Source organism: Podarcis raffonei, chromosome 10 (genome assembly GCF_027172205.1).
Source record: "Podarcis raffonei isolate rPodRaf1 chromosome 10, rPodRaf1.pri, whole genome shotgun sequence".
Classification (NCBI taxonomy): Eukaryota; Metazoa; Chordata; class Lepidosauria; order Squamata; family Lacertidae; genus Podarcis; species Podarcis raffonei.
The window spans coordinates 2,274,705-2,384,546 of NC_070611.1; the positions used below are offsets into that span (position 1 = coordinate 2,274,705).

Here is a 109,842-nt window from a genome sequence, read left to right on the forward strand (position 1 = left end):
AATACGCTTTTAAATGCTTAGGAATTTCTGCAATCCATTGCCATCTCTATAAGCATATGACAAAGTGTATGTACAGTGGTACCTCGGGTTCATTCTGGAGGTCTGTTCTTAACCTGAAACTGTTCTTAAGCTGAAGCACCACTTTAGCTAATGGGGCCTCCTGCTGCCGCCGTGCAATTTCTGTTCTCATCCTGAAGCAAAGTTCTTAACCCGAGGTAATATTTCTGGGTTAGCGGAGTCTGTAACCTGAAGCGTATGTAACCCGAGGTACCACTGTATTACTTTTACATGCAATCCTATCCATGTTTACTCACAAGTAAGACCTGCTGATTTCAACAGGCCTTGCTTACAAGCAAGTGACAGGATTGAGGCCTCAATCAGTGCAATAGATAGAGGTAATGCAGAGGCTGATGTACTGAAATATAATTGCTTTTCTGCAATGACAATGAAGGCCATTGCAAAGTTTTGTCCAGGAACAGAAATTCAAATGTTCCTTTTGCAGTATGGTCATCAACAGTGATGTAAATAGTCAGAAATAAATCTTGTCACCCTGCCCCTCTTCTTAGAATCTAACCTATTTATTATTCCCCACTATCCAAAGGTAGTCCAAATTACTATATTTTTATAGTACAGTGGTACTTCTGGTTAAGTATTTAATTTGTTCTGGAGGTCTGTTCTTAACCTGAAACTGTTCTTAACCTGTCACCAAACTGTCATGGTTTGGTGGCTGCTATAGTATTGCTCAAATGTAGTTCAGGCTTTTTGGACAAATTAGTTTGTACTGCAATCTTTTCTGAACTACGGTATGTCTGAAAAGCACATGTGGATACACACACACCAGAGACACTTGTTGAATTAGAGTAATTTATTGTGTGTTTTTTTCTGAACTTGACAGATTCCCAGAGATTGATAACACAACACAATCTTATGCACCAATTCACAACTAGTCCCTTGTTGGTTTTATTAAGAACATAGTAATTTTAAAAAATAGCTAAATATGTACATATTAATAAAACTTATATACATAAGATTGAGATACTTTTTTTTTACCTAAATATGGAATGATTTCCTAATAAAACCTATAAAAAGACTTCTGAAAAAAATCTGAACAGTAGTCACAGTAAGTAGACAAGAATACTATTATTTTTAAGATGTATTAAAAGAATGCTGATTGTTGGTTAACTGTTACTATATGTATGACTTCTTTGTAGATTTACTGGGGAGACTGAGTAGTTCTGTTCAAGAGGGAACAGTCTCTAAATCCTTTCCATCTCTAAGGAGAAAATGTACTTTTTAAAGACTGCAGTGCAAGTCAGGTTTATCTTGTCATCAAGAGAACACAGCCACATTTCAATAATTATATGTGTAATAATGATTACACATTATGTGTAAAATTCCATAAAAGTGTTAAACTGCAGTAGAAGTAGTTATTCAGCCTGAGTTGAACAAACACAAAAGATTCTGTATAAATATCTACAGCAGTGTCTTCTGGTGTGCTTAAGATGACTATGAAATTTTCATTATATAACATTCATTAATCCTTCATTGGAAGTATGACCTAGTACCTTTTCACACACAGACTAGGACAGAAGCCTGATTCTTCAAAAGGTAACAAGAATACATAAACCATAACTTCAGATATTATTTGTGGGCTTTTGTGGTTAATAACCTTAAAGACCAGTGTATAAATTTATGAACACCCATGTCAAAGTTTCCTTTCAAAAGCAGAAATATAAAATAAGCCAAAAATATTTGATGCGGGCAGAACACTTCCATTAGTTTTAACTCTGAGGAATGAGATCAGTACACAATGGTGATAAATATATACGTTTTGGAAGGAATTTAATATAAATATTAGTTAACTGGCAAGTGATAAGGTGGGATTATATATATATATTAATATAATTTAGGGTTCAGATTTTGTACACTGGCCTCTCTTTCCCAGCACCACCCATGATCCAGGGGATAACAAATATTAATATATCTGATTACAATGGAGTGTGTGGAGCTTGACCCAGAGGATGTTTGGTCATCTATCTGAAATTTCAAATAACAAATCTTTCGTGGAAATTAAGGGGGGCGGTAATTTGCAGATTCTGGGCCAATTTCCTTCATCCTTGGCCTACAATATTCACAGGGAGAAAACTGGGAATCGATTTTTTTTGGCAGATTCACACACCTGCCGGATGAGGAGGAAGTGAATGGGTATGCTCTTTACATATAAGTAATTGTGTGAGCATTTTCACTTCACAAATAGGCCTGAAGATGTGGAGACCCAATATGAGCTATCATTTCCTCTCACTGAAGGGATGAAGATTTATGGAAATCAAGCCTATGGGTAACTATGGAACACCTAGTTTCCATAGAGTAAGTGCAAGAAGATTACATACACCCAATCCACTCACGACAGAATTATCCTTAGTTGGGGAAATGTGTGAACTCCTCGTGGTCAGGAGGAAGGTGTGATACTATGCTCCTTTGAGTTGAACAAAGGAAACCAGGATACATGTTCCTATATGCACGTCCTTATCACTCATTTCCCCCACTGCTGGACAGATCCTTGAAGAGGCATGAGGAAAGGCATAAGCATTTGTGAAAATCAACACACCCCAAATGTAATGGTATTTCCCCTACATCTCATGTAAATATGACAGAAAAGCCATGTATAAGAGTGTTGGGGAGGCTATTGGCAGCGATAATTATTGAAATAACTTTTTGGGAACTACAAGATGGTGCTGGCACTCAAAAGCCAGGGAGAGAGAGAGAGAGAGATGAGGGGGGTTGTTACACCAAATGGTCTGAAAAATAAAATGTCTGAGTAATCTCAATATTAAGAACAGTTCGTTCCACGTTCACCAATACTTGTTCTGGACAAAACACCAGCATCAATATTAGCATCAATTATTGGGACTCTTATTGTCAAATACCATATTGCAACTTATTCAGAGAAGAATACTTGGCAATTTACCATCTTTACCCAAGAAGGAAAATCAAAGGCTAAGGAGAGGGAGAGAGAGAGAGAGAGAGAGAGAGAGAGAGAGAGAGAGAGAGAGAGGGAGGGAGGGAGGGAGGGAGAAAGGGTCTTCAGAACAGATGACTAATGATTTATTAACTTTGAAGTTTTTTGGTCCTTTGATTTCTGCACAAGAATCCAATATGAAATGGGGTCCTTCAGAACACCTTTCTAAGGGAGGCTCTTAACTTTGTTAATGTTTCGATGTTTAATCAAAGATGGAACAAACAGCCAGTCAGCATGCATATACTTATGTGGGGAAATGCAATCATAAAGACAAAATTTGTTCTATTTCAGTGGTTATCAGATTAATTGCACTATATCCTTGCTGAACAAGTCTATTCTGATTAAAATAAGAAACAAGTAATTTTGTGGCTTTGTTACCCTATGTTACAAAAGCATGAACAAACTTAAGATTGAGGCCATGATAGAGAACGCAGATATTGAAGTAGTCTGAAAATAGCGCTGGTGTCCTGCTCAAAAGTAAAGACGTCTGGATCTGCTAGTGAAACACTGGTGCTGAATGTGTGGTTTCAAAGAGGTTACCTGAAAAAGAAGAGCTGGGCTTAGGATTTGAAAGGTTGGCTGTATAAAACTGACACACAAGTATTAAAAGTAACCTATGGATTTCAACATTAAAGTAATAAAAGGTGTTGTCTGCAATAGAATTAGAACACTAACAGGCTGGCCATAATTTATTTCTTGGTATGTATCTTTATTACAACCCCTGGGAATCGCTTATGGAAAGGTATTAATTACTGTGAGAGAAATCTAGTACACAGAATTGGAGAATAAGGGAGAGAACACATGCAAAGGTGTGTATTAAGAGCAACAAGGAATTCATCTAAAAATATTACACACATGGAGAACAAAGCACTTGCATAACAGTGCAAGGGAGGGTCTATCAAATATCTGAAATTAATCTGCAAAGTGGAAAGAACAGCACTGCTCTATTGAGGGGTTTTTTCAAAACAATACAGAAAGCACTTAAACAGAACTCTCCCACCCCACCCTCCCTACAAATATATATAATTACAATGATCTCCCCTCCCCTGATTGCTCACTTTTATTTGGGGTCACTTAATAATAATTTTATTATTTATATCCCTCCCATCTGGCTGGGTTTCCCTAGCCACTCTGGGCGGCTTACAGAATATAGCACAAATGATAACCCCACCACCACCACACACACATCCTGGAGAGTCATGTCCGGATAACAATATTGAGAGATTGCATGGCATAATATTGTCCCCAATGTTCTTCAACTCTGAAATGAAGCCACTGAGTGTGGCCATTCGGCGTTTGAGGGCAGTGTGTCGTCTGTGCGCTGGGAGTGGTAGCCAGTGCTGCTGAAGCCAGAACTGGAATTCAAGATGACTAAGAGATTGGGGAACGGGGTCATATGAACAAAACAAATTTCAGTAGGGACAAATAGGTTGAGAGAACTGGGTCAGTTTAGTTTGGAAAAGAGGAGACTGAGAGGAGATATGATAGCCATCTTCAAATGTCTCGAGGGCTGTCACATGGAAGAGGGAGCAAGCTTATTTTCTCCTGCTCTGGAGGGTAGGACTCAAACCAATGGCTTCAGGTTACAAGGCAGGAGATTCCAACTCAACGTTCAGAAAAACTATCTGACAGTAAGAGCTGTTTGGCAGTGGAACAAATCCCACAAGAGGTGGTGGACTCTTCTTCCTTAGGGGTTTTAAAGCAGAAGTTGGATGGTCATCTGTCATGGATGCTTTAGCTGAGATTCCTGCATTGCAGAAGGTTGGACTAGATGACCCTTGGGGACCCTTCCAACTCTACCATTCTATGATTGCCATAACATCTGAGTCAGAAGAGGCTATGTATAATCCTAATCACTGTCCTAGTGATGGACTGGAGGAGGGCTAATAGCCCAATGTTGAACCCTGGGAAGATGGAGGAAGGGCAGGTAAGTTTCACTTGCATGTTCTGGATGGGGCTGCACTCCTTCTGAAAGAGCGCTTTCAGAGTTTGTGAGTGCTTCTGGATCCATCTTTTTCACTGAAGGCTCAGGTAGAGGGCCCTTAACCAGCTACAGACATCATCTTTGACAGGCAAAGCCTGGCCATGGTAATTCCATTATGAACTTCCAGACTCAGTTATTGCAGTGTGCTCCATGTAGGGCTTCCCTGGTCTAGACGCTCCAGCTGGTGTAAATGCTATGGCTACACTGTTGGTAGGAACAGACAACCACAAGCACAAAGTTTCAGTGCTTAAAAGCTTGCACTGGCTACTCAGAGGCTAACAAGCCAAGTTCAAGGTTCTTGTGTTAACTCACAAGATCCTTAACAACTTGGGTTTAGGGTACCTAAAGAACCACTGAGGTCTCTAGGGGAGTTGCTGTTAGTAGTCCCCCATGGCTCTGATGCACAGCCTGTATACACCAGAACCCATGCATTTGGTGTTGGGGCCCCCATTCTGTGGAACACCCTCTTGGAGGTGATCAAACAGGCCCCCTCCCCACTGAACTTCAGGTGTGTGGTTTAGATTTAATTTTAGCAGGCATTTTAAGTAAGCTTCTATGTTTTTATGGCTAATATTAACTGATTTTTCTCCTTATGCACATTTTGCAGAAAGGAGACCAAAGAAATAAGATTTCTACTAATGTGACTGCCTCTTTGTGTCTCACTTATGAACTTTTGATAGCAGAAAAATTAGCAGCACTAAGAAATTGCATGAGATGAAATGGGCACCAGTAAAATACTAAATAAAATTACTAGAGCAATTAAAAGCTGACATATAAAGACTTCGTTAAGGAAATTGATTATCATGTCTTCTTACATAAATTGCCTTGATTGCTTGATTGGGTGTGGGGAGCAAGAGTGAAGAGATCTTTATAATCTCTGTGATCTGAGGACAGATTTATATATTCAGTAGTTACTGAGTACAAAAGCTTTCCCTAGACTTCTGGCTGTTATAAGGTCACATTTTAAATGCTTCTCTGTAATGAAGGACTCCTTGGGCACAGGCACAATGATGTCAGGGAGAAGGGTGTTGTCTGGCCTTCCTGAATTGTAGTGTTTTATGTTCAGTCCCCTGCCTCCAGTGGATGGAATAACCTCCACTCCTAGCACTACGGAACAGGCAGTGGAGACAGAGAGTAAGAAAATGTGAGGCATATCTAGTGATAAAGGAAAATGTAAGTTTAGGTAAGAGATGCTATATTGTGCAAGGTTATTCCAGACAGCCCAATTCTAATGAGACTATAAGCAAACAAATGGCCAATTTGTTTTTATTAACCAACAGCTTTTTTACCTGTTTGTAGTAGAGAAAGGTCCAGTTTCTCATCACAGTCGGTTGTCTCTACTAAATAAAGATAATACATAAAATTTATTATTCTCCATAATACATACAATTAGAATTAAGTAAAACAGTAGAAATAAAATTAAATGGGAAAAGTGGTATGGAAAACAGGCAAGTGTACTACACAAATGCATCAAAACCCCTACAAATTAGAAGCATTTTAAGAACTTAGGGAATTCAAAGGAAGAGCTGCTCCATAAGACAATAACCAGTTCTCTTCAGAAGGTGACTGATGAATATCCAGTTCTCTGAAAAGAAGGTATAAATAAGGCCAAATGTGATAGTTTGCTCCAAAGCTCTCACAGGGCCAACTCCATATACTACATGAATAGCTTTGCAAGTCTCATGGTTGATAGTCATATTGCTTCACACACATATAAAGATTTTTGCTGTATTGTCTGCCTTATGCAGGTACAAGTTTCATGATCTAAGCAGGTTAGCTCTATACCCACAAGGATGAAATTCTGTCTCTGCCTAAGCAGCATTTAAACACATCTCACATTTTTTACATTGGAAGCAATCACATCTTTTTAGGCCAACAGCAATTGTGCCAGAGTTTCACTGAACTTCCCATCAAGCAAAATGAATGCTCCCAACACTAAACTGACTGAAGGACTACACTCAAGGGCAGAGCCTTGCATACAGAAGTTCGATCCCTGGTCCCTAGAGTTAAATTGGTCCTGGGGAGCAGACCTTAGAAAGAGCTCTCTACCTGAGCCCTGGGACAGCCACTTTCGGTCACAGAGAACAATACTGGGCTACACAGGCTAATGAACTGACTTTGTATCAGACAATTTCATATGCTCAAAAAGCAGTGTACATTAATGTCCACTTTAGGTTGGGAAAGGGACCATAAATCAATGTTGCTTTATTTTTATGGTTTTAGGTTGTTTCATGGAGAAGTAATATTGGGCAGTGATTTTTACTGCATTATTGTACTTAATATAATAATAAAAATTTATTATTTATACCCCGCCCAACTGTTATTGATACTTTTTAAATATTGTGTGCCTCTTTGGGTATTTTTAAGAATGAAAGCAAAACTAAAAAAAAACTAAAAACCTATATTCTCAGTGGATACCGTGTTATATAAAAATACTTTTTGTGATTCTTACCAAAGGGGTGTTCAGCATACACATTATACTCACTGAGTACCATGGACTTAGGTAATATTCTGATCTGCATATATGTGCAAGAACCATGAGCCCCACTCCCTTGGGATATTAAAGTAGAGGTCTGGTTTTGTTTTTTTAATGGTGCAGCAGTGATGAAAACTTTGTGATGTTTAACACAAAACAGAAGCTATACAGTTGATGTTAAATGTCAAATTTTACGGCAGATTATTTTCACCTCAAAAAGTCACAAGATCGTTTGAGTAAATGTTGCAGTTAGAAGTTGATTTCTGGGTTCACACACAGAGCAAATGGTGAAAGAGGTCTCGATCACCCAGAGGATTCTATAGCCCTCATGTTACATGCATGCAAGGCGCTCATGGCTTCAAGCTGGAGTGGGGCCTTGCTCCTTGCCCGGGTGTCATCTTGCCAAGCTATCACTGCCCTTTGGTGTTCTCATTACGTGCTGCTGGTGTGTTCAAGCAGCTACTTATGATCTGGGGTTCCCTTTCGGATGGCAACATATGGTTGGAGGGTGCAGCTAGCATAGCAATGTTCTGGCTTGAAACCACATGTCTGTTCCAAACACAAGTAATGAATGAATAGGGCTTAAATTCTAACCACATCAACTCACAGATCCATTGAAAGTGATGGAGTAGCTCAAGGAAATATAAAAGCAGTGAAAACGAGGAAGCTGTGCCACCAGCTCTTCACCAACCAGAACAAGTTGGAAGATGTCAAGCCCATAAAGCTGACACACAAAAATAAAGCTGAGGAAGGAGAAACACGTGCCTCCCCTATCCTGCCTTACAGTAGCTAGAACATGCTTAAAGAGAACCATGCTGAACCTAATCACTCTAATGCAACAGTTAAAAAAAGGATACACCAAGACAGGTGAGGAGTAACACAAGACAGGTGAGGAGTGTCTCAGTGAATCACCTGAGGTCTGTAACATCAAGCGCTGGCTTGCATGTGTGAAAACAGCCACAGATCAAACTCCACAAACAGCTTTCATGCCATCGTAAGACACAAAACATTTCAATGGAGGTGACTCAGATATTCAACTCTGAGTCATAATGCCTAGTTGAGTGACAAGACTAAGAAATGTACATAGGCCTGAATCAGCCCTTAGGAGCAGTGTCCTTCCTCAGTAATTCTTAAAGGCTGGGTTCAGGCTGCACACTGTCATACTGTTTGTCTTGCCACCTTGCTATCTGCATTCAATCTGCTTTCTACCTCTAACCCTACCTTACCTGAGCCTCTTTTTAACCGTCTTCTTGCCAGTTTGATTTGATCCTGAAGAATCTGTACCCAGTCTCTTGGGCCAGGTAGTTTATCCACATGGTTTGCAGTGCAGTATTTTTCTGTGAACACTAAAAACAGAAGGTACAAATAATCTCTTTACCAAAAGGTTGAAAAAGATGGAAAACTGCAAGCCAAGGTTTAAGTAACCAGACACAAGAAAAGCAAACTCACAACATTCTACATTTTATATAAAATGTGAGAACTGGATGTTTACATTTTTGTAACTTAAAATCTCCATGACTGAGCAAAGTCAGCATGTAAATTTATTCTTCCCAAACGATTTTCCAAGTTCAGGAAGATACTAACATGGGAGACCTTCAAACAAACTAACTTGCAATGTAAGCTTGGACTGTAGCTGTTTGAAAGCACTCAAATAGCCAAGAGATTTTGCATATATTAGGGAAGATCCGGTAAGCTAAGCACTCTGCGAATGTTTACCATGTTGAAAAACATTAGCAGAAGATGGCATTGGCATTCCAGAAATATTCACTAGAAAGATCAGTCTCCAGACATTTAAAGAGAACACCACAAAACATTGCCTTGGAATCTCCGGAACAAAGTGACACACGAAACTATGAAATCTGAAAACACAGTGGCAACATGCACATAAAATGTTACTCAGATGAAGTGGAACTAGCCAAAACAAAGTGTTGGGCTTACACACCTCTCCCCACACTTACTCTCCCCATGCAGTCAGGAAGAAGACTTCTGAAAAAAATTATTTCATTTTTGGATAATTCTGTCATGAACCAGAGATTCAAACATATTATTTAAACAAGCTAGCTTTATAACCCATGGCTTGAATGTTATGCCAAGCTAGGCTCTCTGGTTCACATGCAATACTAAGCCAGGATTCCATAAAAGTGAAACTAAACCCAGCAGAAGCCCTTTTTCTGGCTGCGGTGAGAAATGGATAGGGCAGCATGTGAGGCAGATGCTTTTGCTTGGGCTCCTTCCAGCTCAACCCATGTACCACTAAACCACTGTTCAGCATTACATGCAAATATGACCAACATTTGGCTTTGATTTTATAAAACAGAATTAACAAGGGTAAACATTTCGTGCACATTTCAAGCTACATTTCATCTACACATCAGTGCTTTTTATGAGCATATATTTGACAACACTGCTTCCTCATGAAACAAAATCTTGACACATCATTTTTTTAAAAGTATTTTTTTTTAAATCACAAAAGGGAAAAAGGAGGTATAGATCATCTGTCTTAGTTTTCTGTGAAAGATTCCAAATATATAATCAGGTATCTTTATAATAACATTTTAAATGACTTTCTGAGTTCACTATTTATATGCCTTATTGCTCTCAGCCTGTTTAACCAGAATGGTCAGGAGTGGGAGTATGAGGAAGTAAAGAAAAACAGGAAATATTTCAGTGTTGTTGGGGAACTGGTGACCTTTCACCTGAGAGACTGCCTCAGGTGCTCCATCATACAACAGCAGCAGCTTTGAATGGAGGATGAATGTCAGCTATGATATCACCAGGCAAATGACCAATCAGCTCCTTTTGCTGCCCTACTTGCATGTTTCATGCAGCCAACCTCAATTCCTCCACTGTACTTCCTGATTAAAGAAATAGAGTATATACAAGAAATATACAAGAAATAGAGCAAAAAATGGAGCCATGCAGGCCTCTGACATGGCCCCAACGATGAGCTAAAACAGCCAGGACTCACCCCAGTGGTCAGCCAGGCTGGGCAGCAGCCGAGGACCACAGGGTCTTAGAAGGCTCCTTCCCTGCCCTCTCCACCAGACCCCTGGGTGCTTTTCAGTGACAGGCAGCAGTGCTGCTTTTGAACAGGAGCAAAGATCAGCTCTGATCTGTGATGGCCAATCTTCATTTAATATTCCCAAAATGTAACACTCTGGCCTGTAGAGCTATGAAATCCATTGATTTCATAGATGTGAACCTATACTTCAGTTAGGAAATCTATAGCTTTCATTGATCGGCAACATTGCATTTTGGGCAACTTAAGATGGGGGTGGGGGGCTACCAGGGATGAAAGCTGATATTCGCTCCCATTCAAAAGTGCCACCACACATCCACAACTGAAGTGTGACTAGGGGCCCAACAATCGGCTGACAGTCAGACCTTGTGAAGCCAGGGGCATGGAGCTTTTGCACTGTGGGCTTCACAAACACCAGGCTACCAAGTCCTAGAATCATAGAATCATAGAGTTGGAAGAGACCACAAGGGCCATCGAGTCCAACCCCCTGCCAAGCAGGAAACACCATCAGAGCACTCCTGACATATGGTTGTCAAGCCTTTGCTTAAAGACCTCCAAAGAAGGAGACTCCACCACACTCCTTGGCAGCAAATTCCACTGTCAAACAGCTCTTACTGTCAGGAAGTTCTTCCGAATGTTTAGGTGGAATCTTCTTTCCTGCAGTTTGGATCCATTGCTCCGTGTCCGCTTCTCTGGAGCAGCAGAAAACAACCTTTCTCCCTCCTCTATGTGACATCCTTTTATATATTTGAACATGGCTATCATATCACCCCTTAACCTCCTCTTCTCCAGGCTAAACATGCCCAGCTCCCTTAGCCGTTCCTCATAAGGCATCGTTTCCAGGCCTTTGACCATTTTGGTTGCCCTCCTCTGGACACGTTCCAGTTTGTCAGTGTCCTTCTTGAACTGTGGTGCCCAGAACTGGACACAGTACTCCAGGTGAGGTCTGACCAGAGCAGAATACAGTGGCACTATTACTTCCCTTGATCTAGATGCTATACTCCTATTGATGCAGCCCAGAATTGCATTGGCTTTTTTAGCTGCCGCGTCACACTGTTGGCTCATGTCAAGTTTGTGGTCAACCAAGACTCCTAGATCCTTTTCACATGTAGTGCTCTCAAGCCAGGTGTCACCGATCTTGTATTTGTGCCTCTCATTTTTTTTGCCCAAGTGCAATACTTTACATTTCTCCCTGTTAAAATTCATCTTGTTTGTTTTGGCCCAGTTCTCTAATCTGTCAAGGTCGTTTTGAAGTGTGATCCTGTCCTCTGGGGTGTTAGCCACCCCTCCTGTTGATGAGGGACCTCTGTCCTGAAGACACTGTGCACAACACTTCACAGGTGCCACCAATCAGCTGATTAGTGCTACCTGCAAAGCCCCTGTTGGATCAGCCACATGTTTATCCATCCCATTATAGGTCAAGTGGGTGTGGCTTGGCCCAAACCGTCTCATGGGCCAAATGGGCCAAAAACCCACAAAACCCCCACAAACAAATGGGGAGGCCTGGTGGGTCTAGAGAGGCCTGCGGGCTGGAGGTTCCCCACTGCAGTTGTAGCTCAAAATATATTTGGGGGGCAGGCAAGTTGGGGAAAGCTGGGCTAAAGCTTTCCAGGACTGAATAAGCAAAAGACCTGAGAGCCAGGTAAAGCTGAGGCAGTGAACAGAGGCAACAGTCCAGGCAGACAAAGACAGGGGCTATGGGGGGAAATGTATAGCAAAGCCAGCCTGGATAAGTACCCAAACCACACACTCTGCTACAAGCCCATCTTTAAGGCTTCAATTCTGTAAACATTCTCATCCTTTGATGGCCATCACTCTACTATTAAAAAGACCAGATGTAAAGGAGGAAAAAATACTCTGAATTTTTCTTTGTTTAACAGTGCACATTTCTAAAGTGCGAGAGAACAACCATCATTGATATAAAACTACCTCAGCAGAGTAAACATTTTTCTTTACACTCTTAACTGATTTATTGAGCAGAGCCAAAAGTATTGACTACAGAACATCTGAAAGGGCTACAGAGGAACCCAGTGGCAATGATGCAAAGAACATCTTTTCATTCTTAGTGCGATCTTACACTGGCTGAGCCACCACAAGGGATAAATGGGCCCATAGTATCCAGCAGAACAGCTCTTGGAAGGCAGAACGTGCAAATGGAGCCAGGCAGAGTTAAGTTCCACAGGGTGCCATCCCTTGTGTTTGCTTCTGGGAGAGGAACCCCCATCCAGCATATCAAAGTCCTCAATGCAGCATCCCTTGTGTGATACCATAAAGACAATATAAAGAGAGCCCTCTTATTATAAACAGTGCCTAGCACTACCACTCTAGATACTATCAGCTGCTGGTTGTAACTGAAAATGATCAGTATTTGAGAACTGCCTTAGGTTAGGGCATTGATGGGGAACTTATGGCAGACGCTGCTGAACTCCACCTTTGATCAGTTTCAACCAGTAAGACCAATGATCTGGGAACAATAGAAGTTGTAGTCCAGGAACAACTGGTGAGCCATAGACTTCAGATTTCTGAAGTAGCAGGCTGGTGCTGACAAAGCCCCTGAAGCTAAACGGACCCATATTGATACCACCAGATTAAAATGCCTATGCTTAAGTGTGCAGGATAAAACACAATACAAACAAATGAAGGCAGTTGGCCTGACTGGCAGCATATACGCAAGCTGCCTCCCCATTTTCAGTGCTCATTTCAAGTTCTGTCTTACAAGTCAAAAGCAACAGCTAATGTCAGATTAATAACTAGGCTAAATATGATGTGGAGTGGGACTCCAGTTAGATTTGGACTCACACACAAGTATAGTTGCCGGGAGATTGTGTTCAATCAGCACACATCCTAGTTCCCAATTTTTTTATCTGCCTCTCTGAACAAGGAGAGCAGCAGCCACAACCCCTGCTATACAAACCAAACTGGCTTGCTTGTCCCACCTGCATGGCAAGGGATGGGTGCCTGACTCCATAGCTGTTTGTAGGAATGGCCCCAAACAGAGGAAGACATACAGGTCAAAGAGCTATTTGGCTCCAGAATGTGAACCAGCAAACCTCCCTCTACCTTTCCATTCCACGCAGAGCTATCATAGCCAGCAACATGTTTGGCTAGGGTATCTTGTTTATTTTTTTATTTATCAAAATGTATGCACCACTCAATCAAAAGAAACATTTTAAGCTGTTAACATAAAATCTTGCAGCAACATCACCGCTGCATCCCAATGCACTAAGAATGTTGTAGGTGAAATAATTAATTTGTAATTGGAAATTTCAAAGAAATGGGGGCCAGAGAATACAACTCTTAAAAATGCATGGCGTGCTTCCCAATATCTACATTTAAAACCAATATTTTATTTCATTGACCCTCTTGACCCTCAATAGCATCTTACTCAATAGCATCTTAATTATTATATTTAATAATTTCATTTCTCACAAAAGAAGATCATACACAGTTGCATAATGAGCTTTCTTCAATGCTGATCTGTAAGCACCACATCAAAAAGGTTCAGTTAATTTCAAGTTTCAAACTATATTATGAAGCATCATGTCTTTGTTGGTTGAAAGAGTGGATAAAATTAGAAAACACAGAATTGTTAGATTTGGAAGGGTTCGATAACAGATTTGGATGGCACGCCTATTTATGGTGTGAGAAGAAGAAAAACCATAAATGTTTTGAGAACCACATCTTCCGGAGATCTTTAATTGAAATATGGGATAGGTATAAAAACCTATTAGAACTAAGAGTCCCACACTGGTTATCTCCGTTAGAGGTTATGAGTGTAAAGAAAATCAATATGAGAGGGAATTGGATTACATATGGTGAGTTGATAGCAAAAGAAGGAGGAAAATGGAAAATGAAACCTTATGAACAAGTAAAAAAGTATGTATATGATTGGTTGCATTATTTTCAAGTAAATGAAATGTTTAAAAAGGATTTTAGAGAGAATGGATATGTTGAAAAAGATTCAAAATTTCAAATAGAAATAATAAATAATGATTGTAAAATTTTATCAAAAATGTACAAAATGTTGTTGGAATGGCATACGAAGGATGAGGAAGTCAAGTCGGTTATGATACATTGGGCTAGAGACTTTGGATATAATATACAACTAGATGATTGGGCAAAAGTATTGAAGGAAAATATAAAATTTACAGCATGTAAAGGAAAACGTTATGAAAATGATATATAGATGGTATATTACACCAGTCAAATTAGCGAAAATGTATAAAACTTGTTGTCAGAGCTGCCCGAGGTCCCAGCTCACAAAGGACCAACGCCGTTTCGTTGTTAAGTACGAAAGTCTTTATTGAAGTTCAGTTTCACTTTCACAGCCGCAGCGTGCAGCTCTACGTCTCAAACTCTAGACCGCTGAAGCTCCGTCTGAATCTCCTCCCCCCAGACAGCAATTTAAGACTCTAGCCTTGCTCCACCTCTTCCTTTGCTCTTTCCTCCTCTGGTTCCGCCTGTCCGTCGGGGTCTCGCCCTTCCTAGACTCTTCTGACGCTGAGTCCCCTGAGTCTTCCCCCTCCCTCCGGCGGGCTTTAGGACCTGGTTCCCAATCCGGGTCTCCTGCTGTCCCGCGCGCCTGTACATTTGAACTTGGCGCGCGCGCCCAGCCGGCAACCTTCCTCCTGACCGTTTCACTGCTGCTGTCACTGCTTCCCCCTTCGGGGAGGCTAGCTGTAACTGACCTCCCCTCCGTTCCCCCACTCTCCGATGGAGACGTGGTCAGCCCTGACTCATCTTCTCTCCCCGCTGGAGGAGACGCTGGTCCTGACACATGTGACTCTTCCCCCCCCCACTACGCTCTGGTGGGGAAGCTGGTCCTGATCCCCCGCTGCTGCTTTGGGAGTCCCCGCTGGCCCCTTGTTTCTGGTGCGTCCCCCCTGGGACCCCCCTTGCCCTGACCATCGGCGCCCCCTTCTGGGAATCTTCTGATTCGCTGGAGAAGCTCATGGAATCTCTCGGGTCACTGTCATACTCCCCTACGCTGCCCTCGGATTCTTCCCCTTCGCTCTCCATTTCCTCTCTCCCCTGTGCTTCTGCTCCTGAGCCCCTGACACTTGTAATAAGTGTTGGAAATGTAAAGAAAAAGAAGGGACATTTTACCATATGTGGTGGGAATGTAAGAAGGTGAAGGGTTTCTGGGAGATGATATATAATGAACTGAAAAAGATGTTGAAATATACATTTGTAAAGAAACCAGAAGCGGACTTCCGGGTTAGTGCCATCGGCTAATGGTGGATTCCCTCCGAGCTCCGGAGGGAATCGGCTCTGCAGGATCCGGGTCTTGCCGCTGCGGCGACGCGGGGACCCTCAGAAATCACAGGCGCTGAAGCCTGTGAACTTGGTGACTCGGCGGGCACCATTTGCGCCCCCCGACCCGCGAAGGAGCCTTTTTAAAGGCTTCGGAACGGGGGGCGGGGTGAGCGGCGCGGTGCTGAGAGTCGACTGTTTCTCCTGCGGAGTGAAGCCGCATGCCATGGTCGGAGAGCACTGACTTCTTCTTGTGAACAACTGGACTCTAAAAGTAACAACTCGTGAGTAATACGGAAATTGGATTTGTAAAGAAAAAAAATTTTTTTAATTAGGCACGATCGGGGAAGGCGCAAACAGGAAGTCCGTCTCCCCGTCTTATAAATAATCTAAAGCAAGGACTAGCTAACTAAGGTCGAGAGAATTTCTTCTTCTTTATTGGGTAAGACATTAATTTCACGATTTGGCAGTATAAGTAATTTCACTGGAGGATAAGAGCTAATTTTGAGAGCTGAAGTGCCACCCCCCGGACCCGGGAGTGATCCGCGAGAGAGCCTGTTGAGGAGATATAGAAGAGTTTGACAGCTGTCAAATTAGCTGTCAAGAAGGAAAAAGAGAACTTTGTTTCTGCTATCTCTGCTGGATATATTTGCTACAATTTGGTTGTATTTTGTTGAAAACAAGGAAGAACTGATATAAACTAACTTGATTTTTGGATTTGAACTGGAAGGAAGATAAAGTAACCAAAATCCCTCTAGAGGGGATTTTGGGACATTACAAGAATGGCTGAAGGAAGAAAAATTCAAGCTAAATTGGACAGAGTGTTTCTTCTCTTGGGAAAGTTACAAGGCCAAATTGATGTTTTGGCTACAAATGTTGCAACTCTGGACTTAACAGTAAACAAATCCATTGAATTTGATAAGGACTTGACTCATGAAGTCCATGCAGCTGGATAAGAAGAGAAACTTGAAAGATTTGAGAGTGTGGAGAAAGAGATATATGTTGTTTCTGAGGAAAAGGAAGGAGGAGATGTAATGTTGCAGATGACGAAGGAGAGCCAGAGGCCTGACATGATGGCTACAAAGGAAAATAAGTACTGGATGATGAAAATCTGTTTTGAATTGAAGATTGAATAATAGAGAGATCTCCTTATGTGGAGATCTGAAGACCTATGGATTACAAATTTGATTAAGGTGAAAGTTGGAGCTTTTGGGACATTTGGACTTAAAAGGAGTAAGAAACAAGATTCAAGCTCCACTTTTAAGTATGGAGGTCTGGCTGGAAGAAATATGGACCCTATCGGGACAGAGCTTCTCCGAGATCTGGTGTTTAATATTAAGGACTACCAAAAAAACCGGCAGAGAGGAATTGAGAGAGAATTAAGAGCCTCGGACGTGAGGTCTCCAGGCTGATAGTAGACTAAGACTGATGGACATTTGTTGGGGATTGAAACCGGGAAAGGGTGGGGTGGGGTTTGGGAATCCAAAGGATGCAGAATAATAATCTGTTTTTTTTATTTTGTTTTGTTATTAGTATGAAAATTGGGGAATTCGTGGAAGGGAATTTGGGTCGACTTTAGAAGAATGAGCACTGATGTTTAAATACTGATGTTTATAAGTTAAAATTGGGTTTTTAAAAAATGAATTAAATATAAAAAGGTCAAAAATTGGGGACAAGAACTTGTTGAATTAACAATTTGAATTGGAATATAAGAAGGGGAGGTGTGGGGAAGTCAGGGAAATATGTTATTGAAAATAAGGATTGTAAACTTTATGTGTTTTTAACTTTTTTGTTTTTTCCTTTTGGATTTTTTAATGTATAAAGGTGGAAAAATTCAATAAATATCTTTTTTAAAAAAAAAATAAACCAGAAGCTTTTCTGTTAGGAATAGTAGGAAATGAAATAAATAGAAAAGATTGTAAACTTTTCCAATATGCAGTTACAGCGGCGAGAATATTAATGGCCCAAAGATGGAAACAGGAGGAATTACCGATCCTGGAAGAATGGAGAATGAAAATGATGGACTATACAGAATTGGATAAACTAACTGGGAAGATTAGATATCAACGAGACCATAAGTTCATCGAGGACTGGGGAAAATTTGTAGAGTATCTGAAAAATATATGTGATGAGCAAACAACGCTCGTGGGATTTCAAGAAGCTCTGTGAAAGTTTGAGGAGTAGTGTAAAAAAGAAAATAAGATTGGGAAGGTATATAAAAAGGCAGTATTAAATTTAGGAAATGCGTAACTAAAAATTAATTACGGATGATTGGCAGATAAGCTGAAGGAAGTCCATAAGAGATAATTTGTGAGAAACTTTTGATATGGTATTATATGTATATTGTATTGAAAACTAATAAACATTATTTTTTTAAAAAAAGGTTCAGTTAAGACCGAGGCCCAGCGAAAACAAGCATCTTGTTGTGCAGTAAAATATACACTGAACTATTTTAAACTGTGGGTTGGAAACACCATGTCTGAATGATTCCCCCATTTCAAAAAAAAGCACCCTGGCACGGGTCATCACATATTACATTAAATAAGTTTAGAATCTTTGTACTTGTGTATACCAACAATTGAGCTGTACATTTGTAACATTTTTCACATGTAACGTTCAATGATTGTGCAGTCCATGTACTCATGTACACAGTAGTTGAGATGTACAAATCAGCAAGTGTACAGTCTTTCACACAAGCCCTTGCACATGCCTTGTCCTACCAGTTTGGAGATGTGTTCAGTGTTAACATGGGAACAAGTCTTAAATGTCAGTAGTGATACGTGTGCAAATCTTTATTCCTCAACCTACAATCTGAAATGATGTAGTCCCAGAACAGTTTGACCATGCAAAAGGTTGTTGATTCAGATCAGATATCAGGAACACATAGCCAAGGCAGGCTTGCAGATGAGCTTGAGAAATTTGTAAAGATCACCAATGTTTTTAGCAACTCCCAAAACGTGATACAGCATAACCACTAGATTATATTATAAAAGCACATTTTTTAAAAAGAAAGAGAACAATACCTTTTATTGCACCCACAATATTTTGGTCTAGTCCTTTTCGGTTGTCATTGAGACCTCTTTTCCTCTTGCCATTGGGTAAAGAGTTGGCCAAGGTCTTGTCATCAAAAAATGCACACACCAGCTTTCGAAACAGCAGACTTCCTGAACGAGTGTAATTTGCTAATATAGAGTCCAGTTGTGATTTCGGCATAAAGACGTCAAAGCCTTCAGCAAGTTGCACTTCTGGCTACCAAAAGAATATCAATGCTTTATTAGCACCTCTTTCATAACTATTTTGTCAACAAATGACATCCAAGGAAAACATGTTCACATCAACACACATACTAGACTTTTATGACACCAGAATAGACACTGAAATAAAATAGACATTGAAATCAAAATTATCAACTGAGTATAACAAAATGCACATCAAAACCTGCTCTGTCCATTATCTTTACGAAATTATAATTACTAGAACAGGGGGAAATCCCAAGGAGCTAGTTACCTGGATGTTAATTAATTTAATGCTGGCAACTGCAATTATGAAATATTTATTCAGTACAGCAGCAGCTGTGAATAACTGGATACTGCCCATTAGGAATTTGAACTAAAATTACTATGGCTACAATCCTGCACTCACTGTTAAATGTTTAATCCCACCATAATAAACTGTTGTGATCACATTACTTGAAATCTAAGCAAGTAATATAAGGAAACAAAAGTCAGAGTATAAGAACAAAAATACTTATTTGTTGCTCAACACCTATTTTGTCCAAAAGCTGCATGCCACTTGCCTCTGGGAACTTCAAGAGCAGGACATGAAGGTTTCATTTAAATATTATGACTAACAGTCATTGATCAACTTATCCTCCGTTTATTTGGTGAATCCCCCTTCAAAGCTACTTCAGCTTGTGCCTTTCACCACACCTTATGTCATATATTGATGACATGTTGCATGAAAAAGCCCTTCTATTTATCTTTGACTCCCAACTGTAAATTCAGCTTAAGAACTTGCAATAACTGGCACTAGGGCAAGATCTGATTCTGGAATCAGTTTTTATCAGTGAACACAAGTACCGTATTTTTTGCTCTATAAGACTCACTTTTCCCCTCCTAAAAAGTAAGGGGAAATGTGTGTGCGTCTTATGGAGCGAATGCAGGCTGTGCAGCTATCCCAGAAGCCACAACAGCAAGAGGCTGCACAGCGATCCCACTTGCTGTTCTGGCTTCTGAGGTTCAGAATATTTTTTTTCTTGTTTTCCTCCTCCAAAAACTAGGTGCGTCTTATGGTCTGGTGCGTCTTATAGAGCGAAAAATATGGTAAATTGTTTTACAAAGTGGCATTCTAATTTATTAATTTAGGAATAGCAGTTTTTAAAATTACCCACAGCAGCTTATGAGAACTTCTTGAATTGCCACCTTTCAGAGTAAGACAAAATGATTCTACTTATTCTACTCTGCATTGTACAACTTTACAGTGCAACATTTTGCATCTGCTGCTAGTTAATAGTCAAGCTTCGGTGACCGTATGGAGATTTTCAAAGTGCAGAAAAGGTGGACAAGTTTAAGCAAGCAAGTAGATATTAGCACATACTAATCAGATTGCATCCAGAAGTTCTCAAGGTGAGAATGACAGGTGCTTGGCACCATATATAGAACTTTGATTAGAAACAATGTCCTGTGAGTTAGTTGATCTCATCAGCATCCCTTTTGTCAAGGAAATCATAATAGGGCTTTTTCTTTGTTTTATTATCACAATAGTGTTGTTATTGTTTTAAAAAAAATAAGCTTAGAAAGTGATAACCTAAGTTCTAAAAAAGCCTGTGAATCAGTATGAAGCATGGGTGTGCAAAGTACTGGGGAAATGATTTTTTAAGAAAAACTGAATAAAAGATGTGAATTGCCTCCAGCCGTGTCCCTTTCTGCTCATGGAAAGGCCTGTGGTCCAGCAGAGGTGTCCACAAATGGAGGACAAAAGGTTACTTTAGCTGATATTCCCTTCCCTCTGCATCTCTTTGCATATCCCACCCCACAAGACTGCTCCAGAGGCTTAGGGGGACCTGTGGAAACAGCATGAAGTGGCAAGGAGGTTGGTTGGAGAAAGGGGAATTTGCTGGAGCAAAAAGGCTTCCATGAGCAGAGGGACATACTGTAATGGAATACAACCCATGATGTTTATTTCTAGAATCCTCACTATAATACCCAAGTGACATTTCTTTTCCTAAAATTAAGTTTAAAAAGAAACAAATCTAGCAAAGTTAGTATACTGAGGCTACAGAAAACCCACACCATATCTTTAAACAAATGAATGACATTTTTCAGATTTTGCTTATTTTTGTAATGCAGAACAATGGGCTCAAAATCTATTGGTATATATCAATTCCCATTCTCTCACACAGCTGCAAATCCTGCATTATTAATCAAACTTTTTTTCAACAAAAATGTCTTTAAAATTTAGTGTGGTCTGCTCACTATTCCTACTTATGGCCCCAAACCCTACATAATTTATTGGTGTATATCTTAAGTAAAAGCTGAATTCCTGCTCAAACCCACATCAAACCCGACTTTGGAAAGGCAACATAAGGGCTGGGGGGGGTGTCAAATGTTGCTGATGACTACCCTGCTTTAAGCCAAGGACATAATTATTCCCATCTTATTTGGATATAACTCTAAGAAGTGTTCCCTTCAGGGTTCTGCTTCCACTCTTTTTCCACTTGTATTCCTGCTTCTCTGTCTCCAGCCAACCAGTTACTGGACTCCCAGTGCCTTAACTCTCCTAGCAGCAGATGTCTTTCCATAGCCCCCTGGTTCCCTCTGGTTAAACCTGGTCAACTGCATACAATTTCTCCTTGACCAAGGTCTTGCGGGAGCTTTCTGTCCCAGCCATACTGACCTTTCCTTGTCTTCCCAGGCAGTCTCCCGCCCTCATTTAGTAGTTAGGGGACTTGCAAGCAACAGACACGAACCAGTTTTTAGCTCATTATGTGCAACCATTTTAAGGCAATGATTCTGCCGCGCCACAGTGGAGCTCTTCCAGTACGAGCTGTGCTTTCCCCCTTTTATAGCCAGCAATGAAAACATTGCACTTGTGCAGATAAAGCCCCTGTTAGCTCTCACATATTCTCCTGACATAACTCTAAATGATTTCCCCCTGTAAAAGCCAAATATTTCAATAATCTCAGCCAATTTATCAGTAGCCAATTTAACCAACTGAGGGGGAATGATTTTTTGTACATTTGAGAATTTGGTTGGAAACAAAAGGAGTTATTTCAATATCCATCCTGCCATATTTTTAGACCTTTAAGTGGGCGACAGCAGTTTAACACAAGCAGACTAAAATATAATTTAGCAAGCTGGAATAATCTTGTGTGGTATACTTAGATAATAATAATGTTTTTTAGAAAAGGATGATGCAATTACTAAGATCCAGCATGGGTTTCTCAAAAATAAGTCATGCCAGACAAATCTCATTTCTTTTTTTCTTTTTTTTGGAATTACAAGCTTGGTGGATCAGAGAAATGCTGTGGAAATAGTTTATCTTGATTTCAGTAAGGCTTTTGACAAAGTTCCCCAATATATTCTTGCGAGGAAGCTGGTAAACTGTGGGTTGAATGAGGTAACTGTTAGGTGGATGTGTAGCTGATTGACTGATGGAACCTTGTCATCCTGGGAAAAAGGGCCAAGTGGGGGGCTGCAGGGTTCAACGTCTTTATAAACAACTTGGATGAAGGAATTGAGGGGATGCTCATCAGATTTGCAGATGACACCAAACTGGGAGGGATAGCTAATGCTGCAAAAGAAAAAATCAGGATTCAAGATGACCTTAACAGATAGAACTGGTCCCAAGCTAACAAAATGAATTTCAGTAGGGACAAACATACGGTTCTGCACTTAGGCAGGATGAACCAGATGCACAAATATAGGATGGGGGGACTTACTAGCAGTACATGTGAAAAGGATCTAGGCGCCTTAGTGGACCACAAGTTGAACATGAGTCCACAGTGTGATGCAGCAGCAAAAAAAGAAGAGCTAATGCTATTCTAGGCTGCCTCAGCAGAAGTCTAGTGTCCAGATCAAGGAAAGTAATAATACCACTCTATTCTGGCTTGGTCAGACCGCACCTGGAATACTGTGTCCAATTCTGAGCACCACAATTTAAGAAAGATGTTGACAAGCGGGAAGGTGTGCAGAGGAGGGAGACCGAGATGGTCAAGGGTCTGGAAACAAAGCCTTATGAGGAACAATGGAAGGAAATGGGTATGCTTAGTCTGGAAAAGAGAACACTAATTGAAATATGATAAAGGAAGGTAAAGGGACCCCTGACCATTACGTCCAGTCGTGACCGACTCTGGGGTTGCACGCTCATCTCGCTCTATAGGCCGAGGGAGCCGGCGTTTGTCCGCAGACAGCTTCTGGGTCATGATAGCCACCTTCAAATATTTCAAGGGCTGTCACATGGAAGAGGGAACAAGCTGTTTTTCTCCTGCTCTGGAGGGTAGGACACAAACCAATACAGTGGTGCCTCGCAAAACGAAATTAATTCGTTCCGCAAGTTTTTTCTTCTTGCGAGTTTTTCGTCTTGCGAAGCACGGTTTCCCATAGGAATGCATTGAAAATCAATCAATGCGTTCCTATGGAAACCGCCTTCAGACCAGGTCTGGGGACAGTCCAGGACCTCTTCTGAAGGCCAGCGGTGGGCGAAAGTCTTTGCTCCCCCCCCCGCCTGCCTTCAAAAGCCGTCCAGGACCTCTTCTGAAGGCCGGCGGTGGGCGAAAGTCTTTGCTCCCGATGGCCAGCATTTTAAAAGCGGTCCGGGATAGCGGGAAAGCGCTTCCCTGCTATCCCGGACCGCTTTTAAAATGCTGGCGGTGGGGAGCAAAGCCTTTCGGCCCCCGCCGGCCTTCCTGGACCTCTTCTGAAGGCCGGAGGGGGGCGAAAGGCTTTGCTCCCCACCGCCAGCATTTAAAAGAGGTCCCCATAGGGAAATTCGTCTTGCGGAACGACTCAAAAACGGAAAACTCTTTCGTCTTGCGAGTTTTTCGTTTTGCGAGGCGTTCGTCTTGCGAGGCACCACTGTAGCTTCAAGTTACAAGGAAGGAGATCCTGACTAAACACCAGGAAGAACTTTCTGGCAGTAAGAGCTGTTCAACAGTGAAACTGTCTCTCTTGGGAGGTTGTGGACTCTCCTTCATTGGAGGCTTTTAAGCAGAGGTTGGATGGCCAGATGTCTTGGGGGCTTTAGCTGAGATTCCTGAATTGTGCAGGGTTACACTAGATGACCCTTGGGGGTCCCTTTCAATTCTACAATTCTATACCTAGGTTATTTATTCCGATTGCATTTCATATCCTCAGATGAACTTCATTTTTCAAAATAAAAAATTCCACACTAAAAAAACTGCCACACGGCAGAGTGCCCTTGGTCACACAAAGTTGGAAAAAATATGCTCTTGTCCTCAGAGCAGCTGTCTCCACACATTGTTTCCAGCACTTAATAATAAAGGTAGAGAGGTATCTTGAAATGTGTGCCACATTTTGTTTGGATTACAGCTTCACGGCTGATTTGTAGGAGTTCCCTTGAGAAATCTTTCCTTTCAAATTGATTGATATTAGCTGTGCATTAACAACAAGAGATGCTCATTGCAAGTTCCCAGTGACCAGGCTATTACACAAGAACCACAATAATCATGGAAAAAGCATGACCCTGGATCTACCTATTAGAAAACCAATATCCCTGTATTGCAAAAGGTAGAAATATGTTTAACAGGGACTCTTCACAGGCAATCCCTAGTCTCAATTAGAGATGCAATTAATGTGTTTTGTACATTTGTGTGTGTGTGTTTTATAAATGAATCAGTCTGTACCCTAGTCACATATTTTGAGGGGGGGGGGAATGCTGATTTATTCCAGATTCCTTCAGTAGCAAATTATCCTTCAATTGCACGCAATCAGTACCCAATTGAGCTTCATATGGACATTTCCAAGTATGATTTATAGCCAAATAGAGTTTGTTAACATAAGATAATCAAGGCAATGGTGTACATGATTAAACACAAATGAAAGAATTGCCAAAACTTTTGTTTTGCTAAAATTAGCAAGCAGCAAATTAGATTTAGTCCAAGCATTTCTGAATATTTTAATTGATTAAAACAGAACTCCTTTGCCAAATCTATACAAATTATTTGCTTTGCATGGAAAACAAATAGAACGTTTACTTAGAAGTAGGGCGCTCAGTTGCTGTAGTCACAAAGGTAGATAGCATTTTTCAGCAATCCTATGCCCAGTTCCCAGTGACCTGAGAATAATATCCACTGAACATACTGGGGCTTACCAGTGACGTAGTGTAGGTTGCCAGCAACCAGGGCAGGCTAAGCATTGTGCACCCTAAAAAGCAGTGGTGGTGGTGTCAGACACCTGCCAGCCCCGGAGGCAGCTCCTGGGTTTGTCTCATGCCTCTGTCCAAAGACCATACCAGGATGGGCTTCTGAAAGCATGGAGGATGGCCAGAGCCTTGCCCTTCGCTTTGCCCAGAAAAGCAGAGAGATCTCCAGATGAGGGAAAAGGCCGCTGCGCCCTCCACTTTGGAGGTCAAAACTCCCTCCAGCAGTGCTTGCGGGAAGGTGGCCACCAGGTGCCACCTTGTTCCCAAGCTGGGGTGCCTGCCAAGACCACTTGGCTGAGAGCCCCGGTCTAAGGAGGTCACTCCCCAGAACGGAACAGGCATGCACGGCCCTCCCCTGCTGCCACCAGCTCTCCTCTCCTACCTGCCCCCCCAGAAGCACGTTCACCTGCAGCCTCTTGAAGTTCTTGCTGGCCACCTCCTTGAGGGCGCAGAGCAACGAGGCAGGAGCAAGCATGGTGCTATTATCTCAGTTCGCCAGCCCTCTGAGCTGCCCCCACCAGCTTTGAGCGTGGAAGCTCCTCTCCTCTCCCTGCCCCTATTGCCCGCTGGATCTGGGCTTAGGAGGAGAGCGCTGCCACACGAGGCGCCTCATGGCCATCCTCCTGCCTGGCTTCGCTCGGCACGACTTAGGGTGGGGTGTTCTGTTGGGTCTTCCTTGCCTCTGGCCACCAGTGAGCCCAGTTCAGTCGTAGCCAAGCCCACCTGGGCACTCCAGCCTTAAAGGAGGGCCATCAATTTCCTGGGAAATTTTTACACACATGCCCAAATGCACCCAGGGCCACCGCCCACTTGCCTCCTCCCTGGGGATTACTTCTGCACAGGTTGTTCCAGTAATTAATTAGAGTAAATCTAACATGTAATTCATGTTGTATATGCCTCCATTGAAAGAATCCAAAACCAGTATTGGGGTAAAATGTACACCAAGACAGCCAAACAACCTAGTTATGGGATATTGTTTGTATGGTTAAATTCACAAATATGATGAGAACCAGAGAAGGCAGAGTGTATATATAAAATGTAAAGTACAAACCTACACAATAACATATTTTGTCTAACCACAGTTTTTAAAAACAGAAAAATATATATATAGTGCCATTAACAGACAAGTCCCAGGCAAGCTGGCTATACAGACTCAGCCCAGGGTTTGATCAGCTCTAGATTTAGGTATAACAGGAAGTGATGTCTTTTGGAATGTTCATGCCATGGAGGGCTGTTCAGGTTCCCAATAATATAGGCATTTCAGCAGGCAATGCCCACATTCCTTTAATTTAAAAGGAAAGCATTGGCCACCATGTGGAGAGCATGTGGTCATATGCGTCTACACCCAGTTCTATTAGTCTACAAAAAGAGGTGCCTGCCAGAGCTCACCATGGACCTCTCCCGTGTTCTGTTAAAAAGGCAATGGTGCCCACCTGAGAGGTGCTGGAGCTGAACTCAGGGGGCCGGGTTCCTGCCTGCACCTTCAGTTTTATAATAATAAGGAATGCCCTCAGGCTGAAATTTCTGATCTGCGATTCTTACATGGAAGAAATGAGAATTCTCTTAAACAGAACAAGTGTCTAATCTTTAGAAGCAGCTTAGCACTGACCACTTTTGTTTTTTCATTAAAAGCTGCCAGACAGGTCACAATCTACATTTAACACAATCTGGGTTTAACCCTTACCGTCCCCTTTCTTCCTGAAAATCTCTCTGACTGCTTCTATTTTCCCTAAAGGTGCTACTTACTGCATAAAAACAGTTTTGAAGGGCACATGGTAGCTGGGAAGCATTGTCCTGCAAGAAAATGTTGTGAGAAGTAAACTATTAAACCCCTGCCCCGAGCACCATGTTCCCAGTCTATCTGCAGCCCTGCATAGCTGCTTTTTCTCGAAAACAAAACATAAAAATAAAGTGCCCAGCACTGACACATTCTTTCCAAAATGCATTAGCATAATGTGTTGTCTGCTCCCAAATCAACTTGCCCATTCTTGGACTAGATCTACCCTTATGTTTCTGCCGCTTTAAGTGTAGGCCTCCTGATGGGAAGAAGGGAAGCCCAGATAAGCAATTTCTGCCATAGGTACAATAGGAAATATTCTCTGAAGGTGGGTAGGTCTACTGCTTTTCTACATAAGGAGCTGAATCCAATCTACCGTATTTTTCGCCCTATAGGACGCACTTTTTCCCCTCCAAAAATGAAGGGGAAATGTGTGTGCATCCAATGGGGCGAATGCAGGCTTTCGCTGAAGCCTGGAGAGCGAGAGGCGTTGGTGCGCACCGACCCCTCTCTCTCTCTCCAGGCTTCAGGAAGCTATCCACAAGCCTTGCGAGCAGCAGCCTGCAGCCCGAAGCACGGGGCACGCTCCGGAGCGCACCCCATGCTTCGCACAGATGTCCGCAAGCCTTGCGAGCCCGGCGGGAGTTCCAAACAGGCTCGCAAGGCTTGCGGGCAACAGCCTGTTCTGGGGGCTGGGGTCGGGGGAAGCTCGGGCTTCCCCCGCCCCCAGCCCTGCAAGCAAGCTCTGGGAGCAAAGGCAAGGGTGCGCAACCTCGCCATCGCTCCTGGACCCGTTCTGGGGGCTGGGGACGGGGGAAGCTCGGGCTTCCCCCGCCCCCAGCCCCGCAAGCTCCGAGAGCGATGGCAAGGTTGAGCGCAACCTCGCCTTCGCTCCCGGACCCACAGCCCCGAGGCTAAAAACGAAGCCAGGACAGCTAGCGGGATCCATCCCGCTCGCTGTCATGGCTTCTTTGCTCTTTGGGGCTCTTTGGGCCTCTTTATTCCCCCCCCCAAAAAAATAAGTGCGCCCTATGGGCCGGTGCGCCCTATAGGGCGATAAATACGGTACATAATTCAACTACACCCAAAGAAGAACCACGGTACGATTGCCTTCTTGCACATAAGTGTGAAGGAAGGGAGGCTAGACCAGTGCTTCTTCTTTGGTGATCACTCGTGCCAAGTAAGATTGCCTTCCAGTAATGTAATCCTAACAGTGTGTCCGTAAATGACTGGAGGCCAATTCTGGATCCACACATCCTTCCACAGAGGGAACATAGGTTTCTGGGTGGGAGTTGATCATGGTGAGGATTTTGCCAAACGTGCCTTCCTCTTAGCTCGTTTCTCCCTTTCGTCCCAAGTTCGTGCTTCTTCAAAGTCCGTGGCACCTTTGGTAAAGGCTATTCTCCAACTGGAGTGCTTGCAGGCCAGTGTTCCCCAATTATCCATGCTTATACTGCATTTTTAAAAAATTGCCTTAAGAGCATCTTTAAGCCTCTTTTGTTGTCCACCAGCATTTCACTTTCCATTTTTAAGTTGGGAATAGAGTAGTTGCTTTGGAAGATGATAATCAGGCATCCGAACAACATACAGTCCAATGAAGTTGATATTGAAGGATTGTTGTTTTGACACTGGTGATCTTTGCTTCTTCCAGTACACTGACATTAGTTTGGCTATCTTCCCAAGTGATATGTAAAATTTTCCGGAGAGGGAATCTTTCAGGGGGTTGGAGATGGTGTTTATAAGTTGTCCATGTTTCACAAGCATATAGTAAAGTTGGTAGTAGTTTTGTAAACAAGCGTTTTGGTTTCCCTGTGAATGTCCTGGTCCTAAAACACTCAACACTTCGATCAGGAAGCTGCACTCACACAGCGAGCTCAGGCGATGCATCAATGTCAGCTGTTGTGGAAATATAACTGCCTAGAAAAATGATTTACACCATTAAGTTGGATTTGTGGCACTGTGGAGAGGTTGTTTTGTGCTTGTGTTGGAGCAGCTTCTGTCAATATATTTAGGATGGTTTGGAGGTCATCCTGAGTGTGCACACACTACACTGTCATCAGCATATTGAAGCTCTACGATGGAAGTTATGGTAACCTTACTCTTTGCTTCCACCCTACTCAAATAGGAGAGCTTTCCATCTGTTCAATATATTTCTACCCTGGTGGGGAGTTTCCCTTCAACAATGCATAGGATCATGGCAATGAAAGTAATAATGCTTTTCAACATCTTTATGCGCCCCCTCGCCCAGCTTGTCCGGAGTTTTGGGCTGGGTTGCCATCAGTATGCCGATGACACCCAACTCTATCTGTTGATGGATGGCCATCCTGACTCGGTCCCAGACACACTGACCAGATGTCTGGAAGCTGTGGCTGGATGGTTACGTGGGAGCTGGTTGAAGCTAAATCCTTCGAAGACAGAGGTCCTGTGGCTGGGACGGGACGTATGGGATTGGGGGGGCAACTCCCATCTCTTGCGGGGGCGCAGTTAGTGCCAGCACCGTCCGTTAAGAGTTTGGGTGTAATCTTCGACACCTCCCTTTCCATGGAGGCGCAGATTGCAGCTACAACAAAGGCGGCATTTTTCCATCTCCGCCAAGCTAAGCAGTTGGCTCCTTACCTCTCTCGCCCTGACCTAGCCACTGTGATCCACGCGACGGTCACCTCCAGACTGGATTATTGTAACTCGCTCTACGTGGGGCTGCCCTTAAGACTGACCCAGAAACTCCAGCGGGTGCAGAATGCTGCAGCGAGACTCCTTATGGGGTCTTCGCTGCGAGATCACATTCATCCGGTGCTATATCAACTGCACTGGCTCCCGGTGGAGTACAGGATCAGGTTTAAGGTGCTGGTTTTAACCTTTAAAGCCCTATACGGCCTAGGAAGCTCGTACCTACGGGACCGCCTCTCCTGGTATGCCCCACAGAGAAACTTACGGTCTTCAAATAAAAACATCTTGAAGGTCCCAGGCCACAGAGAAGTTAGGCTGGCCTCAACTAGAGCCAGGGCTTTTTCGGCTGTGGCTCCGACCTGGTGGAACACTCTGTCACAAGAGACTAAGGCCCTGCGGGTCTTGACATCTTTCCGCAGGGCCTGCAAGACAGAGCTGTTCCGCCAGGCCTTTGGCCAGGGCACAGCCTGACTCCCTCCCTTGGCAATCTTCGCGGAGCTCTGGCCCGATGGTAGCCAGTGGCTTGAATTTAATTAATTTTATAATGAATGATTTTAGAGTGTTGTTTGTGTTGTACTTTTGTATTGTTTTATTGTTGTTAGCCGCCCTGAGCCCGGCTTCGGCTGGGGAGGGCGGGATATAAATAAAATTTTTTATTATTATTATTATTATTATTATTATTATTATTATTATTATTATTATTATAGTTGGGGCAATAACATAACCCTGTTTAACACTTGATCCCACTATGAATGGTTCACTCTGTGATCCGTGATTGTTGCTGTCATATTATCATGGAGGAGCCAAAGAATGTTCACAAATTTATTCGGCAGCCTATTTTCAGAAGGACAGTCCACAGGTAGTATGGTTTGGTTTTGCTCTCTGCGTTTTTTTTGAAGTGAAAATCATATCCACTTCCCCCCTAGAAGATCGAAAACCATTTTGGGATTCAGGAAGGGTATCCTCAGATATAGTTAGGAGGCAGTTTGCTAAGATCCTTGCAAGAATTTTGCCAGCCACAGCTAATAAACAGATGCCTCGATAGTTTCCACAATCTGTTCCATCACCTTTTAAAATAAAATATTGATAATTTTGGCATCCCTAAAGTCTGCTGGGATCTCCACTCTCTCCCAGATTTTTTCGATGAGCTTGTGAAGTTGTTGTGTAAGTTCAGTTCCACCCACTTTGAAGACTTTGTCAGGTATCCCATCAGGTCCACTGGCTTTGTTGTTTTTCATTTGGTTTATAGCTGTACACAACTCTCCCAGATTTGGAGATACTGCAAGCTCATCTCTAATTTGTTTTGAGGGACTTGTGAGAGGACCTCAGCAGCTACAGGGGAGTTGTGGTTAAGGAGATGCTGGAAATGTTCTTTCTGGGTAACAGGCCAGACACCCACTTCTGCATGGGCATGCTTGGAATTCACAATTTTTATTTAATGAATTTTCTTAACAGTAGAAGTTTTCTCAGAGTACACCATTTACTTAGGAATTACTGGTGCAGTCAATAATGTTAATCAAGTTTAACCTTTCCGTATGGCAATAAGGCATTGTGGGAAAGTGTTGGCAAACCTTAGCTCACAGATCAGTACCGGGGCATATGCATCTCCCATACTGGCCTTACTTTATTGATTCATTGGAAGGAGGCTACTGAAAGGGTGCCCCAGAAGTGCTGAGGGCGAAGATTGTTCTCTGCACAGAGAAAAGAGGTAATCTAAAGGTTGAGGGATTGGGTCCTTGCACTAGCTTGACCACGAAGCTGACGTTTGTAATAATCAGCAAACATTTTCAATGGGTGGCCTTAAAGAAAATCACTATGTCACATCCCCAGCCAACCGAGATATGGGGATAATAATATTGATCTGTCTTTCAACACTATTCTAAGGCTTGGGATCACTAAGGCACTGTATACAAAGGCATTCAATTCTCTAAAAAGCAATTTCTATATGATAATTACTTAATATTTTGCATACATAGGCTTCCCCTTTCATTAAAATTGAAAGACTTGAAATGGAAAGATTACTTAATCCAGCTTTGAAGGTTACCCTATAGACATATCAAGAGTTGTAATTGTGGCTAATTCACATAATGTAGTTAACATGTATTTAATATAAATTGGACAAGTGGAGCCTGCAACAAAATGTTGCAGTGTGGAGTGGTCCAGCCATTCCATTCACCCCAGCTGAAAATTAATGAGAGATGTAAACTCAGGCTTCCAACCTGATCCTATGCATGTTTACTCTTATGTAAATCCCACTGACAGAGGGGATTCATATAAGTGTATAAAGAACTGAAACATGATCCCATACTCAGAAATCCTCCAGAGTTCACCAAGGTCAGTTCCCAAGCTAGCGCCCAAAGGAATGCAAGCTTCATTCACGGTTTTAGTTTTCAGTCCTTTGCCAAAGACTACAGAATGAGGGTCGTGACTAGGTGAGAATATGAACTCAAATCTCACCAGTCTCTTTCTAAATGGCATTCTCTCCCCCCCCCAGAGATAGAAGATTCACCCAATGCCCTTCAGAGCAACTTCCAAGTTTTGTTGTTGTTTTTTAATTATATAGTGGTTAAAGATGTAAAACATGAGCATTTTAAAATAATTAGCCCAAGGCTTGATGAATCATTCTGTAAAAATAAATAAATATATCCAGCATTAATTACTACTCTGCCTGAATTCACTCACTGAGCAATGAGACACTGCTTAAAAATGTAGCTACTCTAGAAACCCCAAACAAAAAACCAAACCTTGAACCTGTATGTTCGAAACATGGAAAACTGACGGGCAATCTGAAAACAGGTCAAAATAATAAAATCACTTACAAAACTGAAAGATAAGTTTCCAATCCTTTCCTTGCACAGTCATTTCTGGCTGTAATTATAATTACATACAAGAACCACAGAAAAGCATTTAACCAGTTGCTATGTATCATTACATAGAGTCTGTCGGATGACACACTAATCTAATTACCGGTGTAGCTCACATCTGTGTAACTGAATTATCATGACTGCTCTTTTTTATTATTAGTTTGCACTTCTAGAAAGGTACAATATTATCTACAGAATTTCTTTCATTTATGATCATTGATACGGAATTTAATTATGTTCTCTGAGCTTGCTGTACTTAGGAAATTGGAAACTGTCTTCTCAAAATTAAAAAGGTACGTTGAAGAAATTAATGATCAGCTTACTCATCAGTGAACTTTTCAGCCATCATTTGCTTGAAGCTCAAACAAAGCCAACCAGCCACCTTCTTGCTCTCCTGATATTCATTCTACAAACATCTAATTCAAAAGGAGAAAATGCCAAGTGTGCCCTTTTGAAATCCTGGCTCTAGATTTTGACATTTACAATTTCAGCCCCGATACTTCAAGTCTACCTTCACATGTAAGCTTTCTTTGTGCCATGAGAGAGTATAAAATTGGGCAAATCAGTCTTATGGTTAGGATTAACCACCAGTGGCGCAACCACTGATTTGCACAAGTTCAACTCACAAGTGAATGCACTTCTGGTCAGCAGATAGGAAATCTCTCACTTCTCTTTATTGTTAAAAGGGTTCTGCACAGCCTTGTGACGTTGCTTCCACAGGACAGTTCTTACTAACAGATTATAACCATTAACACGGACAGAAAAAAGTGACATCGCTTTAGCTTTCCACTTGTTCTAGCATTACCTATGGCAGGGGTAGGGCAGAACAAGCTATTCTAGTGCTACAGTGAGAATGAATACATTTCATACAAAGTCCTCACCCTTGTCATCTTTGTCACAAAGACCCTTGTGAGATACATCAAATTAACCAACCCATGCGAGGCTTTGATTCTATAACATCATCCCTGGTTTTACCTTGGCAACTGCAATAATGCTAACAAAACTCATCTTCTGTAGCAAACCTCTTACTTACTTGTCCCCCCAAACTGAATCCAAGTAAACACCGCTGCATTTGCTCACCATCCTCCCCCCCATCTCATCTCTCCCTTCAGCCCACTGACCTTATGCACGTACACTGGTGACACGGCATAAATAATAACAGCAGCTACTTAACTTGTGCACTTTTTCCTAATGCCAACTGTGCTAATCTGATTAAAGAGGAATGATAAGTCAGTTTTTAAGATCTGCGGATAACTGAGAAGACTTTTGTAACTCGTGCATGCCCCTTCCCCGAAACCCTGATTTCTTCACTTTCTTGAGGAGGAGGGGATATCATTATCTTAGTACTTTAGCACCAACTCTTAGATTCCCTCAGACTCATGTACAGTGCAGCTGCAAAACCAAAAAATAATTCCTTCAATTGTCCCATGGCTAAATGCTTCCCAATATGCTTGTGAACAAATGAACAAGGCCTATTCAATGCTAGGCTCAATAGAAATGTTTTTGGAATGATTCCCTCAGGGGCATACTAGTACAAAACATGAAGCAGGAACTGGACAATCATATGGATTTGTTAGGATATAGTGTGTGCATACAGATCTTTCCTGAAAATATAAAGGATGTGGATGGCCAGCCCTTATGTTGCAACCTGCAGATGTAGAAAAGATCCCACGGGAAACTGACATTACGGCCTAATCCTAAGACTTACTACACTACCGACAACACCTGTGACATGAGGTTTGCACTCTTAACAGGGTCTGTTCTGCCAGCACCTGGTCAACTTACATCTGAAGATGAAGATTCGAGGACAATGCCAAATCCTGAAACCTGTGACTCCAACTTTGAGGATGATTCAGCAGCTTCCACACTAGAACTTTCAGAGTTTGCTGATAGCTTTTTTTCATTCTCTGCAGTGCTGGGCTTTTTATTCACAGTAAGAGGTTCAATAGTCTTTGGAGGTATTTTTTTCTTTTTATTTCTCTTTCTTGAAAGTGTTGATTTCTGTGTGCAAACCAGAGGAACTGGGGGCGGTTGTCTGTTCTGAGCAGCAACTGAAGAAAGAAAAACCTGTGAGTACACTTCCAAATGTGTATCAAAGATGACAGTTACCCCAGCCCAGACTCCTGACCAGTTCCCACTCTCTTATCAGAACCAACTGCTTGAACCAACAGCTGTGGGCGGAGCACTCTCTTTGGAGCAGTCAGCTGGGGAAGCTGCTATGGGGAACACGGCATAACGCAAAAATCATGCTGACACTGAGATCATACCCACACTCAACACCCTGTTGCTGTTGTTGTCTAATAACAACAGGAACATTCCTCAGTACTGTACCAGGAAAAATATACAACTTGGCCACAACACTCTTATTTCATGGAAATCGCTTAGATGTTGCCTGCACATTTTGCCCCATAAGTTTCTTTCTAGGAGGGCTAGAGACTCACTTTTTTCAAAAAGGAAAGCTCAGAGTACCTGTGGGCACTGGGTTGGCAACCCCTGATCCATACCATCTGGGCAGCAGTCTTTCTTTAAGACCTATGCTTTCATGAAAAGGCACTTATAAGGCAGTCTGTCTGCAGACTGAAAATTATACCTTAATAGTTGAAAAGATAGACTATCATACCTGCTTGGATCTGCATTATCTTTCTCATGGTTTTAAGCTCCTGAAGAATGGCTTGCAATGCTGGCTGGCAATTACAAGTACAACAATTTGAGCCAGAGGAAGTATTAGCCACCGGAATTTCTCCTGAAGAAAAAAGGGAAATTAAAACAGTGATGCAGGGCAAGAATGTCTTCACAGGGTTTTAATGCTGTCTGATACATGCTGTTAGGAAATTGAAACCTAAAATTAAAATCTCCACTGTGAGGTGGCGGCGGCAGGGGTGTGCTTTGCCATTCCCCTCCCCACACAAATAACGTTCCGTGGTATAGTGAAGTCTGCACAAAACAGCAAACACAATGTAAGCTCACAGCAGGCCTCCTTATTGTCAAACTAGTTCATGGTGGATAACAAGAGCACTGAAGCTCATTACAGAAACAGTTGCTCCATCATGCGCGGAACAACCCAGAAAGGCCCTTCCTCCATATGACAATACCCTTAGAAAAAATGAGATGGCTGCGTAATAAGTTATTTAATAAAGAACTAACAAGTCTAAAATGGATTGAACGCCGCTTGTTGCTTCACAGTATTAAAAATTAAAAGAACAGAGTCCTCCATCATTGATTTCCATGAACAGAGAAGTTCTATGAAGGCAGAAAATATCCACAGCTTTCCCTTTCATTGTGACGGTGAACTCCTACTTCCCAGTTTCTTTTCAAGTATTGCTGTTGAAGGTTGTCAACCATCTCTGTACTACTGCACTTCATACTGTCTCCAGGATGTGTTTGTTAAATTTATATTTGATATATAAGCTGCTTCCCAACTCAAGTCTGAAAGCTTCCTGCACTTGATTTCAGGAGGCACAGGAACACAGAAGGCAGCCTTGTACAGAGTCAGGCCATTGGCCTCCCTAGTTCAGTACTGTCTACACGGACTGGCAGAGGCTTTCCAGGGTTTTAGCCCAAACTGGAGGTGCCAGGAACTGAACCTGGAACCTTTAAAACAGAAAGTATGTGCATTCCCATGGCTCCTGGCTGCTGAGAAACGGAGACCTTGCCACCCTGGGCTCAGGTATTAATTTCTGTATTTAAAAACAAAGGTCTTTTCAGATGTTTCCAGCACAACTAATGTCAGTTGCTACATGAAGTCCAGGTAAAATGACTACGGAGAAAGCATTTCCATGATGGGGCCAATATAATAGGTCAGTGGCAGGGACCTAATCATGCCAGGCAGGGGCCCTACTTAGGTCTGTGAGGCCATTTTCTCCAAACCATGCCCACTTGCCCCACACCTAACAGCATTATGTGACATCAAGAGTGGGGCAAGTAAAGATGTCTCTGGGATTGGCTACCCTAGAGAGCTGCACATTGGGAACTTCCAACTGCAGTGGATGGGGCTGCTGACAGCACACGTTAAAGCTCTCAGCGTTGAACAGCTGACAGCAATGAGCAAAAGCCCCTCTGAATGCTTGCAGGCACAGTGTGGCTCCAAACCACCTGCCATGGGCCTTCCAAGGGGCTTGCTCTCAGCGCTGATCAGCTGATCGATGCTGAAAGCACACCCCTTGTAATAACATATGAACAGTGGCACAGGAATATTTTAATAAACAAAGCCCTTTTTCATTAACACAAAGGGTTGCACAATAAAAGAATGGAAAAACCAAAAACAGCCTAAATGTATATTTTAGCAGGAAAGAAGCATTTGTCACCCGCCTCTTTCCTACGCCCCCTCTCCCTGAGAGGTTCGGAAGGTGACAACATGAGAATGGGCCTTTTCTGTGGTGGTTCCCCGTCTGTGGAACGCTCTCCCCAGAGAGGCTCGCTGGGCACCATCATTATATGTCTTTAGGCGGCAGGTGAAAACATTCAGCTTTACCCAAACATTTGGCCATTAAATAATTTATGGCCTGTTAAATTGAGGGACTGTTATTATTATGCTGCATAAATTATGTTTTCAATGTTGTACAGTGCCCTGAGATCTTTGGATAAAGAGTGGTATATTGATCAAATAGATAAATAAATAAAACAAAACTAGTCCCAGATACCTTAGGAAGGATCTTCAGAGCCAAAGCTACCTTTCACAAGGCAATGGAAAGAAAAGTATGCAGCTAAGCATGCATCTATCTAGCAAGGAGTTCCACAAGACTGGGGGGGGGGAGGGGAAAGGCCTTGTTTGAACATGCAGGTTGTCAGAGAGAAAACACCAGGATACAGTAACCACAAATCCTCAACAGGTCTTGTATGAGCATGTTTTAGTATATAGCCTCCTGTTCAAGAACTATTAATTCCATTGGCTTTGCACATTACTAGTTCCCAGTTCATTCTGCAGCAGAGTCTTTATATTTCCTAACTGTCTGTACAGCAAGGTTTAATCAAACAATATAAAACAAATATTATTAGGGCTATGAAACAGAGCACTATAAGGGAAAAAACCTGTCTTTTTCAGCTATTAAAAATAATATTTTAAAACAGAGTCTGTCTGTGTTGTGTGTCTTAGAGAACCAAGCTTAGCAAATAAATATTATTTTATGAATTTGTCCCTTTCCTCTTCCAAGTTTTTAATATTCTGATGAATATCATGATAAAATTTTGACAAAGCAAACCTTGGAATAAATTCATGCTCATCTTTTCTGCTACAAATATAATGCATTACTAATGAGGTCTGCAGGTACTGAAGCCCCATTTGAAAACCAAAGGTCTGTTTTCCTACTGAGGCATGGGGGATTTACATTATAATTCCCATTAGCATTGATAGAAATTACCCATGTAAATCTACCCTGTGTACAGTAAATGGGAAAAAAAGACCACCAATATTTCAAATCAAAAGCACGGCTCTGCTAACTTCATGCATATTTATGGAGATTTAAAAAAAAAACAACCAAAAAGCATTTCCATCATTTTTCTTCAAATCAACAAGAGTAAAACAGAACACTTTACAGAATGTTCTTATTCAATGTTCAAAGCATCACCTAAAGAATAAAAGCACTTTTGTCTGTTTATTAAATTTAACAATTTTTTAAAAATTCATTTCTCACTTTTTAAGAAGACTACTTGTAGTGACGAATCTTAAGAACTACCTCTTGCTTTGCTCCTCCCTCTATATTATGGAATGAAGCCAATGTGAATTATTTTGGCCTGCACAGCAGCCCAACAGTAGGAGCAATAAAAATAAAAAAATCAAGGCTATGTTTTTCTCTCTTCGCAGATGCCTTTCAGACAGAAAAGTCAGTATGTGAGTACCACAACTGTATTCCCAATATTCATATGGAAAATATCATAGCAAGCCTAGTAGCACCTTTAAAAACAAAAGAAGCCAAAAGCAGCTGCCAGTTTCTCTGGCTCAACTAACAAAAGCCGTCTCCATGAAACAGATTGCCCACAGCCTGGAACAGGGCTCCTCAAACTTCTTTGGCCGGCTGCTCCCTTTTAAGAAACAAAATTACTCCGTGCCCCCCTGGAAATCTAGAATCATAGAGTTGGAAGAGACCACAAGGGCCATCGAGTCCAACCCCCTGCCAAGCAGGAAACACCATCAGAGCACTCCTGACATATGGTTGCCAAGCCTCTGCTTAAAGACCTCCAAAGAAGGAGACTCCACCACACTCCTTGGCAGCAAATTCCACTGTCAAACAGCTCTTACTACCTTCTTTTAAGTGAACAAACAGAAATATGAATTCTTTTATGTATCTATATTTCCACCTATGTCCTACAACATAGTAAAGAAATATGTTGTTGTAAATAAGACACCTTATTCATTCCACAACAAATGAAACACGTACAAACAGTTTTTAAAAACTAAACGAGGAAGTGGACTAGGCCCTGGCATTATAAACCCATGAGGCGGACCAGAGTGAAGCCGGCCGGCTCAGTCCGATCCACCCCAGGGATGGAGCTGGTGCCACAGTCCGCCTGCCATTGGCCAATGGGAAACACTGGCCTAGAAATTACTGGAACAAGGACCGGTCCTATTGTTGGGCACCATGAGGCAGGAGATTTTTGGTGCTATTAAGAGTGGTCAAGTTGTCAGTAATAAGCTTATTTTTTATAAAGAAGATGCCATCTGCCTTGCATGGAATGGCTTACATAGGTTGTTCTATGTGTTCAGATATCAACAACAGGACCCAGTTGGATGCACCATTCTCAAGATTACAACCACTAGGCAGAACAGGCACAATCAAAAGCCTTAGTAAAATAAAAATCTGTATGAAGATGAAACATATGCAAAAGCCATATAGTTTTAACTCACGTTTGGTCTTCTTTCACACCACTTAGAGACGACTGTGATTAAGTGATATACAAATTGTTAGAATAAAGCAAATACATAAATAACCCCAGAGATCTCGGATTGCAGTTGTTTATTACCATGGAATGAGTTGTGTAGGCAATACCTAATTCAAGATTGGCACAGAATCATAGAATGGTAGAGTTGGAAGGGACCCTGAGGGTCATCTAGTCCAAGCCCCTGTAATGCAGGAATCTCAGCTAAAGCGTCCCTCCTAGATGGCCATCCAACCTCTGCTTAAAATCCTCCAAGGAAGGTTTCACAGCGCACTAACCTGTAGTACTCACTAGAACACATATTGGCTCCTGAAGGGAAGTGATATGATTTGCCTTAAGGGACTCTGTCTATGCAAAGGGCCAATTCAGGAATGAATTCAATAACCAAGCAGACTCAGGGAGACACAAGGGGCCTCAACTGGCCTGCTGACTTCAAACCTTGCCTCACGGACCTTGCGGTCTTGTTGTAAAGCAGCCTTGGCCACCCTGGTGCCTCCAGCTGCTTTGCACTACAACTCCCACCATCCCCAGCCAGGTCTGTGTGCTGGCTGGGGATGATGGGAGTTGTAGTTCAGAACTTCTAGAGGGCACATGGTTGGCAAAGGCTGTTGTAATGTGAAAGACTTTGAACACTTCAAAGCTCTATAAATGCTAAATACTGTATTACAGTTCATTGGAATTCTTGCTACTTGCTTCTTTCCACATTAACGTGTTATACATTTGATGTTAGCCATGCTGAGCCTGGTTTTGGCCGGGGAGGGTGGGGTATAAATAATAATAATAATAATAATAATAATAATAATAATAATTATTATTATTATTATTATTATTATTATTATTATTATTATTATTATTATATTTATTTATTATCTCCCTTCTATTCCTTTATCTTCTCTATCCTGTGAAGACACTTCTGCCCAATAACAGGATTTGCCCAGTCAGTTAAAGCATGCCACAAACACATTTGATCCTTTGTACAGACTCTGCCCCTCAGGTCTCAATTCAAAGACCATAGCATCTCTCTCTCTCTCTCTCTCTCTCTCTCTCTCTCTCTCTCTCTATCTATCTCCACGAAAGGAGGAATGCTGCACAATAACTGGGTTGCTCTTTGTCCCTGTTCCTGGGTACAGTGTGTGTACTCAGCACTGGAGAGGAGCAGTTCTCTGTCTTCAGAGGAAAAGGCTCATTAAATGGCAAGTCACTGCCACAGTGGGAGAAGATAGCCTTGCTGGTGCTAGCCACTTTTTTGGACTCAAGTCCCAGTATGAGAGCACCAGCTATCCTGAAGGAATGCACCCGATCCCACACAAAGACAAGAAACAACTGGAAACCTAAACACTTTCAGCACATGGAACTCTTCTCTTGCTCCACCACATTAAGAAAGCAGCCATATGACTGGAAACACAATACAGGCGCCCCCCACTTACATGTGTTCTGCTTGCATGAAACCGTGTACACAAGCGGTGCTGGGAAACAATTAAACAATTCAATTCAAGCACAGAAATGGTGGGAGAGAGAACCCACCCGCAAGAAGACCTTACCTGGAGCCCAAAGAGGATGTCAGTGAGGGCGGAGAAAGCCCCAAAGAGACTGGAGGCACAGCAGGGCTTTGTTTTTGCTGCTCAGCTTCCCCGCCTAACAGCTGATATGTGGGGTAGTGCAGCAGCAGCAGCAGCAGCAGCAGCAGCAGCCTCTTTCCCACGTGTCCTCCAGCCTCCTGCTGGTCCCAGAGGTTCAATTCTAGTTGTGGGTATTTTTGGATACAGCAGTTTTGGTATAGATTGGCAAAGAGGGTGTTTAAAGGGTATCCCCACTTTACTTATGCACGTGAGGCCCCAGGATGTAACCCCTGTGTAAGTGGGGGCTATACCTATTCTGCATTCTCCACATTTCTAAGCAAACAAACATAATACAGTTAAGAAAAAAAAAGTTGTACTATGCTGTAGTACTATCCTTCCTGTGTTCAATCTGAGCCAATGCACTAAGAGAAATGAAACTGAACTTAAAAGGGACAGTATTGTTTCCTCTTCTTCACAACTGAAAATTAATACACTGATATAATAGATGCAAGTGATGAATGTTTGCATCTATTACAAGTGATGAATACATCAATGTCTTTGTCTATATACATGCAACCAACACTGCAAGCGGAATTATTAATAAGAGAGTCAAAAACAATTAATTTTGTAAGGTGGATTTTGTGGGTGCACATTCACATTTCCCATCTATAATTGCAATAATCAATACAGACCTCAAAGCCAAGCCAACTTCTTTCTATGATATAAATTAATTTTGACCAAGTAAAAGAAGGCTATATCTAGTTATGAAATGGAAATATTATTACTAAGTGCCAGAAGCAAAACACACCTTCCAATTAATCAACTAAAACAGTGGTGGTAACCAACAAGCCATACGCCAAGTCCAGCAACGAGAGCATGCCATTCAATGCACATGAAAGCACCTTCTTGTGCGTATCATATTTCCCCCTGTAGTCCACTGAACCACGCAGGCAGAAGTGTGGCATGGAGGAGGCAGGCCCCCAATTATGTGCCACAAATGCCTTTACTTGTGCCATAGGTTGGCCATTCATGAACTAAAGAAGGGGTGGGGAACCTGGACTTGATCATTCCAGGCCAGGCTGTCTGGGGCTGATAGGAGTTGGAATTCTCCAGCATCTGGAAGGTCATAGATTCCCTACCTATGGAATAATCTATCATTACAATATAGTGTTTGTAGCCTTAATATAAAATGCATCTTCAGTGTACCTAAAAAACCATTTAAAAGAGGTTTAAGATCAGCTTTGGGTCCAAACATAAAAACCTTAACTTTTTACAGCTGACAATCGTACAACTTTCTCTGAATTTGTATCTGCTTTTTATGCAGAAGGTCCCAGATTCAATCCCTGGAGCCTCTAGCCAGGGCTGGGACAGAACACTGTCTGGAACCCCAGAGAGTTACTGTCAGTCAGGATAGACAATACTGAGATGAGCCAGTATAAGGAAGATTCTTATGTTTCTAACATAATGGCCAAATTATTTTATCCAAGTAACTCAGCACTCATTTTTTAAAGAGAACAAAACAAATAAGAAGTGATTTAAATGTATAAATGTGGATCCTACCATTTGCACCTACGGTTCTTGCTTGATTTTGGAAGGTTTTGGACCGAGTTCCATATTGCCCTGAATAGTGGCTTATCTGGGGGGATAATTCATTCCAAGTACCACTCTGAGTTGGATGGAGGTTTGCCTGGGTTTCTGCAGGGGGATTCAGACGCTGAGCCCAGGCCAAATCTAAGTCCTGGGGTTCTTCCTTCAGTTTTTCTCCTTCTTTGCCAACTCTCTGATATATTCTTCCAGTGCTGTCATTCAGTAATCTTCTCATCCCTGTAATTTGTTTTTTAATTTCCCGGCTTTCATCTCCTAGAGAAAACAGAGACACAGTTATCACAGTAAATTAGCAAAAATGGTAATGATACATGATACATATTACTACGTTTCAGAGGACTTTGAGGATGTCTACTTTCTGAAATGCATGCCGATTGGAATTGCACACACACATATCTATGCAGACAACTATTTTGTTGCCATGCATACTATGCAGATGTGATACTAAATACATGATCACCTACAACGTAGAGAGTATATGTTTGAGTCTGCATAAGAGTTAAAAAATGTATGCACAGAACCATTTAAGTTAGTTCAAATTATCAAGTACAGTGGTACCTCGGGTTAAGAACTTAATTCGTTCCGGAGGTCCGTTCTTAACCTGAAACTGTTCTTAACCTGAAGCACCACTTTAGCTAATGGGGCCTGCTGCTGCCGCAACGCCGCCAGAGCACGATTTCTGTTCTCATCCTGAAGCAAAGTTCTTAACCCGAGGTACTATTTCTGGGTTAGTGGAGTCTGTAACCTGAAGTGTATGTAACCCGAGGTACCACTGTATTGCTTCAATGCCACAGCTGTTGGGATGTACAGTAAGTGATAATAAAACAGTTTAATAAAACCTGCTTAAAATGTCATAGTTCATAAAAAGTAGTCTATTCTCATTACAAGAAACAAATGTAAATCACCTTTCTGGAGAGTCATTAAGGCTACTGCAAATGTAACAACGTGGAGTAAGAAGAACAGAGCCACAGGAGCCACACACTCTCCAAAATTGTGGGGCATTCAAGGGTTTTAATCAGGGTTAGCAAGTCAGATATAACACTGAACCTGGGCACAGGATTTATGAACATGAGGGGAAACAGTAGGCTCGTCCTTTAACACCACTTAATTTTACAACTGTACTGGCCCTTGGAAGTACCAGCAAAACACAGAGGACTAAAACCAATCCCTTCTACTCACCTACTGTGAAATCAAAGAGAGGTTATTTGCACTGAGCCTGGCCTAGACTCTGAAAGAGTTACTTGTTTGCACAATTAACTGCTTACTGATTTACTGTATCAAGCTTGATAACTTAGCCCCTCATAGGATCAATCCATAGCAGTGAGTTGTTAGTTCAAAGGAATTTTATAATGATGGAGAAGGTGAAATAACAACAAAATTAATAATAAAAGAAAATGTTACATTTTATTTAATACCTGCCTATTTAATATCCACAGACTAACGTATAGCCAGCCTCTGATGCATAGCAATTCAGAATGTGAAAAGGAAAAATATATATGAAAAATGCCACTGTTTCTAATGACAACTCTGCACATTTAAAAACAATTATGTACTCGGCATCATCTGAGTATTAATTTTATTTATGACTGTGCTTATTTCACACTGAATGTGTGCATGTTTGGAGCAGAATGTTGCCGTTTTGCCCACTGAGGCATGCAAATACATTTCATTAGCAGTAGGAAAAGTCTGTAGCAAACCCATCAAGCATTTTAAGCATGAGTGGAAATGGATATTGAAAACAGACACCATTCACATAAGATGAATTTTCTACACTGAAGTCACTTCCTTGCAGGACACATGAATTTTTCTCCACATACTTGGACTAAACAAACAAAATGCCAAAAGTCTAAGCTTCTGCTTTCACAGCTTTTCACAGTGGCTGGTCAGCCTCCGGAACCTGATAGACGTGCTGGGGAAGATCTAGGGAGAAAAGAGTCTACTGTGATCTGCAGAAATCCATCATAAGCAGCATAAACACTGTTGAAGCAGAAATGAGCAGCCCTTCTGAGTCATATCTGGACCCTTTAATATATTGTACTCCCTTTATTAATCTGCCCCCGTTACAATACTCTTTTTGTGGAGAGTACTGAACATGGATGGAGCTCTTAGCTAGATTGGACTCTATGGGGCTTTCCCTGGAAGATTCTGTGTGGGTGACAACAATAATACTCAGAATCTGTATAGCTCTTTCAACTATTCAAAGCATTTCACATACACTGTCTTCTGCAACAACCCTGTAAGGTAGGTCAGTAGTGTTATACCTATATTACCAATGTGCCTGAGGATGAGAGACAATGGCTTGCCTAAGGCCACCTAGGGCGTTCATAGCTGAGGCAAGAACACCAGGGACTTCCTAGATGGTGGCTCAGTTTCTTAGTGACCACGCTACACCGGCATGGGGCTGGAGGAGGTCCTCTCCTGGCAAATGAAACTGTGGCTTTGAGCTACATACTTGATGGCTCTGCCCTCTATTTGTGGCTGTTATTGATTTGTTGTTTATTGTATTTTAATATTTGTTGTGTGCTGCCCTAAACATTTTATTGGAAAGGTTATATATTTTAAAACCTGCATCTGGAGGCTGATCTGGTATTAATGAGGGCAAACAAGCTGAAGTTTAATGCAGATTAGATGTGGAGGCGCTGTTTGTTGAGATTTCTGCTCATCTGGATGAAGGTATGTATACAACCCATTTTGAATAGACAAATTCAAGGAGCAGAGGGCTGTCAGTAACTACTAGCCACAATGGCTATGCTCTACCTCCAAAGCTGGAGACACAGCAATGCTTCCGAACACCAGTTGTTGGAAACCACAGGAAGGGAGAGTGTTCTTGTGCTCTTATCTGCTCACTGGTTTCCCACAAGCATGTGGTTGGCCACTGTGAGAAGAGGATACTGGACTAGATGGCCCATTGGCTGCATCCAGCTTGCTATTTTCATGTCCTTATCTGCTTAGGAAGGGCAGAATAGTTATATTATCATAATCAGCATCACCACTGAACTAATGTGTGTTGTGCACAGCCCTTATGCAAACCTATATATGTCTGTCTATACAGGTTGAATATCATCTCAATGGTCAATTACACTGCCCATCTTAACTGGATTTGGCTTCAGTTTTAGTTGCCTCTAGCACTGTTTAGATTAGAACATTCACTACTTCGCCTGTTGTAAATGAAAAGAAGAAATATGGTTGGGGGTCATCTGCAAACTCTGTATGACCATTTCCAATGCTTGCATGTAGATGTTAAATAGCATGGGAGATAAAAATGAACTCTGTAGAACTGTAAATAAAATGGATGTGAAAGTGTTGGGCAAAAATCCCCCCACCTTTGCCCTCTGGAACTAACTCATGAGAGAGGAGTAGCAACCAGAGCACAGTATCTACAACTCCCATCCATGCCAGGCTATCCAGAAGGATAACACAGTTCATGGTACTGAAAGCTGTTGAGAGCTCAAAGATAATAAAAAGGGTCACAATCCCTCTATCTCTCTGGCAAATGTCATCAACCAGTACAACCAAGGAAGTCTCAGTCCTAAAAACATTGTTATCTAGAAATGACCTGAAATGTGGTGCCTCTGCACCCTTTTAGATGCTTTGGCCAAGATTACCAATGTCCAATAGTTGGACAAATCTGAAAGGTCCTAGGAAGAGTTGTCCAACAACTTCCTTCAAGGCAGCATGGGCCATCCCCTCTCACAAGGTGGCATTAACCTCCCCTTTAGCTAGATGTTATCAGCCAAGGTGGCCAAGGGTCAAGCACACTAAAGGTAGGTCAAACCTTTCCAAGCACTATGTCACCCTCAGGCTGCAATAATTAAAAATGAGCTAAGCAATTGCAGCAAAATGGTGCTAAAAAAACTTCTGGTATTTGTACTGTTGTCAACCAGAAGTACAAGTCAAAGCAGAAGACAATGATTTTTACCTGGAAAATGCTTGGCAAATAATTAACAGTGGGCTGTACCAGGAGTTCCAATCCATCTCCCAGTTATCCAAATGTGTGAGCCTACTCAGTTACTGGGAAAAGGCTCAACTGGATGACACTGAGCAGACACTGTGTCAGAGAAGACTTCTATTCTCCATCAGCCTTCAAATGGGTCTAGTCGGATTCATTCTGCATCTTCTTCCACTTGCATTCAAGTTGTCTTTGCAACTGTTTCATCACCACAAGCTCCCCAGAATACCAAGGGTCAGATCAATACAATATTATGTATAGTAGCAATTGTGTCTGTTAACAGAGCCACTTCAGCATTCCACAGATCAAAGAGAGCACAGCAAAACTGCCAGCCCTTTTGGCTGGAAAGTATAGTGGTGGAACTATAAGGAAACCACCTTGCTCCATCAGTTTCCAAAGGCAAACCAATCTAAATGGGCTCCTATCCCTACAAGGAATCAGAAGCACCAACAGCTTAAGCCACCTGCGGGTATAGGGCGGTATGCAAATTGAATAAATAAATAAAAATAAATTAAACAAACAGCTTAAACTCAGTGGCCTATGCTGGTAAAATCTTTCTCACAGAGCTCCATAGGAAAGCTGGTGAAATAGACCAAACTAATGTACAAACTAATGTACAGAACATGTTTTAACACTGTGAAGTAGTGCCTAGTATCGTAAGGTAGTTCCCAACACATCTGGTAACGCCTTTGTCAGGGAACCCTCCCATGCACTATTTACTCTGACAGGAGAATGCTTCCTTGTATCTATTATTCAGCAAGAAGAGCCTTATTTCCAAAATGTCACCTTAAGCAGAACAGAACTACAATACAATTCAGTGCCAGAACAACGGTTTTGCATGCACCAGGCCCCAGGTTTAATCTCCAACATCTCCAGAGTCAGCTGGGGAAAACTTCTGCCTGAAGACCTGGAAAGCCACTGCCAGTCAGTGTAGGCAATACTGAGCTAAATGGACCAATGACTTGACTCAGTCTAATGGACCAATGGGCTGACTCCTATGTTCCTTCCAATGAGTGTTCTGTGTAGTTAGAATCATTGCTCTATTTATTTCTCATTAGAGGAACTGAACATGGTTACTCTGACCCTGATTAATTTTGTTGATCTTTCCCTATTTTGGAGAAGTGTACTGTATAATTGGATACCAGTGTTGCCTTCTCTTCCACCAAGGATATCAGAACATTGCTGATCTCCTTGAATAATATTTGCAGGCCAGTTCATAGCATTTCAAGGCCTGAAGATGTTCAACATGCACATAAGCCTCAATACAGGCTTCCTTCCACAAGTAGGAAATTTAGCCATAAAAAACACAATATTCATCTTTTTAATAGTATCATTGACACAGCAATTTACCAATAATTAAGTCAAAATAAATAAATAAAAATTAAAAAATTGTCCCATAGCACCTTAGAGTGAAGAATATGAAAGCTTATACCCACAACAAACTTAGTTGGTCTCTAAGCTTCTACGGGACAATTTTTTGATTTTTATTTATTTATTTCGACTGCGTCAGACCAAGATGGCTACCTACCTGAACCAATAATTAAGGACAGTGAACTTTTTTACATTGGGGTCCGCATGATATGCCTACTACATACAGTGGTACCTCGGGTTAAGTACTTAATTCGTTCCGGAGGTCCGTTCTTAACCTGAAACTGTTCTTAACCTGAAGCACCACTTTAGCTAATGCGACCTCCTGCTGCAGCCACGCTGCCGGAGCACGATTTCTGTTCTCATCCTGAAGCAAAGTTCTTAACCTGAAGCACTATTTCTGGGTTAGCGGAGTCTGTAACCTGAAGCGTATGTAACCTGAGGTACCACTGTAATTTGGAATTTGGCCCTAAGATTTCAGAAAATAGTGTGTGTTTGACCCAACACTTACATAAGCAATTGTAGCTATTAAAAGAGAAGATGAAAGTAAATTTAATAATATGGACTGCTAATTTTTTTCTCATTGACTATGGTTAAAAATATTGTTTTGAGGACAATGTGCTTTGAGGGTACATATCCTATACCCATTTACTTGGGAGTAAACCTCACTGTATGAGGGACGCAGGTGGTGCTGTGGTCTAAACCACTGAGCCTCTTGGGCTTGCCGATCAGAAGGTCGGCGGTTCGAATCCCCATGATGGGGTGAGCACCCTTTGCTTGGTCCCAGCTCCTGCCAACCTAGCAGTTCGAAAGCACGCCAAAACAAAGTGCAAGTAGATAAACAGGTACCACTCCTGTGGGAAGGTAAATGGCGTTTCCGTGCACTGCTCTGGTTTCAGTGTTCTGTTGCGCCAGAAGCGGCTTAGTCATGCTGGCCACATGACCTGAAAAACTGTCTGCGGACAACGCCGGCTCCCTCGGCCTGTAAAGTGAGATGAGCGCCGCAACCCCAGAGTCATTCGCAACTGGACTTAACTGTCAGGGGTCCTTTACCTTTTTACCTTTTAAAACCTCATTGTACTTTATAGGATTTACTTCCAAATAAACATGTATAGAATTTCACGATCATTTACACTATATAGCCCTTCCCCACTGCAAGCCCACTTCACTCATTTTATTCTGGCAAAATGAAGTTATTGGTCTACCAAAATCTAATTCATCAAAACAAAAATGTAGTAAAACACACAGACACCTGCACTACAGCATATTTCAGTCCCACTTTATATCAGCCATAAACATCTCTGCTTTCTGCACCTCTTCAAAATAAATTCACATTGAAGACTGCACACAGTGTAGCATTCAGTTTTATGAAACTATAAAGTTCTTCATTGTTAATTACACAGATAAATGTCTCATCACACATTTGGTTACCAGGATTCCATAATTAGTTTTCTACATTAACCTTTCAAAAGCAGAATCTCAATTGCAAGTTTAAAACCATTGTAAAAATTGTTTACAACAGACCTATGTTTCCCTGTGCTTCTGGAAAGCAATGCATTCCACAGAAGGCAGAGGAAAGCAATATAGGCATGATGACTCTTAATAACTTTTAGCAATGGAGGGAAGTTGATAGCTCTATGGAGACAAAAATCTGAAACCCATTAAAGAAAGTAAAATAAATTCACACCTTGCCATGCTATGCCAAAATAACCCTTAACCCTATGGACAAAGCCAAAGGCCTACCACAAGCGACGTAAAAAAAGATGCTTCAAATGTTAAAACCACGGACTTCCAGCGAGGCAGCATGGCGGCTGCAACAGCAGAAAAGAGCTCCTGAAGCCAGCCAGAGTAAAAGGCTGTCTGGCCGATTCCCGGGCTCCCAAGACTGCTGCCGCCAGCACCGCCAGCGGAGAGGAATCGGGGGTGCCCGGGAGTCTATCAAAGGAGCCAAAACACCCCCCCAGGACTGAGATTGAGCCAGAAAGGCACCCGACCCCCCCCAACAGCCCAGAGGCGCTCCAAAACCAGGAGAACAGTGGAGCTAAAGCAAAGAGGGAGAAAGAAAGGGGGAGAGAGGAAGAAAAAGAAAGACAGAAAAAGGAGCCCCAACTTTACCGCTGCTGCCCCCATCTCTGCCGACGGGAAAAAAGAGGAGAGGTAGGTGAGCACCGGGAAGGAAAAAGAGGCTCCGAAAAAACACGCGGCTAAGCCCGACCGGAGCTCCAGCGGCAAGGAAAACAGCGAAAAGCCGCATGACAAAGGAGATCACAGAAAGGAAGAAACTACCCTTTCCCCCCCCCTTTCTCTCTTTTTTTTAACCCCCTTTTTGTTAACCCCTTCCTCCCCCCCCTCTCTTTTTTTTTAAAAAAATAAAAAATCTTTTTTATCCCCCCCCCATATACCTACTTTTATCATTCTTCTTTTTAAAAGAGGGGCCACTGCTGCTGCAGCCACCCTTTACTTGAATTTTTATTGTTATTTCTACCTTTTCTACACTATTTAAAGACACCCTTTCCCACACACCCCAACTTAAATCTCATTTTCTTTTCACCTCAAACTCCCCTCTTAAGAATTAAAATGGCAGTACCCAGAAAAGAGCCCTGAAACAACACAGGTCATTTCCTGGGATTGCCACTTCGCCCCAGACTTTCCACCCTCTTTTACCTATCCTCTTCGTACCTTACTCATTTTTTAAAATAAAATAACTTTATATAAATATACACAAAAAAACACATTTTTTTAAACCTTTAATTCTCATTTTTATCTTCTACCCGTACCATTTTAATTATTATTATTATTATTATTATTATTATTATTTACAAACAAAAGATAATAATAATAATTAGGGGAAAATAGTTTTTTTAAAAAAACAACAACAACAACACACACACACAATTCCCCCCCCTTTTTAGAGCCCTTTCTATTCTAATTGTCAGCTTCTTCTTGAGGGGGGAATCCTTCGCCCCCCTGCTACGACCACCACTCTCTTTTAAAACAAAATTTTTCTCCATATCACTGCTATTGCTATTGATACTCTCCCCCTCAACTCTCCCCTTTTATTTTTCTCTTCCTTTTCTCTCTCCCCTCTCTCTCTCTTCACCCCTCCTTACTTTTTCCTTCTATCCCACCTTTCACTTTCCATCCCCAATTTTGTTTTCTATCCCCTTTACTTTAAAAAATCAACCCCCCCTTTTTTTTAGCCTGTTCGTCAGATTGTTTTTGAGGGGGGAGCCCTCTCCCCCCACCCCTCTTTCAAAATAAGACTTTCCCCGATACCATTGCCACAGTTCACCCTCCCTCCCTCCCTCCCTCTCCCCTCCCTTTTCTTCTCCTTCCTTTTCCCACCATTCCCCCTCCTCCTCTCCTTTTCTCTCCCTCCTCCCTTTCTCCCTCCCCCCTCCCCTTCCCCTAAAGGAAACACATACACACATTCATATCACTGTATCACACTTTGCCCCCCTCATACTATAGCTAAAACTATTGCTGCAAACTAATACCGCTGATATTACTGTACTATCTCTCCTCTCTCTTTCAACTCTCTTTTTGTCTCTCTCTCTCTTCTCTTATACTCCAATCTCTCCTCTCCCCCCGGCTCCCCCCTTCTTCTTTCTTCTTCTTCCTTTTACTCCCTCCACCCTTTACATATAGCCTATTTGTCTGTCTCTGCTTCTGAGTGCACTCCCAACCCCAACTTCCACCTTAACTGAACCCCAGTACAGTACCCCTTTGGGGTATATACAACCCCCTCCGAAACAAATATTTCCCCTGGCCCCACCCCCTAATCTTTTGCATCTCTACCTGCTGACCCCCTCCCTTTATATGAACTGTCTGTCCGTTAGTCTACTCATCTTCTTACCTGCCCCCCCCCCGCTTTGGCGGCACCGCTGAAGCCCTACAGAAGTTCTTAAAACACAGGCTAGAAGTGACACAAATGACCACCTAATCCAAACGCTCTGCACAAGCCACCAGCCAGCAACACCTGATCAGCTCAGCAACCCAACAATACCCAGGAACCACCACTGCCACAACTCCTAACCACCACTCTACTCCAAGAGGATGCCAAGCCAACCTCAAACCAAAACCATTAGGGAGACTGAGATGACACCAACCAGGGAGATGGCAAACAATGCTAAGACCGTAACTCCCCTTCAAGATGATGACCGCCCAGTAACGAAACCTGAGGGAAATGGAAGCAAGATTAGAAGCATGATTAGAAGAAACACTGAAGGCCACAATAGCTCCCATGCAGGTACTAATCAACAATCTAACCTCCAAAGTGGAAGCTCTAGAGAACAAGAACCAAATGCAAGAAAGAATAATAGAGCAATACCGGGAGGAGAATGCACGTGTGAACAAGAAACTGGACGAACTGGTAAACCAAATGGAAGCAGAACACAGAGAGATGAAAATTAAGCAAGCCGACCTTGAAGACCGCAATAGACGTTGTAACATCCGCTTCCGCAACTTTCCTGAAAAAACAGAGGAGAAAAGCCCAGCAGACCTAATTATACGCTGGCTGAAAAACACAATCCCAAGCCTGAAACTTGAGGCAGATTACTTGGAGAGGGCTCACAGAGCCCTAAAACCTATGCCAAAACCCAGCGCCCCCCCAAGAGACATCATTGTATGCTTCACACGCTACAAAAAGAAGGAAGAGATATGGCACCACCTCAGAAACTCAAGCAACCTTCGATATGGAGAAACCCCCATTCTGGCCTTACAGGACCTATCTCAGGATACCCTAAACCGGAGGAAAAGCCTGCGCCCATGCACCCAGCGTCTCCAACAAGCAGGGATCAAATACCGATGGGGCTTCCCCTTCCGCCTCATTGTAACAACCAATACAACACAACACATGGCTACCAACATACCTGAGGCCCTGCAACTACTAAAGAACCTTGAACTCGACCTCCCGCCGGAATGGGAACCGACAAACCCACCAAGTGACAGCCCCAACCACGAGGAAACAACAGCAAACAACTGGACGACGGTACAGAAGAAAAAGAAACAACAGAAGCGGCACAACAACGCAAACCAATACGACTTCCGGGGGCGGCGCGAACGGCAATGGTGGTCCCCTTTCGCTAGTGAAGGGGAAGCTCCGCAGAAACGGGTCGTCCGCTACGGCAAAGCGGAGACCCTCGTCGGAAACCCACAGGTGGAGATAGCCTGTGGTCGTGGGACTCGGCGGGCACCTGTAGCGCTCCCCTGTTGCGTGAAGGGACCCCGTAAGGGGCTCCAGACCGTGTTGGGGGTGGCGCGGTGCTGTGAGTCGATCGCTCTTTTTGCGGAGTGAAGCCGCTAAGCTGCTGTCGGTGAGCGCTGACCCTTTTCCTGGGAACCATTCGGCTACAAAACTTCTACCCGTGAGTAGGGGACTGAATTAGGATCAAGAAGCAAAAATTTATGAATTTGGCATACAAGCGGGAGACGCAACCAGGAAGTCCGTCTCCCGGGTTTTGTTGTAAGATCAAAGCAAAGACTTTCAAAAGAACCCAAGCCCCGGACTTGGAGTTAACAAGATTCAAACTCTCACATTAAGTATAAGATCTTTCCTCAATTTATTTTGGGGTGGAGGAGGTGAAAATCAGCTTTTTCCTACCTATTCTTTGAACTTTTGGACTTGAAAATATTGAATCTCTGGTTACTGAGCTGCCAGGGCTGGAATTTGAAGGCTGCTTTGGAACTGTCACTTTGTATCTCGCATCTTGCTGGGACAAGCTAATTTGTTAAAGAGTAACTCTGTGGAGATCTAAGGGATTTAAGAGGAGTCTGAAGGTCTTTTTGCAACTGGATATTGTTTAATTTCTAGTGGGCACTTTGTAACTTTTATAAACTGCGACACTTTTGAACATTCTTGAATACAGTGTCCCTCTAGTGGAATAACTTAGTTTGGCAACCTACTGGGGGAATTTTCCATCTGTGGATTTGGGGATTTCCATGAGAAAGACAGACTGTGAGACTGACCTTGACGCATAGATAAGAAGGGGTATGAGTGGAAGGACAAGATCAGCCAAAGCAAAAACAGTGCAAACTACTTTAACTTCTCAGCTACGCAGATCATCTGTTCCCACGATTCCTGTGGCACAAGCGGAAGATATAGAACAACCTAGGCCGGAAGGAATGGCCTCAGGAGGGGACTTTACTGCAGTGTTAAACAAAATTTTGGAAAAATTGGAAGGTTTAAGCAAACAAGTGACTGACCAGTCAGCTAAGATAGACCAAAATACTGCAAGTATCAACAACTTGACCCAACAAGTAAATTTAAATGCACAAACCATTGGAAAGCTTGTGGAAGATACTACTGCAAATCGTAGAATAGCTGAGGAGGCAAAGCAGAAAGTTGAAGAAGTTCAAGGAGAAATCAAACCTATGCGTAAACAGATAGGGGAACATCAGGCACTGCTGTCTATGATCGAATTAAAAAATAAGGAAAATAATCTGAGAATCAGATCTGTTCCGGAAATTGATAAGGAAGATTTAATTGAGTACCTTACAAAAGAATTCACAGAATTTTGGTCTCTGGAAGAAGAAAAGGACTTTAAAATTGTAAGTGCATTCAGATTGGGAAAGGGAGGGAGGAAGATTAAGTCGAGAGACTGTCTGATCTCCCTTAGAACGAAGGAAGAAAGAGATAAGATTCTGAGTGCGCACTTCAAGACGCCTTTAGAGATCCAAGATTCAAGGTTGGAAATTTATAAGGATATTCCGAAACATTTGTTGGAGCTCAGAGTGAACTACGGAGATCTGGTGCAACTACTGAGGAGCAACAGGATTATCTTCAGATGGGAATTCCCCCAGGGGATATCCTTTACTTTTAGAGGGAAAAAAGTTAAAGTTAAATCTGTGGAAGACAAGGACAAATTTTTGAAGGACTACGGAGAAGACCTTCAGAAAGGGATTGAAGAACCAAGTGACTTAGGACCTGGATTATTAAGCTCAACACCCACACCTGGGGGATTGAAAGATTCTGAGAAAGAGACGCCACTTTTGGGAGCAACAGGAGGAAAATAGTACTACTTCGACATGTCTCTGCAACTATTAAGCTGGAATATTCATGGTTTGAATTCCCCTGAAAAGAGGAGGAAAGTTTTTCATTTATTAAAAAAGGAACAATTGGACATAATCTGCTTGCAGGAAACACATGTGATTAGGCTGCACAGAAAAGTGTTAATTAACAAAAAATTAGGCCAAGAATTTATTTCATCAGACAAGGTTAAAAAGAGAGGAGTGGCAATTTATGCAAAAGAAAGCCTATCACCAAAATTTCTTTTTAAAGACGAACAGGGAAGAATCTTGGCAATTGAAATTCAAACACAAGGAGAGAAATTTTTGATTTTAGGAATTTACGCACCAAATGAGGGGAAATCGGAGTTTTACAAGAAATTGCATGAGACATTGATGGACTTTATGGACTATAACAACATAATTATGATGGGAGACATGAATGGAGTGGTATCTACGAATATGGACAAAGCACAAAGACAAACTGTAACGAAAGAGGGCAGACTACCAAAAACTTTTTTTGAACTGACTGACAATATGGACTTGATTGATATTTGGAGGACCAAAAACCCCCTAGGTAGAGAAGGAACGTTCTTTTCTGAAGCCAAAATGACATGGACAAGGATTGACCAAATTTGGACAACTAGAGGTCTGGCACCTAAGATAAAAAAGGTGGAAATCTGCCCAAAAACCTGCTCCGACCATAATGCGGTAAAGATGGAAATGAAACTAACACTCATCGGTTCCTTCAGATGGAGGATGAATGACACCTTATTAAGAAACCAAGACATTGTAAGGAAGGCCCAAAAGACTTTGAAAGACTATTTTGAAATAAATATGAGAACCACGGTTGAAAAAAGAACAATCTGGGACGCAAGCAAAGCGGTTATGAGAGGGTTCTTGATTCAACAGAATGCAATAAAAAAGAGATCCCAAAATGAGAAAAAAGGGAAAATTCTGGAGAAAATAAAAGAAGGGGAGAAGAAGTTAAGAACTAAACCAAACTCAAAAGAGATCCTAAGAGAAATTAAGTTATATCAGGTGCAATATATGAAACTGATTAATGAGGAAGTAGAATGGAAAATTAAACAAATGAGACAAAAGACTTTTGAGTCAGCCAATAAATGTGGGAAACTATTGGCGTGGCAGCTGAAAAAAAGACAGAAGTTAAATACGATTACAAATCTTGAGATTGATGGGAAAAATATACAGAACCCGGAGGAGATTAGAAGGTGTTTCCAGAGATATTTCAAACAACTTTACACGCAAGGGCCGCAGAAAGAAACTGAGATAGACCAATTTTTAAGAACCAATGGATTACAAAAAATATCTCCAGAAAATAAATTAATATTGAATCATCAAATTACAGAACAAGAAATTGAAGGTGCCATTCAGAACATGCAATTGGGCAAATCTCCAGGACCGGACGGACTAACCTCCAAATATTATAGGACTTTGAAGGACTTTTTAATTCAACCATTAAAGGAGGTGTGTAACGAGATTTTGGAAGGGAAAAAGGCGCCTGAATCGTGGAAAGAAGCATACATCACATTGATACCCAAGACAGAAGCTGAAAAGACACAACTAAAGAACTACCGTCCCATCTCCCTTTTGAATGTGGATTACAAAATTTTTGCAGATATTTTGGCTAATAGACTTTAAAAAGTGTTAGTGGAAGTAATACACAAGGACCAGGCAGGCTTTCTTCCAGGCAGACACTTATCTGATAACACAAGGAATATAATTGACATTTTGGAGTTGTTGCAAACGAATATTAATACGAAAGCTGTGTTAGTTTTTATTGATGCGGAGAAAGCCTTTGATAATATCTCTTGGAGCTTTATGAAGAAAAATTTGAAAGGGATGGGAGTGGGACAGGGGTTCGAAAATGGTATAGGAGCAATCTATTCAGAACAAAAAGCAAAATTGATTGTAAACAATGTGGTGACTGAAGATTTTATGATAGAAAAAGGAACACGTCAGGGTTGCCCTATCTCTCCATTATTATTTATTTCGGTCCTGGAGGTGCTGCTGAACATGATCAGAGGGGACCGGTTTATTAAAGGAATACAGGTCGGAGCCAAACAATACAAATTGAAAGCCTTTGCAGATGATTTGGTTTTGACTGTACAGGAGCCGGAATCTAGTATGAAAAGAGCTTTGGAATTGATTAAAGAATTTGGTCATGTGGCAGGATTTAGATTAAATAAGTTAAAAACTAAAGTATTAGAGAAGAATTTAACACCAATTGAAAAGGATAGGTTTCAGAATGAAACAGGTTTAATTGTGGTTAAAAAGGTGAAATACCTAGGGATTAATATGACTGCGAAAAACTTGAACTTATTTAAAGATAACTATGAGAAATGCTGGTCAGAAGTAAAAAAAGATTTAGAAATTTGGTCTAATTTGAAGCTTTCCTTGTTGGGTCGAATTGCTGCTGTAAAGATGAATGTTTTGCCAAAAATGTTATTTCTGTTTCAATCTTTGCAAATTTTGGACAAGATGGACTGTTTCAAGAAGTGGCAGAGAGACATCTCTAGATTTGTCTGGCAGGGCAAGAAACCTAGAATAAAGTTTAAAATTTTAACTGATGTAAAAGAAAGAGGTGGATTTGCCCTGCCAGACTTCAAACTGTATTATGAATCAGCAGCATTTTGCTGGTTAAAAGACTGGCTACTTCTTGAGAACACAGATATTTTGGATTTAGAAGGTTTTAATAATGTTTTTGGGTGGCATGCATACTTGTGGTACGACAAGGTCAAAGCACATAAGGCATTTAAAAACCATATTGTTAGGAAAGCTCTGTTTAATGTCTGGACAAGATATAAAGATTTGCTGGAAAGTAAAACCCCGAGGTGGTTGTCACCGATGGAAGCTAAGTCCCAGAAAAAGCTCAATATGGAGGCCAAATGGCCAAAATATTGGGAAATTTTGGAGCAAGAAGGTGACAGATTGAAACTGCAGAGTTTTGAGAAACTAAAAGACAAAGTGCGAGATTGGCTGCATTATTATCAAATAAGAGAGGCCTACAATTTGGATAAAAAAATTGGCTTCCAGGTGGAGAAATCAAAACTGGAAACAGAATTGTTAGAACCAAAAACTAAGATTTTGTCAAAGATGTATAACTTGCTGTTAAAATGGAACACACAGGATGAAATGGTCAAATCAGCGATGATTAAATGGGCGCAGGACATAGGTCATGACATTATGTTTGCTGACTGGGAGCAGTTGTGGACCACCGGTATGAAGTTTACGGCATGTATTGCCTTAAAGGAGAATATTATGAAAATGATTTACAGGTGGTACATGACCCCAGTCAAGCTTGCAAAAATTTATCACCTACCTGACAACAAGTGCTGGAAATGCAAAGAAGCTGAGGGAACATTCTTTCACCTTTGGTGGACGTGCCCAAGGGTTAAGGCTTACTGGGAAATGATATATAATGAACTGAAGAAGGTATTTAAATTTACCTTTCCTAAGAAACCAGAGGCCTTCCTTTTGGGCATAGTTGGCCAACGGGTGCCAAAGAAAGATAGAACATTTTTTATGTATGCAACAACAGCAGCAAGAATACTTCTTGCCAAGTATTGGAAGACACAAGATTTACCCACCGTGGAGGAATGGCAGACGCAAGTGATTGACTACATGGAGATGGCTGAAATGACTGGCAGAATCCGTGATCAGGGAGAAGAACTGATCGAACAGGACTGGAAAAAGTTTAAGGACTATTTACAAAAATACTGCAAAATGTTTGAGTGTTAATATGATGTGGGAAGTGAAGGTAACAGGGTTTGTGTGATTTGGTTAAATGTGAATGAAAAGAAGAATGTTAAAAAGGACAAGGGGTTATGAACAGAACATTATTATGTCATAGTATATAAGATGAGGTATGGGCTAAAACAATGAAAAATTGGGACATAATAATTAGAAGAATATAAAATTAAGCATGGTTTAAATAAGGTTTTGAACTTGCTGAATTTGATTGGAATAAAGAGGAACACAAAAAAGGGGGATGTGAGGAGGTCAAGACAGAGGGGTATGGAACTTTATAAATCTAAGAAAGTGGATTTTTCTTTTTTCCTTTTTTTTCTATTTTTCCTTTTTTTTTTTGCTATATATCTTTGTCTTTCTGTTGTTTCTGTTTTTTATGTGAACTTCATCTACGGTAATGATATATTTGAAATGATGAATTTTTTGATTTGTAAAACCTTAATAAACATTTATTTTTTAAAAAAACAAAACAACGCAAACCAATACAGGCAAGCATCATGCTCAGAACCGTCCCGCCGGCCATACGACACAAGAAACCAGACCAAGATTAACCAAACCAATTCATCGCAGATGGACAACCCTACAACAACAACAACAACCCCAGCTGAATGAAGCAACCAGGGAAAAACCACAAACTGAAGGACTGGTGATTCCCCCCCCTTCCCCCTCTCTCCCCCCCAAAACATAGATTTAGTTAACACCATCAACATCCCCCCCAGCCCCGCACCCCCACAGAAATTCCCACCCCAACACCAGTCCAGACGACCTCAACCACATTCCCCATCACCCACACCTTCAACATCCCCATACTCCATACTAAGGAAAAACAACTCCAACCTTAATAACACAACCCACAATCAGGCTAAAATCTGATACCCAACCAGCACTATGGTGGCACCAGAGCGTACCAGCACCCACATCCCCACCCCAACACACCAACAATGTTGCTCAAAACATTGGCAACATTGCTTATGAACCTTATACTTGACAGCGACGTTACAAAGTCACTTCACACTGTCTCGCTGATCACCCCCCATCGCAGACAACAGGGGGGATGGCCTGCCCTTGAATACGGCCCTCCATACCAGCTGAGACCTAGGACCAACCAGCTAAATGCCAGATGGCCCAAAATACCCCAAACAAACACCTATATGACTACATATAGGAAACTCTCCACAACTTACCCCCTACTCTTTAACCCAAATCTTACTCTAATCCCACTAGCCCCCCACCCACCACACCCTAGGTCAGCGCAACCCCACTGGTTCTTTAAACAACACGAAGAGAGAGACACAAGACAACCCGAACGGGTTGGCAGGGAATCGCCCCACATAATAGATAAGCAAGATGGCTAACCTAAAAGCAATTACATTAAATGTGAGGGGGCTGGGAAACCCCATCAAAAGAAAGCGCATCACCTCATACATAAACACCATGAAACCACACATCACCTTCCTACAAGAAATACACAACCCACCCAAAGGCAGCAAACTCCTGAGCGACCCCCGCTTCAGTCAACAGTGGGTCGCACGAGGCTCAGGGAAAGCTCGTGGTGTAGCCATAATACTCAGTAGAGACCTGAACTTCACTGCCACAACAGTCCTCAAGGACAAAAAAGGCAGATTCATTTTCGCTAAAGGGACACTAGACGGCAAAATCAAACTGACAATTGGCTCCATATATGCCCCAAACACGAAACAATTAGAATTCTTCCAGAAGACACTAAATAAATTCCTCTCCTTCTCTGAAGGGGAAGCAATCCTAGGAGGGGACCTCAATCTAAATATGAAAGGCATATCCCTGAAAGATATCCACCCTACAACCCCATGGGCAACCTTCCTCCGAAGGAAATCTCCAACAACTAGGAACTCTTACAAATTACTAAAATTGCTAAAAAACAGGGGTCTCTACGACATTTGGGGTGAGCAAAACCCGGGAGACATCAGCCATACATTCCAATCGGGACGCCATGATACAGTGTCCAGACTGGACAGCATTCTACTCACACAGGGTCTGATCCCCTCAGTGGAATCAACAAACATAGGTAACATTAAAATCACAGATCACACCCCAGTAGAAGTCATCGTTAAAATAGGAGAAGGAACACAAATCACCCCATCATGGTCCTTCAGCCCCATCCTAACTACAAACAAACAAATTAGAGAGAGTCTCACAAAAACCCTCCAAAACTACTTCGAGGAAAACGATGTAGACAATATAACAACCCCCCTCCTATGGGACACAATGAAAGCGGTCACCAGAGGAGCTTGCATAAAAGAGAAAACATTCCTTAAAAAACAAACCTCCTCAAAAATTAGCAAAATACAACAAGACATCACAGCCCTCTCATCACGCTACAAACAAACAGGATCTAAAAAGTTCCTCAAACTTATAGAACAAAAAAGGAGAGAACTAGACTCCTTAGAAATCAGCAAAACAATGATCAACATTCTATACTCTAAACAACATTTCTATGAATATGGAGGGAAAAACTCCAGATTACTAGCAAATAGATGTAGGAAAAAAGCACTCAAAACAAGAATACACTGCATCACCAAAAAAGACGGCAACATAACATTCTCCCCCAAAGAAATAATCTCAGAATTTGCAGAATTCTACTCCAACCTATACACCTCCCATAACCCACCAGAGAAGAAAATCAAAAAATTTCTAGCAGGACTGACCATGCCTACCCTAACTGATGAGGAACAGGAATTCATGGACAGCCCTATCACCCCAGAGGAAATAGATGCGGTCCTCAAAAATCTGAAACCACACAAAGCCCCAGGCCCAGATGGCTTCACAGCAGAATTCTATAGGAAATTCAAAGAACCCTTGATGCCTTACATGACCCGCCTATTCAACGACATCATAAAAGGGGGTCCCATCCCCAAAACCTGGACCCACTCCAAAATAGTCTCCATCCCAAAACCACTAAAAGACAGCCTCAAAGTAGAATCATACCGCCCAATCTCATTAATAAACCAAGACTACAAGATATTCACATCAATCTTGGCCAACCGCCTAAAAATCTTCCTACACAAGTTAATAGCCCCAGACCAGACTGGCTTTGTTCCTGGCCGCAATATAACAGACCCCATCAGGAAACTACTGAACCTGATCGAACACAGCAAGGCAACCAAACTCCCATTGACAATTATGTCCTTAGACATCCTCAAAGCCTTTGATTGCTTAGAGTGGAAATACATATTAGCAGTACTAACTAACATGAAATTTGACCCCAACTTCCTACAAATCCTCAAACAAATATACTCCCAAGCCTCAACAAGATGCAGAACTAATAATATGGATTCTAATACTATAGCTATCCAAAGAGGCACGAAACAAGGATGCCCACTGTCTCCCTTCTTATTTATCCTGGCTCTGGAACCCTTAGCAATCCGCATCCGAGCAGCCACAGACATCAAGGGAGTGGAAATAAAAGGCAGAACCTATATATGTTTTATAAGATGGATCAAGAGCAGCTAGGATTCTTCTGCATTACAGCAGGTATGAGCACTTGAACTATAGGGGGTCAGAATCATAGTAGGGGCAATCATGACAGTTATGAGCAATTCACTGATAAAGTCCTATCAAGCTTCAGTTAGGAAGACAACAATATTTCATTATTTTCTTTACACATTTTTGGACAGCTGATTTAATTTAATTTGGCTGTGGTTAAGATAAGTGCCATGTTTGCAGAGGTGAAGGGACATTATATTAAGACAACACATTAATCCCACCCATGGCCAAAGCAAAACCAAACAAATAGTGGCTTCCTGGAAATTGAATTTCTGTTATCCAGATGTCAAAGATGTAATGCCCCAATTACACAAACTATTGCCAGTGAAGCATGCCAGCAAATATGCAATGTAAATGGGTTGAGCACAGAGCTGCAAACTACATAGTCAGCATCTTGTTCTCTGGGTGAGTGATAATTAGCATTGTGGGTAGACACTAATAAACATTTATGTCTCAAATTACAGCATTTTTAGCAAATGTTAATAAAAGATATGCTGGCAATTGGCAAAATAGAAAGACATTTCAAAAGAACATCCTATAAAACAATGGCAAGTACTTCCTATAGGCATGCAGTAATTATCACCCACCCACATGCTTGGTGCCACAAATGTGCCATTTAGAAATTAATCAACGTGAGAACATACCTAAATAAAATTGTTGCGCTTCTTTGGCCTCCCCATTAACATCATTACTATAGTCAGGGATCTTGTATGCCTCATGGTGATAATCTGGAATTAAAAATAGGGAGATGAATTAGAATTCAAGTGATCTGGAAAAAAATGAACACTGAATACGATGTTACAATTTTGTCTCATAATCTCCCAATGTATCTGCTTTTTTATTCCATGCACATCTGATCAGTCAATGAAAATGTGCTCTGTGTCAGCCCTCCCTAAAAACAAATAAAGCCCTCTGCTTTTGCTGAAGGCACTTAACCAAAATATTTTCCATATTTCAGCAAACAGCTATGTCTGGGGGTTCACTTGTGGTGCTCATTTTCACAATAAATTAATATAGCAGACACCAACTATCTGGAGTGTTGTCTTTTGCTGTGTCTTTCAGAATGCATGGGAGATTTTGACAGAAATGAAAAGTGTGCCATCCTTACAGACAAATAGAAATTTGTAAGTCTTGCCTGATGACAAAATTAGTGGGAAGCTCAATGAATAACCTTTTAGCTCTTTGGCCTTTTATCTGGGAAGGTTGCCAATGAATTCTAACGGGAACAGATCAGGCTCTACGAATGGAAATTAATAAAAAAATTCAAATAAAACTGAATACATACAATGAATGTGGAAGCTCCCTTTTTATCACAACTACATAGTGAATAAGTAATAATACCTATGCAGGCACAAACAGGCAGGTATATGCAAGCAGAAAAAATGAATTATGGCAGGCATTTATAGGAAGACTATATTCCTGGCTTTTGTTTCTGACCCTACTGCTAGCACACTCTGTCCATAGGCTTGCAGTTGACAGATTAAATATTCAGAAATAAGGAATCTTCAGTAACAGTGGAGTCTGGTATAAGGAATATCCATTACATCCAATGGAAGTGTGATCTAATGTCAGAACAAAACTAGTTTATTGACAATCTATCTCCTCTATGCAAAAATATCAGAGAAATCAAATGATGGGTCCCTAATCCCTGCTCTCATCAGCAAAGATTAGTGGTGACTGGGATAGTTCAGACAGTAGAGCATGAGACTCTTTAATCTCAGGGTCATGGGCTCAAGCCCCCCCCCCCATTGAGACTAGATGACCTGCCCCTTGTAGTCCCATTCAACCCTACAATTCTATCATTCTATGACTGAGGTTGCCTTGAGTGACTACTCAAGATGTTTACTTATGGAGGAGACACCACCTTTTGCATGTTTGTTCTTCTCTCTGCTATAGAGCAGGAGGTTCACAAACTTCGTTGCACTGGGTCTCTTCAAAGTAAGAAAACAACTAGACCGATGGTTCTTCTAGCAGGGCTCACACTTGTCCTCAGTTCAGAGGCCAGCATTCAAAAAATGATTGAGGGTGTTAGTCTGCATGAACTCACAGAATGCTTTGAAGTCTCTGCGAGACAGACCCTAGGGAATAAAAGGGTTACACAAAAGAGCTATCGTCCTCATAGGAGTGATCACAAACACAAGGGATAAGGCATTACAAATCTAGCACATTACATTAAATTATTGGCACTTAGCCTGCTGGCCCAACCAAGACAAGCAGTCTTGGGCCAACCCAGGCCCATCTAACACTTTAAAAACCATTGCTGTAAACCAAGGGAGGGTCACGGGAGAGAAGGGGGTCTAAAGGTGCACAATGACACCCCAAGATAAAAAAGGCCACAGCAGAAATAGAGAATATGAGCAACATAAGGGTAAGACAAAGAGTGGTATACCCCGAGTTCAAATCCTACTTCAGCAATCTATTCACCTGGGCGGGGGGTGCTTTAGACAAGACACTACCTGCCAACCTCAGCCTTTCATCCATGGCAATAAGGGATGTTGTAAGAGTCTAGGAGAAAGACTACATAAACTCCAGCTCTTATTAAGTTCTAGGAATAAGAAAGTGTAAAATTAATTCTGGACACGTTTACTGAGAAGTCAGTCCCACTGCCTTCAAAGGAAATGATTTCCAAGTGAGAATGCAAAAACTGACAGCCTAACTCATTTTTACAGCCTAATCCTAAGCACATTTTTGCAACAGGATTTATGTGGTCTTAGGGAAGTGTTATGCACAAAAGGAGATGTATATATTTACAGATCCCAGGGTCCCTGGAATTGATGGTTTCTTCTGTTCCCTGCCTGAAATAACCACGCTGTTATTCTTTAGTATCAAAATGCCCATCATTAGGGTGCCACGGGCATACATAGAGGTGGGGAGCTGCACTGCAAGGGCCACTAAGGGATGAGTACCTGCTTATGCTATTCCCGCCACTGAGGGCTGAGTCACCAGGGTCAGCGTCCCCAAAGCCAGGATTTTACATTTCCTTATTACAAACTCATGCAAACCACTCAGCTTATGTGAAAGAAAATCAACAGATGCACTTGAGGACACCACCATGGTAGTGGTAAACCTGCCCTTTGCTGATGGGAGTTCCAGCCAGTGCAAGTCCTGCCTGCTTGAAGAGCTGCTCCTTCATCTACATCGTCTCATGGTGGTTGTTTCTTCATCACACTAGCGTGTACCACAGGGGTCACCAAGCCAAGAAGCCTGCAGATACCACGGCACCCACAAGGTTTTAACTGGTAAGCTCTCTTTTTAAAAAAGAAGTAAGTCTCTTTCTTCCCTAGAAAGTAAGTTATGGGACAAAATGTGAATGTACCTTCTAAACAATTTCTGTGAAATGGCAGTGAGTGTGGTGTGGCCACTTTGTACATTTTTCCTGGTACTAAGAAATGTTCTCTGTTGTTAGACAGAAACAGCATCACTTGGGGGGGGGAGAGGGGGGGTTCTACACAATGAAGGGCAGTAGGACAGAGCCAGGCCTGTGCAGAGCTTGTCTGAGGCCTGGGGCAGGAGTCTTGTCCATGAGACGCTCTACGCTAGTACACAGTAATGCAGGTCCATATTTTTGTATTGAAGGCCTGCAGTGAATACAGTTACACCCATTAAGTCTCTGGGCAGCTGGGAAGCCCAGGCATTCTTGGCAATGCAGCATAAGCCCATTAGGCCCCTGGCAGGACCCCCGGGCAGCTGGGAAGCCCAGGCATTCTTGGCAATGCAGCATAAGCCCATTAGGCCCCTGGCAGGACCCCCGGGAATACTTAGCTCTTTGAGGCCCAGGGCAGGAGTACCCAGTTGCCCCCCAACCCTCTGTACGGGCCTGGAAAAAGCTAGTTTCCCATAGTAAGTGGAATGTCTCCAAGGGTAGCTATCCCCCTTATTTTGTGTTGTGCCATGCTCCCCATGGCAGCCATTTTGTGTTATGCCTTCCCCCACCCCAGCAGTTATTCTGTGGCTGGCATCCCAGAACTCTCTCAAAATTCAAAAATTGTGTCCACCAGTCCAAAGAGGCTATCCCTGGTGCAACAGAACGTTGGGAACTGGGTTTTAGACAAGAGAAACAGAGCGACCAGATCCATTACTTGAATCATACTAGACAGGAGCACACGATCCATTCAGCCATTTGCCCTGGGGAGAAAGGAATGGAACTAAGAGTCTGCACTATGTTCACAATTTCTAGCTTTCACCAAGGCAATATGGATTGCTAAACTCTAAATGCAATTTTGAAATGAAGATTTAATATTACAATAAGTGACCACACAGCCCCTGAGCCAAATGCAATACACAATATAGTCTTCCTTGGCTAGGAAACATGCCTGCACTGACAAAAATATAACAAGTAACTACAGTTTGTCCTCCAAAAGTTCAGAACAGACTCTTCTGTTTTTTAGATTTTAAAATAAATTAATGCTTCTACTTGAAATTATTATTAGATTTAGGGCCTGGTTCAAGTTTCTAAATATCTGGGCATGCGGACACCACTGGTCTCTCTAGCTGAATGTAATACAGGAGGCACCATACAGTATCCTAATATATCAAAATCACAATGCACTATGCACTGACTGCACAACCTCCATTCATTCCAATTGGGCTCATGTAGCATCCAGTGTTCCCACTGAAACTAATGCTATGCTAACCTGATATTGGCGAGAGTCACAATCATATACAATTAATTGAAGAAGGAGTTCCAGGATGGCAGAGTACTACAGATACTATAAACTTGGTTGAATTCCAGATAATCTTCTAGCATTTATATCATTTTGTCCCTAATCAGATACAATAAATAAAATGTGAGCCTCCTGAACATCGTGGGACGCGGGTGGCGCTGTGGGTAAAACCTCAGTGCCTAGGACTTGCCGATCGTATGGTCGGCGGTTCGAATCCCCGCGGCGGGGTGAGCTCCTGTCTTTCGGTCCCAGCTCCTGCCCACCTAGCAGTTCGAAAGCACCCCTAAGTGCAAGTAGATAAATAGGTACTGCTTTATAGCAGGAAGGTAAACGGCGTTTCCGTGTGCTGCGCTGGTGCTGGCTCGCCAGAGCAGCTTCGTCACGCTGGCCACGTGACCCGGAAGTGTCTCCGGACAGCGCTGGCCCCCGGCCTCTTAAGTGAGATGGGCGCACAACCCTAGAGTGGGACACGACTGGCCCGTACGGGCAGGGGTACCTTTACCTTTACCTGAACATCACCAATTTGTAAAATGGCTTGTTTCTTACACTGTTACTTAGAGACCACATTCTCCAGGTTTATGAAGTTTAACCTCCAAGTTCATCTGGGTGTCAGAGACATTCTCAATGATTTCCCCCACACCTGTGGAACTCACGTCCTCTGCATTAATTATGAGTCTGAGAAGACTTGCAATACCTTCTCTTCGCTGGGACAAGTGCTAATCCTTTACTCTATCCCTTGGGCTGGGTTTCAATAATAAAAAAGATTCATATTATAATACTTAAGAAGGTTCACTAGACTTTATGCTTCAAACAATGCAACAGAAGACAATAAGGGTGTATGATTTATGACTCAAGCAATGAGACTGACAGGCAATACCAACAGACAAGACTCAACACACAGTCATTTCGGGGGAAGTTTCAGCAAAGATTTATGCCACCCTTTTGGCATAATTCTGACATTGAGCCACCATACGCAGTTCTTTCTGGTGTGGCAACCATTCATGTGATTTTTTTGCTCGTTTCCAACCTGTGCTGGTACTGCAGTTTAACATGTCCTCGGAACCTTTATCTTAAGCCCAGATGCCATGAGCAGTAATCACATTGAATGTTTAAAATAGTTGTTTTTAACTGTTTTTACCTATAATTTAATTGTTTTATTCTTTTTGTAAACTGATCTGAAGCTTTTTTACAATCAAGCAGTGTATAAATGTTATGAAAATAAATACAAACATATAAAATTGTCCAAGTATCAAGAGGACTATGCATAACATTCAATTAAGTTTTACTCAGAGGAGATATATTGAAATTAATGGACCTAACTTAGTCACAGTCATTAATTTAAATAGATCTACTCTAAGTAAAACTTAGGTGAATACTACCCTACCCAACTACTGTGTCAAAATAGGAAATCAGTACTATATCCAATACAAATAAATCATGAACAGTTTGAGTCACATGAGTGTTAAGTTTAAAAGCTGTAATATACAGTAAACTTCACATAATATAATAATTAGCAGTATCCTCTGTCATACTCTCCTTTCCCTGGGATATTATAGTCCAGGGCCTATCAGATCCATGACAGCAAACAAGACTTCTCTGTATTCCTGACGTTATGATTCGAGCAGAAGGAACAGGCCTATTGCTAAGGAAACACCAACTAGGGAAACATCAACTACAGTGGAAACAAATCCTCATATCAGTCAAATAAAAACAACAGCTCAGAAGTGTCAGATGAACCACACACTTTCTAAAATTGTAAATTTTAAAACTGCTTTGTGCACCATCTACTTATTTTTTTTTTAATCAAAACATACACGCTTCAATAGGGAAAAGAAACCATTTGTAGAACTGGAGGTCAGATAAAATGCTATGTTGAATATTTTAACCCCTGAGCACTGAACGTAATTTGCATTTACTTCTTATTGCTGAGGACTTATTTGATTGAATCTTATCTTATGGAAACGTATGCGTTCAGCTACTTTTATATACTATAACTTAAGTATAGTTGAAAGGCAAGAAGTTCTGAAACAAATCAGTCCAATTTTCACTGTGTGACAGTTCCCTTACATTAGTCTTTGCTTGTTACTGTCCAACAGTACAGCAATCACGCTATAAGCACAACCCTTTGGTTAAAAAAGTAAACTTCAAGAATGTGTTGCCATAGGCTTAAAAAAAAGAGAAAACCAACGTTTACGTTATCTATTCCTTCTCAGTTCTTTATTTCAGAAATCTTATACTGTATCCAATTTCCACCAGAAATGACAAGTTAAAGAAGAGTATCTGAATTATTTAATGATGAACTATCAAATAAGAAGAAGAGTAACAGCAGCACTACCCTCTAAATTACCTGCCCTCAACTTATCATGCAGGGCACATACGCAGTTCATGGAGATATTTGCGTTGAGTGCTAAGGACCTTCTCCAGCCATGTTTTAAAGTCAAATGAAATAAGAGTACAAACCTCCCAAGGAGAACACCTGTTATACAACACCAAGGATCGATCCATCGATCTATCTATCTATCCACACACACCCCTTAGACGAAAGTGAAAGGGCACATTTTTTACACGTTTCCTGCCATTATTCTGCTTAGAGATCCGCATTCCTCTTCCGAGGAGCTCACACGGGAAGGACAAGTTGCCTGCCCCCCCCCGCCCCGCGCCCGATCCTGTGTGGTTTCACGGGCTGCGTGGTGGATGCGTGTGCTGAAGGCAACCTCCGCGAAGCTCCTCGTCTCAATGCGTGTCTGGGCACAATCGGTCCATAAGGAAAGGGAGAAACAAAGCTGAAGACAGCAAGCGCACCGAGAGGAATTCAGTACTTAAAAAAGGAGAAAGAAACAGGTCCCTCTCTCCCCAAGTACGAATGTTTCGTTATGTCCCTGATTTGAGCCTTCATTTTTCTTTTAAAAAGGCATTCACCGCGAAACAAGACCTAACTTTATCATTATGTGTCTCATCCGACCGAGGGAAAAAAGTGTCCATTTTATTAAAATGGAGAAGGAGAAGACTCCCCCCCCCCACATACACATACACAACACACACGCAGTGCTTCCAGCGTTAATACAATTAGGGAGTTTAAATATTGAGAGGCGGACAGAAGGGAATGGCACATATTTCATAACATCCTGCTCTTCCTCTAGATTTGCACATGAGGTCTCCTTCTTCTTCTTCTTCTTCTTCTTCTCCTCCCCAGAGACGAGCACAAATCCCACACCAACAACAGCACACCAACACACTCGCACACCTTACCCTGATTTATCAGTTTAAAGCTTTGGGATTTCCTGCTTCTCTTCCTCTCCGTAAACTCCATGGTGTGTGAGCGAAGGCGAGCGAGGGGAGGAGGCGGGCAGGCCGGCGGCGGCGGCGGCGAGGAAGGAGGGCTGCGAGGCGGAGGGAGAGCGCGGCGCGCAGCAGCCGCCCCACAAGACGACCAAGGGCCGCCTCTCCAGGCAGCCCGAGACAAGCGGGAGAGGCTGGAGAAAGAGGCGCAGTTCGGGGCGCGGGGCAACTTGGCTCCGGACTCCCCGCCGCCGCCGCCGCCCAGCCCGTTCCAAACTTTGGCGAGGGGCTGCTGGCCGGCCGTCGCTCCTCTCCCGCCGCGTCGCCTGGCGAGGAGGGCAGAGGCGCGCCTGGCCGGCTTCGGCGGGGGCCTCGGGCCAAGCGGCGGAGGCGGAAGCGGCGGCGGCGCCTGGGATCCCGCTGCCACCTGCTGGGGAAAGCCCAGGCCAGGCGCGCCCCGCGGCGGATGTGACAGGCGGGCCGGCGGGCCGCCACCCCGAGGCCGGCTCGCGAGCGCGCGCCACGCCGAGGACCGGGCGGGGAGGCGGAGGGAGAGGCGGGGACGGCGGGGAGAGCCGCGTCCTGCTTGCTAATGGAGGAGGAGGCGGCGGCGCCGCGGCGGGTCTCTCTCTCGCCGGCGCTGCCTGCCCTCCTCCCGCGCGGGGCGCCCGGCAAGGGGGCGTGGGGCTGTCGCGGCGGCCAGCCGAGAAGCGCCATTTTGTGCCCTCCCACCTCGGCCTCTCGCTCCTCCGAGCGAGGGGCTCCTCCGACAGGCCGCCGCCGCCGCCGCCCGCTCGCTCGCTCCCTGGGCGCCCAAGCTCCTTCCCGGCGGCGGCGGCGGCGGCGCGTGAGGAGACCGTCGCGGGGCGAAGAAGACGCGCGCGTCTCTCCATAAGCAAATGGCCTCCTCGTCCCTCACGACGCGCCGCCGAGAACTCCTGGCCAGGCCTGCCGGGCGAAGGGGCGCGGGAGAAGCTGACGGGACCGGGGCTCCGCGGGGAAAGCGCGCCTTGGAATCGCAAACACCCCAAAAAAGGAAGCCCCGAGGGCACCGCAGTGAAAGAAAAGGAGGAGAAACGCGCAGGCAGTTCTCGGGGGGGGGAATGCTCGTCGCAAGATAGAGGCGCGCACATAACTTCCTCCAGCAAGCACAATTCATTCTCCACGAGTATAATAGAGCAAAATCAGATTTAAGAGATAAAGAGCGTTAATTCGTCGGAGCGCGGGAGGATCTCGTGCCGGGCGGCAGAGGCCCCAAGGCGGGCAGGTCTCCGCTCCAGAGCTCCTTGCTCGGCTTTTGTGTGTCAGGTGGATTTTGCAACCGCTGGGCTGGTCAGAAGATAACATGACTAAGTCATGTTAGACAACATGTTAGACAACATGACAAAGAAATACTGTATGTATTTATTACTAAATTGCTCGTCAAAAATAGCTATTATTTCTACCAAGCATGTTCTTCAAGTACTGCAGATTACTTCGAAGCAAGCAAAAACAAGGTCTGTGGCGCCTTAAAGACTTACAAATTCAACAGCAAGTCAAGTAGATTATTCTATTAAAAAATGAACAGAAAACTTCACTATATGGCCCAAGATTTACATTTCTGTGTATAAGACAATGTTTTTTGCCCATTCTTTTTGACCCAAATTGGGTGTTGTCTTATACACGAATGGGGAATGCACAAGGGTCAAACACACACACACACTAATCACCTGTCTGTGACTGCCATGAAGAAGCCGCCAGAACCACACATTATTTCACCTGGCGCTGTTTTGGGGGATGCTGGCCCTCAGGGCCTGCTGCTGCTGCTGCCTCCTCCTCAACAACTTTGGCCAACTTCCCCCAAGAAAGCGCAACAAGGCAAGGGTGCCTTGCAGGTCGGAGCTCCACTGCTGCTTCTGCCAACCGTTACAGGCTGTTTAAAGTATTGATTTATTAATTTTGGGTTCAAAAAAATAGGGGTCGTCTTATACATGGAAAAATACTGTAAATCAACCTATGACAAATCCGTAACAATGTTCATTTCATATTTTATAAACTCAAGTAGGACACATGCCAAGTAGTTACATTTTGGTTGGAGGCTTCATATGTATTGTTCTTTAGCTATGTATTTTCAATATTGCAACCACTGAAATACACTTGATTGGAATATCTCTTTATTTTTTGCATTGAACATTGATATTGGATTGGTGAATTTTAAAATGAAAGAATAAACAGTTACTGCTATGCTAATTTTTTGGGACTTTAGACACCAATCAAGAAGGGTTAAGAAATGTAGTTGCAGCTGTTGTTATTAATAGACATTTTACAAATTTTAGTAAACAAAGAAAAGAAATGACTGCATCAATGAAGGGACAGTTTTAAACATTCTTAACGCAACAAGTACAGTGTTACACTGCACAGTTAATAAGCAGCATAAATTATGTTGTTAATTTGTGATACAGCATCCAGGTTTTCCTTCTTCACAGTTCTTACCATCTTGCTTTTCTTTAAAAGGGGGCAGGGAAGGAAAGTTTTAAATCAGTGTTTGCTCTCATCTTTCCCCGCACTGCCGAGGTGCGGAACCTTTTGCAATCCAAGGGCTGGATACCCTTTTGAGTGAGGGAGGCGGGTGGCGCTGTGGTCTAAACCACTGAGCCTCTTGGGCTTGCCGGTTTGAATCCACACAGTGGGGTGAGCCTCTCTTGTTTTGTTGTCAAAAAATTCTTAATTTTCCACATTTATAACAAACATAACATATAAAACACACAAAACACATCACAATACTAAAGAAAAAAACAAAACAAAAATATAAACACATTACTTCTAAAACCTCATTTAACTTTCATTGTTAGCTGACTTCCTCAAATCCCCCCTTACTGAATTTCATTGTATCAAACTTGTAACAGCTCTCCAAAATCATATTTCTAATAAAATTAACTCTTTCAATTTACTATCTTCTTCTCTTTTCTTAATGATTTAAATCCATAATGTTTTACAGTTCATTCTTATTCTAATCCTAAGCCTGTTTGATACTTTCAAGTGACTTCTAATTATCTTATGTTACAATATTTGGCTAAATAGTCTTTGAATTTCTTCCATTCTTCTTCATACTCCACTCCTTTCTGATCGCGGATTCTTCCAATCAGGTCGGCCATCTCCAAAAAGTCCAACATCTTCATCTGCCACTGTGGCGGGAAAGTAAACAGTGTTTCCTTGTGCATGGACTCTGGCATTTGTCAGTGTCCTGTTGCGTCCCGTTGCACCAGAAGCAGTTTAGTCATGCTGGCCACATGACCTGGAAAAGCTTTGTGCAGACAAACACCGGCTCCCTCGGCCTGAAAAGCGAGATGAGCGCGGCACCCCATAGTCGCCTTTGACTGGACTTAACCATCCAGGGGTCCTCTACCTTACCTTTCCCTTTGGGGCAGCTTTCTGGAAGCAACAGGCAAGTGATGGATGAGGTGAGAGGCAAAAGTGTGAAGCCCCATGAATGTGAATTACCCCATTGCACTTTATTAGGTATATATTTGCTAAAATTTCTGTGCCACTAACATTGAGGAGGAAGATATGGCAGTAAAGAGTCGTGCCCATCTTAAGTCCTCAGAGCTGGCCACAGGGGGTTGACTGGGTGGATCCAGGAAGTGAGCAATACTTCAGAGGGAAGTACCACTTGTATTGAAGGAGTAGAACATCCCCCTTTGAGGTGCTTCACCTTCAGGCATGCTTGGAGAAAATGAATTACTTGGATCCATTCCAGTCTGGCTTCACCTTGCCTTGGTCACCCTGACTGACATTCGTTGGGAGAGAAATGGGGGAGTGTGACTCTTGATCTCTCTCTTTGGCTTTTGATACTGTCAGGGAGGTTGGAGCATTGTTCTTCAGCTCCTATCTTTAGCGCTGTTTCCAGAAAGTCGTCATGGGACACCACTGTTCAGCAACTGTGGTGTCCCGAAGGGTTTAATCTCTCCCCCCTCACTATTTAACACCTATACGAAGCCTCTGGGACACGTCATCAGGAAATTTGGAGTAAAGTGTGGGAAAAGATTTATAATGAATTGAATTTTTTTTTGAAATATACGTTTATAAGACTGTATAGAAACCAGAGGCCTTTCTTCTTGGAATAACAGGTTTGGAATTTTTATATGCCACAACTGCTGCTCGAACTTTACTAGCTAAAAAGTGGAAAACGCAAGAACTACCAACGGTGGAAGAATGGCAGATGAAGATGACGGATTTTTCAGAGCTAGCCGACCTAACTGGAAGAGTCCGCGACCAGGAGGAGGAGGAGTATCAGGAAGAATGGACTAAATTTAATGATTACTTAGTTAAATATGTCAAGTTAAATTAATTGGAAACAGCTTGCAGTTACTCAGTGGGCTTAGGATTTTATATAAGTTAAGTGATGAATTAATATGTTTAATTTCAAAACGAAAAGATCTAAGGATGTTAATGTTCAAGTTAAACTTTATAAGAACTGTGAATTGGAAAACCGTTAAAAGGATATGCATTGAAATTCCACCAAGGGGAAGCGAGGAAGTCACTTAAGAATGTTAATAAGTGCAATTTTTAATAAGGTTATGATTTATGTTTGTTTTTTTATGTGTTTGTTTATAATTATGTGAAAACAAAAAAAAATTTTGGGGGAAAAAAAAGGAAATTTGGAGTAAAGTGTCATCAATACATGGATGACACCCTGTAGGCCGGCTCTCTCTGTTCTGTCTGAATTGGGAGTGACTTTTGGTGGTGAAGAGCCAATAAATTGATGGTGGATCCTGAAAAGACAAAAGTGTTATGATCCAGGAGGTGGGCAGACAGCATGTCCTGAGTGATGTTACACTCCCCTGGGAGGAATAGGTCTACTAGGCAACCTAAGGCCCGGGCGCCGGCTGTGGCCCAATCGCCTTCTCAATGTGGCCCATGGACGGTCCGGGAATCGGCCTATTTTTACATGAGTAGAATATGCCCTTTTATTTAAAATGCATCACTGGGTTATTTGTGGGGCATAGGAATTCATTCATTCCACCCCCTCAAAAAAAACATATAGTCCGGCCCACCACATGGTCTGAGGGACGGTGGACCGGCCCATGGCTGAAAAAGGTTGCTGACCCCTGCTCTACAGCTCGATTCAACACTCCTGGATTCAACACTCATTTGGAAGCTCAAGTGCCCTAGGTAGTTTCCAAGTTCCATTTTCTAGCTCCAGTTGGTTCTCCAGCTACCTTTTGGATACAAATAACTTGATCATAAAAACTTCCAGATTGGATTACTGCAATGTGCTATATGTAGGGCTGCCCTTGAAGATGACTTGGAAACTTCAGTTGGGCCAAGTGCAGTGGTGAGATTACTGGCTAGAGTTCCACTGAGATCACGTATAACCTTTGTTGCAAAACAGCTGCATTGGTTGCCAGTTGGTTTCTGGTGCTCATGTTAGTGCAAAAAGCCCAAAATGACTCAGACCTGGGGAAAGTCCTAAACACCAGAGGCATTTGATCCTTGGGTGTGTGGTTCGCCATCCATGCTTGACTGTAACATTTCCAATAGGGAATACCTTAAAATTAATAATAATAATAATAATAATAATAATAATAATAATAATAATATGTTGTTATTATTATTATTATTATTATTATTATTATTATTATTATTTATTTGTACCCCGCCCATCTGGCTGGGTTTCCCCAGCCACTCTGGGCGGCTTCCAACAAAGATGAAAAATACACAAAAATGTCACATATTAAAAACTTCCCTGGACAGGGCTGCCTTCAGATGTCTTCTGAATGTCAGGTAGTTGTTTATCGCTTTGACATCTGATGGGAGGGCGTTCCACAGGGCGGGCACCACTACTGAGAAGGCCCTCTGCCTGGTTCCCTGTAACTTGGCCTCTCGCAGTGAGGGAACCGCCAGAAGGCCCTCGGAGCTGGACCTCAGTGTCCGGGCAGAACGATGGGGGAGGAGACGCTCCTTCAGATATACTGGACCGAGGACGTTTAGGGCTTTAAAGGTCAGCACCAACACTTTGAATTGTGCTCGGAAACGTACTGGGAGCCAATGCAGGTCTTTCAAGACTGGTGTTATATGGTCTTGGCGGCCGCTCCTAGTCACCAGTCTAGCTGCCGCATTCTGGATTAGTTGTAGTTTCCGGGTCACCTTCAAAGGTAGCCCCACGTAGAGCGCATTGCAGTAGTCCAAGCAGGAGATAACTAGAGCATGCACCACTCTGGCGAGACAGTCTGCAGGCAGATAGGGTTTCAGCCTACGTACCAGATGGAGCTGGTAAACAGCTGCCCTGGATACAGATTTGACCTGTGCCTCCATGGACAGCTGTGAGTCCAAAATGACTCCCAGGCTGCGCACCTGGTCCTTCAGGGGCACAGTTACCCCATTCAGGACCAGGGAATCCTCCACACCTGCCCGCCTCCTGTCCCCCCAAAACAGCACTTCTGTCTTGTCAGGATTCAACCTCAATCTGTTAGCTGCCATCCATCCTCCATCCGCCTCCAGACACTCACACAGGACCTTCACCGCCTTCACTGGTTCTGATTTAAAAGAGAGGTAGACCTGGGTATCATCCGCATACTGATGAACACCCAGCCCAAACCTCCTGATGATCTCTCCCAGTGGCTGCATGTAAATGTTGAAAAGCATGGGGGAGAGGACAGAACCCTGAGGCACCCCACAAGTGAGAGCCCAGGGGTCTGAACACTCATCCCCCCCCCCACTTTCTGAACACGGCCCAGGAGGAAGGAGCGGAACCACTGTATGACAGTGCCCCCAGCTCCCAGCCCCTCTAGACAGTCCAGAAGGATGTTATGGTCGATCGTATCAAACGCCGCTGAGAGATCCAGCAGAACTAGGAAACAGCTCTCACCTTTGTCACTAGATCGTGGCCGCATCTAAAAATGGTTTTTTAAGAAGCGGTTTAATAACCGCCTCTTTCAGCAGGTCTGGGAAGGCTCCCTCACGGAGGGAAGCATTCACCACCCCACAAAGCCCATCGCCCAGTCCTTCCCGGCTAGCTTTTATAAGCCAGGATGGGCAACGATCCAGGAGACAGGTGGTTGGCTTCACTCGTCCAAGCAGCTTGTCCACATCCTTGGAGGTAACAGATTGGAATTGATCCCACACAACTTGACTAGACAGGACTCTAGCACTCTCCCGCCCTGGCCCTGCTCCCACGGTGGAGTCTACTTCTTCCCGAATCTGAGCGATTTTATCTGCAAAAAACTTTGCAAAATCATTGCAGGAGATCATGTGGCCCGTACTGGGCCCCGATGTCGCAGGTGGTTCCGCTAAATTGTGAACCACCTGAAAAAGTCTCCTGCTGCTGTTTTCTGCAGATGCAATAGAGGCGGCGAAGAAAGTCTTCTTCGCCGTCGCTATCGCCACTTGGTAGGCTCGACGTTGAGCTCTAACCCGTGTCCGGTCAGATTCGGAATGAGTTATCCGCCACCAGTGCTCTAGCCGTCTCAACGATTGTTTCATTGTCCTCAGATCCGTGGAAAACCACGGGGCTGTCTGGGCTCCATGCAATCGGAGAGGGCGCTTCGGAGCCAAACAGTCAATAGCCCTGGTTAACTCCACATTCCAGCGGGCCACCAGGGAATTGGCTGAAAGGCCATCAACATGGGATAAAGCATCCCCTACCACTCTCTGGAAACCATTTGGATCCATTCAGTGGCGGGGGCGGACCATCCGAATAGGTCCCACCTCCCTGCAGAGGGGAAGGGTCGCAGAGAAGTCCAGTTGCACTAGTATCAATTTGCTCTTAACTTCTTTTCTACATTTATATAGTTGGTTTCTTAAAGAAAACTTACCTTGAAAGTTGGAACAGCCCATCTCTCCAAAAAAAAGACCCATGCTTCAATTCTATGTTCATCTGGCAGTAAGCCCCATTCAGCTCAATGGGACTTACTTATGACTAGATAAGCACAGGCCTTTTCCATCACTTAAAGGTAAAGGGACCCCTGACTGTTAGGTCCAGTTGTGGATGACTGGGGTTGCAGCACTCATTTCGCTTTATTGGCTGAGGGAGCCGGCGTACAGGTTCCGGGTCATGTGGCCAGCATGACGTAGGCTGCTTCTGGCAAACCAGAGCAGTGCATGGAAACGCCGTTTACCTTCCCGCCAGAGGGGTACCTATCTATTTGCATTTCGTGCTTTTGAACTGCTAGGTTGGCAGGAGCAGGGACCAAGCAACGGGAGCTCACCCCGTTGCGGGGATTTGAACCGCCGACCTGATCGGCAGGCCCTATGCTCTGTGGCTTAACCCACAGCGCCACCTGCAGTCACTTAAACCCTAGCTAAAAATATTCTGCTCTTTTGAAACAGAAACAACAGAGATGGATTGTATCACCAAGCATAGGCATCAACTGTGATTACAGTTTTTCCTTGACCTTAACTTTTCAGTCCTATAGTGACTTACCTTGCAATAAGTGCCATTGAGTATAAGATGTATAAGATTGTACAGTTAATTGTTCAAGCCACCAGAGAACACACATGCTGTGTGTATAAATCCATTGTTGCCACAGTTGGGAAGAACATAGAAGTAGCCTTTGAGTCGGCAAGTGACTCACATGAACTGCAGGAGACACTATCAGAACTGCCAGCAAATGAAAGCAGCTCTACTTGTAATTCCTGATTGAGACTAACAAATGGAGACATCACATTGCACCACACACTCCTCAGCCAAACTCCTGACATGCCTAACAACTTGTTTTTTGATTCCCCTTTTATCCTCCCTCTCCCTTTCTCCATAAGTAAACACTTACACCAAAATCAACGGGAGGTTAAAAACTAGAAGTAATGTGTGTTCTGGTATGTGACTAATCCACTTATATGGATCTTCTTACTTATTTGGTCTGCCCTGATCCTCTCTATCAGCACACCCAGCTGCTGTGATCAGCTTTCCCAAACTTTCACTGTTGCTATATTCAAATTTCTGTCAACTCCCAGATCCTGCTGTCTCAAGCCCTCCAATCCCTTCTGCAAGGAGATTCTTGGCTGAATTAGGATTTGCGTATCACAGAGTGCAGATATCTCTTGCAATAAATGTATAAAAGTTATTAACAATGTGAGATCAGCTGGGTGTGGTAGATTGCTGTCCATGGACTCTTGAGACCTGGGTCCAAATTCTCACTCAACTGGATCAGTCTCACACTAATTTACCTCACATAGTTATGGACAGGAGGGAGGGATAAGACATGCAAGTTGTGTGTGCATCTGAATACGTGCACTAGCAGATCTGGTAACAAAGGAGGCATAGGTAAACAAGGTCAGTGGAGTGGCCTTTTCTATAACAGCTTATTTTCAATTTGCAAAAGGGGATTTCAATCTTTGACAGTTTTCCAAATTTCTACATCTCAAATTCTCTGTTGTTGAGAAATCATGAGCTTTGGCTTTTGTGTCGTAAAAAAAGGTTTACATTCTTCAGAAAACTTGCTAGATTAATTTCCCCACCAAATAAATATTTCCCTTTTATTTCCACACTTGTGAGAACATGTCTTATGTACTCTCCAAGAAAACAAACATATTCCTGCCAATTTTTTGTGAAAAAAACATTCTAAGATGAGAGCAGACTGTCATTGACAATGTGTGAAGATCTTTAAGTCTTGGCTCCTTGTTGTAACTGGTGTCGGGAGGACTTTCAAAAACCAGTGATATTGTGCCCATACCAGGCCATTGGACAGAGGAATCCTATACGACAAGGGGAGAAATGCACCATCACTATTCTGGCACAACTTCTACCATGTGCTACCCTCAACCAGAAAATGAGAGGAAAAACACTGAGCAGCTCAAAATGGAGCAACGGCTACACCTCCAGCATCTATCAAAATGTGCCCTGCACCCGGGTTGACCAACTAGAGCAGAGCTTTCCAAACTTTTCATGTTGGTGACACACCTTTTAGGCGTGCATCATTTAATGACACAGTAATTCAGTTTTGCATCATTTTGCACCACAGTAATTCAATTTTACTAGCAAACCAGAGGTTAAACTAACTCCTTTCCAACCCTGGGACGAATGTGGGGAGAGTTTGCACAACACACTGTAGCCAACACACTAATGTGTTATGACAGAGTTTGGAAAACTCTGAACTAGAGCCATGGAGATGAGGTGATAACCTTATGGAGAAGATATGGAGATGCCTGTACGTCAAACAACATGGAGGTAAGGGTGCTAATTCCTGGGGCCCCAACTCTTTTGCCCCCCCCCAGCATGGCAGGGCTTCAGTGGCTGGCTCTTTCTTCTCCGGCTGCTGCGGAGGGAAAGGAGTGGGGAAGCAGCCACCGGCTGCTGGCAGTGGCAAGAGGAGTCGTCACCCACCACTGAAGCTGCATTGCCTCCATGTTTGGCTCCTCCCAACATCCTGATACAACATCTGAATATCATGCAAGCGGCAATGCCCCCCATTTCCCTCACAAGTTGGCGCCTCTGATTGAAGGAGACAATCTTCTCATGGTGGCAGGGTAATACCCTCAATTTAATGTTGCATTTTAAATTGTTGTGACCTACCTTGGGACCTTAAGAGTGAAGGGTAAGCAATAAATCAAAGCAACCAGGACTGTCTCCCAATGAATAACTCATGCCTGCTGTGCTCCTCCCCGGGGTTTTTAGTTCAGCATAGTGTGGCAGCTAACCCAATATTTGGATTGGTCATGGCTATGGAAGACCTTCACTAAGATCCTGAGTTTGGAGGACTGGCTAAGCCAAACTTTGGCTTATCTGCCATCCTGTACTGAGCTGGAAAGCTTGGAGAGGAGCAAAGTGTGCTTGAGCTCCTCTCTGAGCCAGCATGCTTGCACAGTCCTGGTTGACCAGTTTGGTTTACCATGATAGGCAAAGCAGGCCACTGACAGCAGCAGTTTCCAGTGGCTCAATGCATACGTGTGAGTTTGAACTCCATGGAAGAAAACTGAATATTGTTGCAAGCCGCTCCCAATCTCTGAACAGTGCAAGATTCCAAGGAGTTCCAGGCACACTACCTAGGGGATCCATGTTTCCTTTTGGAAAATGAGGCACAGCAGAGATTGTAGTGTCTTTATGATATATGGTTTATTAACGCATATATACAACCTGAGCCTACAATGGAGAGGTTCCCAGCACACACACCCCAGGAGGTTCTGCCTTCCCCCATAGCCACAGTAGCAAAATCCATCTTAATACAATATACTTGTAACATCCATCTTAATACAAATGGCTCTTCAGTACATTCTAACACTTGAGGGTCTGAAGCACAGTTTTAACACACACACTCTAATTAAATTCTAACATTTATTGAACTCATGAATTTAGCACCCCACAAACTCCATGGGCTCCATGATCATTGTAGATGGTGACAGCAGTCACGAAATTAAAAGACGCCTGCTTCTTGGGAGAAAAGCGATGACAAACCTAGACAGCATCTTAAAAAACAGAGACATCACCTTGCCAACAAAGGTCCGTATAGTTAAAGCCATGGTCTTCCCAGTAGTGATGTATGGAAGTGAGAGCTGGACCATCAAGAAGGCTGATCGCCAAAGAATTGATGTTTTTGAATTATGGTGCTGGAGGAGACTCTTGAGAGTCCCATGGACTGCAAGAAGATCAGACCTATCCATTCTTAAGGAAATCAGCCCTGAGTGCTCACTGGAAGGACAGATCCTGAAGCTGAGGCTCCAATACTTTGGCCACCTCATGAGAAGAGAAGACTCCCTGGAAAAGACCCTGATGTTGGGAAAGATGGAGGGCACAAGGAGAAGGGGACGACAGAGGATGACATGGTGGGACAGTGTTCTCAAAGCAACTAACATGAGTTTGACCAAACTGCGGGAGGCAACGGAAGACCAGTGTGCCTGTCATGCTCTGGTCCATGGGGTCACAAAGAGTCAGACACAACTAAACAACATAAAGAGACTTTAGTCACTACAAAATCAGACTGGTAAAGGCAGGAAAAGGTGCACAACAGCAAGTGACAATAGAAGTATTGAGAGATGTGCCTACGTGACAGAAGAAAATCATGCGAGTATGCAAGATGACATGGCACAATGTAATGTGAAGTTGAGTGCAAGGACTGTTCGGCGCAGACTGCAGGAATATGGTCTAAATGCTTGAATTCCAAGGAAAAAGCCATTGCTATCTTTCAAACAAAGGTTGAAAAGATTAAACTGGGCTAAAACCCATCTAACTGGACAGCGGAACAATGTGACAGTGTTATTTGCAGCGATGAGACCCAAATCTCCTTGTTTGGTAGTGATGGCATGAAATAAGTGAGAGGAATCAGAGATTTACCGTATTTTTCTCTCTATAACACTCACATTTTTTCTCCTAAAAAGTAAGGGGAAATGTCTGTGCATGTTATTGAGCAAATGTGTGGTCCCTGGAGCCGACTAGCCCGAGTACAGGGGCAAAAATCAGGCAAAAATCAGATCGCGGAGGAGGGAAGGCTAAAGAGAGGAGGTTGCTGCTTTCCTGCATTCTGCCTCAGGGTCTTACTGCCCACTGTTTTCAGTTGCTGTGTTTGCTCAAACTCCAGCCCACCCGGCTCAGATTCTGTCGGCTAGGAGTGCAGCCGACAGCCACCACCTCCTCCTCTCTGTGCTCCGCTGCTGCTGCTGCTGTGTCCAGCATCGCAGGCAGCCGGAAAATGCAGGTGGGAGAGGGAGAGAGAGAGAAAGTGAGTGAGAGAGAGAGAGAGAGAGAGAGGGCTGGCTTGGGTGGGTGGGTGGAAACTTTTGCCTTCCTTTCCTCCCTCCCGTTAAACCCCTCTCCTGCATTGTTAGCCAGCTGCTTCTCCGCACACCCCTCTCGTGCTCCTTGTCCCTTCTGTGTTTTTCCTTCCCTCCCCACTTAAAATGTGGTTACAAAGCACAGATCCACATGGATGCTCAGGATCTTTGCAATGGGTCACCCAAAATTCACCATCAGATCACATAGCATGTCCATGGCTACAGCCTGCACCAAAAAAATCACGCACCCACTGTTACCTGGGGCCACAATGGTGCAAAAACGTGGTTACAAAGCACAGATCCACATGGATTCTCAGGATTTTTGCATTGGGCTACCCCAAACTCACTGTCAAATCACATGTCTATGGCCACAGCATGAAGCACAAAAATGATACATCCACTGTTTCATTCAGATTTTTTTTTCTTGTTTTCCTCCTCTAGAAACTATGTGCATGTTATGGTCAGGTGTGTATTATCGAGCAAAAAATACGGTACATCCTACTTGCATTACACCTACTGTGAAACACCCAATTAGTATTATGATCTGGGGTTGTATGACAGCCAAAGGTGTGGCCAGAATTTGTGTCATTAATGGGAGTGTAAATGCCGTAAATGCCCAAAATGCCGATGAAGCGTCGGACACAGCGAAACAACAACAAATACCCAAAAATACATAGCCCAGACCTTAACCCAATTGAAAATCTATGGAGCCGACCAAAGAAACTTGTTAGTTAGAAGCAACCCAGCAATAAAACCCAATTAATAGAGGCAATAATTCAATCTTAGTTTCACATTATTACAGCTGAACTGAAAAACTTGGTTCACTCCATGGGAAGGTGTTGTAAAGCCGTAATTAAAGCTAAAGGTTACCCAACTATTAAGTGACATGGTGAGAACTTTTGTATATCTAATTTCTTCTATGTGTTTCACATTTCTTCTTTTATGACTGCTGTTGTAATAAATAATCCTTCATAAAAGTTACTGCATTACATTCTTCATTAAAATATCCTTCCATTGATATATAATTTTATGGTATTGCTCCCCCAAAAAGTGATGTTATGAGGCATCAAACCTCGGAAATACACTTTCCCCAAAAGGTTCCCACCATTTTGGCCCCTTGTGTGGCATCCTAGTCGTCCCCCCCCCCCAACACGGCGCCCGCTTCTCTTCCGGCCATCGGCTCCAACCCCGCCCCCCCCGGAAATCCCGGCATCCTCCGCTCTCTGCTGCCGCGGCGGCCGCCCTCTTCTCCCCGGAAGCGGCGTCTGAGGCGGGCGTCAGTGCGGCTGCGCGGCCGGGCTGCTTTGGCTGCGGGGCTTCCGTAGGAGCGGCGGCGAGGGGCTGCTTCGCTCCCGGCCGGCGCCTGAGGCGAAGGCGCCATGGACGTCGTCAAGGCCGAGATCGAGCGGAAGCGGAAGCTGCTGGAGGAGAAGGAGCTGCTCGGGGTAAGCGGGAGAGAGGCGCCGCGGGGCCCGGGGCTCCTCCTGCCGGGCGGCCCCTCCGCGCCGTGCCTCGCGGTGTCTCCGGGGCCCAGAGGGCGGCGCGGGCTCCTCCCTGAGCGCTGCTTCTGCCTGGCGAGTCTCTTGCTCGGTCTCGCCGGTGTTTCTGGCGCCCCCGGGGGACACAAAGGCCAGACGTGAAAGGCCGGCGAGTGGGATGAGCTTCCCCGAAAGACGGCTGGTCCCCCGCCGCTCCCACAATCTGCCACAGCGGGAGAATGTTATTCAGGCACGGAAGACGTTTCCCTCCTGGCTCAAGTCGGGGCAGCCCGTTCCTTCCAGCCTCCCAGCAGCGGCCATCGGGGCTGCCCGGGAGCAAAGCTCTGCCCGCACCAGCCTGGCTTTGGGGCTGCCAGGGCTTTTCAGTGCCCGGAAGCCAGCAGTGGTCTCTGGATGTGCACCATATGGGAAGAATGTGCTGGTGGCCCTTTTATATTCACGTCATTGTATATTAGATGAGAGCACCTTTCCCCCTTTAGCGTGCTAGTTGGTACTGGTTCCTGTTAACTATCATTGAGCTGTTATGAACCTGACAGCCCATCCCATTGTGCTTCACATTACTGAAAGAAGAAATGTTAGTTGTTTATGAAACATCACAGTGTAGTAACTACTTTCCTTTCTTTCAGGGAAATAAAAAATACTTTAAGCGTAGTGAGTTGGCCAAGAAGGAAGAAGAGGCATATTTTGAAAGATGTGGTTGCAAGGTAATGTGAAAGCAGTAATGGTAGTGATTCTGGCTAGCTGTGCAGTGTCTGCTTAATCATAGTTTAAAATGTATTAATACATTAGTAGGAAATACACGGATTGGAGCATGGTTATTAGTGACTAAAAATGGGAAGAATCAAGAACCCCTACTCAAAGAGGCAGGGAAAAGAAATATATGGTGTCAGATCTTAATACATTAAATAAAATAACTTATAAAGGGCATGCAGCTAAGAGATTTTTGGAATGTTGGCATAAATTTCTACAGTTCTAGAATCTGGATAAAGAAAGTATCAAAACGTTTGTGTGTGAGAGAGATTAGAGTTACTTTAAACAGTTACAATATGATGGCTAGGAAAAATTACAAATAGGTGTGTTAAAAATAAATGAATGGTGAATGCTGTGTTTATGTTTCCTCTATCCTTTTTATTATTTAATTTATTAAAAAATGAATAATTCTTTGTTCACTCTATCACTGTTGCACTTTAGCCTGTAAACGAGAAGCCACCAGGAGAGGTATGAGTTTCCAAGAAAAGTTTGCAATGCAGGAAGAGGCTTGCATGAGTATGCAGCTATTTGAATTTGTGTTTATAGTTTGGCTTCTTCTGTGGAGGGCATGAGGCTGCTTGAGAATAAAGCTTTTCTTTTTAAGTTGTGCTCCAGCAGGCATGTACCCTGGATCTGATATAACAAACCCTTTTGTAAAGCAAAGTAGAGGCTGCTATTTTCTAGATGCTGGCTCCATTGTGGGGTGAGAGTGGGGGTGGTGGCCTGTATGTATACCTTCCTTTCTTAGGCTGTAATCCTAACCCTGTTTACCTAGGAATAAATCCCATTGAATTTAATAGATTTTAACTTCTGAGTAGCCTCGACCAGTTAGCCAAGAGTGCCCACTTCTTGAAAGGCTATGAAATCCAGCTTGCATTTCTTGTTGTTTAGTTGGGGTGAAATAATAACTAAGCTCATACGTAAGACACAAATAAGTCACCTGGAAGGCCTTTGCTCTTATTCCACCTCACTTTGATTGTATCAAAGCAGTTTGGATGTGAGGATTGTAGCGTGGACATTTAGTAATGGGAAGTAATAGAACTAAATAATTGCCAATTTGCTGCCTTTCTTTTGGGACCCCAAAATCTGCTGCCTAAAGCAGGCCCATTTTATCCGGTCTCATTATGGTTGGTCATAATCTGATATATCCCATAGTATCCTACAGTATCCTGTAGTGTCAGGCCTATATATATATTTCACAAGTCATTAAGCCTATTAAAATCAAGTTTCTTTTAGACAGAATTATTAGCGGTATTCAATTTAACATATTTCAAATATGCTGTGGAACTTAGCTTTTATGAAGTCGGATTGCTGGGATAGCTCAGTCCAGTAGAGCATGAGTCTCTTAATCTCAGAGTCGTGGGTTCAAGCCCCTAGTTGGGCAAAATATTCCTGCATTGCACTAAATGACTATTAGGATCCCTTCCAACTCTATGATTCTATGGTATTTTATGTTGTTATTTTTATTTCCTTTGCAACATTAATGAAAAGATAGGGTTTACAGTGGTGCCTCGCAAGACGAAAAGAATCCGTTCCGCGATTCTCTTCGTCTAGCGGTTTTTTCATCTTGCGAAGCAAGCCCATTGACAGCTTAGCGGATTAGCGCTACAGTGGTCTAGCGGCTTTTCGCGATCAGCTGTTAAGCGGCTTATCAGCGGAACAGCTGATAAGCGGCTTAGCGGCTTAGGAAAAGGGGGGGAAAGCAAAAAAAACCCGCGGGGACTCGCAAGATTTTTTCGTCTTGCGAAGCAACCCCATAGGGAAATTCGTTTTGCGAAGCGCCTCCAAAACGGAAAACCCTTTCGTCTAGCGGGTTTTCCGTCTTGCGAGGCGTTCGTCTTCCGGGGCACCACTGTATAACTTCTGTTCGAAGGAGGAGTGTTATGACTTATATCATCCATCATCATTGGACTTACGATGAAAGCTGGTGGGGCCAGGACTTAATGAGATACCGTATTGTGCACAGGCCTATAGCTGCAGGAGTGAAATGGAGTGCTGTGGCGGAATAACTTTGGAGTGAGGAAGGAGGCAGAATGTGTGGAGGGAGCCTGCCAGAGAGGGTGCTTTTCTTTTATAATAGAAAAAGCTGCTGGTACTCACCATGAAGTTGTTACAGTAATTGCCACACTTTTAACATTTGGGGGAAGAAGGTGCCGGTACTGCATTCCCTTGAGTATTCCCAGAAAAGAGCACTGGCTTGTGTATAACTATGAAGGAAAGTGTTTCTGTTATTTTCTGGCTGTCACTACAGTTTTACTAACTTACATGGCAATAATATCAAGTAGCTGTGTAATTTCTTGTTTGACCTGGTTGCTTATGTCCCACTTAGAGAAACTTGGTTAAAATATTAGGAGTGTGGATGGAGCCAGTTGCTTTTCAAATAAACAAAACTATGAGGCATTTTAGCTCACCAAGAGCCTCCCAGATCTCTGCATTTCATTGAAATGTTGTTAGTGTGTTTAAAACAAAGCAAAAAACTCTGACATTTTGCAAATGAAGGTGCATTTGCTAAAGTCCTGAAAGTACTTTTATTTTATTTTATTTGGTGCAGACATTGCTTGTTACAATCCCACTGGTAAAATGGCTTAAATCTTTTTTTTTTTCCTGTCTGGGTCTTAACTCCTTTATTATCATAACCAACTTATTTTTCACAGCTATTTGGGTGTATTATAATGCATTTTAAAATACTGTTTTATACAATGAACTTAGGGCTGCTATTCTGTAAAAATCACTGTAATTTTTGCTTACTACTTAAATGGTCCCAGATGTGCACTGTGGAGCTTTCCCCAAGGAATAGAGATATGCTTGAATGGCATTCTGCATTGATAGGTGAAATTGTCACCTGTGTCTATGGTAGAGAACGGCTGATATCACACTTCTTGAGACATTTCAACCAGGGTATAATAGTTTGCACAGAAAAATATTGTTATTGTTATTACCCACCATTCACCCTCATGTCATAGGCCAGGTTAAAAAGGTAAAGGGACCCCTGACCATTAGGTCCAGTCGTGGCCGACTCAGGGATTGCGGCTCTCATCTCGCTTTATCGGCCGAGGGAGCTGGCGTACAGCTTCCGGGTCATGTGGCCAGCATGACTAAGCCGCTTCTGGCAAACCAGAGCAGTGCATGGAAATGCCATTTACCTTCCCGCCGGAGCAGTACCTATTTATCTACTTGCACTTTGACATGCTTTCGAACTGCTAGGTTGGCAGGAGCAGGGACTGAGCAACAGGAGCTCACCCGTCACGGGGATCCGAACCGCCGACCTTCTGATCGGCAAGTCCTAGGCTCTGTGGTTTAACCCACCCGCGGCCAGGTTACAATGTAAAAAGCAGTTTAAAAAATACAAAAAATACAACCACAATAAATAGGGTGGGTCCTGACAACATACATTTCAGGTAATAGCTGATATTTTCTCAAGCCTCAGTTCACATGTAATGGCAGACTGTGGTTTGGCGTCTTCCTCCTTGTATGTGCTCTGTTTTCCTGGTTTACCCATTGTTTTCCAGTCTAGCTGGATTGGGCAAACTGGTTTGTGCAAGCCATAGTGTGCCTCCAAATCACAATTGGAAACCATAGTTTTCAGTTACTGTATATAGTTGTCTAGTTGCTATATGTAGTAAACATAGTTCTCCTTTTGCCCATTTTCTGAGTGACTGATGAGTTATGCATATCACCATGATAGTTTCAATGTATTGAATACCATCTTGACTGTATGTAGCAGGTTTCTCTTCACAAAAACGCTAGCTTTGTTTTGTCTGAAATTATAATTATTTCCATACTTTGTGGAGTGGAGAACTGAGGAATGCTTGCAGCCTATAGTTTATCTATATGAAACTTCCGTAGACAGGACAAAGCGAATTCTAAATTATTTTATATTACTGGCACGTCTTAGAGTTATGGTCAGGTTTTTGCATGTCGGCTGTGCTGTGTAGTGCTAATAGCTGCTCTTAGAAGCAATCAGTGTTCCTGGAAGTTTAGACTTTTTCTGTGCCCATATTTAAAACTGGTTATGTTATGTTCCTTGTCTCTACCTAGGTTCAGCAGGAAGAGGAAGAGGAGGAGAAGACAGTAACTGCATCAAATCCAGTATTAGAACTAGAGTTGGCAGAGGAGAAGTTGCCTATGACTCTTTCTAGACAAGAGGTAAAGACAAATATATGGAGCTGGCAATATGCAGATAATTGTTTTGCCTTTACCAGATTAACAAATCTGCAGAGTATTTATATTTTACTGTGTGAAATTATAGTTATCATGAATTAACTATATGCCCATGAAGTTGTAAAAGAGACCAGGGAATCAGCTAGCTAAATATATGAGGATATTCATCAGACTAGCTTTTCAGGCAGCAAAAATTTCGCATCAGTAACTTGTACTTTACTGATTTACCTGTAGCCAGTGCAGACATAATGCTGGCTTACTCTTAACTTCAGGTAGGTAAGAGATCAGGAGTTCTCCTTCCCTCCCTTCCTACCCTTTTGAGAGTCATTTTCCTATTACCATAACTGCATTTACAAGGATATCACTGTTTGATGCCTAATGTTAGAGATGCTTAGAGCAGACCCATTGAAATAAATGTTCTTAACACATTGATTTCAGTGGGTCTGCTGAGTATGTCAGACATTTGTTAATCATGATTAAGTCTCAACAGGCTTCCTGTTGAATTAGGATTTTAAGACAATATTGAACTGTTTTCAAATCCTGATTTAAATAAATATTCCAAGCTATAGACATATTCCTCAGTTGTTGTAAAATTGGAAAGCTCAATCTAGAAAGAGGATGGAAGCTGTGTTACATCTGTCCCAACCCTTCAAGCGTTCCTGGGCTACAACTAGCATGATTCCTGACTGCTGGTTATGCTGGTTGGGGCAGACGTAGCCCAACAGTATACGGAGGGCACCACATTTGGTAACCCCCGACCTAGTTCATTGGAGATAATGTATTAATTTCCATCCACATTTCAGACATATATCTGTATGTATTGCCCCAAAATGTAGCCTAAATGTCCCCAACTTAACGTGGCTTAGGAACTCCCGTTATTCATCACAGAATTCTACTCATGTATGCTCCATAGATCAGAGGTGCAATTTTTGTAATTATATTTAACTAAAGCGAGATGTGCGCCGCAACCCCAGAGTCGGCCATGACTGGACCTGATGGTCACGGGTCCCTTTGCCCTTAAACAGCTGCCACTAGTCATCCTTAGGTATGTTGCTGCCCATTTTGTGCTCTTTAGCAAGGAACGATACATTTTGTGAAAATAAGCAAGCACAGTGCTTGAGTTGTAATACCCTGTGGGGATGTGAATGGGTTGTTTGTTCTATTTTCTTCATTTGTTTAAAAGAAACACTTGACTTTTTCCAGGTCATGAGGAGATTGAGAGAAAGGGGTGAACCTATCAGACTGTTTGGAGAAACAGATTATGATGCCTTTCAGAGGCTGCGAAAGATAGAAATTCTAGCACCAGAAGTCAACAAGGTAAATCTGTGCATAAGCATAAGAGAGATCATTTAAAGGGCTATCCCTGTGCAAAATTGGTGCACCTGTAACATTATAGCCATGGACATCCTGCTTCTTGTGCCCCTACCTGTGTATATACTTCATAAATATATAATGATATAATCCCACATAGAGGGACACAGAAAGTGCCTTCTGTCATCTTGACTTCTGTCAAGTGCCTTCTATCAACTTATTACTACACTTTAGTGTTGTAAGTAATGGTTTGGATTTACAGATAACCTCAATTGTAAGCTTTTTGTTGTTTAGAGACAAATTTAGAAGTCACAACATATGTATATTGCTGTAGTGAGACTTGGAATCAGTTCATGCATTTATCAGCTTCAGAGAAAGAGAACTGCCACCACTCAAATTGTGGCTGCTCGTGTGAATGACACTTCTTTTACTATTAGGCCCAGTATGCCCTTAGAGATGTCTGTGTAGGATTCTCCAATGATATGAACTCTCTCTTAATGCTAAATCATGATTATACAATTATTATTATTTATTAAATTTCTATTCTGCCTTTCATCCAAGGATCCCAAGGCGGTTTACAACATTAAAACACAAAAATACATATAGTAACAAATAAAAGCAATACTCCCACAGTATTGTTATTTATGATATTTGTTGTTGTTGTTTAGTCGTGTCCGACTCTTCGTGACCCCATGGACCAGAGCACGCCAGGCACTTCTGTCCTCCACTGCCTCCCGCAGTTTGATCAAACTCATGCTGGTAGCTTCAAGAACACCATCCAACCATCTCATCCTCTGTCGTCCCCTTCTCCTTGTGCCCTCCATCTTTCCCAACATCAGGGTCTTTTCCAGGGAGTCTTCTCTTCTCATGAGGTGGCCAAAGTATTGGAGCCTCAGCTTCACGATCTGTCCTTCCAGTGAGCACTCAGGGCTGATTTCCTTAAGAATGGATAGGTTTGTTCTTCTTGCAGTCCATGGGACTCTCAAGAGTCTCCTCCAGCACCATAATTCAAAAGCATCAATTCTTTGGCGATCAGCCTTCTTTATGGTCCAGCTCTCACTTCCATACATCACTACTGGGAAAACCATAGCTTTTACTATACGGACCTTTGTTGGCAAGGTGATGTCTCTGCTTTTTAAGATGCTGTCTAGGTTTGACATTGCTTTTCTCCCAAGAAGCAGGCGTCTTTTAATTTCGTGACTGCTGTCACCATCTGCAGTGATCATGGAGCCCAAGAAAGTAAAATCTCTTACTGCCTCCATTTCTTCCCCTTCTATTTGCCAGGAGGTGATGGGACCAGTGGCCATGATCTTCGTTTTTTTGATGTTGAGCTTCAGACCATATTTTGCGCTCTCCTCCTTCACCCTCAATAAAAGGTTCTTTAATTCCTCCTCACTTTCTGCCATCAAGGTTGTGTCATCTGCATATCTGAGGTTGTTGATATTTCTTCCGGCAATCTTAATTCCGGCTTCGGATTCATCCAGCCCAGCCTTTCGCATGATGAATTCTGCATATAAGTTAAATAAGCAGGGAGACAATAAACAGCCTTGTCTTACTCCTTTCCCAATTTTGAACCAATCAGTTGTTCCATATCCAGTTCTAACTGTAGCATCTTGTCCCACATAGAGATTTCTCAGGAGACAGATGAGGTGATCAGGCACTCCCATTTCTTTAAGAACTTGCCATAGTTTGCTGTGGTCGACACAGTCAAAGGCTTTTGCATAGTCAATGAAGCAGAAGTAGATGTCTTTCTGGAACTCTCTAGCTTTCTCCATAATCCAGCGCATGTTTGCAATTTGGTCTCTGGTTCCTCTGCCTCTTCTAAATCCAGCTTGCACTTCTGGGAGTTCTCGGTCCACATACTGCTTGAGCCTTCCTAGTAGAATTTTAAGCATAACCTTGCTAGCGTGTGAAATGAGTGAAATTGTGCGGTAGTTGGAGCATTCTTTGGCACTGCCCTTCTTTGGGATTGGGATGTAGACTGATCCCTTTATGATATTATTTATTAATGTTTAAAACAACTAACAGGGTTATGTAGTATGCCATGATACTCAAATTCTGTATATAAAAATTGTAAGATACTTAAACATATTTTTTCAGGGTTTCAATTATGACAGTTCCTAGGATAACTCTGCATACTCTCAACTGTTGTTTTTATTTCCATAGGGATTAAGGAATGACCTGAAGGCTGCTTTGGATAAGATAGACCAGCAGTATCTGAATGAAATTGTGGGTGGGCAGGAACAGGGAGAGGATGATACACAGAATGATCTCAAAGTCCATGAAGAGAACACAACAATTGAAGAATTGGAGGTATTATATTATTTTTTACTGTTTTCAAATTGTGACCAAGGCACCATGCTGGTAAATAAATTCTGCACCAAGAGAAGATGGATTCTGCTACTTGCAAAAAGAATCCAGATTGAGAAAATGTGCATAATTCTCATTTGTATAATTTTACAAGTTTTATAATTTCCTACTTATTTATTTAGACAAGAGACAATTGGACTGCAGAAATTTCTGCAACAGTTGTCCATAGTGGTCAAATTGCATGGAGGCTGGCAGAAACCTGCACCCCCTCCATTGCCTTTTTAATGACTCCCTTACTTGCTCTTTTTAAGAAGCCTATTGGGGAGGGCATAATTTGTCTAAAATGTGAAGGAGACTGTTATGGAGAGGCTTTTGAATTTTATTATGGGTTCCCCCATATGCTTGCTGCTATAATGGCTTGAAATGTGCTCTCTACCTGAGACAGTCTATTCCTAAGGAAGCCGGAACTTGGAGACTTCTATCACATCTCCCCTTAATTTCCTTTTCTCTATGCTAAACAAACTGCTCCTTCAGTTGTTTCTCATAGGACGTGTTTTCCTCACCCACCAACATCTTGGCCACCCTCTAGTTTATCAGTGTATTTTAGCATGGCACCAATAACTGGGTGCACTAGTCTTCAGCTGCATAGACTAGAGTGGAACTCTATTCCTTGTGATCCGAACACTCATGCTTCTGTTAACGCCACTTAAAAATTACATTAACTTCTTATAAAGAGCCACACCACACTGCCCTGCTCATGTTCAGATTGCAATCAACTCAGACACCTGTATGTTTTTAATGCTAAGCCAGGTCTTCCCCATCTTAAACTTCTGTCCTTTTTGTACCTGTTTACAGGACTTAACATTTATCTCTACTTTCATCATGTTGGCTCAGTGTTGCAACCTGTCAAGGTCATTCTGAATCTTGATTCTCTGTTCTTTGATATTAGATCTACTCAGCTTCATGTGATCTGCAGTTTTTATAAGGATACCCACTATGCCAGGCATCCCCAAACTCTGCCCTCCAGCTGTTTTGGGACTACCAACTCCCACCATCCCTAGCTAACAGGACCAGTGGTCAGGGATGATGGGAGTTGTAGTCCCAAAACAGCTGGAGGGCCGAGTTTGGGAATGCCTGCACTATGCCCTCAGCCTAGTCATTTATAAAAAAAGTTTGAATAGCACAGGAACCAAGGCTAGGGCCTTGTAGCAATCCTCTTGAGACTTCTTGCCATTAAAGGAGCACCTGCTGATTATGGTTGCTCGCTGAACAGTAGAATTGACCAGCCCATATTTATCATTTTGTGAATAAGAATATCACGGGAGACTTGATCAGAGGCTTTGCTGAAATCAAGATACACTATGTCTATCTCATTGCCATGAACTACCAATGCATTAATTCTTTCAAAAAAGGGTAAGGCTTATATGGATGATTTATTCTAGATTAAACACATGATGAATGATAATCAGTGCATTGTTTTCAAATGTTTATGGACACTTAATAATCTGTTGGGTATCAGTGTTAAGTTGAGTGGCGGGATCCAACTCCCCCCGCCCCATTTTGGAAGATAGGGGCAATATTTACCCAACTCCAGTCTTACAGAACCTCATCTGTTTCCCAGTAATTCACAAAGATTACAGGAACTGTCTCTGAAATAAAACCTACAAGTTTCTTCAACAGCTTGCAGTATAATTTATCTGGCCCATGGGACTTGAACTCACATATTAGCAGTGTCCCTGGGCTGCCTCACCTCATAGCATTTGTTCTACTTTCCCCAGTTTGAATACAATTCCACTTAGGGGCCACTGAAACAAAATTGGAATTGAGTGGTTCTGTCTTCTGTCCATCACCTGTCATTAATTTCTTCATCTTCTCCAAGCAGCGGACCTACCCCTTTCCTGTTCTTCTGGCTCTGACATATCCAGTGAATCCCTATATTTTTGTTTTTAGCATCCCTTGCAAGCTTTTGCTTCTTCCAGGCTTCAGCCTTGCTGAAACCATCTTTACAGGTTTGGGATCCTCCATCAAACTTGTCCTTCCTCATATATGCCTCCCTCTGTCTCCTGGATGTGTCTTTTTAAAGTCTCTGCTCATTGGAGAGCTCTTTGTGCATTCACACTGGCCTCTTTGGATGTCTCCTGTTTTCTCACTGGAATGGTTTGCGACTGTTTTTTCACTATTTCCACATTTGAAAATCTCCCATTCCACTTGTGCTCTTTTTTTCTTGTTCAGAATTTCTAGTCGTGGAATTCTATGGCTTCCTAAAGCTGTCTTTCCTTAAAGCCCAAGGTACAAATCCAACTTGGCTTTGTTTGTATTTCCCTTACTATCACATAGGAATCTGCTTTAGACCAACGCAGACCACTGATTGGTGAGAATCAGCACTGGCTGGTAGCAGTTTTCCAGGGTTTCAGGCAGGATTCAGTGATGGCCCTACTGGGAGACACCAGGGATTGAACCTAAGACCTGTTGCATGCAGACTTATGCTGTGCCACAATATATATATCACACGTTCCAAGATGATACAGTTCCCCCAAGGCTCACACCACTTTCACTTCATCAAGCAGGTCTTTATTAAGTCCAAGATCTCAGCTCCTTCCTTGTTCCTTTGGCAGGTTGATCAGGAAGGCAAAAATTTATTAGACGTTTGATTGTTAGCAGATGCCAGGGCAGTTGAAGTCCTCTATTACAACCATCATATTCTCTTTTTGTAATCTGTTGTAAAAAATCATCACCCACATTTTCGACTTGGCTGGGTAATTTGTAGTATGCTGCCACAATGATGCCACTTTTGTTTTTCTCTCCTTTTATCCTTACCCAGATGCTTTCAACAGAGCTTCCACTCTCAGATTCATGGATTTCTGTGCAGGTGTGTGTGCTTGTGTCTGTGTCCCTTTTCCTTTCTGGACTCTATTCCTTTAGAACAAGATACTGCCATCACTTCTAACATCCATTCACAAGCCTCGTCCCATCAAGTGTCAATGAGACCTATTGGGTCAACTTACCTGCCTGTATTAGGGTATTAAAATCATCCTGTTAGTTTCCTATACTGCTGTGTGCTAGTTAGTACATAGACATTGAAATCTATGGGTGCCTCACCCTGTCAGTTTTCGTGCTGTATTTACTGGAAAGTTGCTAGGCATTGCCTTCATTGCCCTGTGTTTTCCTTTCTTGTCTCTCAAAAATGGCTCAGTTCTTATCTCTGGGCTTTGGGTTCCCTTCCCTGCAGGGTTAGTTTAAAGTCCACGTGATGAGGCTTGTGGGGCTCCTGCCAAACACATCTCCCCCATCCTCATGAGTTGTACCCCATCTCTTACCAGAAATTCATCATTTGGGTAGCGCTGGCTGTGGCCCAAGGAACCAGACCTTTCCTGATGATCAGCAGGAATGGAAGACAAGTGTTGGATTTGATGAGTCTCTGCATCCTCTCTGTTGTGTCTTGGAGGGCAACACCACTCTTGAGATAACATGTCATATCTGCACTCAGCTGTGTCTCTCTGGGGAATCTCTTGTTCAGAGGAACAAACTGAAAAATTCCATAGAATATATGAGTAAACACTAGGATGTGACTTGGTTAGCATTCTCAACCCTGACTTACGAAATTTAAAGGGAGAGCCTTTCAAAAACACTGTGAAGTACTTCCTAATTTTATCTGTAATATTATGTTCTTTATGTAAACTTGCATCAGCTATTTTTGTTTTTGGAAGACATCTCAATGGAAAATCTCTTTTGCAGGCTTTGGGAGAATCTTTAGGACAAGGGGATGACCATAAAGACATGGATATCATAACCAAATTCTTGAAGGTAGGTAGCCTAACAAGCAAGAACCTCTGGCCGGTAAGCAATCATGGCTGGGGCATCATCATTTTCTAGGACTATTCTATTACATGGAAAATGTCGATTCATTTATAGTATGATATAATAATAATAATAATAATAATAATAATAATAATAATAATAATAATTTATTGTTTATACCCCGCCCATCTGGCTGGGAAATAATTACAACCCAATCAGATACATATCAATCCAGGACTTCCGGTAAGATGGCGACGGAGATAGCAGCATAGTCAGGTTCGCCTGCCTTCAATTAAGATTTTAAGTAGGTTTTTTAGCCTTCCTGGACTCTAATTTTACAGTTTTAATGATTTATTGGCTGCCTTATCACCTCACCACTGCCCCTGTTTTTCCTAGTTAACGTTTTATTGTTTTATTGGCTTGTTGCTGTGCTACTGACCAAGCTGGCCTCCCCCATCAACAAATGCCTAAAGGAGCGGCTCCTGTGATTGATTGGCTGCTTTGATTCCTGGCTAAAAACTTGGACTAACATAGGGAGCGGCAGCCCCACGCTGCTCTCTGGTGTTGCGGACGGCTACGGCTTAATGTTGCTCGTTTCGGATGCCCTTGCCGTGCTTTTTGGAGCTTTTTGGAGCCTAGTGGTTTTGTTGCCTGTTGGGCTTTGGCTGATGCCGACTTTGACTCCAGCCTGAGTGATTTATTACTTCCTTATCTTATTGGCATTTGGCTGCTGGAGGTTTGCCTACCACATCGAAACATCTTTCCAAGTGCAACTATAATAGAGGAGAGAGGAAGAGAGAGGAAGGGAGGAAGAGAGAGTACTGAGCTTTACTTACACTTCGGAACTCCACGCAGCTGGCGGGGCACAGCGGGGGCAGTAAATTAATGTTAACATCACTGGAGGGCTTTCAACGCCGTCGGGAAGTATCACTACATAGTCTCTTCAGCAAGTAAGATGGCGGTTCAAGCCAGATAGGATTTCATTGCCCTCCTCCCCTCAACGTTTCATCTGCCACGGTCGTTGTAAGTAATGCCGCTGTAAAAATTTATTTCATCTATCCCCATCTATCTCTGACCGCTAGATCGTGAACTGTTGGAAAGTCTGGCATGCAGTGGACCACAGCCACTTCTAATTAATTAACTAGACGTGGAGCTTCTGGGGGAGAGCGTTATTTAATGAGAGGAGTGCTAATTCCAGCTTGTCTAACTGGGACTAAGTATTTTCACATCAACATTTCCCACATAGCTCCATATACTCTACGGAGATGGTGCTCACCAGACAGAAATGTAAAGTTTTGGGGATCTCCCCGATGCAGAGGGTTGAATCACTACCAGTAACCTCGCAGAAAAAAATTTGGCATTATTTTAAGCCTAAAACAAAAACGCCCATATGCTCCGAGTCCCCACTTCTCCACGATTGGTCTATTGACCGAACATGGTATGGGAAGGAACCTGATATTGGTGAGGAGAGAGAGGGGATCAGTCTGGCAATGGAGATGGCTCAGATAGTCTCCCAATCTAGTGCCATCGACACTCTCGTAGAACATGAGCAAGAACGAAATTTGAAACGTCTGGAAGTCACACTAGATGGATCAGTCAATGCAGCCAGCCCCAGCGAAAAGGCTAGGATGGAACCCTCAAGTGCGACGAGAACAGAGGAAAATCCAAGTCAGCTAAAAGGAGCCTGCTGGGACACAGATAGCAATATCTGTATCCTGATTGGGCTTTTCAATGAAATGATGAAAGAATGCCAAATGCACATAAGTAAAGAATTAGGACCAATTAGGAACTTTCTTACGGAATGTGTGGGTTTGCTAGTAAGCCTGACTGAGTTCATCAGGAAGGGAGCAATCTCACCCCCCCCCACTCCAGCGGCTGAAATTCCAACAGAGCCCAGTAGCTCGGAGAAGGTCCCAAAGAGAGCCACTCCCATGTCTACCAACAGTCGAGTCACACCCCTCACCTAAAAAGAAGCATCGCCACCAAAGAATACACCCACTTCACATGAAGAAGTCTAAAAACATAAAAGTGGGAAGGCAGACTAAGAAATTGAATTTTTCCAAGCTATTCAAGCTCCTGGAGAATCTCACAATAAAGGAATCAAATACAAAGAATACTAAACCCGTGACCCCAAAACAGAGCATTATCCAGCAACCTAAAGTGACAAGCGCTTCACAATCCTCTAACCCTCAATCAACGAAAGATCGGAACGAACAACTAGATAAAGACTGGCAAACCTCCTCTGCTACTGTGGAGACTATCACCCCCATTCGCAATAAGATAACTCAGAACAATCAAACGCTGATCCTCAACAGAAGCAGACTGGTTATTTGCCCTATGTACAACTGTACAGAATTACATTCACTGGACCAACAAAGAACGTATATATTTTAAAAAATTGACTTAGTACTCAGAGGCCTCCTACTACAAGGTAATGTTATCAATGTAGATTTTCTTCCAAATGACAATAAGTATAATCGAGTGATGCTGACATTTAAAGATGACTCGACCGCAAAACAAATATTAATTAATAAGGAGAAACTGCAAAGGGTGGGCCTGACAGTGACTCGCCTATTCGAAGTGCCCGGCCCCCCCTCGCAACTCATCAAATTAAATAAGAAAGACATCTATTCAAAGGTGGTGGAAAACAATAAAGCTGAATATCAGAATAACCACCAGTCGCCTCACGAACTGGACACCCCCCCACACAACTTCTCCTTTGAAGAAAATACCTTAATTAGTCAATTCTGGACATTCCCACCTTTAATACAAGCTGAAATCCTAGAAAGATTAGAAACGCTAAGAAATAAGCTGGCTGGGAGAGACTTATATAAGGAAACTAAGGTGGATGTCCAAAGAAAGAGCAAGAGCCCTCCCAAAACGATCATCTCACAAGAACCCGATTCAGCGGCTCGTCAACCACGTAACCTTCAGATAAAGGCAGAGATTAATCTACCTGCAATTAAGAAAGTACAACTCACAAAGGAGAACAATGCATCGCTCCCTATAAGGAAAAACATGCCTAAGGAAACTTCACCAGGCTTCTGGTCCAAAATGAGATATTTAGATGAAGCGGAATTAGGCCACAACCAGGTAGAGTACCCCCAGGAGGAGGCCTTGTATAGCAAAGGCCCAGTCTCTACCAATGTGAGCACTCTATATTTACCATCTGACACCATAGAATACCTGGGCAGCTCTCCATGTAAGGATGATAGTCAGCTGCCACGTGGAATGGTAAACTCCAACAGTACCTTGGAAGATAATTGACAAGGAGTGGATCTTGGTAAAGCCAACCTTAGCTTTTTATCATGGAATATCGCAGGATGGCAAAAAAAGGCAGCTGATCCATCCTTTGCTAAATTTATCCAAGGCTACGACATAGTTTTTTTACAGGAGACATGGCTCACAGGGGACCTAGAAGTTAATGGCTTTTCCTCAATGTCCCTCACAGGATCTCCAAGCACTAAAGGGGAAGAGTCAAGGGTGGCCTAGGCATTTTAATATCTACAAGGTTGAGGGCGTCCTTAGTAAAGTTAGAGACACTGAAACTTTATTGATTACAGAATTGAAAGGTATTGGCTTTAGGCATTGGCTCCTATCGACTACCCGGCATGGGAACCGGGAAGGGTTGTCCACAAGCCGTGGGAGTCCTGTTGAAGTACGCCAACTAGGATCCCACGGGTGTCACCGCTCGGGGGCGTGCCGGAGGCCCTTACCTCCCTAGGTTTCGGACAAGGCCACGCCCCCCGGAGTCCTCTACCGGACTACCCCTTTCATTGGGGGGAAGGTGATGGCGCTTCCTTCCCCCCCATTCATTTGCATAACAATTAACCCCTGCCAATGCCTAACCGCCAATACCACGGAAGTTGTGACATTTGCTACGAGGTAGGCGAAAAAACCAAAAGGCTCGAAATGCGCCAAGTTGGAAAAATTCCTACCAGGCCCCTTGCGGCGACCAACCGAAGTCCATAGCAAGGTCATTGCTAGCCTAGCCTCAGGGAGCCTAACCTCAGGGTGGGCGGGATGGGAAAACCTCACAGCTGGCAAGGGGAAAAGAGGGCGGTCCCCGGGCGTGCCTGGGCTTAAATAGGCTATGCCCCACTTCCCCGACCCGCTGATTGGCGGGCCGGGTCGGAGACACACCCGGGGATTCCCTGTTCACGCGGGGGCAAAGGCCGGCCCCCGCGCGCGTACTGGCTATGGCCGTACTAGTGAAAAGCAGATTCTTCACCCTGCTATTGATTAATGTATATCTTCCCCCCCCCCCAAAGAGGCAAGTAGCTGATTAAAAACACCTGGCATGGGCTGGAAACATACATTGATGGTTTGATGACTCAAACCCCTGCAGCTTCAGTGCTAGTGGCTGGTGATCTTAATGCCAGAATTGGCCAGTCTGACGAAGCACTATATGCACACTTCCACGACTCGCCACCCATCGTGGAAGAAAACCATCTTATACCTACCAGACTCTCAAAAGATAAGGGATGTAATTATGCAGGTCTGTGCCTATTGCGTCTTTCTAACAAGCTGGACCTGGTCATACTAAATGGGCGCAAGAATGGGGAGACTTGTGGGGAATTTACTTTTATATCAAATGCAGGAGCTTCCACCATCGACTATGTTATGGTATCATTTAATCTCCTAAATAGAGCCCTTGAGTGCAAAGTGGAGGAGAGGGTTGATAGTGATCACTTACCGCTCTGCCTCCTCCTGGATGCAAGAAAAGACTTATTTTGCAACGATAAACTTGAAGCCCCCAGGTCCTCCAACATGGAGTTGAGATACTCACGTATTAGATGGTCCGAAAAGCTGAATGCCGAAACATCTGAAAGGCTATACTCGGACATATTCCTCATGAGAAGAGATAATCTCTTAAACTCACCATGTTCTGATTCTAGAATAATCTTGTTCCAGGATCTGATCTCACTTTTGCAACCCTACCTGACCCAAAAAAAGACATCGCGCCAACCTTTATTCCCCAACAAATCCAAACCCTGGTTTGATCAGGAATGTATTGCTACGAAGCGTTCTTTGCTGGATAAGTACAGGAATTACAAATCCACGAACCTACCCTTGCTTCCTGCGGAATGGTTCGAAGCCAAACGTAAATAGAAAGATCTGATTAAAAAGAAAAAGCTTCAGGCCCAAAGGGGGGAGTGGCAACGTTTATTAGAGGCCTCTCGAAGGAAAGACTCAGCCACTTTTTGGAAAATAGTCGCGAAAAGTTGGCAAGACTCCCCGATTGAAATTGATTATACTATACCAGTTGGGATTTGGGAGGCTTACTTTCTATCCTTATATACATCAAATCAACATCTGCAGGCCATGCCCCCAGCTCCGAGTGATATTGGCGCCGAATGGCCCCCAGTAGCAACAGAAGAGATCTATAGGCTCATCTAATCCCTTAAACCTGGAAAAGCACCCGGCGTAGACAATATTACACCGGAACTCCTTAAGGCTAATGTTGAATGGTGGGCCCCTGTGCTAGCTGCCCTATTTACCAGCGTAGATCAATTGGCCACTTTCCCTGAGGACTGGGGACTAGCAATCATCATCCCTTTATTCAAGAAAGGGAGCCGATCAGATCCGGCTAATTACAGGCCAATCAGCCTCCTAAGTGTCATTAGCAAATTGTACGCTGCCCACCTATGCGACAAATTAGTGGACTGGTTGGAACAAGACCACATTCTTTCAGAAGCACAGGCTGGTTTTAGGGCAAATCGGTCAACTTTAGACCAGGGCCTTGTTCTCCAACATCTTGTGGAGAAATATACATCAAGAAAAGGAGGTTCCCTATACGTGGCCTTTATAGATTTCAAATCTGCTTTTGATTTAATACCGAGGGACAGGCTTTGGGGAAAGCTAAGCGCCGCAAATATAAACAAACGCCTACTGTATCTCATCCACAGTCTATATGAAAATACACGGATCCGGGTAAGGTGAGACCGACAGGGCCACCTATCCAAGGAAATCCAAATCCACCAGGGGGTCAGGCAAGGGTGTGTCCTTGCGCCTACTCTATTTAACTTCTATATCAACTCGCTAGTAGGAAATATGGAGAAAGAAAATGCCCATCCCCCCAAATTGGCTGGTACGCCCCTCCTGGTCCTTTTATATGCGGATGACACAGTCTTAATGTCTTTTTCTTGTGTTGGATTAAGAAAACTTTTGAGATCTCTTACCAAATATTGCAGCATCGAAAAATTAACTACAACAAATCCAAAGTCATGGTGTTCTCTAAAAAAAGGAGGAGGCATAAATGGAGAATAGACAATCGCTCAATAGAACAGGTAGCAACCTTTAAATACCTGGGTGTAACCTTCCAGGAAAGGGGCTCCTGGCGCTTTCAGATTAATAATACTATTGCAAATGCAGAAAGATCTACCAAAGCGTTAATAAGATTCTTCTATGGGAAAGGGGGCCAACACATACCGGCAGCCTCCCAGGTCTTTGCTGCCAAAATACTATCACAATTGTTATATGGATCCCAGATCTGCAGCTTTAAAAACCTTACTCTCTTAGAGGCATTCCAAACTAAGTTTTTCCGCTGCCTGCTGGGGATCCCCTCTTGCGTATCCAACATAGCGGTCCATTTGGAGGTTGGTCAAATTCCTATCAGTACTCGGATATGGATATTGAAGATCCATTATTGGCTAAAGCTTATTTTCTTCCCGGTTGGGCTGGCACCTCTAACCTTACTAGATACCTTCCAATCCAAATGGAAAGCTACATTGCTGGAAAAGCTTAAAGGCTTGGGGATCCCACAGCAGACTCTGATAGTGACAGGCTTCGAGAAAGCTAGGACTACAATTCGCCAGCGTATCTGGGACATAGAATTACAATGCCGCATGAGCGAAATGATTAAACATCCAGCGATAAGGGACCATGGGAGAGGTTTCTCTCCAGCTAACTATCTGTCAGGTCTTCAGGTACCCAAATACAGACGGTCTTTTACCCTCGCCAGATTCAACGTTCTCCCTTCTGCCTTACTTCAGGGCAGATTTGAGGGTAAACCATACACAGCACGGGTCTGCCCTTGTGGCTCGTTGGAAGTTGAAACTGCTTCACATGTACTATTACGTTGTCGTTTTTATGAGGATATACGTTTGACTTTTATTACACCTGTTTTGCAAAAGTCCAGGAAAGAATCGGAACACCATAGTTTAAAACTACTGCTAGAGGACAAGAATCCCAAGACTACATTAAATGTAGCTAAATTCTGTGCGTCTGCAATCAATCGCAGGAAGCAAGTGGTATCCCATAGTGACCAAACCCCTAAATGTTAATTACAGGGGGCATGCTAATAATTAATTTTAATTTTTATATTTAAATCCTTGTTATATTCATATTGTCCTTTGTATTTCTGATATTTTTTATGATCTGTGATATTGTGTGTGTTGACGCTGGTCTGTGACCGTATTAATAAATTCATTCATTCATATCTATCCAGAATTAACTAACATTGCAAGTACTATTTCTTTGTAAGTAAATGAATGGGGTTGCAGCTTTAGTTTATGGACACTGTTCATATTTAGCCACTGTGTGGCAGTATGGCTTAAATTTGTTTGTCATCTTCAGTTTCTTCTTGGAGTCTGGGCTAAGGAGTTGAACGCCAGAGAAGATTATGTGAAACGTGGTGTACAAGGCAAACTAAACAGCGCCACTCAGAAGCAGACAGAATCATACCTGAGACCTCTGTTCAGAAAACTTCGGAAAAGGGTAACTTCAGCAACACACTATCTTAAGTCTTCTACTAGATTTAGGCATGAATGTTTTACCAGCAGACAATTCTTACCCTCCATTCCACACTTTGTTTACAATCTAGCTTGATGATGAGAACTCAGAATCTCACACTGTTTTGTGATGTTTGATTGACCTAATAAAGGTTTTGCCGTATTAGGGATTCTGGAATTAAGCAAGACTGCTTTTTTCAGTCACCCTTTTCTAACTATGTAGCACAGTGGAGGGGAATTTCCAGCCTGTGAACCAAAGTTGGCCTGTAAGCCTCACCATTGGGCTTCCAGGCTGTTTTGGCTAAGCCATGCTCAACGGCCCTACATCTGATGCCATGTGTGATGTCAGGTATGAGGCAGGAAAGGTTGGGACTTGGCCTAAAGGGGCTTTACTCAGTGTGTTCCAAATGGGGAACAACCAGCTGATTTTCGGGCACTTTGTAAGCACTGTGCTCAACCCTAGTGAAGTGCTGAGCACAGGGATTGCAAAGGGCCCAACAACCAGCTGATTGCTGTGCTTTTGGGATGTCACTGTGACATCAGGTGCTCCCACACACCTGTCACAGTTGGCCGGTGGAGTGGGGAGGGGATAAAGATCTGACCCCTGGGGCCAAAATGCTTCCCTACCCCTGATGGAGTGTGTGCAGTGACATTTTCTTTTTCACAGACGGAGGAAGTGAAACAGACCGCTAATCTGTACAATACCAGGGGATGAAATACCTTTCTGGATCTTCTACTTCAGATCCACTGACATGGCCATTTTTTAATTTGCCAGTTTTCTTTCTAGTCTTAGTTAACATTCACTTTTTCAACATGTCTGTTTTTGAACAAGATCAAGACAGTAATTCCCTTTTTATAGATAGAAATTAAGGCTGATGTGCAGTAACCCACAGGAAGTCACATAGAAATCCATGGAAGAGGAGTAGAGATGTGAAACCTTTCTTCGAGCCAAACTCATCTCTCTTGTTAGTCACACTTGTGTTGAACTCACCACACTGTGGAAAACAGGATGCAGGAGCTTTGTGGAGCAGGACAGTTGACAATGGTAGGGGAGAAGGCAGGAAGACTAAGAGTAGGTGGAGCCAGTCAGTGACAGGCAGATCCACCCCGTGACTGGCGGCATGGAAGAAGGCGGGCACAGGCAAGGGATTGGCGGAGGGAAGACAGATGGGTGAGGCTGTTGTCGTTTAGTCGTGTCTGACTCTTCGTGACCCCCTGGACCAGAGCACGCCAGGCACTTCTGTCTTCCACTTCCTCCTGCAGTTTGGTCAAACTCATGTTGGTAGCTTCGAGAACACTGTCCAACCATCCTGTCCTCTGTCGTCCCCTTCTCCTTGTGCCCTCCATCTTTCCCAACATCAGGGTCTTTTCCAGGGAGTCTTCTCTTCTCATGAGGTGGCCAAAGTATTGGAGCCTCAGCTTCAGGATCTGTCCTTCCAGTGAGCACTCAGGGCTGATTTCCTTAAGAATGGATAGGTTTGTTCTTCTTGCAGTCCATGGGACTCTCAAGAGTCTCCTCCAGCACCAGAATTCAAAAGCATCAATTCTTCGGCGATCAGCCTTCTTTATGGTCCAGCTCTCACTTCCATACATCACTACTGGGAAAACCATAGCTTTAACTATACGGACCTTTGTTGGCAAGGTGATGTCTCTGCTTTTTAAGATGCTTTCTAGGTTTGTCATTGCTTTTCTCCCAAGAAGCAGGCGTCTCTTAATTTCGTGGCTGCTGTCACCATCTGCAGTGATCATGGAGCCCAAGAAAGTAAAATCTCTCACTGCCTCCATTTCTTCCCCTACTATTTGCCAGGAGGTGATGGGACCAGTGGCCATGATCTTCGTTTTTTTGATGTTGAGCTTCAGACCATATTTTGCGCTCTCCTCTTTCACCCTCATTAAAAGGTTCTTTAATTCCTCCTCACTTTCTGCCATCAAGGTTGTGTCATCTGCATATCTGAGGTTGTTGATATTTCTTCCAGCAATCTTAATTCCAGCTTGGGATTCATCCCGCCCAGCCTTTCGCATGATGAATTCTGCATATAAGTTAAATAAGCAGGGAGACACCTCATTTATCCTAGTGGATTAGCTTCCAGTGCTCATGTTTTTCTCTCCAAGGATAGTGAAGCATAGCTATGAGGACACTCAACGCATTGCAACAGTGAGCTGCCTGCCTCTGCCACTCAGATTCTCCTAGCCTGGAGCAGAGCTGGAGCACGACGGGAGTGGTGGCTGAGTTGGTGGGGTGGCTGGGAAAAGCAAGGAGAAACAGTACTCTAGACAAAGCAAATTAGTGGGGTTGGCTGCTTCCCTGCAGATTTGCAAATATATAAAAGCTCCTGTAAGTCTGAACCCTCCACTCGTACGCAAAGGTGTGTTCTTTGTCGCAGCATAATTACCCACTTGAGGTCAAGCTTCTCTAATTCTGGTCTGTCTCTGTATCAGGTGTGATTGGCTTTTGCAGCCACTCTCAGTGCAGCAGAACGGCTCGCTTTCAAAGGAACTAACATGCTGCTCTGGAAGTGTGCCTGCTTTGGTCGCTCAGGCACAAACAAAGGAGCGGGGTTTCTCTCAGGCTGGCTAGTTCTTACTTTCTCCAAAAGTAAGCGTTTTTGGCTGTGAGGGTTGATCATGTCTGTGGTCTTATTTAAGATATAGTGTGGTATGAGAATCACGAGTTTCGTTGCCTACTTGATATTTGCTGTTTTGTCTTTAGAATATCCCTGCTGACATCAAGGAATCAATAACGGACATTATCAAGTTCATGCTGCAAAGGGAGTATGTGAAGGTACTGAACTTTTACAGAGTCAATGATATTTGTGTTTTGTGGCTTAATTGGCTTGAGGCAGGTGCAGGCCAGATCTTCATCTTCCATCCCTCCCTCGAGCAAAAAATAAATAAATTGATGGGGGGGGGTGGCGCATCTACCTCTCAATCACCTGGTATCACAGTGATGTGAAGTGACATTTGAAGCCCCAACAATTAGGTGACTGTTGGGACTTCAAAGCACCATTGATCAGTGGGGCTTCAAAGTCCAGCCCAGGACTCTTTGCAAAGAACCCTGCACTGTGCTTTGTAGCCCCCACAATCAGCTGATCGTCAGCACTTCAAATCACTGTGCAGAGCTCTTTGGAAGCTGATTGGCAATGCTCCTGAAGCCCCTTTTGGCCTAGCCCAGCTGTATTTTTAACCACTTGCATCTGATGTCATATGGGACTTTGGACGATTGGCGACTAAGTGTGACTTTGCCAAATGGCCTGGGGGGGCTAATTAGGCCTCGTGTTGGAGGTTCCCCACCCCTGTATTAAGGGATGTGAAAGTGTCTCTAGCTTAGCCCTTCAGAGAAATATTATTAGCTCTAATAAGCATAGAAATGCAGGTTCAAACATGTATAAGTTGTTGTTTAGACCTTCAGGTGCAGGGATGGGAGAACATAATGCATTGTATGATTCTTTGAGACTTGGACCGGCTAACATTCAGGTTTGCATGTGGACATTGTCAGACACTGACTGGGCAGGGTGGGTTAATCACATAACGCTATCCAAGCTTCTGAAAAGTTCTGTGTTGATTAATGAGATCTGGGGAATGCTGTATTTTATAGTGGTTTTTTGTGTTTTGTTTTAAACTGATCTAGTAAGATTTTTACTGTTTCAAGAAATGCTAATTTTGGTACCTTGTCAGTGAAAGTAATAATTATTGTGAAGCCATTTTGCATAAAGCTTGTAAGCATGAGGACTGCAGGTGTGCTCTGGCCTGTGGCTCTAGAACTATTAGCCACAAAATTGGCTTTCTTTTAGCTGTCCCTGCAGGCTCTGAGCCTCCCCTGGTGCGTTTTGCCTTGTCCGTCAGTTGCCTGCCTTTATTTCTGCAGGCTAACGATGCCTATCTGCAGATGGCCATTGGGAACGCTCCCTGGCCTATCGGCGTCACTATGGTGGGCATCCATGCGCGAACTGGTCGAGAGAAGATTTTCTCAAAGCACGTGGCTCACGTTCTGAATGATGAAACTCAGAGGAAATACATCCAGGTGAGATAAAGAGTGGTGGGTCCATTGTCCGGAGAGTCACTTTCTTTAATCTTAAGCGTTCAGCATTTGGAAGCACAAATAGGAGGCTTAAACCTGCCCCGTTCGGCCCCGGGGCTGCAACTCTCCCGCGTCTGGTCTTGGTTACCAGCATGCCATTCTTGTATTTATCTCTGCAGGGCTTGAAGAGGCTGATGACCATTTGCCAGAAACATTTCCCTACCGATCCATCCAAATGTGTGGAGTACAATGCGCTGTGACAATGTGGATACGCAGGTTATGAGAGAAGAAAGCAGTCTCTATGAAATGCTCTCAGTTTGGGAACTGGAGTGAGCCGGGGTGGGAGAAGAAAGGCATGCGGCTTTACTGAGGCTCAGTCGCACAGATCATATTCGTTTTGTCTTTTGATGAACCTCTATGTCTTCTTCAAGTCCTGGGCTGGAACATGTTGCTGGCTTGTCTCGCTAGCTTGAGGACAAGTTTGTATATGTGTGTGTTTTCCTTTAATTTTTATCAGAGCAAAAGTTCAGTTCTACCTTGCCTTTTAGATTTTGAGCCTCCTTGCTTTATAAGGACTGATTTCATCACAGTTTTGAAACATGTATTTATCATTGTACATAGGACCATTTTAATTTCTTGGTACTTCATTTATAGGAAAAATATATTTCTAAGAAATGCACCCAAGCTTTTGATTGATTCATTGATTTTTGTATCAGAAATTATTTTTCATGATTGTCACCAGGACACTTAACTCCACACTGTGGTGTGAGAACTTTAGGGTGAACAGAACTGGTCCAGCTAAACTGGTATCCTGCTACCTCTGTCTTTGTGCATTATGACTTCGTTATCCTATAAAATGCTATCTTGTTTTTTTGGGGGGAGTCTGGAGGATTTTTCTGGCACCAAAATTTGAACAATAATTTGTAGGATCATGATAATTACACTCTTAAGTAACAGCTAAAAGGAAAAGATCTTTCAGAGCACCCTTCTCCGACTTTTACCAGGAGCAGGGCCAGCGGTGCCCTCTCTTCCTGGCGCCCGTGCGCCAGCCCTGTTTCCCTTTCCCTCAGGTGAAATCCCCAATGGAGAATGAATCACGAGCGATAGTGGGTTTTCTTTTGGGAAAACAGGTTGCAAACAGACTTTATTGTAACAGATCTGAAGAAGGAGTTTTGGTTCTTCCTCTTCCACATAAATGTAACAAACAGTGCTGTTGCTTTTTATTAAAACGTAAACTGTCTCAAGTTATAGGCTGTATGCTGTTTGGGCTTAAGGTTACTTTCTTCTAGGCATTTTCCATAGATCAGACTTCTCCACTCCCACTTCAGGAACGTTGGCTTTTAACTGGACTGTTTCCCTGCAGACCCCCAAATCCTCCTTGGCCTTAGAACCACCATTGCCCTTTTCTGTCAGAGGACCCATACAGCGTGCGTGGCTGTGCCTTGCCTATTGTAACCCGGGTCTGCATCTTCGCTCTCCTCACCCCCTCACAGACCCCCGTCTCTCCCTCCACTCCGCCTCCCTTGCAACTCTGGCCAGTTAACTC

The 109,842-nt window shown here is 43.1% G+C and overlaps 2 protein-coding genes across 8 annotated transcripts; one reads left to right on the top strand and one right to left on the bottom strand.

Annotated features, from left to right (window-relative positions):
• Positions 1 to 845: 845 nt before the first annotated feature.
• BEND7 (BEN domain containing 7) lies at positions 846 to 70,108 on the bottom strand. 2 transcript variants are annotated; one of them, XM_053404661.1, is made up of 9 exons: positions 70,006 to 70,108; positions 62,737 to 62,820; positions 42,433 to 42,732; positions 35,061 to 35,183; positions 34,226 to 34,491; positions 18,775 to 19,000; positions 8,706 to 8,825; positions 6,293 to 6,343; positions 846 to 3,559 (listed from the first exon to the last, which is right to left on the bottom strand). In XM_053404661.1, exons 1-9 carry the CDS (start codon positions 70,064 to 70,066, stop codon positions 3,516 to 3,518), a joined length of 1,275 nt encoding a protein of 424 aa, XP_053260636.1. In that variant the 5' UTR covers positions 70,067 to 70,108; the 3' UTR covers positions 846 to 3,515. The 2 variants fall into 2 exon arrangements, with proteins under 2 accessions (XP_053260636.1, XP_053260637.1); XM_053404662.1 differs by lacking the exon at positions 62,737 to 62,820 and having other exon boundaries at positions 70,006 to 70,105.
• A 207-nt stretch (positions 70,109 to 70,315) lies between these two features.
• On the top strand, positions 70,316 to 109,544 carry PRPF18 (pre-mRNA processing factor 18). Of its 6 annotated transcripts, none has more exons than XM_053404811.1 (13): positions 70,316 to 70,329; positions 84,081 to 84,161; positions 84,842 to 84,919; positions 85,407 to 85,433; positions 89,004 to 89,111; positions 90,330 to 90,443; positions 92,604 to 92,750; positions 95,569 to 95,616; positions 96,483 to 96,551; positions 104,124 to 104,264; positions 106,989 to 107,060; positions 108,144 to 108,299; positions 108,476 to 109,544. In XM_053404811.1, the coding sequence occupies exons 2-13, from the start codon at positions 84,096 to 84,098 to the stop codon at positions 108,554 to 108,556; spliced, it is 1,107 nt and encodes a 368-aa protein (XP_053260786.1). In that variant the 5' UTR covers positions 70,316 to 70,329; positions 84,081 to 84,095; the 3' UTR covers positions 108,557 to 109,544. The 6 variants fall into 6 exon arrangements, with proteins under 6 accessions (XP_053260786.1, XP_053260785.1, XP_053260784.1 ...); XM_053404810.1 differs by lacking the exon at positions 70,316 to 70,329 and adding an exon at positions 84,016 to 84,034; XM_053404809.1 differs by lacking the exon at positions 70,316 to 70,329 and having other exon boundaries at positions 84,050 to 84,161.
• Positions 109,545 to 109,842: the final 298 nt, after the last annotated feature.

Coding starts and splice junctions, on each gene's coding strand:
- BEND7 (XM_053404661.1), bottom strand. CDS start 70,066: ATGGAGTTTACGGAGAGGAAGAGAAGCAGGAAATCCCAAAGCTTTAAA. Junction 62,821..70,005: donor CTTTAAACTGATAAATCAGG/GTAAGGTGTGCG, acceptor TTTTAATTCCAG/ATTATCACCATGAGGCATAC. Junction 6,344..8,705: donor ACGGTTAAAAAGAGGCTCAG/GTAAGGTAGGGT, acceptor ATCTTTATTTAG/TAGAGACAACCGACTGTGAT.
- PRPF18 (XM_053404811.1), top strand. CDS start 84,096: ATGGACGTCGTCAAGGCCGAGATCGAGCGGAAGCGGAAGCTGCTGGAG. Junction 85,434..89,003: donor ACGAGAAGCCACCAGGAGAG/GTATGAGTTTCC, acceptor GTCTCTACCTAG/GTTCAGCAGGAAGAGGAAGA. Junction 95,617..96,482: donor ATTCATGGATTTCTGTGCAG/GTGTGTGTGCTT, acceptor TCTCTTTTGCAG/GCTTTGGGAGAATCTTTAGG.